Source organism: Salvelinus namaycush, chromosome 4 (assembly GCF_016432855.1).
Source record: "Salvelinus namaycush isolate Seneca chromosome 4, SaNama_1.0, whole genome shotgun sequence".
In the NCBI taxonomy this organism is placed as follows: Eukaryota; Metazoa; Chordata; class Actinopteri; order Salmoniformes; family Salmonidae; genus Salvelinus; species Salvelinus namaycush.
In genome coordinates, this window is record NC_052310.1 from 20,121,924 (window position 1) to 20,266,102 (window position 144,179).

General features: G+C 42.4%; 3 protein-coding genes across 3 annotated transcripts; 2 read left to right on the forward strand and 1 right to left on the reverse strand.

Annotated features, from left to right (window-relative positions):
- Nucleotides 1–2,006: 2,006 nt before the first annotated feature.
- On the forward strand, nt 2,007–52,522 carry LOC120045516 (rho-related GTP-binding protein RhoN-like). The gene is made up of 5 exons (XM_038990419.1): nt 2,007–2,296; nt 2,754–2,841; nt 41,420–41,529; nt 46,023–46,157; nt 51,615–52,522. Exons 1-5 carry the CDS (start codon nt 2,195–2,197, stop codon nt 51,867–51,869), a joined length of 690 nt encoding a protein of 229 aa, XP_038846347.1. The 5' UTR covers nt 2,007–2,194; the 3' UTR covers nt 51,870–52,522.
- Nucleotides 52,523–70,800: 18,278 nt separating this feature from the next.
- LOC120046291 (breast cancer type 1 susceptibility protein homolog) lies at nt 70,801–112,598 on the reverse strand. The gene is made up of 20 exons (XM_038991379.1): nt 112,503–112,598; nt 112,237–112,290; nt 111,967–112,047; nt 111,624–111,712; nt 111,473–111,506; nt 110,792–110,913; nt 107,574–110,540; nt 107,394–107,467; nt 104,494–104,653; nt 104,201–104,270; nt 101,990–102,117; nt 100,288–100,532; nt 100,010–100,097; nt 89,530–89,607; nt 89,310–89,350; nt 88,966–89,049; nt 87,549–87,606; nt 73,497–73,570; nt 72,172–72,232; nt 70,801–71,217 (listed from the first exon to the last, which is right to left on the reverse strand). The coding sequence occupies exons 1-20, from the start codon at nt 112,583–112,585 to the stop codon at nt 71,123–71,125; spliced, it is 4,686 nt and encodes a 1,561-aa protein (XP_038847307.1). The 5' UTR covers nt 112,586–112,598; the 3' UTR covers nt 70,801–71,122.
- Nucleotides 112,599–115,298: 2,700 nt separating this feature from the next.
- Nucleotides 115,299–125,137, forward strand: becn1 (beclin 1, autophagy related). The gene is made up of 11 exons (XM_038991380.1): nt 115,299–115,359; nt 116,319–116,452; nt 116,568–116,632; nt 116,759–116,817; nt 116,978–117,205; nt 118,191–118,385; nt 118,928–119,074; nt 119,350–119,499; nt 119,697–119,757; nt 120,009–120,151; nt 123,356–125,137. The coding sequence occupies exons 2-11, from the start codon at nt 116,326–116,328 to the stop codon at nt 123,522–123,524; spliced, it is 1,344 nt and encodes a 447-aa protein (XP_038847308.1). The 5' UTR covers nt 115,299–115,359; nt 116,319–116,325; the 3' UTR covers nt 123,525–125,137.
- The last annotated feature ends 19,042 nt before the right edge of the window (nt 125,138–144,179 follow it).

Genomic DNA, 144,179 nt, shown 5'->3' on the forward strand with positions numbered 1-144,179 from the left:
CCATCAGCGACATGTCAAGCTAGCTGTTGAGTGAGCTTTCGGTATATGCTTCACTCCTGCGTGCACGCATGCACATGCACACACCAACAACTTCATAGAAGAGTCCAATTTCTTAAGCTATAAAAACTATACAACACTAATGTAGGCTACTTATGAAATTAGACCCTCCCATAGGTGACCATGATATGTGTAATATTATGCGTCCATAATACCTTTGTTTTTACAGGTGTGTGGGGGGAGAACGACGACATATACTATATATGATATATGTGAACAACCCTTCTAAGTCGTGGCTTCTCAGCCACACCCGTTACTGACCGGTGTATAAAATCGAGCACACAGGCATGCAATCTCCATAGACAAACATTGGCAGTAGAATGGCCTTACTGAAGAGCTCATTGACTTTCAACAGGATGCCACCTTACTAACATGTCAGTTCGGCACATTTCTGCCCTGTTAGAGCTGCCCCGGTCAACTGTAACGCTGTTATTGTGAAGTGGAAATGTCTAAGAGCGACAAAGGCTCGGCCGTGAAGTGGCAGGCCACACAAGCTCACAGAACGCCACCGCTGAGTGCTGAAGGGCATAGCACTTAAAAAATCGTCTGTCCTCCGTTGCAACACTCACTACTGAGTTCCAACGTCAGCACAAGAACTGTTCCTCTGGAGCTTCATGAAAAGGGTTTCCATGGCCGAGCGGCCGCACACAAGGCTAAAATCACCACGCGCGATGCTAAGCGTTGGAGGGAGTGACGTAAAGCTCGCCGCCGTTGGACTCTGGAGCAGTGGAAAGAGTTCTCTGGAGTGATGAATACATGTCGCCTATATTGTGTACATTGCTTTGTGCATTGTCTTGTGCCGCCACCTGCAGCTGAAGGGATGTCATGGCATTCTCTTTGTGCAGGATGCGCACCAACAAGTCAATGGAAAGAATGGCCATGGGAAGAAAATAGCTCCATAGCCTCTCCTCGAGTGTGATATTACAATGTCTGTCTACACGAGATGGAAAGTATTCTTATCCCTTTTCTCAAAACACATTTAACTCGTGTATGGCCTGGCTTCCACGGTGTAAGCCCTAGCTACAATGTGGGACCCACGTCTGACAGTCCCGTTCTGTAATACAACACAACACTGCATTGTGAAACAGGCCCATGTGAAAATGTATGCACGCACTACTGTAAATCGCTTTTGATGAACCAGTCTGCTAAACGGCATATATAATATAATACAAAGTGGGATTTGAAGTTGGACGCTCAATATTCTTGTGTGCCCTTTCTCACCAGAAGATGGCGATAGAAACCTGGTCATTGTATCAATGCAAGACCAGTGCAGACGTGTTGCTTCTGACCGTGATCTCGGGAACCACAGAACTAAATCTCTGCAGATGTTTGGAGAGGTTGCCCTGTAGACCAGAGGTGTCACGAAGGGAGCACTGATGAAGATAATTGTGTTGATATTAATTTTAGAATCACAGAATACTAAACCTCTACTGGATTCAGTATGCCACTCCTTTTTCACGGCATGGCATTTGCGTTAACCAGCTAGCACCGACCACTACTGCCAAGCATGGTAAAATTCAGTCAACTCTTAAAAAGGGAAATTACCAGGAGATTACAGTATAGGAGAGATGGGTGAGAGAGATAAGTGTGTGTTAGTGTCTGAGAGAGAGAGAGAGAGAGAGAGAGAGAGAGAGAGAGAGAGAGAGAGAGAGAGAGAGAGAGAGAGAGAGAGAGCATAGGGGTATGTGTTCTTGTAAAGGGGGGATTTATTTCACAAAGAGGGGGGGGGGAACTATTCTTCAGATTTGATCAAAGGTGTTGTTGATGGATGATTATGACATTATCCCGAACAGTTGGCATGCAAATAAACGTTAGCTCCTCAGTCCTTCTCATTGGTTGTTAGTGGCTGATGGGCGGGTCTAAAGAGGAAAGTGAAAATACAAACTCACGTTTTGTCAGCATCCAGCGGTGGCACGCAGGAACATTGTGGACTAGGCTATGCAGGCGCGCTAAAGAGTTATTACAGTTCTGAGTCTGACAGTCAAAGCTTCGGGAAGGCACACACACCGAGGAATAAAACTGAAAACAGGGAGGAAAATCTCACCGGTATCTACTTTCTACACTTTGACTTTGGGACTATTCTGGAGTGTAGCTAAATGAAAAGAAGGCGACGCATCATAACCAAATAGACGGCACTATGGAGAGCAAGGGCAGCCGCTGTAAGATCGTGGTGGTCGGCGATACGCAATGTGGCAAAACGGCATTACTTCATGTATTCGCCAAAGACTCGTACCCAGAGGTACGTTATGGCGATTGTATTACGAAGTTTATACGATTGTAATAAATAAGTCAATATTTTTTACATTAAAAAAAAATCGTTTAGCGTTCGCACCATGCGCGCATCAGGCTTCTCCATAAACTATGTTTTAAAACATTTAATGATTCTAAAGTTTAGACTTTAGATCCTGTCTATAGCATAGTATCTATAGCCTAAATCTATGGCACATATTTTTCATTTAATGACATACATTTTGCATTATTCCTATACATTCTAGCTGGCCATGTGTGTCTAAGAATTGGCTCAGAATTAATATGGTGCCTGCCATATGCACATAGCCTACATGTGATATGTGATAGAGGAATAGGCCTACACCAGACTTTATCAGCCGAGATGAGTGGGAATGGAACATGGTATCATTTTGAATCATTGGGCAGATTTAGGTTTTCATTTTGCCATTTGAAATGTTCCTTTTCAGAATTATGTCCCGACTGTCTTCGAGAACTACACGGCGAGTTTCGAGATCGAGAAACAGAGGATTGAGCTGAACATGTGGGACACATCAGGTAAGGACTGTGGCTTCAAGCGGGACTAATTGAATAAATAAATGTTGACACTTGGACTCGAAGATGTCACAACTCGCACAAGTAATTTGGACAGTGAGCCAGGTCTCTTTTAGTCTGCTAGGCTCCGCTCAAGGTGCAGAAATTGGCAATGATGCGACAGTTTTGAGCATTCAGAAAAATCCAGAGTTTTTCAAATTAATTATATTTATTCGGATTATAATGCTGGATTTTCCCAACAAGTTACGCACAGCAATTTGTGTTTTTGTGCCCACAAAACTACGCACAGAAATTACATATTTTCAAGGGAGGCTACGTTTCTTGGACATTAATTCCTGCTTTTTGACAGTTGAGTACATATTGAATGTCAAGCCTTCAGGCCTCCTGCACAGTTGACCTGGTATTTTATTGCACCAATTTGTCTTTTTGAGGGATTGCCGCTTTCATGTCCAATCAGAGTTATCAGAAGCGCCTAGTTCCCAGTGGGAAGTTTCACTTGAATCCCAGCTAACAACAAACGTTCCCACAACTTTAGAGAAAGTTCGCTTAAGAGTCTCATTAGGTCATTAACTAACGTTTTCATAGGAATTTTTCCAAGGAACCATTCCCTTAATGTAAAATCGAATTTACCCAGAACGGTTTACCATGTTCTCAGAACTGAAATTATTAATGTTCCAGACACGTTTCATGCGGACGTTGCAAGAACATCAATGTGTCCAGTTTTCTGTAGGTTAGGAGAAAACATGACTAGAACATTAATATATTATTTTCTGAGAACATGGCAACCATGTTCTGTGTATGTTTGGTGGGACATTGATGGAATATTCTCCTAACCCTCCGAAAACTTGACAAATGAATTGTCTTGCAACACTCCCATAAAACGTGTCTAGAACATGAATATCTTATATTCTGAGAACATGGCAACCATGCTCTGTGTATGTTTGGCGGGACGTTGATGGAATATTCTACTAACCTACAGAAAACAGGACACATTGATGTTCTAGTCATGTTTCATGGGAATGTGGCCAAAACATTTGTGTCCCCCCCAAAAACACACATCACGTTAGTGATGCCAAGCCAATCAAGGCCCTCCATTCACAGCTCTTTGTCTGTTAGCAAGGTTTGGGATACTCATGCACACGGTGCTTTTAAGACACAGTGTTTTCAATTGACATATTTGACACACTTTGACATACATAATTACATTGTGCTTGTTCAATTAATCAGTCATTATTATTCAACATGACCTCACCTGGGATTTGGACTCACAACCTCTTGGTTCACGATATTCTGATCTGACACCTTATCTGTGTAAGGTATCAGTTATTAATCTGACTATTCTCTCATCATTGATTTTGTTGACTTATTTCAGCAATTTAATGGCTTTCTGTATAGTTGTCTAATGTTGGTGGGGCATCTTAAAACCTGTTCTAATGATAGTCCTGAATCACTATGATCAATAAAATATACTGAACAAAAATATAAACACAACATGCAGCAATTTCAAAGATTTTTTGAGTTACAGTTCATATAAGGAAATCAGTCAATTGAAAGAAATGCATTTGGCCCTAATCTATGGATTTCACATGAATGGGCAGGGGTGCAACCATGGGTAGGCATAGGCCCACCCACTTGGCAGCCAGGCCCACCCACTGGGGAGCCAGGCCCAGCGAATCAGAATTAGTTTTCCCAAACAAAAGGGCTTTATTACAGACAGAAATACTCATCAGCACAACCACCCCTCAGACGATCCTGCAGGTGAAGAAGTCGGATGTGGAGGTCCTGGGCTGGTGTGGTTACATGTGGTCTATGGTTGTGAGGCCGGTTGGAAGTAGTGCCAAATTCTCTAAAATGACGTTGGAGGCAGTTTATGGTAAAGAAATTAACATTAAATTATCAGGCAACAGCTCTGATGGACATTCTTGCAGTCAGCATGCCAATTGCACGCCCCCTCAAAACTTGAGACATCTGTGGCATTGTGTTGTGTGACAAAACAGCACATTTTAAAGTGGCCTTTTATTGTCCACAGCACAAGGTGCACCTGTGTAATGATCATGCTGTTTAATCAGCTTCTTGATGTGTCACACCTGTCAGGTGGATGGATTATCTTGGCAAAGGAGAAAAGCTCACTGACAGGGATGTAAACAAATTAGTGCACAACATTTGAGAGAAATACGCTTTTTGTGCATATGGAACATTTCAGGGATTTTTTTCCTTCTCCAGCTCATGAAACATGGGACCAACACTTTACGTGTTTCATTTATATTTTTGTTCAGTTAATTTTCTTGAGTGTACTTTTAACAGAGCTGAGATTTACTTCAAAGTGTATCCACCCTATTGCTTACACTTATCAAGTTGTTTCAGATCTACACAAGTGCCTAGGGAGGAGGGGTTAAGGTTTCTTCTGGACAGGGCCTAACTATACTGACCCAATAAGCACATACCCTAGAGATATCCCTTATTGGCACAGTGGTAAGGTTGTTTGTCATTGGTGCTTGTGGCCTGGGTTCGAGACCAGCTAGAGCAGTCACCCTACTCTCCCATTCTTAGCAATATGTGTTAATGCCATTATTTGGCAACAGTTACACACTTATCTGATTTAATTAAAATGAGTTTCTCATTAAAAGACAGGTAACAAAAACATTCTCTCTCCATGGATGGTCATCCAAGCTAACTAATCTAAGTCAGATCAATGTTAGCAAGCTTATCAAGCTAGCTAAAATCTTATTGGTTGAAGAATTGTTCTGACCAAAAAGCACATGAATGAAGCAAAGTCGTATTTCCAACATCACAACTAGGAAATAGAAAGTTCCCGACTAGCACGTGAACGTGGCACTAGGCCCTGTGACTGTCCCACCTTCTTCCTCTTATGTAACAACAATGCCTCTGAACATGTTTTCACACCCATTAGAGTGACGACAAGACGTTGACAATGAAGACAGACGGACAGACCAGCTGAAGCCTTAAGACCAAGAAACGTGTGCTTGTTTAGATACTGCTTGGTGGTAATGGGTGTTGTTAAGATGCGGTTCGAGAGCTCACTGAAATGGGTGTTGCTGAAATGTCTAACTGCATTTCAACAACCCCCATTTCAACCACCCAGGAGCTATTCGCCTGGCCTTTGGAACACTGTTGTGGATAGCAACTTGCGTTGATGGATGGTGTCAATAAGGAATTCTAGTCATCTCAGATGACTGTCTCAGTGTTTCCTCCTACCAGCGATCCTATACTGAAGCTATACTTGCCCCAAGCCTAAAAGAAAATTGCCTCAATTGGTTTGAATCACAACTTCAGAAGGTGGCTCTGGCAACTCCAGACATTTCTTATTTCCTAGGGAGCCGCCTATACGAAACAAATCAATGGGAAACAGATGAGAGGCAGACTTGGTGAAAGTAGATGTGGCTAAGTGGATTTCTCCCAGCTATACAGAAGGAAGGTACTATATGACCCACGTCTGACCCTACCTAGCCTCCTATTAGTTGTATAAATAGATTGTTCGGAAGAGGCAGGTTCTAATCTGGGTATATCTCTTTGGACAGGTGTATTTGCTCCCACTCACACATAAGTCCCCTGGCACCGGACCTTTTGTTGCTAACTGGCTAAATGAGGGTTAGTGACTTGGCGCATGTAGACGGGGCAGTGTTTGTGTGCATGCGTGTGCGTGGAGTGTGCGTGGAGCATTGTTTCTGCTATTTTCTGCCCGGAAGTGCTTTGCCTCTTTGTGTGTGTATTGTTAGGTATCATAACAATAGGATTTGAAAGATAAACAGGATTTGTGAAATAATGTTTGTGTGTGTGACCCTGTGAGGTATAGACATGCTACCTGCAATACCCAGGAGTGTTTATTTCTATCCCTTCACTCATGGCTGAATTTGTAATGCAATATATTATTTGTCTTGTATGTATGTGTGTGTGTGTGTGTGTGTGTGTGAGACAGCCAGCCATGTAAATGTGTATGTAAATGGATAGATGTGCTAGCCTGGCACAGTAATGTGTTAGCTTTGCATGGCAGCAGGTGAGTAGATGAACCAAACCAGTGACTGTTAACAATGACTGAGGTCGAGGAGAATGAATTAACTACAGGAGGATAGCTCACCCTGTCCTGCTCTCGCTCTCTCTCATTGTCTCTTTCACCCCCCCCCCCCGTCCTCCCTCTCACAGCTCAGAGGCAGCTTCTAGGTGTGGCTGATAGGGCGGGGACTAGTGGAGTAAGGGAATAGAGTAGAGGAGGAAGAGGAGGAGTGTAGACAAAGAAGAGGAGGGGGAGAAACTGATGGCAGATGAGGTGGTGTGGTGGCGTGAAGACCGAGGAGAGGAGGAGAAATCGAGGAGAGGACAAGTGGAGGAGAATTTAGAGTGGAGGAGGAGCAGAGAAGTAGAGAGGAGAAGAGTGGAGAGGAGGAGGGCGACTAAGTGAAGACAGATGAGAGGAGGGGAGGAGAAGTCAAGCAGAGAGACTAAGGGGTGGGACATGAAGGAGACAGACACAAGGAGGGGAGGCTAGAGTGGCCAGCCATTCCACTGGAGCCCGAGCTAGTCGCCTGCTTGCTGACAGAAACAGAGTGGCAGTAATTAACCATACACTTATCCCCACGCTCGCTCAGTGACCAAACACTTGCCCCCTGTCTCTCCCTCTCTCCCACCCACCCTCTTCTTTATCACCTTCTCCCTCTCTCCCCTTCGCGGTCACTCCTCTTTTGATTGCACTCATGCGCTCTCACCCTTCGTCCTACTCTTTTTCCCACCGCCTGATTGGTCCCTCGCTCTCTTTCTCTCAATTGAAAAAAAAAATCTCCCCCTCCCTCCTCTCGCTCAGTCAAAACAAGGTCAGGACTCCCACTCTGTCGCGCTAACGCCTCTTATGATCATTGCGCTTGATTAGCCTAGCATCTCCGCTAACCCCTCTCCCCTTTTGATCCTCTATGCTCACAGCGGTGTAGATAGCAGAGATAGCTGATCCACACTCTCTCTATCACGCCACATCAGCCATATAAGGCTCAACATAATCTGTTTATGCAGTGTGACAAAAGGAGCAACACATAAAAAAAAAACACAGGCGGATGAACTAACGAATGAGTGGGGGGATTTGGATGGGATTGAGATAGAGTGTGTGTGTGTGTTGTTGTTTTTGGAGGGAGGCTCAGGGATTTTATCCTAATTCTGTTACACTCCAGTGTTTGGTTATATTTCAAAAGTAGCAGATAGAATTCAAATCATCAGTTTGTTTCTCATCAGATGTCCCAAAATAACAGTATACAACACCAGAATAAGTAAATAAATTGACGTATCAGAAGAGGTACAGGATGTACTAGCACAATGCTAGGCTCACGTCTCTTTTTTCTAAGTGTTGGCTCTAGCTTTTCGCTGTTCTCAGTCTAGGCCAGGGTATTCAAATCCGACCGTCAAGGTCTTGTAGTTGATGTATTGGTTAATGCCATTCGTTATTCAGAGAGTACACTAACCGGGCTGTCCCAGGTCTGAATCCGTCCCTTGTAGAGGGAAATATTCAACAGAATAAAAGTAGTAGCAGCGCTGTGGAGCTTCAGGCCTTTATAAGTCTGCTCCGGGCCAAACCTAATGCATCAAACAACTTGCCTGCTTCAAAGTCAACCGTGTGAAAGGTAAGAGTCCATAGAAACCTGCTCAACCTGCAGTGTCATATACACACAAAACAGCGTAACACCAAGAAGGAACTCGACAGGGAGGTGCGCCTGAAGTCTGTCCCTCAGGCAACTTCCTGCTCAGGAAGACTTTGGCACAGGTTTGATCTCAGCTCTCAGCTCAGTGAAACTTATCTAGAGCCCTGATTTTATTCTCTCCATCCTTACACAACCACACAGTATATAGTATAGATCACCCCCTCTCCACGCTCCCTGTTGCATTTCTCTCAGACTGAAATGGAGTCCCACTCTGGTATTGGCACAGCAGGCTCTCATTAATTAATGAGGAGATTTTATGACCTCTGTCAGATGTTGGCTCCTTGAAAGCCAGCCCAGATGAGATGAGAGACAGAGAGAGAGAGTGAGAGAGGGCGAAAGAGAGGGACACCTATCTTGGGTTCATGCTCAAGTCTAAAAGGGAGCGAGAGTAGTTTGAGTTAAAAGCAACAAATGAAACTCAAAAGCGCTATGTAGTCGGTGTGATTCTGGTTGGCTTGATCTACTCCTGGTCATGGTGCCCATTAAAAGCACAGGGAACATTGAAAATCAATGGCCTAGATGCTTCTCCACCTCACCCCCATGGGAAACGCATCCATCCCCGCCAAACTCACTTGCTTTCACTGACAGACCTCAGACTGTTCAGTAACCCATTCCTAGAACACACGCACACGCACACGCACACACACACACACACACACACACACACACACACACACACACACACACCAAAGAGGGTCATGCAAGGATCCATTCATCTACCCCCGAAGCCAATTATATCCCTCATTTATAATTCAAGACATTTGCTATGACCGCACCAGTCTTTCCTCACAATAGCCAACCATTATTGAGTGGGGAGCGACCCCATGTCTTCCATGATGTTGTCCAACTGGAAGTGAAGTGTTCCTGTTTCAAAGTTCCTCTTTCCTGTGTTCAGTGTGAATTACCTCTATACTCTATGACTGTAGGACTAGGGATGTAGTGGAGGGTATTTATTTAAAGCTCTACATAGCGAGGTGAATCATTGAGAACACATTTTATTTTACAAGCAGTGCTTTCACAAGCGCTGTGTACTCTCTTTCAGTGTTGCAAATAGCGTTGATGCACCGACTACGCTAAAGCAGCACTTATGCAGAGTGCCACCGTATCTCGATCGCCTTTCAGTGTTCACCTTTATATCTACTGACACTTCCCAGAGTAGGGCCTTGTGACATGACGTCTTACCAGCTGTAAATTGTATCAGCTGGATATTACTTTTTCGCCCCCAATTCAATAAAACGACGGAAACAGCAATGACGGGTAAAAACTTTTGTATTGCTCAAGTGCAAAATCATAATTGTGATTACCCAGAAAATAGAGAGAAAAATACATAATGTCATGTTGCTCAACGATGTGTCCTCATTGAGATCGATCCACACCCCTGACTGACTGTCAGAGCGCAGTGGTGCCTGTACTTGCGGTGCCTGCTCTCTTTTTGCTGGCCTTTGGTGATCTTCACTTTGACCTGATTGGTGTTCACAGCAGCGACAGCATCAGGAGCTCCAGTGTTTCCCTTATGGGTGTTCTTCAGGCGGGGTCGACTGTCCATGTCCATCTCCTGAAGGATCTCTGGCCTGGTGAAGCATTGGAAGCATCTGTGATTTCTCCTGGCTCATCTGAATGTAAACCGGTATGGTTATTTGGATGATGATGCTCATATTTATGGAGTGGTGATTTTAGCATGTAAATCTTGGTGGGGCCAAAAAATAAATGTTTCAGGTGTATGCCAGCAAAACCACTACACAACACTAAACAATACATTAATTGCACTATAACGGTGACAAACGGTGCCCACAAACTGTTAGAACCTACATAAAGCTGTCCCAACGGCAAAGTCCCAACAACTTACTGTACCACTCCTACTCCTGGCTATCATCGGAGCCTTGTCTGGTAGAGAAACAGCTCATTCAGCCTAATTTACTGCCTTTTAAAAAAACATAGCTGATATGGCTGACTTGCTTAAACAAATGTGGTTTCTACTGACAATTGAGATGTACAAACTATGGCATAAGGGGACGACGAGCGGATAAGAGGCAATCCGTAATTCTGATTAAGACATCAATGAGCAAGCTAGGACAGACATAGTCGATATAACTATTTGTTCATCACTTTTGAAATGTACAGCGACAGAATTCAGAACATGGGCCGTTCTTACAGTATTCTCCCTGTACACCAAGTTAGACCCGCAGGATAAATAAAGGGGGCATATAAGCAGACAATAAAAGCTCTTACAATATTCGATGATGACATTTCTCTAAAACAGGCTATAGGCTACATGTGCAACACCAAGATCACAGTAGGCTATATTATGAGGGGAAAAGGGACCAAATTATTAGGGTGAGGCACATGAGCTACTAACAGCTTACTACACAACATAAACTTAGTATTACTTTCTTAGCTACAGTATACATATCTCCCTGGCATATTACAGAATTTATGCAGCACCATACAAGACATTTTTGGACTCACCTTGTTGTGCTGTGCTCACTTGAACAGGAAGGTGGTGCGGCGGTACTTCGTGGGCAAATTTTGTCATCAAATTTTTGTCATCAAAGCCTGGCATTCTCAGGATTTATGGTGCTATCAAGACAACTGGGAACTCTGAAAAAAACAAGGTTGAATCATGATGTCAGTGATCTTGAGTTCCGAGTTCCCGACTTGCAATTCCGAGTTGGATGACCCGTTCAAAACTTATTTTCCCAGTCAGAGCTCATTTTTGTCAGAGTTCCCAGTTGTTTTGAAATCACTGAAGTCTGAGATTTCCAGGTTCTGAGTTTCCAGTTGTTTTGAGTGCAGGAGCAGTCATGCTGGATTGACAGCATGGCCAATGTTGAATGTTGATCCTTTTAAGCTTGGAAAAGAGACCCTTAAACCCAGACTTGGACCACACATCCACTCCACTGGATAGCAGGCTAGTGATTGCTTTGCAATGCTTGCAGTTAGCCACCGATTCCTTCCAAACCACTCATTGTTGAATTTGCAATTTCCAACTTGTTGTGTAATGTTTATGTCCAATAATGTTTTATCTGTTTATAATTTATCTTCATATGACAAGGATTGAAAGGGATTTGCCAGTAGATTGTCAACTTGATTTATGATGATGACTGCTAGCTAAGAGTTTGAAAGTATGATGTTGACATGATCAGTCCAATCAAAGTTACGGTAGATATAACGTGATTTCGACGTCATTTTATCAGTGGCCAATGACTTTAAGCCTTCTTGGATGGTCACTTCTAATGTAACTCTATGGCAGCACCCAAGGGGCTCGGATTTTCAAGCTCTCCCCGTAGATTTTGCGGTGACATAGTGTTCCCATGAGTGACAGAACACTGAGCCAATCACGGGGCAACTAGAGAACATTACCAACCCCTACGCACCGTATTTTCCGCTGGCCACCCCACCACCACAGAAAGCACTGAGCTAGGCTGAAACACCTACATTTTGGAGCTGTGTCACTCAAGAAAGCAAAAAAAGAGACCAAGTTTGTATGCAGCTTTATTGACTCAATACATTTTTTTGCTAAACGGGTGTGGCTCTGCACCACCTGCCCTGAATGATGGGTCACCATTGCATCTACGATGCTCACATCTATGCTCACATTAGATATGTGGTATTAAAACCAGTTAAGGGACAGTTTGCAAAATGTATCCATAAAAATAAATGAATGAATAAATTATGACTGAATAAATACAATGAAGAGCAGGTTACAGAATTGCTGATTGTCCACTGTCAACATTCCAGAACTGGTGATGTTATAATCAGATTCTTCTGTAACATACTGGGTCCATATAATACTATGTTTCATGATAGGCCCACTATCAACATTCTGGTAGTTGTGATGTCATAATCAATTATTCTATTACATCATGTTGGGTCCATATCTTGTGTATGTTTGACAGTGAACAGTGAACCCAATTCACTTTTACAAAGCATAGTTAGCTAGCTAACTAGTAGTTTGACTTGTAATTTGTACTGCCTACCTTTGAAAGACGATTTCATTTATTTCATCAAAATGGAACAGCTCTCCCAGAAGATGTTATTTTTGGCTGTTATTTTCTGTCTCATATCCCCTGTTACTGCAAATGTGTTGGCGTCTTCGGAGTACAAGACTTTGATACAGGTGAAGGACCACCCTGTTCTGAACAACCCTGACGCTACAAAAGAGACCAATTTCAAGACATTGCTGGAACAACTTGAGAGTTTACGGGTGAAAGACGATTCTTCTCCAGGTAATGTGGGCCAGTTGACGAAAGGATATTCCTCAAAAAATGCCAAAGACCCAACAGACCTTGTAGAGCCTCTGCCCCTGATTTATGTTCCAGAGCACAAGCCTTTGATGCCAGTGAAGGACCACCCTGTTCAGGACATCCCCAATGTTGCAAAACTGACCAAAATGGTGCAAGTGGACCAGATGCTGGACCAACTTCAGAGGATGGAAGATGATACTTTCCCAGGTAAAGCTAAAGTCCCCCAGAAGATTGTGGAGAAACTTATTCCTTATCTACTGGCTTACAAGCAAACAGCATTACATGGTGACGATGACGTCTTCAAAGAAAATGTTCAGGCTCCAGCTCCAAAAGCTCAGAAGAGCACCCTGAAGATCAAACCCAGAGTCAACATATTGACCGACCCTTCTTACTCCGAACCACTTGTGAAGGTGAACCTGATTTTGGGGCTCTTTTTCTATGGCTTCATCGTAATAGTGGTTCTCTATGATGCTGTGAGAATCGCCAAGGAGGCTAGAAGGAGATCTGATGCTATGGCCGCTGCCAGGCTGAAGAAAAGACAACCAGCCACCGGTGAACCACAGACACTGGGGTCCAGACTTCGGGAGAGCATATCTTCACGCTTTGGTTTGAAACAGGCATCATCCACACCACAGTGTGCCCACATTTCTGACGATTCGGCAAAAGAGTTGCACAAGTCAAAGGAGTCAATCTCCACCAAGGACAAATCTGAATCGGAAAAGAGACCCGGAAAGAGTGCCGTCAGCCTGAGAGAGTGTGAGCCGCCTCTGCCTAGCATCCCAGAGAACTTTCTTGTGCCTGACTCTGAGCCTGCCATCCAGGTGACATTGAACCCATTCGACACCAAGCTAGCCGAAGTTGTATCTGACAATGCTGAGGCATCCAACTACGAGGCAACCGAGAAGCCCTGCTACACACATTCTGGGCTCACTGAGGTTTGTGTCGATTAAGACTGAGGACTACTTCTTAAACCAAGTGACATTGAATAAAAGCAGCAGATATTGAATCACCAAATGAGAACACATGGAGACTGCCACCTTTGAAGACTTATTTTTCTGTTTGTAATTGAATTTAATAACTTTAGAATAGTAATAAAAATATATTGCATTTAAAATGTATGTTTAATGTCATTTTTGGGTATTTTGATTTGTTGTTGTACTGTTGTGTTGTAAATGAATAAGAAACATTATTTAATTAATCAAATAGATTTTTCTGAGACAAAAATTGTTTAACAAATGATTCTTCTGTACTTTTGTATACTTTTTTTGCCAGTAGTTCTGAAAGTAGCACACACAAGCCAAAAGTGTCCCTGAAAATCTTGTGCTATGTCAGATATGTGCAGATACAGTGCCTTCAGAATGTATTCATACCACTTCACTCAATTCACATTTTGTTGTGTTACAGCCTGAATTCAAAATTGATTAAATATATATTTTTTCTCACCCATCTACACAAAATACCCGATAATGACAATGTGAAAACAGGTTTAGACATTTTAGCACATTTATTGAAAAATAAAATACAGAAATATCTAATTGACAAAGTATTCACACCCCTAAGTCAACACATGTTGGGCAGGCAGGCGGCTCAGATGGCGCTGGGCAGGCAGGCAGCTCAGACGGCGCTGGGCAGACGAGTAGTGCAGGCGGCGTTGGGCAGACGGCCGACTCTGACCTGCTGAGGCGCACAGTAGGCCTGGTGCGTGGTGCCGGAACTGGTGGTACCGGGCTGGGGACACGCCTCTCAGGGCTAGTGCGGGGAGAAGGAACAGGGCATACTGGACCCTGGAGACGCACATTAGGCCTAGTGCGTGGTGCCGGAACTGGTGGTACCGGGCTGGGGACACGCACCTCAAGGCTAGTGCGGGGAGAAGGAACAGGGCATACTGGACCCTGGAGACGCACATTAGGCCTAGTGCGTGGTGCCGGAACTGGTGGTACCGGGCTGGGGACACGCACCTCAAGGCTAGTGCGGGGAGCAGCAACAGGACGCACAGGACTCTGGAGACGCACAGGAGGCTTGGTACGTGGTGCCGGAACTGGTGGTACCGGGCTGGAGACACGCACCATAGGGCGAGTGTGTGGAGGAGGAACAGGGCTCTGGAGACACACTGGAAGCCTGGTGCGTGGTGTTGGCACTGGTGGTACTGGGCTGGGGCGGGGAGGTGGTGCCGGATATACCGGACCATGCAGGCGTACTGGCTCCCTTGAGCACTGAGCCTGCCCAACCTTACCTGGTTGTATGCTCCCCGTCGCCCGACCAATGCGGGGAGGTGGAATAACCCGCACTGGGCTGTGTAGGCGAACCGGGGACACCATGCGTAAGGCTGGTGCCATGTATGCCGGCCCGAGGAGACGCACTGGAGACCAGACGCGTTGAGCCGGCTTCATGGCACCTGGCTCAATACTCAATCTAGCCCTGCCAGTGCGGGGAGGTGGAATAACCCGCACCGGGCTATGCACACGTACAGGAGACACCATGCGCTGTACCGCATAACACGGTGTCTGCCCGTACTCTCGCACTCCACGGTAGGCATAGGGAGTTGGCGCAGGTCTCCTATCTGACTTCGCCACACTCCCTTTTAGCCCCCCCCAAGAAATTTTTGGGTGTTACTCACGGGCTTCCAGCCTTGCTTCCGTGCTGCCTCCTCATATCGCCTCCTCTCGGCTTTAGCTGCCTCCAGCTCTTCACGAGGGAGGCGATATTCTCCCGGTTGTGCCCAAGGTCCCTTACCATTCAGTATCTCCTCCCAAGTCCAAGAATCCTGTGTATATAGCTCCTGCTGCTGCTTGACACGCTGCTTGGTCCTTTTTTGGTGGGTAATTCTGTCACGATCGTTATGAGACGAATGAGTGGACCAAGGCGCAGCGTGGAAAAAATACATCTTATTTTAATGAAGAAAAAATAAACACTTATTAAATGAACAAAAACAAACGATCGTGAAGCTAAAACGAACTAAGTGCACACATGCAACATAGAACATAGACAATTACCCACAAACACCTAAAGCCTATGGCTGCCTTAAATATGGCTCCCAATCAGAGACAACAATAAACAGCTGTCTCTGATTGAGAACCAAACCAGGCAACCATAGACTTTCCTAAACACCTACACTGAACACAACCCCATACATCTTCAAAAAAAAACTAAACAATACACACACCCTAAACTAGACAAAACACACAAACATCCCCCATGTCACACCCTGACCTAACTAAACTAATAAAGAAAATCAATATAACAAAGGCCAGGGTGTGACACATGTTATAATCCCCTTTGGCAGCAATTACAGCTGTGAGTCTTTCTGGGTAAGCCTCTCAGAGTTTTGTACACCTCGATTGTACGATATTTGCCCATTATTATAAAAATAATTATTCAAGCTCTGTCAAATTGATTGTTGATCATTGCTAGACAACCATTGTGAAGTCTTGCCATATATATATTTTTATTTTTTGTTTTATTTTACCCATGTCATAGTGGTTTATAAGTCAGTATTTGTGAATTGGGTTGTGTTTTTCTGTGGATTCATGTTTATTGTATTGCTATTGAACTTTGACCATTGACATCTGAGAGACCCTCAGATTAAGATAGAGTTGGGTGCATCCTAGTAAACTATAGGCAGGATATATGGCCGATATCTAAGTCTATTGTACTATTGATGTATTTCATTGATATTGAGCTCATTGTATACATTTCACATATCAATATTTCCTCAAGGTGATTCATTTTTTTGGTAAGTATTTTTATTTACAAAATACAAGCCGGCATTCTTTTTCTAAATTATTCAGTTGTGTGGTTTTCATTTCTCCCTACTGCTCCAGAAGCGTACCTAACTGGTCCAATAGAGTTGAAGCTTAAACATACAGTAGCCCATAGTGTTTAGCAATTGTTACATAAGCAACTCCAGTATAGATTTGGCCTTGTGTTGTAGGTTATTGTCCTGCTGAAAGGTGAATTAATCTCACAGTGTCTAACGGAACCAGGTTTTCCTCTAGGATTTTGCCTGTGCTTAGCTCCATTCCCTTTCTTTTTTATCCTGAAAAACTCCCCAGTCCTTAACTATTACAAACATACCCATAACATGATGCAGCCACCACTATGCTTGAAAATATGGAGCGTGGTACTCAGTAATGTGCTGTATTGGATTTGCCCCAAATATAATGCTTGTATTTGTCACGTTCTGACCTTTATTTCCTTTGTTTTTGTCTTTAGTTAGTTGGTCAGGGCGTGAGTTGGGTTGGGCAGTCTATGTTCTGTGTTTCTTTGTTTAGGTTTGTCATTTGGCCTGATATGGTTCTCAATCAGAGGCAGGTGTTTTTCATTGTCTCTGATTGGGAACCATATTTAGGTAGCCTGTTTTCACTGTTGGTTTGTGGGTGTTTGTTTCCTGTGTCAGTGTTCGTGCCACACGGGACTGTTTTCGGTTAGGTTACTTTGTTATTTTGTATTTGTGTCTTGTTCAGTTGATTATATTAAAACATGGACACTTACTACGCTGCGTCTTGGTCCGATCCCTGCTACACCTCCTCTTCAGACGAAGAGGAGGAAATCTGCCGTTACAGTATTAAGGACAAAAAGTTAATTGCTTTGCCACATTTTTTGCAGTATTACTTTAGTGCCTTGTTGCAAACATGATGCATGTTTTGAAATATTTTTTCTTCTGTAATGTTTTCCTTCTTTTCACTCTGTCAATTAGGTTAGTATTGTGGAGTAACTACAATGTTGTTGATCCATCCTCCATCACAGCCATTCAACTCTGTAACTGTTTTAAAGTCACCATTGGCCTCATGGTGAAATCCCTGAGTGGTTTACTTCTTCTCCAGCAGTGGTGTAAAGTAGTTAAGTAAAAATACTTTAAAGTACTACTTAAGTAGTTTTTGTGGGTATCTGTACTTTACTTTACTACTCATATTGTTGACAACTTTTACTTTACTACATTCCTAAAGAAAAGAATGTACTTTTTATTCCATACATTTTCCCTGACACCCAAAAGTACTTCTTACATTTTGTCAGGAAAATGGTCCAATTCACGCACTTATCAAGAGAACATCCCTGATCATCCCTACTGCCTCTGATCTAGTGGACTCACTAAACACAAATGCTTTGATTGTAAATTAATGTCAGAGTGTTGTAGTGTGCTCCTGGCTCTCCGTAAATAAATAAAATATATATATATATTGTGCTGTCTGGTTTGCATAATATAAGGAATTTGAAATGATTCATACTTTTACTTTTACTTTTGATACTTAAGTACATTTGAGCAATTCCATTTACTTTTGATACTTAAGTATATTTAAAACCAAATACTTTTAGACTTTTGCTCAAGTAGTATTTTACTGGGTGACTCAGTTTGACTTGAGTCATTTTCTATTAAGGTATCTTTACTTTTACTCAAGTATGACTTTTCAGTACTTTTTCCACCACTGCTCTCCAGCAACTGAGTTAGGAAGGATGCCTGTATTTTGTAGTGACGATGTATTGATACACCATCTAAAGTGTCAATAATAACTTCACCGTGCTCAAAGAGAAATTCAATGTCTGCTTTTTCTATTTTTACCCATCTACCAATAGGTGCCCTTCTTTGCGAGGCATTGGAAAACCTCCCTGGTCTTTGTGGTTGAATCTGTGTTTGAAATTCAATGCTCGACTGAGGGACCTTACACTTATCTCTATGTGTGGGGTCCAGAGATGAGGTAGTAATTAAAAATCATGTTAAACATTATTATTTCAAACAGAGTCCAATGATCTTATTATATGGCTTGTTAAGCAAACTTTACTCCTGAACTTATTTAGGCTTGCCATAACAAAGGCATGGAATACTTATTGGCTGAAGACATTTCATTTTAAATTAATTTGTAAAAAAACTGAATTCCACTTTTGACATTATGAGGTATTGTGTATAGGCCAGTGACACAAAATCTCAATTTAATCTATTTTAAATTCAGGCTGTAACACAACAAAATGTGGCAAAAGTCAAGGGGTGTGAATACTTTCTGAAGGCACTGTATGTGCACCAAGTAATATCTCTCTCTCTCCTGTGTCCTCTGAGCTGTTAGCCCTGCAACCTCATTGGATAATGTTGGGCAGGCTATTGCTAGCTGTCACTCAAATGTGAGGGGCTGAAGCTCATTGGCTAGAATTCTAATTGCTAGGGAGCTGGCCCACATGGAGGTAAATGTGGAGGTAAATGTAGGGGAAATGGCGTGGCACAGTTTCAAGAAAACAGTCGCTTTCAAACTAGGGATTTCGTGGCTAATTGAGGTAAAACAGTAATTCTTCTCTCAGATTATGCATGTATGAACTAGACATTGATGCATCCAGCTAGAGCGAGGAGGTTTAAAAAATACTTTCTTCGTGACCAAACTATCAGAGCTTGTTTTTAAACATTTGGTTTCCAAGGGGGGCGGTGCGGGCCATGAGGAAGGCCCAAAAGTGTCTCACTCCCTTGGTCAGAAAGCTCAAAATTAGCTGCGTCATCGCAAGCACCAGCGTAGTTATCACGATCTGGTAGTATACGAGGAGCTGTAGGTCACAGGGGCATTTGCCAAAGTTGTCGGAGAAAGCCGTTAAGGGACAAGGACTGCACGTCAAACAAATTGCCAAATGTCTCCAAAGAGATGAATTAATTATCTGAATGAATGAATAAAATGAAGAGCAGGTTACAGAGTTGTTGATTGTCCACTGTCAACATTCTGGAACTCGTGATGTCATAATCGACTCTTCTATTACATCATGTTGGGTCCATATCTTATGTATCTTTGACAGTGAACAGTAAACCCAAATCCCTTTTACAAAGCACAGCTGACCAGTTAGTAGTTTGACTTGTAATTTGTACTGCCTACTTTTGAAAGACGATTTCTTTCATCAAAATGGCACAGCTCGCCCAGAAAGGTGGGCTGTGCAACATGAAGATGTTATTTTTGGCTGTTATTTTCTGTCTCCTATCGCCTGCTGCTACAAATGTGTTGGCTTCTTCGTCTTCGGACCAGAAGACTTTGATGCCAGTGAAGGACCACTCTGTTCGGAACAACCCTGACGCTACAAAAGAGACACATTTTAAGACATTGCTGGAACAACTTGAGAGTTTACGGGTGAAAGACGATTCTTCTCCAGGTAATGTGGGCCAGTTGACAAAAGGATATTCCTCAAAAAATGCCAAGGACCCCTCGGAACTTGTGGAGCCCCTGATTTCTGTTCCAGAGCACAAGCCTTTGATGCCAGTGAAGGACCACCCTGCTCAGGACATCCCCAATGTTGCAAAACTGACCAAAATGGTGCAAGTGGACCAGATGCTGGACCAACTTCAGAGGATGAAAGATGATACTTTCCCAGGTAAAGCTAAAGTCCCCCAGAAGATTGTGGAGAAACTTATTCCTTATCTACTGGCTTACAAGCAAACAGCATTACATGGTGACGATGACGTCTTCAAAGAAAATGTTCAGGCTCCAGCTCCAAAAGCTCAGAAGAGCACCCTGAAGATCAAACCCAGAGTCAACATATTGACCGACCCTTCTTACTCCGAGCCACTTGTGAAGGTGAACCTGATTTTGGGGCTCTTTTTCTATGGCTTCATCGTAATAGTGGTTCTCTATGATGCTGTGAGAATCTCCAAGGAGGCTAGAAGGAGATCTGATGCTATGGCCGCTGCCAGGCTGAAGAAAAGACAACCAGCCACCGATGAACCACAGACACTGGGGTCCAGACTTCGGGAGAGCATATCTTCACGCTTTGGTTTGAAACAGGCATCATCCACACCACAGTGTGCCCACATTTCTGACGATTCGGCAAAAGAGTTGCACAAGTCAAAGGAGTCAATCTCCACCAAGGACAAATCTGAATCGGAAAAGAGACCCGGAAAGAGTGCCGTCAGCCTGCGAGAGTGTGAGCCGCCTCTGCCTAGCATCCCAGAGAACTTTCTTGTGCCTGACTCTGAGCCTGCCATCCAGGTGGCATTGAACCCATTCGACACCAAGCTAGCCGAAGTTGTATCCGACAATGCTGAGGCATCCAACTACGAGGCAACCGAGAAGCCCTGCTACACACATTCTGGGCTCACTGAGGTTTGTGTCGATTAAGACTGAGGACTACTTCTTAAACCAAGTGACATTGAATAAAAGCAGCAGATATTTAATCACCAAATGAGAACACATGGAGACTGCCACCTTTGAAGACTTATTTTTCTGTTTGTAATTGAATTTAATAACTTTAGAATAGTAATAAAAATATATTGCATTTAAAACGTATGTTTAATGTCATTTTTGGGTATTTTGATTTGTTGTTGTACTGTTGTGTTGTAAATGAATAAGAAACATTATTTAATTGATCAAATAGATTTTTCTGAGAAAAAAATTGTTTAACAAATGATTCTTCTGTACTTTTGTATACTTTTTTTGCCAGTAGTTCTGAAAGTAGCACTCACAAGCCAAAAGTGTCCCTGAAAATCTTGTGCTACGTCAGATATGTGCAGATACAGTGCCTTCAGAATGTATTCATACCACTTCACTCAATTCACATTTTGTTGTGTTACAGCCTGAATTCAAAATTGATTAAATATATTTTTTTTCTCACCCATCTACACAAAATACCCTATAATGACAATGTGAAAACAGGTTTTTAGACATTTTAGCACATTTATTGAAAAATAAAATACAGAAATATCTAATTGACAAAGTATTCACACCCCTAAGTCAACACATGTTATAATCCCCTTTGGCAGCAATTACAGCTGTGAGTCTTTCTGGGTAAGCCTCTCAGAGTTTTGTACACCTCGATTGTACGATATTTGCCCATTATTATAAAAATAATTATTCAAGCTCTGTCAAATTGATTGTTGATCATTGCTAGACAACCATTGTGAAGTCTTGCCATATATTTATTTATTTTTTGTTTTATTTTACCCATGTCATAGTGGTTTATAAGTCAGTATTTGTGAATTGGGTTGTGTTTTTCTGTGGATTCATGTTTATTGTATTGCTATTGAACTTTGACCATTGAAATCTGAGAGACCCTCAGATTAAGATAGAGTTGGGTGCATCCTAGTAAACTATAGACAGGATATATGGCCGATATCTAAGTCTATTGTACTATTGATGTATTTCATTGATATTGAGCTCATTGTATAAATTTCACAATATTTCCTCAAGGTGATTCAATTTTTTTGTAAGTATTTTTATTTACAAAATACAAGCCGGCATTCTTTTTCTAATATATTCAGTTGTGTGGTTTTCATTTCTCCCTACTGCTCCAGTAGCGAACCTAACTGGTCCAATAGAGTTTAAGCTTAAACATACAGTAGCCCATAGTGTTTAGCAATTGTTACATAAGCAACTCCAGTATAGATTTGGCCTTGTGTTGTAGGTTATTGTCCTGCTGAAAGGTGAATTAATCTCCCAGTGTCTAACGTAACCAGGTTTTCCTCTAGGATTTTGCCTGTGCTTAGCTCCATTCCCTTTCTTTTTTATCCTGAAAAACTCCCCAGTCCTTAACAATTACAAGCATACCCATAACATGATGCAGCCACCACTATGCTTGAAAATATGGAGCGTGGTACTCAGTAATGTGCTGTATTGGATTTGCCCCAAATATAACGCTTGTATTGAGGACAAAAAGTTAATTGCTTTGCCACATTTTTTGCAGTATTACTTTAGTGCCTTGTTGCAAACATGATGCATGTTTTGGAATATTTTTTATTCTGTACAGTCTTCCTTCTTTTCACTCTGTCAATTAGGTTAGTATTGTGGAGTAACTACAATGTTGTTGATCCATCCTCCATCACAGCCATTCAACTCTGTAGTATTACTTTAGTGCCTTGTTGCAAACATGATGCATGTTTTGGAATATTTTTTATTCTGTACGGTCTTCCTTCTTTTCACTCTGTCAATTAGGTTAGTATTGTGGAGTAACAACAATGTTGTTGATCCATCCTCCATCACAGCCATTCAACTCTGTAGTATTACTTTAGTGCCTTGTTGCAAACATGATGCATGTTTTGGATTTTTAAAAATTCTGTACGGTCTTCCTTCTTTTCACTCTGTCAATTAGGTTAGTATTGTGGAGTAACTACAATGTTGTTGATCCATCCTCCATCACAGCCATTCAACTCTGTAACTGTTTTAAAGTCACCATTGGCCTCATGGTGAAATCCCTGAGTGGTTTACTTCTTCTCCAGCAGTGGTGTAAAGTAGTTAAGTAAAAATTCTTTAAAGTACTACTTAAGTAGTTTTTGTGGGTATCTGTACTTTACTTTACTACTCATATTGTTGACAACTTTTACTTTACTACATTCCTAAAGAAAAGAATGTACTTTGATATACCCATCTACCAATGCAAGGCATTGGAAAACCTCCCTGGTCTTTGTGGTTGAATCTGTGTTTGAAATTCAATGCTCGACTGAGGGACCTTACACTTATCTCTATGTGTGGGGTCCAGAGATGAGGTAGTAATTAAAAATCATGTTAAACATTATTATTTCAAACAGAGTCCAATGATCTTATTATATGGCTTGTTAAGCAAACTTTACTCCTGAACTTATTTAGGCTTGCCATAACAAAGGCATGGAATACTTATTGGCTGAAGACATTTAATTTTAAATTAATTTGTAAAAAAACTGAATTCCACTTTTGACATTATGAGGTATTGTGTATAGGCCAGTGGCACAAAATCTCAATTTAATCTATTTTAAATTCAGGCTGTAACACAACAAAATGTGGCAAAAGTCAAGGGGTGTGAATACTTTCTGAAGGCACTGTATGTGCACCAAGTAATATCTCTCTCTCCTGTGTCCTCTGAGCTGTTAGCCCTGCAACCTCATTGGATAATGTTGGACAGGCCTCTTGCTAGCTGTCACTCAAATGTGAGGGGCTGAAGCTCATTGGCTAGAATTCTAATTGCTAGGGAGCTGGCCCACATGGAGGTAAATGTGGAGGTAAATGTAGGGAAAATGGCGTGGCACAGTTTCAAGAAAACAGTCGCTTTCAAACTAGGGATTTCGTGGCTAATTGAGGTAAAACAGTAATTCTTCTCTCAGATTATGCATGTATGAACTAGACATTGATGCATCCAGCTAGAGCGAGGAGGTTTAAAAAATACTTTCTTCGTGACCAAACTATCAGAGCTTGTTTTTAAACATTTGGTTTCCAAGGGGGGCGGTGCGGGCCATGAGGAAGGCCCAAAGGTGTCTCACTCCCTTGGTCAGAAAGCTCAAAATTAGCTGCGTCATCGCAAGCACCAGCGTAGTTATCACGATCTGGTAGTATACGATGAGCTGTAGGTCACAGGGGCATTTGCCAAAGTTGTCGGAGAAAGCCGTTAAGGGACAGGGACTGCACGTCAAACAAATTGCCAAATGTCTCCAAAGAGATGAATTAATTATCTGAATGAATGAATAAAATGAAGAGCAGGTTACAGAGTTGTTGATTGTCCACTGTCAACATTCTGGAACTCGTGATGTCATAATCGACTCTTCTATTACATCATGTTGGGTCCATATCTTATGGATCTTTGACAGTGAACAGTAAACCCAAATCACTTTTACAAAGCACAGCTGACCAGTTAGTAGTTTGACTTGTAATTTGTACTGCCTACTTTTGAAAGACGATTTCTTTCATCAAAATGGCACAGCTCGCCCAGAAAGGTGGGCTGTGCAACATGAAGATGTTATTTTTGGCTGTTATTTTCTGTCTCCTATCGCCTGCTGCTACAAATGTGTTGGCTTCTTCGTCTTCGGACCAGAAGACTTTGATGCCAGTGAAGGACCACTCTGTTCGGAACAACCCTGACGCTACAAAAGAGACCAATTTTAAGACATTGCTGGAACAACTTGAGAGTTTACGGGTGAAAGACGATTCTTCTCCAGGTAATGTGGGCCAGTTGACAAAAGGATATTCCTCCAAAATTGCCAAGGACCCCTCGGAGCTTGTGAAGCCCCTGATTTCTGTTCCAGAGCACAAGCCTTTGATGCCAGTGAAGGACCACCCTGTTCAGGACATCCCCAATGTTGCAAAACTGACCAAAATGGTGCAAGTGGACCAGATGCTGGACCAACTTCAGAGGATGGAAGATGATACTTTCCCAGGTAAAGCTAAAGTCCCCCAGAAGATTGTGGAGAAACGTATTCCTTATCTACTGGCTTACAAGCAAACAGCATTACATGGTGACGATGACGTCTTCAAAGAAAATGTTCAGGCTCCAGCTCCAAAAGCTCAGAAGAGCACCCTGAAGATCAAACCCAGAGTCAACATATTGACCGACCCTTCTTACTCCGAACCACTTGTGAAGGTGAACCTGATTTTGGGGCTCTTTTTCTATGGCTTCATCATAATAGTGGTTCTCTATGATGCTGTGAGAATCGCCAAGGAGGCTAGAAGGAGATCTGATGCTATGGCCGCTGCCAGGCTGAAGAAAAGACAACCAGCCACCGATGAACCACAGACACTGGGGTCCAGACTTCGGGAGAGCATATCTTCACGCTTTGGTTTGAAACAGGCATCATCCACACCACAGTGTGCCCACATTTCTGACGATTCGGCAAAAGAGTTGCACAAGTCAAAGGAGTCAATCTCCACCAAGGACAAATCTGAATCGGAAAAGAGACCCGGAAAGAGTGCCGTCAGCCTGCGAGAGTGTGAGCCGCCTCTGCCTAGCATCCCAGAGAACTTTCTTGTGCCTGACTCTGAGCCTGCCATCCAGGTGGCATTGAACCCATTCGACACCAAGCTAGCCGAAGTTGTATCTGACAATGCTGAGGCATCCAACTACGAGGCAACCGAGAAGCCCTGCTACACACATTCCGGGCTCACTGAGGTTTGTGTCGATTAAGACTGAGGACTACTTCTTAAACCAAGTGACATTGAATAAAAGCAGCAGATATTGTATCACCAAATGAGATCACATGGAGACTGCCACCTTTGAAGACTCCCTTTTTCTATTTTGTCATTTAAGTCAAATACTTTCGAATAGTAATAAAAATATATTGTATTCAAAATGAACGTTTTTTGTTGGTATATGTGACCAGCCGGCTCGATCTTATGTAGCAAAATTTGAAATTGTGTTTTTTTTTATACATTGGATAAAAATAGAGACTCAGAGCTAGAAAATGGTAAATCATACACTGCAGTTGAGGAACAATGGTAAAGTAATTCTCCTTTGAAAGTAATTCTGCTTTGAAAATAAGCTTGTAACCCCACTTTTGAGAAAATAGACCTTTTTGTACACCTACTGGAGAGCTCTTCTTTGTTTCACACCCATTAAGCATCATTCACACCCTTTTAAGGATTCACACGTGAGGCCATGTGCTAAACAGAGTGAGTACGGCTGTGTACTAAACAGCCAAAGATTTCAAGACTGAAGGCTGGTTTATACTACGCCCATTGACATTGTCTGTAGACAGTTGTCGCGGTGACGTCATTCTATTGTCGTCCGACATCAAACTTGTCGTTGTCGTTATAAAAAAAAGTATAAACACAAAAATTAAAGGCTGCATGACATCCGCAGCCTGGTGGTCCAAAATAGCATAAGTGGTGTATTTTAATACCAATAAACCCATCCATTTAAACATAAATGTAGTATGTGTCAATCTAGGAAACCAGGCAACTAAAAGCAGCTTTCTAAACAATTATTTGGTTAGTTTCTAGCTCGTTAGCTAGTTAATGACCATATCAAAATCAAATCCAATTTCATTTGTCACATGCGCCGAGTACAACAGGTGTAGGTAGACCTTACAGGTGTAGACCTTACTTACAAGCCCTTAACCAACAATGCAGTTTTAAGAAAAATACAACAACAAAAAAGTAAGCGATAAGAAAAACAAATAATTAAGGAGCAGTCAATGTGCGGGGGCACCGGTGTCGAGGTAAATGAGGTAATTAGGTACATGCAGGTAGGGTTACTAAAGTGGCCATGCGTAGATAATAACAGAGTAGCAGCAATGTGCGGGGGGGGGGGGGGTGCAAATAGTCTGGGTAGCCATTTGATTAGCTGTTCAGGAGTCTTAAGGCTTGGGGGTAGAAGCTGTTTAGAAGCCTCTTGGACCTAGACTTTGCTCTCCGGTACCGCTTGCCGTGTGGTAGCAGAGAGAACAGTCTATGACTAGGGTGGCTGGAGTCTTTGACAATTATTAGGGCCTTCCTCTGACACCGCCTGGTATACAGGTTCTGGATGAAGCTTGGCCCCGGTGATGTACTGGGTCGTATGCACTTGCGGTCGGAGGCCGAGCAGTTGCCATACCAGGCAGTGATGGAACCCGTCAGGATGCTCTTGATGGTGCAGCTGTAAAACCTTTTGAGGATCCATGCCAAACCTTTTGAGGACCCATGCCAAATCTTTTCAGTCTCCTTAAGGGGGAATAGGTTTTGTTGTGCATGTATATTGTATAACATGTATATTGTTATTTCGATTAATTGTTGTACTGTTGTGTTGTAAATACAACAGGCAACATTATTTAATTGATAAAATAATCGATTTATGATTAAAACAACTTCACATTTAACATTTGGTTTCCAAATAAAAATGTCTTCTATAACATCATGTTGAGTTTGTGGTTCACAATTCCATTGGTGTACGTTGTGTGTGCTGAACTTAAGGTTACACATCACAAGTTGCTGTTTTTAAAATAAGTAAAAGGATCTGTTCATTCTACAACATTATATTAGCACAAAAACATCAACATTTACAAACCTTGGTGCTAATTTAGCTTACATAGGGCATATACTGTATCGTGCTTATTGTGCATGGCCACATTGAAGTAGCATACGCACAACAAGAGAGGGTGGACTGGTGCCATGGGAGATGCCCAGATGCCAGTCTTTGCCCTCTGTCGTTAATCAGAGGAGATTCTGCAGGGGCATTGCTTATGCCAAGAGAAAGTTGTGCTCGTTGGCAGTGCCCTCCCCCTGTGCCCAGGGGTCATTAAGAACGTTCCAATAACGTTCTAAGAACTAAACACTCAGCATTTCTCAAGTAAACAACCAGAGACGTGATTAGTAACTGGAGTGCTTAAAAACTCAAATTGGGAAATTGTCAGTGTCGGCACTTTGTTCTAGGTGTTTAACTCTTAACTTTAATTCGCTTTTGTTGTTTAAACCTTTATGGTTCATTCTCTCTATTTGGCTACCTGCTTTGTAATTACATGCAGTAACTTAACTAATCCTACTGTACTTCTAGAAAAATAACTACTCCTACCACAGCATATATCATAGCATATCTCACAATATATAAAACAAATATATAACTGGTATTTGCTCTAGTAAAATGTAAGTTATGCTGATATTTTTCCAAGCAAGTATTATAATCACCACTCAATTAAAATGCCAGGGTTCTGATGATGGTTGTATTATGTGTGTCCATAGTTAATGTTGTGTGAATACTAGATCCACTGACCATTTCATCCTCGCTCGCTCCATGTCATCGCCATGTAGTCCCGTGTGCCTGGAATATAAATCAATGGCAAAAAGGACCTTCAAAGAGTTATATTACCAACACCTCAATGGGATTTTCACATTTTAATCATGCAGGCTACAAATGGAAAATATGAAACAGGAGAGGGAACAAGATATCAGACATGACACTTTACATATTAAAGGGAGAAAAAAAAAGAAGAGGACTGAGAATTGGAATTAACTCTGGACCGGGGTCAGGGAGTGTACACGTGTGCATCCTGCTAGTACGTGCCCCACAGGGTGTCTGAGAGAGTATTGCCTGCTTTGTGTGAGTGTGGCATACTCTGTGTGTGTGAGTATGCGTGTGAATGTGTGCCTGTGTCCTGTGATAGAACGTGCCCTGCAGGGTGTGTGAGAGAGTGCGTCCTGCTGTGTGTACGTGTCCTGTGTGACTGTGTGTGTATTAACCATTGTATCCTGTGTGTGTGGATCCTTGAGGGTGTGTGTAGCCAGTGAGCGAAACCTATTACAGTATGTTAATCGCGTCTGTGCAATGTGTGAATTAACGCTCGTGTCTCTAGGCAGTATCTCTCTTTGTTGGCCAGGTTCTGCACCCACATCGCCTTTTTGCATTATCTTCTTTTATAGCCGGAGCAAAGGAAAGGGTGTCTAGATCGCTGAAGCCCGGAGGGTGATAGTAATCCGATTAGGAATAATCACTCTAGGTGAAGAAGAAATCCATGGATTAACGGAATAGTTATGTTATCCCCCCCCCCAAAAAAAGTATACAGGAAGACCTGAAGAAAAAAATACAGGCAGCAAGCAAGTAGGGATTAGGCAGAAAGTCATAACGTATAATCCTGACAACATATGCTTTTTTTCTTACATGGACGTGTATGAAATTAAATGTTTGCTTTAATATGTACATCTACCTAAAGGGCTTCGATTGAAATGAAACCACACAAAAATAGACCTGGTCTTCGTAAAGATGAGTGCGAATGTAACATACAAATCGAGGCGAGTTTTTAGGGGAATAATTTCTCCCATCACATTAATTCTTCAGAAAAAAGGAAACCACACCTTAATGTGCATATTTACCGCCATTTCATCATTACTGAAGTTATGTGATAAAATGCTATCAGTATTGATACCATACCTCATACCTTTTTTCTTTACTTTATTAAGACAGTTTGAAATTAAAGTGGGAGACAGATGGAGAGGATGAACAGTTAAGAAAGTGGTGGCCCGTGGATTTAATCCCATGTCATTGGGGATTACCATTGCGCGTGGCCCGGAGTCTGCTGTGTTGACCACTTGGCCAAACTCTGGCACTGTCAGAGTGAATATTACAGATTATAAAGTGGTATGATAATACATACACGCTACTGTTTTATGGATGTCAATCACATGGGATTATGAGGAGTTCAGTACAGTATGTACTGTTAATCCCTGCTCTCAACTGTCTGTATGGTAAACAGTTGTTATGCCTCGGGCCATAGGCCTAAACCTGACCTCATACCTCACCTGTTAGTTAGCGCCTATGTTCAAACAGCCTTGGGCAAGTTACTACCATGAAAATAATCAGCTGGTTAAAACACGTACAGGAAATACCAGTTGGACGCCGCCAAATATTCACACGGCAAGTTGAATACATACAGATGACTCATTTTTCATATGCCTCAAGTGTAACAATTGTCCCACCCACACAATGTGTAGGCTACATTCATGCAACATGTCCCCAAAAAATGTATTGTTGCGTCCTCATTTTGCTGATGGATACTTTATTCAGTACAAGCATGCAGCTTATAGGAGCTCTGCTGTAAAAAATAATCGAATCACTCTCAATTCTACCAAGCCTTATAAGGAAGACAAAGCACCCAATGCGAGACCAAACAAACAAACACTAAATACAGGGCTAGACTCCTCTTGAACACGGCATTAAACGGGATTAAACAAGAAGACACCGGAACACCACATGCTGCAAAAGTGGAGTACAATGCCTGCCAACATTTAGAGGATTAAAAAAAAGCAAGCAAAAAGAAGAAAGAAACCCCTTGTTCGAATCAGACATCAAATGCTTGGCAACCCCATGTGGAGTCACAGCGTGGCATGGCAGTTTCTGCTGCGTTGCACTTTCCCATGTGTTGTTGCGTCAAACTCTATATAATCTACCTGTATGTATGGAGCCCTGCAACAGGCTAGCTAGTTAGCACAAGCAGTTAGGAAGTGCTTACTGTTGTACAATTTAGAAAATAATAATGCATACAGTACCAGTTAAAAGTTTGGATACAGCTACTCATTCCAGGGTTTTTGTTCATGTTTTACTATTTTCTACATTGTAGAATAGTATTGAAGACATCAAAACTATGACATAACCAAAAAAAGTGTTAAACAAATTTTCAAAGTAGACACACTTTGCCTTGATGACAGCTTTGCACACTCTTGGCATTCTCTCAACCAGCATGCTTTTCAAACAGTCTTGAAGGAGTTCCCACATATGCTGAGCACTTGTTGACTGCTTTTCCTTCACTCTGCGGTACAACTCATCCCAAACCATCTCAATTGGGTTGAAGTTGGGTGAATGTGGAGGCCAGGGATGGCGTATCGCTGCAGAATGCTGTGGTAGCCATGCGGGTTAAGTGTGCCTTGAATTCTAAATAAATCACAGACAGTGTCACCAGCAAAGCACCATCACACCTCCTCCTCCATGCTTCACGGTGGGAACCACACATGCGGAGATCATACGTTCACCTACTCTGCGTCTCACAAAGACACGGCGGTTGGAACCATAAATCTCAAATTTGGACTCATCAGACGAAAGGACAGATTTCCATCGGTCTAATGTCCATTGCTCATGTTTCTTGGCCTAAACAAGTCTGTTATTCTTATTGTTGTCCTTTAGTAGTGGTTTCTTTGAAGCAATTCGACCATGAAGGCCTGATTTCATGCAGTCTCTTCTGAACAATTGATGTTAAGACGCGTCTGTTACTTGAACTCTGTGAAGCATTTATTTGGGCTGCAATCCACGGTGCAGTTAACTGTTATGAACTTATCCTCTGCAGCAGAGGTAACTCTTGATCTTCCTTTCCTGTGGCGGTCCTCTTGAGAGCCAGTTTCATCATAGCGCTTGATGGTTTTTGCAACTGCACTTGAAGCAACTTTCAAAGTACTTGACATTTTCCAGATTGACTGACCTTCATGTCTTAAAGTAATGATGGACGGTCGTTTCTCTGCTTATTTCAGCCGTTCTTTCCATAATATGGACTTTGTCTTTTACCAAATAGGGCTATCTTCTGTATACCACCCCTACCTTGTCACAACTGATTGGCTCAAACGCATTAAGAAGGAAAGAAATTCCACAAATTAACTTTTAACAAGGCACACCTGTTATTAATTGAAATGCATTCCAGTGTGCAAAGCTGTCATCAAGGCAAAGGGTGGCTACTTTGAAGAACTTCAAATATAAAATATTTTTTAATTTGTTTAACACTTTTGGGGGGGGGGGGGGTTACTACATGATTCCATATGTGTTTTTTCATAATTTTGATGTCTTCACTATTATTCTATAATGTAGAAAATAGTAAAAATAAAGAAAAACCCTGGAATGAGTAGGTGTGTTCAAACTTTTGACTGGTACTGTTGATCTGAGCAAGTCTGACAAATTATGAATTCATAATATGGATGCCGTAGATAAGTGCTATGTAATTGCATACTAGCTGATACAAGGTAATGGGATTGATTCTTCCCTGGAATTATGGTGTTGTAATGTAAGTGTGGCCGTACTGTAGCTAGCTAATAGTGAGAATGATGGACCATAGACAGATGGACTGCATTTTCTCCATGATGTGCCTCAACAGCAGGGTTTTTCCCAAGTGGTCCTGCTACTACAGGTCCCTGAGAGGGTCAGAAAGCACAGGGATCAATAAACATTAGCTTCTTCTCTGTTGAGGAACATGGATCAGGTCATGCCATGCCATCTAGCGACTGGAGATCGGGTTTCTGATCGGACTATGTGTGTGTGTGTGTGTGTGTGTGTGTGTGTGTGTGTGTGTGTGTGTGTGTGTGTGTGTGTGTGTGTGTGTGTGTGTGTGTGTGTGTGTGTGTGCTACGGCAATGTTACAAGACTGCGTTCCCATGACTACACTCCCTCCACTTTTCTCACTCTTAACACTCCTCTATGGAACTGGAAGCGACACTGTGCTAATGTGGAAGAGAGTAGAGCCATGTATACTATCGCTTATAAGAACCTACCTGGCCTTCAATGAAAACATGTAAACACTTGAACTACAGAACCATTTCCCGTTCCTGTCCGTTGAGTTTCCACATAAACTCACGGAACACCAGAAACGCCCTCCTCCACCCAGCCTGTCCAACTTTCGTGCCCATCTATTCACATTGACACAAAGACACCCATTTTCTAGTTTTCAGGTTGCTACGATACTGCCAACCGAACCTGAAAGTTCTACAGCTCTCAGCAATAAAACACATTGCTGTTAGTAGTAAAATGAATCAAAAGCAGATAAACAGAGACAGATAAATGTCCTTTTCCCAGGATGCCACAGCGGTGAATAAGAATCACACTCAGATTTAACGATTCTGGTAGTTGTTATTTTAGGCTGATTCTCTGCCGTCTTCCTATTGTCCAGAGGCTAATGCGGCCATTTTGTTTTGGCTATCTTGTAAATGTTCTGACTTTAATGGGGGAGGAGGCATCCCTCCATTATTTCTGGTTGGAAACAAACAACAAGATAGAAGGTATAAACTTTTTTCTAACTACAAATGGTATTATGGAATTTCATCAAGTTATGATTCAGCTCTGCTAGTCTTATTTTCTGGAAAAAATTGTGCATCCTGGGAAAAGTCAGGGTGAAACTCTTTTTAATTGGCTCTGTCTGAATCATGGCTCTTTCAGAGCACATGAGGCTGCTGAGGGGAGCACAGCTCATAATAATGTCTGGAACGGTACGAATGGAATGGCATCAAACACATGGAAAACATGTGTTTGATACGATTCCACTTATTCCACTCCAGCCATTACCATGAGCCCATGCTCCCCAATTAAGGTGCCACCAACCTCCTGTACTTAAGAGGACCCAGAAAAGTGCTACTCAAAGCAAACCTGGCAGATCATTGCCTACTCGACATCTTATAGAAATCTTTCCGTTTACGGCGTAAATTGTTTTTCAGTGGTTTTCTCACAAAATGTTTACCGCTCGTTTCGGTAATATTGGCAGTTGGAATGTCGATAATGATTAGAAATGACCTTTTCAGTCTCTGTCTCAATCTATTGAATGGTGGACAACACAGCTTTACACGGTTCTACTGTTTCTCACATCAATTATTTTCTACAGAATCAATTACACATATTGTTCAGTGGAGTATTTTCCTTCTATCTTCCCCCCAAAACCCTGCTCCACCTGCCCATTCAATAATTCACCTTAGCTGCTACCCCTTAGATACTGCTGTAGATCTGAGGGGATTGGGTAGGTGTAAGGGGAGCCATATACTGTCTAAACACACACTGAGTGTACAAAACATTAAGAACACCTTCCTAATATTGAGTTGCACCCCCTTTTCGTCAGTTGAATGGACTACAAGGTGTCAAGTGTTCCACAGGGATGCTGGCCCATGTTGACTCCAATGCTTCCCACAGTTGTGTCAAGTTACCTGGATGTCCTTTGGGTGATGGACCATTCTTGATACACACGGGAAACTGTTGAGTGTGATAAACCAAACAGCATTGCAGTTCTTGAGACACTCAAACCGGTGCACCTGGCACCTACTACCATACCCCGTTCAAAGGCACTTCAATCTTTTGTCTTGCCCATTCACCCTCTGAATGGCACACATACACTATCCATGTCTCAATTGTCTCAAGGCTTAAAAATCATTTAACCTTTCTCCTCCCCTTCATCTACACTGATTGAAGTGGATTGAACTGGTGACATCAATAAGGAATCATAGCTTTCACCTGGATTTACCTGGTCAGTCTATGTCATGGAAAGAGCAGGTGTTCCTAATGTTTTGAAACACTCAGTAAACATCTCTATATATGGCTCTGGGTGTAAGCAATGGTGAAAGTTACCAGCCAGCATCATCAGAAGGCAAGGAGACGTTAGGTTAACCCTATCATGTATTTTCAGATCTACAGTACATGTGCCTAAAAGGAGTAGGGGCTAGGGGTTGATTTGGAATTCACAAAGAGAGTTTTCCATACTCCCCAGGCCTCTGTCTATTTCTTTTGTCTCTCAACTGTCTGGGGGCCGTCACAGAGCCCTATTATTGGCTGTCACTACCATCATGTGTGACCAATTAGAAATATTCCTGTGGAAAACAATAGTCATGGCTTCTGGTGCCAGGGACATTTGAAGAGAACGGCATCTTGCGCAAATTAGGGCTGTGACTACCTGAGGTAGTACTTTGTGTATAGGCGTTTCTACACTTGGGTTGCTGGAGAAACTGCTTGCCAAGCAGCCCTGCAAATAAATTATTTCTACTTTTAGTGTGTGGCTCGACGTTGCATCTTAATGGGTTCAGCACAGTTTCCGAGATAGCTTTACATGGCAACAGGTAGGTAGAAAGGTTTCCACTTTCCAGACACAATTATCTTGTTTTCTTTTTCTCTCTCGCTCTCTCTTTTTCTCTTCCTTCTGTCTGAAACACAAACAGAAATGATGGGTTTGGGGGCTGGTTGACGATAACCTTTGTTGACTTCACACCGTGCATTTTTCAATGATGTTTAAACCGCGCGTCTCACACTGGCACAACGTTATTAACGAAAAACAATGTTTGGGACGATATTAAAGAAAGAACCCACTCAGTACATACTATTGTTTTTCCTTCCCCTTCCCAAAAGTTAGATTGAATTTAATGAAATTAGAACTCTACTGAAAAGCACAAAGTGTACCATTGTCTTTCTTGAGCAACAAATCTTGAAATCCATCATCTTGGCATCTTCAAATCCAGAGCCAAAAACGCACCTGTTTTCTCAGGTGCGAGTAACATAAAATGACCATTAAGCATTATGGAGGGCATCCCAAATGGCACCCTATTCCCTATGAAGGGCACTACCGTTGACCAGGGCCCATAGGACTCTGGTCAAAAGTAGTGCACTTTATAGGGAATGGGGTGCCATTTGGGATGAATCACTAGTATACTACAACAGTTTTGAGCTATTAAGAGCCGTAAAAATGTGTTTATTTACTCAAAAAAGTCTGCTTGAAGTTAGCTGAATTTGAATAAGCTTGAGTAAAATTACACATTCATGTTTGCTCAAAACCCAGTGCACAAGGCCCCAGTGCACAACTGAGCAAGAGGACAAGTACATTAGTGTCTAGTTTGAAAAACAGACGCCTCACAAGTCCTCAACAGGCAGCTTCATTAAATAGTATCCGCAAAACACCAGTCTCAACGTCAACAGTGAAGAGGCGACTCCGGGATGGTCCCCTTCTAGGCAGAGTTGCCAAGAAAAAGCCATATCTCAGACTGGCCAATAAAAAGAAAGTGACCCCAAACTTTTGAACGGTAGTGTACTTTTTTCTAAACTAACTAAACTTTTCGAGTTTATATGATTTAGGTAGTCTGAATAATCAATCTTAACTACCCCGGCAGTCATTCTCAATGCAGGTTGCGGTTGATTAAAAGTTCCAATTGTTGGATATCTTTACTCTGACTGGATTCCAATAGAAATGACACATCACTATGGCTGCGTTTACACAGGCAGCCCAATTCTGATATTTTCTTTCAGTAATTAGTCTTGACCAATCAGATCAGCTCTGAAAAATATTTGATATGAAAAGATCTGATGTGATTGGTTAAAGACCAATTAGTGGAAAAAAGATCAGAATTGGGATGCCTGTCTAAATGCAGCATAATGTGACTTGCAGGCTTGATGCAGGCTGTAAACCAGGGGTTTCAGACCACTGTGTTAGGGTGTAACTAGGCCCTCAAAGAAAGGACTTATGATATTTATTGTATTTTTATTTATACGTTATTTTACCAGGTAAGTTGACTGGGAACACATTCTCATTTACAACAACAACCTGGGAATAGTTACAGGGGAGAGGAGGGGGATGAATGAGCCAATTGTAAACTGGGGATTATTAGGTGACCGTGATGGTTTGAGGGCCAGATTGGGAATTTAGCCAGGACACTGGGGTTAACACCCCTACTCTTACAATAAGTGCCATGGGATCTTTAATGACCTCAGAGAGTCAGGACACCCATTTAACGTCCCATCCGAAACACAGCACCCTACACAGGGCAGTGTCGGGCAATATCCCAATCACTGCCCTGGGGCATTGGGATATTTTTTTTTAGACCAGAGGAAAGTGTGCCTCCTACTGGCCCTCCAATACCACTTCCAGCAGCATCTGGTCTCCCATCCAGGGACTGACCAGGACCAACCCTGCTTAGCTTCAGAAGCAAGCCAGCAGTGGTATGCAGGGTGGTATGCTGCTGGCTATGTAATGTGTTGTCAACATTTTTTAGTTTTAAAGATAAAATATTCACGTAGACACTCACTTGTCTTTCAGTCCTGTAGCTTTCACCTTTTAATACAATAACCATGTCTCTGTCACTATCAAATACAGTCATGATGGTAATTACAATTCACTGGAAATGCAAGGCACACTGAGAAATATGTAAATAAGGTAGAATAAATTCTCAAATGGAATTATATATTCACTCAACCTAAAATTTTGTAAACAATTCAATTCAACTATATGCCCAAATGTTGAGTAAACTCACAATCCAGCAGCAATCACATGAAATCATCTTTTTTTTTTTTTTTTTTTTTTACAGTGTAGTTTAGATAAAACCGTTGAAAACAACAACAAAACTACGCTATAGTGAAGTTGACTTTAGTTTTGCTGTAGCCTAGTGTTGTCATCTGTGCCAGGCAAGCTGGTACAGTGAGAAGCTGTGCTGCAGCTGGTGAGGGAGGATGGTGCATGGGGCTGTGGTTTGTGGGGACTGGGACAAGGGGGGTTTATGGGGATGGTAAGGGGCCAATAGGGGCCTGGGCCTCTGCTGTGTGTCTAATGAGTGCCTTATGGGAGAGCCCCAGTGTGTTAGGAGTTAGGAGCACTCTGGCTTATCCCCTACTGGCACTGATGGGTCCTGAAGAGATCTGATTTAGTGAGAGTGTTGAGAAAAGGAGGGAGGAAGGAGGGCAAAGAGGGAGGAGAGTCTCCCTCCTCCATCCGTTTCCCTCTCAATCCCACCTCTATTTCGCCTTCCTCTGTCCTTCTTTTCTCTGTTTCCACCCCACCCTCCTACATTCCTCATCTTTTCCTCTCCAGACTGCTTTCTCATTCTGAAACCCATGAGCAGGAGTTAGTCACAGAGAGAGACAAGAGGAGAGAAAGGGTACGGCCTTTAGTCTGACCTTTTCTGTCCATACACACACTGCCGCACATATCGAGCACACGCACACACACACCTGGGCATTGGAACACACACACGCACGGAAGCAGAAGCGTGCGCGCGCGCACACACAGGTTGTGCCATTTTTTTTACGTCCGTTTTGTTAAAACTATAAGAAAAATTCATAAAATTCAACTTAAATTCACAATGCAGAATATGGTCCTATTGCGTTGACCGCTATGGGGCAATGAATTTCTATATACCACAGTCATAGGTTGAATCTCAAACTGGACACTTGGCCCCTAGTTCTTTATCGAGTGGCCACTTGCTGTTGTGTTCGATAGTGATCACTCAAGTCTGCAAGTGTTTTGGCCAGAATGAGCATTGAGACGAGGCAAACTCAACGTCCAAACCGCCACTCATCAATATTCTAAATCCATTCGCAAGCATTGTCTCCCGCGATCTGTCTTGAGCATGACTCACTCGCTATGAAACGTCGGCACTGGGGCAGACACAGGCGCATACTCTGATAGACAGTGAGAAAGTTGTAATAACAAAATGGCAATGTTTGAATGTGACAAATATTTGCACAGAACATAGTGTACTCTACAATTACGTTTGAGTGTTTATATGTGTGTGTGTGTGTGTGTGTATGTTATCAGCATAGTATGTAAATATGCACAGGACAAAACATGGAAACACAATGTAAATGAGAGACAAGATTAAAAATATATATATATACAACTGTGTGTGTGTGTGTGTGTGTGTGTGTGTGTGTGTGTGTGTGTGTGTGTGTGTGTGTGTGTGTGTGTGTGTGTGCTATAGCAAAAATCAGCCATGTCTCTGCACATTCTCTCCTGGACAGTTTTTGTTGTAGTGCCCAAAGCCTTGTGCAGTGGTGACAAAGGACACAGTGGGGGTTACAATAGGGGCAGTGGAGGGGGGATTGTCCCCCACACATTCAGTTCAGCACAGGAATGTGGCCCCTAGTACCCCCACATATAGGTCACACAGGTCCCACACAGACAGAGATAGACACACACACATTCAGAATGCTGTTCACTGACTACAGCTCAGTGTTCAACACCATAGTGCCCTCCAAGCTTGTTACCAAGCTCAGGACCCTGGGACTGAACACCTCACTCTGCAACTGGATCCTGGACATCCTGACGGGCTGACTGACCCCAGGTGGTGAGAGTAGGCAACAGCACCTCCACCACACTGACCTGCAAAGCGGGGGCCCCACAGGGGTGTATGCTTTGCCCCCTACTGTACTCCCAGTTTACCCATGATTGTGTGGCCACACACAACTCCAACTTTATCATCAAGTTTGCTGACAATACAACGGTGGTATGCCTGATCACCAATGGCGATGAGACAGCCTACAAGGAGGTGGTCAGAGAACTGGCAGTGTGGTGCCAGGACAACAACCTCTCCCTCAACGTCAGCAAGACCAAGGAGCTGATCGTGGACCACAGGAAGCACAGGGGGTGCACAATCCCATCCATATCCACAGAGCCTCAGAGGAGAGGGTCAAGAGCTTCAAGTTCCTCGGTGTCCACGTCACTGAGGACCTAATACGGTCCCCTCACACCAGAACAGTCATGAAGGTGGCACAGCAACGCCTCTTCTCCCTCAAGAGGCTGAAACGATATGGCATGGCCCCTCAGATCCTCAGGAACTTTTACAGCTGCACCATTGAAAGCATCCTGACTGGTTGTATCACCGTCTGGTATAGCAACTGCACTGCCCCTGACCGGATGGCCCTACAGAGGTGGTGCAGACGGCCCAGCGCATTACTGGGGGCGAGCTCCCAGCCATCCAGGAAATACATGTTGTGTTACAGCCTGAATTCAAAATGCATTAAATGATTATTTTTCACGCTTCTACACACAATACCCCATAATGTCAGTGTAAACATGTTTTTTTTTTTTTTATGTTTATGAATTCATAAGAAATAAAAAGCTGAAATCTATTGAGTCAAATCTTCAACCCTTTTCTAATGGAAAGCAAGTTCAGGAGTAAAAAGTTGCTTAATAAGTCAATTAAAAAGTTGCATTGACTCACTCAGTGTGCAATAATAGTGTTTAACGTGATTTTTTTATGATTAACTCCTCTCTGTACCCCACATATACAATTATCTGCAAGGTCCCTCAGTCGAGCAGTGAATTTCAAACACAGATTCAACCACAAAGACCAGGGAGGTTTTCGAATGTCTTGCAAAGAAGAGCACCTATTGGTAGATGAAAAAAATAAATTATAATAATAGCTGACATTGACTATCCCATTGAGCATGGTGAACAGTGAAGAGGCGACTCTGGGATGCTGGCCTTCTAGGCAGAATTCCTCTAGTGTCTGTGTTCTTTTGCCCATCTTGATCTTTTTTTTTATTGGCCAGTCTGAGATATGGCTTTTTCTTTGCAACTCTGCCTAGAAGGCCAGCATCCCAGAGTCGCCTTTTCACTGTTGACGTTGAGACTGGTGTTTTGCAGGTACTATTTAATGAAGCTGACAGTTGGGGACTTGTGAGGCGTCTGTTTCTCAAACTAGACACTCTAATGTACTTGTCCTCTTGCTCAGTTGTGCGCCGGGGCCTCCCACTTCTCTTTCTATTCTGGTTAGAGACAGTTTGTGCTGTTCTGTGAAGGGAGTAGTACACAGCTTTGTACGAGATCTTAAGTTTCTTGGCAATTTCTCGCATAGAATAGCCTTCATTTCTCAGAACAAGAATAGACTGATGAGTTTCAGAAGAAAGTTCTTTGTTTCTGGCCATTTTGAGTCTGGAATCGAACCCACCAATGCTGATGCTCCAGATACTCAACTAGTCTAAAAAGGCCAGTTTTATTGCTTCTTTAATCAGCACAACAGTTTTCGGCTGTGTTAACATAATTGCAAAAGGGTTTTCTAATGATCAATTAGCCTTTTAAAATGATGAACTTGGATTAGCTAACACAACGTGCCATTGGAACACAGGAGTGATGGTTGCTGATAATAGGCCTCTGTACGGCTATGAATATATTCCATTAAAAATCAGTCAGTTTCCAGCAACAATAGTCATTTACAACATTAACAATGTCTACACTGTATTTCTGATCAATTTGATGTTATTTTAATGGAAGAAAATGTGCTTTTCTTTCAAAAACAAGGACATTTCTAAGTGACCCCAAACTTTTGAACGATAGCGTATGTGCGGAAAGAAAATCTATTTAATACATTTTTAATTCAGGCTGTAACACAACAACATGTGGAATAAGTCAAAGGGTATGAATACTTTCTGAAGGCACTGTATATTATTATTATTAGGATGACCATTACATTGTTGGGAAAGAGCTCTGAAGGTATGAATTTCACCGTACTGTTTTACACCTGTTGGACATGGTGAATAAACTTTGAAACTTGAAACACACACACACACACACACACACACACACACACACACACACACACACACACACACACACACACACACACACACACACACACACACACACACACACACACACCGGTCACAATGGTCAGTTCAGAGAGAGCCCCCTGACAAACGCCATACCGAAATACAGGGTGTCAATTCTGTTGAACGCTCCATCAAAAAGGAGTGTTTACACAGTTGTAACCATAAACTAAAGCCTTGACATTAGATCTGGGAGTTGTCAGGTCTTGAGCAAGGTTACACATAAGTGCGGCGAGCCACCCCCACCACATAACAAATGTCTGAAGCAATCATGATAGTGAAGTTGTTTTTTAGGTGGGTCAAAAACAACATTATTTCACACAGCAATGTGTAAGCTAAACATGCATAGCTTGCTTACCTAAAAATATTTATGTTCCATGATATATGTCTTTTCATATTTGGATATTCAAAGGGAATGACGTGTTGTGTGTTGTCGTTTGTCCACAGGCTCGTCCTACTACAACAATGTGCGGCCGCTAGCCTATCCCGACGCTGACGCTGTGCTCATCTGTTTCGACATCAGCCGCCCCGAGACACTGGATAGTGTGCTGAAGAAGGTCAGTGAGCTACGAAGCAAAGCCACGTGTCTGTGCTTCAGTTCAATAAAATATTATATCAAACAGGGTTCGCCAACTGGCGGCCCGAATTTGGCCAGTGGGTGGTTTTATTTGGCCCTCAAATGTTTCAGAGCATTGAATTTTTTTCCTCTTCATTGTTGGACATAAAAGACTGTAAAAACAACAGGAAATCAGCTCCAAGTGATTTTAATTTTGGAAATCTACTCCGACAGGTGATCGTATACAAATGTGAGCAAGATTTGAAATGATTGAGATTATTATTATTGTTTTATGTTTTCGGCTCCGGTATTCAAACCAGCAACCTTTCGGTTACTGTCCCAAAGCTCTAACCTCGAGGCTCCGTAGTTGATGATCCCTTATCTCAAATGATCCTAGAGCTCCTTTTAGAACAGTAAGGACTACATATAAAAGAGACACTGCTTGTGAGAACAACCTAGCCGAGACAGGAATGAACAAATATATATATATATTTTTTCAAGCATGCAGGCTTATCACAGACCCTTAGGTAATGTTCCACCGAAGGTTAGAAGCTAACGTTATGGCCTTTTTGAGGTCATTTTCTCACAAAATGAGGTGTAATCCATCCATTGTCCCAGCCTTCTTCAAAAAAAAAATATGCATTTACTTAATAAGAGGGAGAAGTTTGGCATTGTTTCCCAAAGTCCTAGCCTCGGTGGTTTCTAATTGGTGGAACTCTCTGGTGGAAGTCTTTCTTTGAGCCACAAAGCCACACCATTTGGGACCTACAGGTCTACACATTTTGTTTGAATGATAAAGACTTTGTTGTTTATAGTGTATAGCGAACATCAGTTGTGTGGGCAAGGAATGCCTTTGACTGGGTGGAGTGGACATTCCTAATGTCAAGCCCATCGCTCACCCATGACATCATCAGCATCGCCATTCAGAGATAAAATTCCCCACTCTTTGAGTCACGAGACAAAACCGAAGGAGTGGGCGGGGGTACCCCAAATTCTGATAGAGGTCCACTTGGGGCTCTTGAGGGCTCACTTGACCTGTGACCCTAAATAGATGCCTTGCTAATCTCTTACCAACAGGCCAAGGGTGGGCGTTGAATACACCCCTCTCACAATAGTCCTCCAGAAATGGGCTCTTGACCCCCTGTGATATTTCAAGTGCCAAGTGCTTCTATTTGACATAGGGGTCAAATCTTTCATACCACTGAAGCCAAACAAAAGCTGTCTCAACAATAAATTCCACTCAAGTGTTATAGGAAAACTATGATGCAAAATGCATCACACCGGCTGTATTTCTGTAAAGTTATACATCTTGAAAACTTGATTGCTGGCATGCAAATGCTTTTGTGACTATATCAACAATGGACTAATGAAGCAAATACAAAAATATCGTTTTTTGGATAGAATTTTCCTTTAAGTATTAAAATGTTAAAGACATTTTTTGGTACTTTTGTATACTTTTTAGTCAGTAGTTCTGAAAGTAGCACTCACGAGCCAAAAGTTGTCCCCGAACATTGCGTACTACGTTACATATGTGCACCATGTCCTTGCTCTCTCGCTCTCTGCTGTGTCCACTGAGCCTTTGAGCCCGCCCTGCAACCTCATTGGATAATGCTGGGCAGGCCTCTTGCTAGCTGTCACTGAAATGCAACAGTGGCTTTCAAACTAGGGATTTCGTGGCTAATTGAGGTGAAACCGTAATTCTGCTCATAGATTATGCCTGTATGAACTTCACATTGACACATCCAGCCCAAAGCAGGAGGTTTAGAAAATACTTTCTTATTCGCCAAAGTACCAGAGCATGTCTAAGTGACGAGTGTTAAGTGAGGACACATGGTATCAGTGATTTTGTATTACTAATCAGTGATTCTGTCTTGTCACTGTATAGCTTCCTGCTTTCTTCACACAGCATTTCTGTGTGACCTCAAACCTTCCTCTGTATCTGGCAACATCCTTCTATCTCTTCCACTCTTTCTTTCCTCTCCTTAACTCTACCCCCTTGTCCTCCATGTCCTCCCCTCCCTCCCTGTGGGATCCTATGATGGGATCGGTTTTCCCAGGGTGAAAATGGAGCCCAATTCCCATTTTGTTCCCTTCTCCCCGAAGTGTGCCCTCGTTAATTTCCCCTCACTAATCTAATGCTTTTGTATCTTTGAGAGGGGGGACGGGGGGGAATGAACACTTTGGGTGAGAATCGAAAAAGCAACTGGAGACTCTTGAGAGTATGATGTGGCAGCTGTCGCACCCAGACCTCAGGCTTCCTCCCAGACCTCAGTACAGTACAGATCATCTTGTATCTCCCATAGTCACACACACACACACACACACACACACACACACACACACACACACACACACATCACATCACTCGGGGGCTAGAAACAAAGACTATATCCAACTAGCATGTATAATACATGCTGCTTATGTAATAGACCTGTTGGCTGTGTGTGCTGTAATCTCCTGTTTGATCAACCAGTGGCTCAGCTGTACTACTACCGGGAATCAGATAATGTTATTGAAGCAGAGCATAGGCCTAGATTTGATTGAAATGTTATTGAAGCAAATAACACATGTTAAGAGTAATAATGTAATACATGGAATGAGACACACACTGGTCAGACATTTTCCAACTGGCCTTGGGAACATGTCCTAATAGTTACGTAATAAGGAAATACTGCCTACAAAACATTTACTGGAATGAGGAAGTGAAACTACCGTTAGAGGGGCTTTAAGTACAATTTGTAAAATGTTATCTTCAGTACATATCATTGTTTAACATCACCAATCATCACCAATCATTTCTGTCATTAACCATTCTCCTTCGAAATTCTCCTTCGAAATGAAAATGGACAATTCACTCTGCTCTTTGTCTGTTATTCACTCTCTGTTGTTTGGCTTTGCCTAACCTTATATACTGGACAAAAATATATACGCAACATGTAAAGTGTTGGTCCCATGTTTCATGAGCTGAAATAAAAGATCCCAAAAATGTTCCATATGCACAAAAAGCTTATTTCTCTCAAATTTTGTGCACAAATGTGTTTTACATCCCTGTTAATTCCCTGAGCAATTCTCCTTTCCCAAAATAATCCATCCACCTGACAGGTGTGGCATATCAAGAAGCTGATTAAAGAGCATGATCATTACACAGGTGCACCTTGTGCTGTGGACAATAAAAGGCCACTCTAAAATGTGCAGTTGTGTCACACAACACAATGCTTGCAATTGGCATGCTGACAGCAGGAATGTCCACCAGAGCTGTTGCCAGAGAATTGAATGTTAATTTCTCCACCATAAGCCTCCTCCAACATTGTTTTAGAGAATTTGGCAGTACGTCCAACTGGCCTCACAACCGCAGATCACGTGGATGCCGTTGTGTGGGTGAGCGGTTTGCTGATGTCAATGTTGTGAGCAGAGTGCCCCATGGTGGCGGTGGGGTTATGGTATGGGCAGGCATAAGCTACGGACTATGAAAAAAATAGCATTTTATCGATGGCAATTTGAATGCACAAAAATATCGTGACGAGATCATGAGGCCCATTTTTTTTAATGGTATCTGTGACCAACATATGCATATCTGTATTGCCAGTCATGTGAAATCCATAGATTAGGGCCTAATGAATTTATTTCAATCGACTAATTTCCTCATATGAACTGCAACTCAGTAAGATCAATTCAATTGTTGCACGTTGCGTTTATATTTCTATTCAGTATATAAACACAATGACCCTGCCTCTTGGCCCTTGTGACTTGTCTAGGTCGCGTTCATTGATTCACCAGTACGTCTTCAACAGAAAGCCCTTATCGAAGACAACAGCACATGATGACTAACACTAATGAACAGAGGCCATAATCACGTGGACGGTCGTCTACAAGAAAGGCACTGTTTGTATCGAGTAGAAAACGTAGACGTACGTCTACAAGAAAGGCACTGTTTGTATCGAGTAGAAAACGTAGACATACGTCTACAAGAAAGGCATTGTTTGTATTGAGTAGAAACAGAGAGGTATCATTCAACGGATAATGTGAAGCGATATTGTAAGCAGTCAGAGATATAGGGTGAGTGAGAGAGAGACAGACAGTAGGGAGAATAGCTACCCAGTACAGAGTGTGACATGTCGACATTGAGACTCGTCTATAGACTTGGAGACTTGTCTGCTTCATAATGTGTGTTGTTATTCTTTCTGATGGAACTCTGAGGGAGTGTTGTCTGGATGGGGTTGTGGTTACTGTAGCTGTGAGCTCATAGCGGACAGAACTCGTGCTCCGTTCAATTCTTCAGTTGTCATTTGACAACTTGTTTCAATGGACAGTGTGTCATTTCAATGGCCATTGAGTTATTGTGGTGATAATGTTATTTACATTGTATGGATATATTAACTGAAAGAGAAACATATATCTTCTCCAAGTTTCGTATATTTAAAATAGATATGCTTTGGATATTGGTGCTCACCTGTGGCGCTCGGTTCTGACTAGTTTCTTCCTCTTCTTCCTCAGTGGCAGGGGGAGACGCAGGAGTTCTGTCCTAACGCCAAGGTGGTATTGGTGGGCTGTAAGCTGGACATGCGGACGGACCTCAACGTGCTGAGAGAGCTGTCCAAACTCCGACTCATCCCCGTCACTCATGAACAGGTCAGGACTGACTGTTTCTCACTACTGAGGCAATCCATGCCAAGCTGTACTGTGCTGGTCTGGTAACGCATCCATTGTAGTCCCTGGAACTGTGCTGGAAGGACAATGTAAAAGGACAATATCATAGCAATCAGTACGCTTTAGCCGAGTGTGAGGTGAAAAATGTATGGCAATGCCAGTAGCTGTTAACTTGTAAAACTGCGATGGCATAACACCTTCAGAACATTGTCATGACATAATAATAACACATCAAATAAAACGTGAGGCTATTTCTTGGCAGAACTTTAGCTATGAACTATGAGTACATTGGGGACTATGGCGTCCCAAATGGGGTCCCTATGGGTCCTGATAATAAGGGAATAGGGTGCCATTTGGGATGTAGCCAATGTGATAATGTGACACACTGTTCTGGAAACATTGCTCTACTTTTGTATTTAAAAAAACATGTATTTTTTGTTCACTGCTCTTACCTACATTATGCCTGTTGTTTCTCTCCTTTTCGGGTTGGTCGTCAGTAAAGTTGTAGAGCTGTTCTCGGGTGTGTTCCCAGTGTAAGCAGATAGATACACCTGGCATGATCAGTCCAACAGGTTAAAGCACAAACAGACATACTTCTACGGTATAAACTTGTTGATATGTACCTGACCACACTGTGTAAACATGTGTGCACAACTGCTCTTTCACAGCCCACACACATGCAAGAGCTCGCGCACGCACGAAGCTACGGCACAGACATTTGCATGGCTCAGGCTATCTGTGATGCCCTAATGCAGACATTCCAGTAGCTATGGCAAAACACCTAAAAGCACCTAAACTCAGCAAAAAAAAAGAAACGTCCTCTCACTGTCAACTGCGTTTATTTTCAGCAAACTTAACATGTGTAAAATATTTGTATGAACATAACAAGATTCAACAAATGAGACATAAACGGAACAATTTCCACAGACATGTTACTAACAGAAATGGAATAATGTGTCCCTGAACAAAGGGGGGGTCAAAATCAAAAGTAACAGTCAGTATCTGGTGTGGCCACCAGCTGCATTAAGTGCTGCAGTGCATCTCCTCCTCATGGACTGCACCAGATTTGCCAGTTCTTGCTGTGAGATGTTACCTCACTCTTCTACCAAGGCACCTGCAAGTTCCCAGACATTTGTGGGGGGAATGGCCCTAGCCCTCACCCTCCGATCCAACAGGTCCCCAGACGTGCTCAATGGGATTGAGATCCGGGCTCTTTGCTGGCCATGGCAGAACACCGACTTGCAGAAAATCACGCACAGAACGAGCAGTATGGCTGGTGGCATTGTCATGCTGGAGGATCATGTCAGGATGAGCCTGCAGGAAGGGTACCACATGAGGGAGGAGAATGTCTTCTCTGTAACAGCGTTGAGATTGCCTGCAATGACAACAAGCTCAGTCCGATGATGCTGTGACACACCGCCCCAGACCATGACGGACCCTCCACCTCCAAATCGATCCCGCTCCAGAGTACAGGCCTCGGTGTAATGCTCATTCCTTCGACAATAAACACGAATCCGACCATCACCCCATGCGAGACAAAACCGCGACTCGTCAGTGAAGAGCACATTTTGCCAGTCCTGTCTGGTCCAGCAACGGTGGGTTTGTGCCCATAGGCGACATTGTTGCCGGTGATGTCTGGTGAGGACCTGCCTTACGACAGGCCTACAAGCCCTCAGTCCAGCCTCTCTCAGCCTATTGCGGACAGTCTGGGCACTGATGGAGGGATTGTGCCTTCCTGGTGTAACTCAGGCAGTTGTTGTAGCCATCCTGTACCTGTCCCGCAGGTGTGATGTTTGGATGTACCGATCCTGTGCAGGTGTTGTTACACGTGATCTGCCACTGCGAGGACGATCAGCTGTCTGTCCTGTCTCCCTGTAGCGCTGTCTTAGGGGTCTCACAGTATGGACATTGCAATTTATTGCCCTGGCCACATCTGTAGTCCTCATGCCTCCTTGCAGCATGTCTAAGGCACGTTCACGCAGATGAGCAGGGACCCTGGGCATCTTTCTTTTGGTGTTTTTCAGAGTCAGTAGAAAGGCCTCTTTAGTGTCCTAAGTTTTCATAACTGTGACCTTAATTGCCTACCGTCTGTAAGCTGTTAATGTCTTAGCAACCGTTCCACAGGTGCATGTTCATTAATTGTTTATGGGTCATTGAACAAGCATGGGAAACAGTGTTTAAACCTTTTACAATGAAGATCTGTGAAGTTATTTGGATTTTTACGAATTATCTTTGAAAGACAGGGTCCTGAAAAGGGGACGTTTCTTTTTTTGCTGAGTTTAGCTGGAACACACTGAATATTTCACGTGCCCAGACAGGGTACAGCATGTTAAGGTACTTCTTCACTCCCGTTAGCCCACTTCTACTAGCTACCGTTCTCAGACCGTTCATCTAACGTAGCATTAACATTCTGATATGTTCCAATACATAAAACTCTAACTCGGCATAGAGGTAACCTAAAACACACTTTTTTTTGTACTAAGGGCACCTACTGTGCATTAACATAACTGTATGTCCTAATATGTACACAGTATTCCAGTTCTGAAAATGCCATTTAGTTTCTCAAATACGAAAGCATTCAGTACAGAGCCTAAAAGAGTTGGAACCAGGGAGTGAGACAAACACTAAGTGGAACAATTTAATTGTTTTGTTTCAATGTCCTCAGGCAATAACAGCGAGAGACGGACTGACGGGAGGCTGACGGGAGGCTGACTCGGGAGGCTGTGAATTTTAATGGCCTATTTTCATGTTAATGTTATTTACGAGTTGACAATTCTTTAAACACTAATTCACATCCCTATTTTCTCCAGAGAGGAGCTTAGGAAGAAATGTCCTTGGCATGCCAGTCAATTACAGCAGAGCAGACACACGACGGGAAACAGTAACAACGCAGACAAAAAAAAAAACAATATTAAGATCATCAAACTGCTTATGAAACCGTTACTAAGATCATGAAAAAAAAAAAACTAAAAAACAAATGTAATCATGAAACCAATTTCATTGAGCCAACCCAATTGAGTTGCCAATCAGGAGGGACCGGTTATCAGGTTACGTTAATGTCACTTTGCTCGATTTCCTCCGTCTTAACTGAAGCTCCTCAAAACACTCTGAGCTCAGAACTCGCTCGCTGTCCTCAAAGAGCCTCGATCAAAGGGCACCGCTGCCTGTAATGCAAATCAACTGCCAGCAATTTAAGACTTACAACTCGCTGTCCAATTCAATCCCAAAGGAATCCGCTCGTCACAAGGGTGAATCGCGGATGAACCCGACGACTTCTGCCATAATCTGCTTAGGGTCAAAACAGAGACTTAAATGTTGCCCGTTTCCTTCTGTATGAATGAATTCTCACAACGGACTCATAGTAGGACATATTGCAGAGATATAATAATCATTATACTGATGTGTATCTGGCTGGGGAATGGAACATGGCATGTATTCTACCAGGTGACGTGATGACGTGGAGAGGATCTGTGTCTGCACCACGTACTCTCAGTACTGGTGTCCCCCAGGGCTAAGGTGTAGGCCCTCTCCTCTTCTCTCTATACACGAAGTGACTCAGCTCCGTCATATCCTCACATGCTCTCTCCTATCATTGTTATGCCGATGACACTCAACTACTTTTCTCCTTCCCCCTTCTGACACCCAGGTGGCGACATGCATCTTTGCGTGCCTAGCAAGTATCTCTGCTTGGATGTCGGTCCATCACCTCAAGCTCAACAAGATCGGAGCTGCTCTACCTCACGTGGAAAGCCCGCCCGCTCCAAGACCTCTCCATCACGGTTGTCAACTACACGGTGTCCCCTTCCCAGAGTGCAAAGAACCTTGGCATGACCCTGGACAACACTCTGTCGTCCTCTGCAAACATCAAAGCAGTTACTCGCTCCTGCATGTTCATCCTTACAACATCCGTAGAGTACGACCCTACCTCACACAGGAAGTGGCACAGGTCTTAATCCAGGCACTTGTCATTTCCCGTCTGGACTACAGCAACTCACTGTTGGCTGGTCTCCCCACCTGTTTCATCAAACCCCTACAACTTATCCAGAATGCTGCAGCCCACCAAGTTCTCCCATGTCACCTCGCTCATCCGGATATTCCACTGGCTTCCAGTCGAAGCTCGCATCCACTACAAGACCATGGTACTTGCCTATGGAGCAGCAAGAGGAACTGCCCCTCCCTACCTTCAGGCTATGCTCTACACCCCAGCTCCTGAGTGGCACAGCGTTCTAAGGCACTGCATCTCAGTGCAAGAGGCATCACTACAGTTCCTGGTTTGAATCCAGGCTGTATCACATTCGGCCGTGATTGGGAGTCCCATAGGGCGGCGCACAATTGGCCCAGCGTCGTCCGGGTTTGGCCGGGGTAGGCCATCATTGTAAATAAGAATTTGTTCTTAACTGACTTGCCTAGTTAAAAAATGTAAAAACATGAACGGTCTGCCACCTCTGATCTCTTGGCTCCCACTCAGCCCAGTCCAAGCTCTTCTCTGTCCTGGCACCCCAATGGTGAAACCAATTTCCCCTTGAAGCTAGAACAAGAGTCCCTGCCCATCTTCCGAAAACATCTGAAACCTTACCTCTTCAAGAAGCCTTTCGTGAACTAACACTCGCAATTTACGTTTTTTTTTTCTGACTTTGCTCATGGCTCCTTTATTGAGGTCAAATGTACTTACTATGACTGTGATATGTGGTTGTCCTACCTAGCTATCTTAAGATGAATGCAGTCACTCTGGATACTAAGTGACAAATGAAAATGTTATCATCACTTGATTAGCGTTGTAACCAAATGGGGGGGGGGGGGGGGAGAGAGACCCGGTGACCCAACTCATCTCTCAGAGATAATGGGCCCATTCAAGGTGGTCTTTTTTGTGGAGCACATCTCAGAAGATCGCTTTATCATACCAATGAGTTCCTGAGACGTGAAACACTGTGAGATCTGTAATAAAGATGACCTGGAACGCAACAAGGGTCTGCATAGACCAGAGCGACACGTTTATGTGACTAGATGGGATTTACTCAAATGAGCAGTATGGAACATACATAGATTTTTATCTGCATCGTTCTAGGCATTGAATCCCATAAAAAAATAAATGAGAAATGTTTTATTGTCACATATACCAGATAGGTGCAATGGATGTTTTGTTTTACAGGGTCAGCCATAGTAGTACGGCACCCCTGGGGCAAATTAGGGTTAAGTGCCTTGCTCAAGGGCGTACCAGCGACCTTTCGGTTATTGGCCCAGCGCTCTAACCACTAGCCGCTACCTGCCACCCGTAAAAAAAAGCCATGAAATAAGCCCTGTATGTTTGAATGCACATACTCTCTCTACCTCATATTAATTCACCCTCTCTTCCTATAAACCACTCTCTGTGTTCTCACCCTTGTCAAAAGTGTAAATTCAAATTTCTTAACGTGACTCTTCATCTCTCTCCATCTCCAGGGCACTACCCTGGCGAGGCAGATCGGCGCCGTGGCCTACACAGAGTGCACGTCCAAGTACTCGGAGAACAGCGTCCGCGACGTCTTCCACGTCACCACCCTGACCTCGGTAACGCGCCTCCACCGCCCCCAGCTAAAACGCAGCGGCTCGCGCCGCGGCCTCAAGCGGGTCTCCCAGCAACCGCCCCGGACTGAGGTTCTGGAGCACCCCCCCGCCATGAGAAAGAACCGGGCCAAGAGCTGTGTGCTCATGTAGGGGTCGGACTGGCCAGACTGTACCAACTGACCCAAACGATGTACAAAAGAGACAATGTATATTATAAATGTACTTTATTTATTGGTTGAATTTTTTTTTTCCGCTGCTAATGAATGCAGGTCATTACAGCGATGACGACGATTTTTCTTTTTAAACCATCAACCTGTGGAGAAAGAACAACGGAGAAACATGGACAAAAACATGGATTTGTTGGCTATAGGAATAGAGTGAGAGAGAAAATACGAGGGGATGGGGGTGAATGAGGTAATGAAAAAAGAATGAAGTGGTTGGGAAAATTCAGACGAGCCAATTGTAATGAGATTGTCCTGGAATTATTTTATATTCTGTAGTGTCCTGTCCTGAGATGGCATTCTATTTAAGTGTTTAACTAAATGAAGCACAAAAACATGCACACAAACTGTACCGACTTAAATGTCGGGGAATTATATTACTATTCCATCTGAGACAACGAGATGAAGCTTAACAAACCAAGGTTTCGTGCCCAGAGCGACAAAAAACAAACAATGGGCCAACGTGACACAAATGTTCTAAACCCACAAGTGCTTTGGAGGGAAAAAAACGTAACAAATCACTGACACCACATAACATTGATGTGTTACTGAAAATTAACATTTCTTATTTGAACAATTATATTTGAGGGAAATCTCAGAAGGAAAATGGTTATAACACAGTTTTTGCTATATGTCTTGCTGTATGTGTGATGCTGAAATAAAGTAACTTTCTCTGCTAAATGAAGAGAATTTAACCCTGGTTTTATTATTTGTTAACATGACTGTAATCCATCCAGCTCCCTCAGGATCCAAAGACAGAGACCAGAAACATACATTGTTTTGAATAAGTGAGATAAAGAATTAAATTTGGTACCATGAAAATACCCAACCCACAACATTAAGGCAATGTTAACTTCAAGTTGTTGGCCTTAACATGCTATTGCTACATAGCCAGCCATGTATAAACCACATAACACTGACAATGTTATCTTTTCTCACAGTAGCTGATACACAGGTAACTGACAAAATAAAGGAAACACCAACATAGTGCCTTAATAGGCCGTTGGGCCACCACGAGCTGCCAGAACAGCTTCAATGATTCTACAAGTGTATGGAACTCTATTGGAGGGATGTGACACCATTCTTCCATGAGAAATTCCATAATTTTGTGTTTTTGTTGATGGTGGTGGAAACACTGTCTCAGGCGCCTCTCCAGAATCTCCTATAAGTGTTCAATTGGGTTGAGATCTGGTGACTGACACACACACAATGCTCATTTGAGACCCCTCTTTCAAACCCACTGAGATCTCTTCTAGCCATGGTACCCAAAATAATGGACAACTGGCAATTTTTTAAGAGTACATGACCCTAAGCATGATGGGATGTTAATTGCTTAATTAACTCAGGAACCACACCTGTGTGGAAGCATTTGCTTTCAATATATGTTGTATCCTTCATTTACTCACGTGTTTCCTTTATTTTGGCAGTTACTTGTATTTGATTCAGTCAACCAGAACTGAAATACTAGAATTCCAGCTTTGAAACGTCGAGTTACTCTCGAAGTCAAAAAGCCTTGTTCTGATAAGTAGGCTAACAACAGTATAGCACATCCAGTTAAGTTCTAGTGCTTCAATCTAAACCGTTGTTCTATCGTAACACTACACATATAGACTGGTGCCTAGTCGGTAGACTTGAGTCCTCTAGTGTGACATTTTTGTGACATTTTCTAGTGCTCACAGCTCACCATAGTTTCTCCTCCTAAATCCTTCTCCCACCTCTCTCCCTCCCTCCATGCAGCGGAGCCCCCCCAGCAAGTTACCGCCTCTGTGAGCAGTGTCATTTCACAAAGTGACAGTTCACAGCGTCACCGCGATGTCTCCATGCGGCTTGGAGTGCGAGGTCGCGCGGTGCGCCCAAGGCAAGGCCAGTGTTGGCCTCCAGTCACAGAGACTTACTCTGGTATTGCAAGCCATGGTCTTGTATCACGGTCTAAGCTTCACCAGAGCTTTTAATAAACCCATTTTGGTCCACACTTGTACATATACAGTATTTTATTGATCCTTTTTAATGTATTTGTCATTGGAGTGAGCGCAGTGTTTGGCAAGTGGCTTTAGACGCGAAGATATTTCTGTTTTCGTGACTACATTCTACTCCATAACCTAAAGCTAGTCAATCAACTACAACACACAGTCCACTGCAACCCAGAACTAGTCAGCTCCAACACATTCTACTCCCTAACGCAGTACTAGTAGGTTCTAGTTCATCAGTACTAGTCAGCTCCAAAACCTCCAATAACACAATACTAGTCAACTCCACCATCTAATTCTACACCCTAGAGCTACTGTGTGGACTAACACAGTCATCATCCCTTTGCCTGAGCCTTCAGCAAACACTCAGATGACAAACTTCCATTCTGTCTGCCCTCACCTTGTTGTCTTGTCCATTTCCTTTACCCCAAGGCTAGTGGCCATGTTTAGGCAAACACTCACCCCATCTCCTCTTGTCCTTGCTGCTCCTCCTTGTCCTCTATGTGACTCTACTTGAACCGCCTGAAGCGGCTAGTGTTCCTACAGCGTGGACCAGTCTGTTCACAATTGTGTCATTGGGGTCAATGCCATCCGAATTCCAGTCACTTCAGCAACAGCATTGCACTCATCTGGGTCAGGCTTAGGAGAGAAAATGGAAGAAAATGGTCAGAAACTGAGTGAAACAAGGTTTCTGAACTTGTGCAATGCTAACTAAATGCTTTGCTTTCATTTTACGCTGCGAAATGTTTTGCTACAGTGCACCCAAATGAACACCACCCTGGATGAAATGTGTGTAACATAGGCCAACTGGTTTGCATGAGTTTGATGAATCACCTGCCAGCTCTGTCTAACGTGCGGGGGATCAACCTCCAGTCAGTGACCCTCATTAGGATGCGTTTGCTCACTGGCTTAGAAACGGCTCTTTGGCCGGCTTACCTTGGTTAGGGCCTTGTGGCTCGCACCTCTAGCGTGCCTCTCGTTGGTCTCAGCTTCGACACACTCACCCACAAACCACGAGGCCAGTTCAGTTCTACCTCCTCCGTCACCTCCACCCTGTGAATCACTGTCCAAAAAAAATCATTTTTTATATGAGGCACACACATTGGGCCAGTAAGCGTGTTACTGTTTTCTTTTCAGGACAACCAGGGCTACAGGTAAAATGTAAACCAATTTGACATAAAAAGTTAAATTCACGAGTTTTATTGACAAATGTCACTATAACAATGAGATCCGCCAAAAAAAAAAAATATTAAAAAGGCATTCATAAGAATACTGTAAGCATTAACATGAGACTCAGAACCAATGATGGTGGATAAATGAAGATGTCTTACTCAGGCTGTTTACCATTGGAAAAAAACAGTCACACACACATATACACACCAAGTCAAAGCAGTTCTCCCCTGGAGCAGATTCACACACACACAAACATTATGATATGTCACCTGTTGTCAACATGCCCCACAGGACTGAGCACCAGACGGTGTGTCTGTGTACGTACACACAGTCGGATGCTAGAGGGAGGGAGGGGTGTATTGTCTACCTACATACTATATGAAATGTTAACAACACATAGGCCCATAGAGCCTCCAGTTTATATCATTAGCTCCACACACACACACACAATTTAGAGAGGGTCCATCTTTCCTTTTAATCCCACCATAAACTTGCATGATTAGTGGTCCTCCCTGACCAGACCCTACTGCATCTTTAATGGTGTCTCCCGCTTGCATTGTGTCAGCTGCCATAAAACTTTGGAATAGAAGTTAGCCTTAGGTACAGATCTAGGATCAGCTCACCCCCCGATGCCTAACATTAACCATTAGGGAAGAAAACGTCAAACTGACTGTAAATCAGTGCTAAGAGCCCATAAAACCGCTTTGTAATACGCCGCTCCAAACAGAAGTTACCCTTCGGCACGGATCTAGGATCAGCTCACCCTCTCCGATGCCTTACCTTAACCATTATGGGGGAACAAAGCAAAACTGACTTCAGATCAGTGTAACGTCATCCTACTCCAGTAACGCAAGCCATTATGACAATGCGATGGTTACGGCTGCCATGTCTGTGGAGAGAGTGAGGCATTAACAATGCATGACCCATTTAGACAGCATGTAAAATTGAGCAGGTAAAACATATTTGCAGCCTGTGTCCACGAGGGCTCGAACTCTCCTCCTGCTCTCCACACAACAGTTCGAGACAACCAGCGCAGGGCTCCAGGACCGACGGGTAACTCTTTTTCACACCCATACGCAGCGTGATAAACAGATATACACACACACCAGGGTGACACACACAAGTGTGTTTCCGACAATGTAACTACGGAGTGTGTGTGGAGATGACAGGGGCCTCTGACTCCTGTGAGGTATTAGCGATGTTTGCACTGCAGCAGTGTGTGTGTGTGTGTGAGGGAGTTCACTTTGTGTGTGAGAGAGTCAGTTTGTGTGTCTCTGTGTGTGTGTGAGGTTGTGAGTAAGGGATGTTGCTGAAACGTTACCGGTTGCTGAAACGTTACCTCTGCCGCTAGAGAGCGGGGTAATCGTGAGAGAGCAATCGGCTCATCACAGACAGCTGCACTCTATTCACAGTGGTGAGACTACGGAATGTTGACGACACACACACACACACACAGACACACCCTCATATGAACATCCCAGACATCACTTATAGTGAACAAAAATATGAATGCAACATGCAACAATTTCACTGAGTTTCCTTATATGAACTGTAATCAGTCAATTGAAATACATTCATTAGGCCCTAATCGATGGATTTCACATGACTGGGCAGGGGCGCAGCCATGGGTGGGCCTGGGAGGGCATAGACCCATCCACTTGGGAGCCAGGTCCACCCACTGGGTGAGTTTTCCCCCACAAAAGGGCTTTATTGCATACAAAAAAATACTCCTCAGCACCCCACTCCCCTTCCTCAGACGATCACTCAGTGAAGAAGCCTGGGCTGTCGTGGTTACACGTCGTCTGTGGTTGTGAGGCCGGTTGGACGTACTGCCAAATTCTCTAAAACAACGTTGGAGGCGGTTTATGGTAGAGAAAATAACATTAAATTATCTGGCAACAGCTCTGGTGGACATTCCTGCAGTCAACCTGTAAATTGCATGCTCCCTCAAAACTTGTGGCATTGTGTTGTGACAAAACGGCACATTTTAGAGTGGCCTTTTATTGTCCCCAGCACAAGGTGCACCTGTGTAATGATCATGCTGTTTAATCAGCTTCTTGATATGCCACACCTGTCAGGTGGATAGATTATATTTGCAAAGGAGAAATTCTCACTAACAGGGATGTAAACAAATTTATGCACAGAATTTGAGAGAAATAAGCTTTTTGTGCATATGGACATTTTCTGGGATCTTTTATTTCAGGTCATGAAACATGGGACCAACACTTTACATGTTGTGTATATATTTTTGTTCAGTGTATAAGGTTAGGCAAAGCCAAACAACAGAGTGAATAACAGACAAAGATCAGAGTGAATTGTCCATTTGAATTTTGAATTATTATTTTATATTTTTGTTCAGTGTCGATACAGTATCTGTTTGCATTGCTGAAGAATTGCATTTTTGGGAAAACAACATCTGCTGCAGATATACCACTAAGTATGGCCTAGATGCATGGTAAATAACATTAGATTCAAATCACCTGAAAGACAGCCATCCTACTTGCTAGGCTAAGTGGCTAACTGTTCACCCAGGTGGCAAACAAGCTGTCTTCAGGTCTCAGCCTGGTCATGGTGATCAAGCCAACCAGTCTATGACGTCTCATCTACACACATACATGCATACATAAAAACATTCTACCAGCACACATACTACGTAATACACACAAATCTAACACACAAGCATCACGCCAGATGGCCTCACAGATTGCTTAGTGCTAATTTCCCCTGTGATATATTTCAACAGCAGCAGCATCATTCACAAAGGGATGCTGCCTAGCCTGCAGTCCAGGCTTTGCGCTCCATACCATACCATTCCCTCCACATCCATATTTTAACAATCGGTACACATTTCTTTCCACACTGATCCGTATGTCAGATGAATGATTTTTTTTCTAATGCCCACTTTTGCTTGGTACAAATGTGTGATTGCTAGGTTACAAAGCTCCTTTGTGTAGAGCCATTAGCAAGCGGATGGCTTCTTCCCAAATGACACCATATTCCCTATACAGTGCCCTACTTTTGACACGGGCCCGTAGGGCTCAGAAGCTTCATTTATAACCTTTGCGTAAATTTCACACTAAATATCTACCTGCGCCATTTCTGAAAGGGATAGGTAAGTCAAAAAAATATTGACCTTTATAAACCTGGCACACGCCATACATAAGCATGTTTCCCATTATAAATCAGACCTGTAATAAAACTGTCCACAGGTGAACAGCATTAAAACTCCGCCCGGAAAACGCTCTCCTTTCACCTTTCATGGTGAAAATAACGCCCTTTATTTGCGGTATAATTTGGCACTATTGGAATTAGGCCACGGCAATATGTAAAAGAAAGAGCAATAGCATATTTGATCACATTTCTGTAAAGTTGTGTGCAGAATGTTTTTATATTTTGCAGTGATTTTTTCCAAGCTAAACATGCATGCTGCCTACAGCGAGTGCTTGTCCATGAATTCTGCAAGATTGATTGTATACACACACATGCAGACACACATCCTCATATGAACATCCCAGACACAGAAAGCACTTAAATACCACAGGCCTACCTACAGTAACCACGTTTCCATTCACAGTTTTTATGTGAGTAAAGTCATACCATATAAAAACCAATCACGACAGCTGTGATGGAAACAGGGAGTTTCGGTACAATTTAATAAATGCCGACAGATAATTTGTTAGTTCGACATGGTGGGATGTTTGTGTCGATAAAGTTAATTACGCGACAAATGGCGGTAGAAACACCTTAATGAGCAAATATTGATATAATAACCATCTTATCTAAGTAAACTTGGGAGTCAGTCGATGATATGGTTGGTGTGCTGTCCTCCCACTACAACTCAGGAAACCGTGCAGTTTATCAGGCTACAGCTGAAATAACTTGTGAACTTCACAGGGTGGTGAGAGTGCAAGGTGATGAGCTTGCTGCTCCTTTCCAATAAATATCGTGAGTCTTATTCTGGTGACATGATGCTTGACTGCTGTTTGGCAAATAATATTAATCGCTCTTATCCATAATAATCTCATCATATAGACAAGCCTACCTGCATTGTATCTGCCAGCTGTTGGCTAGAGTGCACGTACCAAGAGCAGAGTAGGCACATTTGCTATGTAACGCAACAGTTTTTGTGACAAAGCTATCAGTGAAAATGTGATGGCAACACATTGAACTTGAGATTTTTCTTCGGTACATGGAAACTTAAGTGAAAAATGTATTGTGTGCACTACCTCATCACACACTGCTTTTTATCCGTACCACGTCTGTTTGGTGGAAAAACACCACTGGTGGGAAATAGCGCATATTTTCATTATGCATATTTTTGAATATTCGCATGAAAATCTGTCACCAATTAGATGGAAACCTACCTGGAGAGAGAAAATATTTATGTGAAGAACTCTCCATGAATATCTTAATTTGAGCTTCCCTGGCAGCGGGTGTAGTTATTTTTAAATAGGAACTGAACCATGAAACAGCACACTGTAGTGACTGAGGCTGTCATTCACCAACAAAAATACTGAACAAAATGAACCTGATATCTGTTCACACTGCTGCAAAATATAATTTTTGGGAAAACAACATTTGCTCCAGATATACCAGTAAGTAGGGCCTAGGTGCACAGTAAAGCACAGATTCAAATCACATCAAAGACAGTCATCCTTGATAGGCTAAGTGGCTAACTGTTCACCCAGGTGGCAAACAAGTTGTCTTCAGGTTTCAGCCTGGTCGTGCTTCTACACCTGCATTGCTTAATATTTGGGGTTTTAGGCTGGGTTTCTGTACAGCACTTTGAGATATCAGCTGATGTAAGAAGGGCTATATAAATAAATTTGATTTGGTCATGCTAATCAAGGCAACCAGTCTATGATGTCTCATCTCCCCTACACACATACAATCATGCGTTAAAACATGCTACAAGCACCTGCAGAGTATATAGCAGGGTCGCAACTTTCACTGGGGACATGTCCTCCCCACACTCTGAAATATAATTTTTGTCCCTCCCAGTTTTATCATTGGAATGTGATACAAAACGGGGCAACGGTGTGCTTTAGGACCATGCGGACGCCTCTGAGGGGGTCAGGTAGGCTGTTTGGAGTCTCCCCTACACACATCACTTCTAAAACCAAAGTTGTGGCCCTGGTATATAGTACATACAAATCTCACACACAAGCAGTCATGCCAGATGGCCTCACAGACTGTTTAGAGCTAATTTCCCTTGTAATACATTTCAACAGCAGCAGCATCATTCACAAAGGGATGTAACCTAGCCTGCAGTCCAGGCGCTTAGCGCTTCCTACCATTCCCTCCACATCAATATTTCAACAATCTGTCCACCTTTCTTTCCACATGTCAGCTGAATGATTTTGTTCAATGCACACTTAATTGTTTGGTACAAAATGTCTGATCACTAGGTTACAACGCTCTTTATGTAGAGCTATTAACAAGACAATGGTTTCGTCCCAAATGACACCCTATTCCCTATATATTGCCCTACTTTTGACCCGGGCCCATAGGGCTCATGACCTCCGCGTACATTTCACATTAAATATCTGCGTGCTCCATTTCTGAAAATAATAGGTCTAAAAATATTGAGAAATATAAACTTCCGCACGCCATGCATACCCATGTTTCCCCTCATAAATCAGACCTGTAGTAAAACTGTGCACGTGGTGAACAGCATTAAAACTCATGCCCGGAAATACACCCTCCGTTCACCTTTTATGGTGTCAATAACGCCCTTTATTTGCTATATAATTTGGCACGATTGGAATTAGGCCAAGCACAGCTTGTAAAAGAAGGAGCAATGTCATATTTGATCACATTTCTGTAGAGGTGTGGGCCGATTGAAAAAGACACTGGAAAATATCAAAACAAACTAAACATGAATGCTGCCTGTAGCGAGTGCATGTCCGCACATTCTGTAAGATTGATTTTATATTGGAAACAATTTAAAAAGAAGGCTACAGCCCACACTTCTATGGAAAGGATGAATTGTTTGTCAATATGTTGTTTATAGATTATAGTGTTTCTATATCCTGCCTTGGTATAGGCTCTGAGATTAAATAGGTTTACGATGTTATGCTACTTTTACTTAGAAATACTGTAGCCTACCCATACAGTCAATTATTTTACATAAGCTGGTCTATTTACTGTGTTGAAAGAATGTTTTCATTTTTTTGCAGTAATTTATGTAATTTGGCAAAAGACTGTTTTTATCTTACAGAAACTCAAACTATTGCAAATTGTTGTGGACCTTTCAGCTGAACTTTTGAATTCAACAATATTTTGCATCAACTTTTCCCCCAACCTAAATATGCTGGACTGCCCGTAAATTCTGTAACATTGTCTAGAGCCTCTTAGATGTTAAGCCCTATATGGGGGACTTTAAGCGGTTGTGGACTGGTTCCGATTGACATTTTGTTTTACAAAGCGCCCTGTGAACATCTTAGGCTTCCGTGCCTTATAGTGTCAGAAAGTCCCATTTGTCTGCTCTCCGCTACCACATTTTCAGCGGAAAGGTGACAGTCTAGCGAATCCAACAGTTGTCATTTCATCGCGCTGTGACATTCTCAGCCGTATTTAGATGTCACAACATAAAAAAACGAAATACTAAATAATTTCATAGAATTGAAACATGTCCACTTTCTCTTGGTCACAGACAGGAGGAAGTCACTTTGTGCTTAACGCTGAAGTTGTAATGAATCTGCACACAATTGAATCGTGGGTCTGCACCGCTCAGTGGACGTTTAGGAGTAAGGTATTTGTCAGTTACAGGAAATATTGTACTGTTACTAAGTTTGATCACATTTATTTTAGAGTTATAAGAAAGGCTAAATGTTATGTTGTTTATAATTTGATTGTTACTATATTTAGAAAGCATTTCAGTCATTTCAAGCACTATTGCCCCACTGTGATTTTTCAAATTTTCATAATACTTGTACTATGCGCTTGAGCTTGTGTCCTCAAAAGTGAGTACACCTCAGCAATTTGTTATATTTTTACAAGACAGGTGAGTTCCAGACCTTTCGAAACTCTGCAACATTACCAGTTATTGTTTATGATCATCTCATGAAAAATAATTACATTTGGGTATGTCTATTTAGGCAGAAATCAACATTTTGCCCCATCATTCAAGACTAGCTACAGTACACACACTAAAGAATAAAAAAATAAAAGTTGAGCAAAACAGTTTTTTTTTTACACAACTGCAAACTTCGAGTAGGGCATTCAAGAAATTCATCTGATGGGAATCCGTGATGTCATCAGCCTCACCCCTTACTTGAGGAGCAGTAGAGAAATAGAGAACAAAAGAGGAAAGCCCCCTCCCCCCACCTGTGCTATGTCATGACATACCTGAACCTATTGAGATGTGCCTTTTATTAAGTAAATCAGGTGTTAAACGAGGAGAAAAGCAGACTCAAAAATGACACCATATATACCGTGCATACGTACAAAATATACCTCAAAATGTGCATGCGCCATTTTTCCCCGCAAGAGTTGGCATTTATAAAAACTGAACTTGTGTCGACAATGTCCTTTCCTTCACGCAGACTTTAGACCAGGGGTCGGCAACAGGTGGCATGTGGGCCAAAACCGTCCTGCGAGTGATTTCTTTTGGCCCAACCGAATGTTTTGGATAAAAAAGACAAAAATCACCAGGAATTCAGCTAAAAATGAGTTTCATGTAGGAAATCTGTTCCAAGTATTCCCCTGAATAAAAAAAAGAAACGTGATCATTTCAGACCTTTATTACATTGAGACATGACTGTTTCTGAAAAGAACAAATCCATTTTTGGGCATAGTTGGTCAATTTGCAGTGTACAGATTATCATAACTAAGTTCCGGCCCCCGACAATCTGCTCGGACCCATGCTTTAGATCAGAGTTTTGGATATAATGACGAGACACCTATGTTTCCACCCTAAAAATGCGATTTCTTGTCCACAGAGTGGAAAGGCGGGCTGTCAAGCTTACGCCCTTTCCTCTCTTTGGATTGGTAGATACATCTCGTTATTTTAATACTTTTTTGAATAATCGTGTGGTGTTGACGTCAATTGACTGTATTCAATGGCGAGAGATGCTATTCTACTTTCCTCATGTCATGAATATGCTTCACCACCTCGCGACAACTGTGATAAGTGTTTTTTTCTCAAAGTTGTCGGGATGTCACGTGTCCTACTTATATCAGTACACTCGTAACAACCTTAGCATTACGAAACTTTATTAGATCAAATAAACATAATAAAGCAAATAAGCCATTCAAACTCTTGACCTCCATGCAAAAACGCCTTGCTTGGTGTGCAAAGGTAAGGAAAACGCCACCTGCTGGAGAAGACAGGTTTTTTGGCCCAGTTAACCATCTGGCTTAGACCAGAGATGGGCAACTCTTTACTGCACCGCTGTGCACCTCCCACATTTTATAACAATGCGGATGGCTCAATATACCTACGTATAGCTCCACACTGATTGGTTGATGTTAGGTGGGGGGCGGCAGGTCCTGTATAAGCACAAACTGCCTTCCCGACAGCTCTGCGCTGCTCCACGAGGCGCAAGAAGTATGGTGGTCCCCATACACTTACAACAAATGCCTTGTTGGCTAAGTTCGCTGTACTATACATTGCTCTCCATTAATCTTTTTTTGTATCAGCATTAGTACAGTATACATCATCCTAATTTTATCTCCAAGATGTTGCCAATTTGAAGAAAAAAAAAGTACATATTGCCGATATATTGGTGCATTGAACCATGTTGATCCCAATTTAAAAACTCAGTAGATAGTGCTAAAGCCATAGAAACAGAATGAATAGAATGGGATGCCCCATTCAAGTCAATGATTGCATAATGGGTGGACTGGCAGCCATTGGGTATACTTGCATAGGAGCAAAGCAGGACATGTACACATCAATATGTGCTGTGATTTGTTGATTCAACTCAAATAGGCATTACAAAAACACATTCCATTGAATGAACTACATCAGGTAACAATTTCAATGAACATTCTACATCACCATGGAAATGAGTGCGTCACAATATCAGGCAGCCATTGCGAGTGGACCCATGAGTATACCAGTCAAATTGACAGGGTTAGAGGTTCCACGCCTGTTCTGTTCATTTTATTTCTATGGCTAAAACAATGACATCATACTATGTTTGAATTCCGACATCTTTATGCACATTGGCCATTGTCTATTGAACCATTTGAATATGTCCATTGTTGTTTGGTCCTTAAAAATCACTCTCGTAAAACAGTGCAATAACTCAGCTGATGGCTATGTGCAGTGTTTGGGACAGAGAAACAATGTCACATTGAGACAAGTACTGAAAGAGCTGAGGCCTAAGTCAGTGTTTTTTCTTCTTGTCTCCAATAAAATGCATGCTATTGTCAAAGAGTTAAGCTGAATCCATACTCCAATGTTTCTCTGTGACTTTGGGGGAAATGCTGAAAACAGCATTCAGGGCTCCGTCACACCAAAGTGCACATCTGGCATTTGAAAGGCCCGCAAGTCAGAAGTGTGACAATTTTTTTTCTTCTATTTTTCGGCCATGATGGAGTCAACAACCGCCTTGTTCAAGTTGGAGACGGAGCGTTGTAATGAGGACACTGGCATTTTGGTTTGTTTTGAATGCAAGATTTCAGAGTGCTTTCAGCTGAATTCTCACAGCTATTCTTGGTCGTCAATGGTATGTCCGAAGCGTGCACTTCATTCTTTAAACTGAAGGTTTATGAATAATTATGAAATTGTAGATGTTCCAAAAGGGGGGTTAAGAATGTTTTGTATTTGGCAACTTGAGTCTAGAACTTGATTTTCATGACTTGGAACTTCCAGCACCAAGTCGTTCTTCGCCCCCTCAATAGCCCCAAATGCAATACACTAATAGACTGTACATGGGAAACATATTGGCATGTAGAGAACTGTTATACCTTTCTCAGCTAAAGTGGGGTGGGAAATACTCAGTAGAGTCTCTACTAACCAAATACAAGCATAATATCCCGCTGCTAGGAGAACGGTAATGTAATGTAAAGGACTCGGACGCTAAGGACTTGGACTCGAGGACTTCGGGTATCAGACCAGACAATATTAGACATTAGCCAAGAACATTTGACCGACTTCATGGTGACGCAACAAAACGCAATCAAATCAACATATTACATTTATATATGAAATGCTCAAAGACATATATACTACACGGCCAAAAGAATGTAGACACCTGCACGTCGAGCGTCTCATTCCAAAACCATAGGCATTAATATGGAGTCGGTCCTCCCTTTGCTGCTATAACAACCTCCACTCTTCTGGGAAGGCTTTCCACTCGATGTTGGAACATTGCTGCAGAGACTTGCTCTGTGCAGGCCAGTCAAGTTCTTCCACACCAATCTCGACAAACCATTTCTGTATGGACCTCACTTTGTGCACGGAGGCTTTGTCATGCTGAAACAGGAAAGAGCCTTCCCCAAACTGTTGCCACAAAGTTGGAAGCACACAATTGTCTAGAATATCATTTTATGCTGTAGCATTAAGATTTCCCTTCACTACAACTAAGGGGTCTAGCCCGAACAATGAAAAACAGCCCCAGACCATTATTCCCCTTCCACCAAACTTTACAGTTGGCCCTATGCACTCGGGCAGGTAGCGTTCTTCTGGCATCCGCCAAACCCAGATTCGTCCGTCAGACTGCCAGATGGTGAAGCGTGATTGATCACTCGAGAGAACGCATTTCCACTGCTCCAGAGTCCAATGGTGTCGAGCTTTACACCGGTCCAGCAGATGCTTGGCATTACGCATAGTGATCTTAGCTTGTGTGCGGCTGCTCGGCCATGGAAACCCATTTCATGAAGCTCCCGACTAACAGCTCCCGACTAGTGAGTGTTGCAACCGAGGAGACAATTATTACGCGTCGGTGCTTCAGCACGCCGCGGCCTGTTCTGTGAGCTTTTGTGGCCTACCCCTTTGCGGCTGAGCCGTTGTTGCTCCTAAAAGTTTCCACAATAACAGCACTTACAGTTAACCGGGGCAGCGCTAGCAAGGCAGAAATTTGACGAACTGACTTGTTGGAAAGGTGGCATCCTATGACGGTGCCACGTTTTTATTTTTTACTTTTACCTGTTTTTCTCCCCAATTGGTAGTTACAGTCTTGTCCCATCGCTGCAACTCCCTTACAGACACGGTAGAGGCGAAGGTCGAGAGCAATACTTCCTCTAGAACACGACAATGCCAAGCCGCACTGCTTCTTGACACACCAATGTGTCGGAGGAAACACCTTCCAGCTGGCGACCGAAGTCAGCTTGCAGGCGCCCGGCCCGCCACAAGGAGTCACTAGAGCGCGATGGGACAAGGAAATCCCAGCCGGCCAAACCCTACCCTAACGCGGACGACGCTGGGCCATTGTGCTCCGCCTCATGGGTCTCCCGGTCACGGCCGACTGTGACACAGCCTGGGATTGAACAAAGGTCTGTAGTGACGCCTCAAGGACTGCGATGCAGTGCCTTAGACCGCTCCGCCACCCGGGAGGCCCCAGTAAGGACATTCTACTGCCAACGTTTGTCTATGGAGATTGCATGGCTGCGTGCTCAATTGTATACACCTGTCAACAATGGGTGTGGCTGAAATAGCCGAATCTACTAATTTGAAGGGGTGTCCACATACTTTTGTATATATAGCGTATATGTGCATAAGACTCAATTTAAAACAATGCATGCGTGTGCATACATGCATAATATCATCCCGTCTAATTCACGACTTCTTGATGGAAACCTTTCCAGATTCCCTCAGCAGGCGATAATGTATAAAACAGCAGACCATAAAGTAGTATAGCAGGCCCTGTGGGCATCGCCAATCAATAAACCAGCGGCAGGCGAAACACTTCCAGGAGCTCAGGCAAAGTCTCTGTCGATATTTATACCCCAACTTCTACCTGGAGTAGGCTGCGGTCTACAGGGTAGGACTCCGTGAAGAGGGGAGAGACGTCCTTGAGGCGTCACTCTTCCTTCAGTGCGGTCTACCATAAAAGTACAACCCTATATAGTGATATTATTACAAGCTTATAACTGGGAATCAGGACTAACTTTCCATCTTGGTCCCCCTGTCACATGCTCTCGCTGAATCTTGTGATAGCAGACCAATAGACATATAAACATTGCCAAACATATGGTATAGCATTAAGCATATCAATGTTTTTTGTCTTGCATACATTTGGCTGGTTTCAATACATTATTTAGACGGTGCTTTTTCCATATATGATCGTTAAAGAGATATTGTCACCCTTTGGGGTCCAATTATAGTCAAGACAGACATGAGGCCTTCTGTCTCTCACAGCAGGAACGGTGCTCCATTACAACACGCCACACAACTGTCCTTTGTTCCCGAAGCATGGATTCCAACTATTAAGATTCTCATTGACCTGATGCATCCATAGCATATGGCGCCTTGAGAGCGAAAAAAATAAATGTTTAAGTTCAAATTCATTATTTCTATCCATTCTATTGGAGGGTGAACTTACAGTATGACAGCTAAAATCAGAGAAAAATTTGTCCCTTCCCGCTACCATTGAGGTTAGTACCCAAATGTGTTAGAGTTTTTTAAATTATTATAGAACTAAAAAAAAAAAATGTTTTATTCATTATCGGTTAAATTGTCCGATATTTGGGCCTCCCGGGTGGCGTAGTGGTCTAGGGCACTGCATCGCAGTGCTAGTTGCGCCACCAGAGTCTCTGGGTTCGCGCCCAGGCTCTGTCGCAGCCGGCCGCGACCGGGAGGTCCGTGGGGCGACGCACAATTGGGCTAGCGTCGTCCGGGTTAGGGAGGGTAGGGATATCCTTGTCTCATCGCGCTCCAGCGACTCCTGTGGCGGGCCGGGCGCAGTGCGCGCTAACCAAGGGGGCCAGGTGCACGGTGTTTCCTCCGACACATTGGTGCGGCTGGCTTCCGGGTTGGAGGCGCGCTGTGTTAAGAAGCAGTGCGGCTTGGTTGGGTTGTGCTTCGGAGGACGCGTGGCTTTCGACCTTCGTCTCTCCCGAGCCCGTACGGGAGTTGTAGCGATGAGACAAGATAGTAATTACTAGCGATTGGATACCACGAAAATTGGGGAGAAAAGGGGATAAAATTTAAAAAATGTCCGATATTTTGATATTTAATACCCTGGATACATACAAATGAGTTTGGATGGAACAGTCCCCTTAGGGTTTTACATTGCAACTTTACCACATGCCGCTAACCGTGCTAGTGTGCTACAAAGTCTTTCATAGCACAATATTTAGGACACCACCAACTTTGTCTATCAGGAACAACCTCCCAAGCTTATGTGACCAACCAGGTATGCAACCCGGATAACCTGCCCGCCACAAGACTGTGTTAGCCTGTTGAGCAAAACCTAGGCATCAGCTCAGGGAGCTAACTCAAGTCTTCAGGTCTCAAACAAATGTCAGGCTACCCTAGTCACGCTAAGTTACTTACAGTCACAGAATTGCAACAGGCTCTCAATTTATGGACGAGGGCCATCCGTGGCCCCCTTAATGTGCTTGTGGTCCTCTCCACCTCTACCCTCGCTATCTTCCTTTCTATTCCCACATGTCGCCTGTTCAATAATTCAGTAGAACGCTTGCTACTGGCAGAGCATATTCCTGCTCCCCCCCACGCCCCCTCTCTCCGCGCTGGTCTTGTTTAGGATATCTAGTGAACAGGGGTCTGAAAGCCTTGTAGGATACACATAGTGGGCTTTAATGAACCAGGGGTAAAAAGCTTCAACATTAAAATGCATGAGACCTTGAGAGAAGAGAACGGCGTACCGGGAAGTCAAGGTAAATAAATACTAATAGGTTTTTCTGAAAAGAAAAACACTCAAATGACGCTGGCGCAAAACAACAAGTGTGTCTGATAAAAGGTTTTAAGCCAGTTTGAGCTCCCGGGCCTCAAACAAAGGTATTTTTTCCTACCCCATAGAACAGTTTTGTGCTTGGCCCCCTCTTGCAATATGCTACTGATTCACTGAGAGAGATGCTCTGGCCGGAAGCACAGTTAGTGTATAATGTCAAATACTGGAGAACGTTTCGTAACAGGCCTGTGAGCCCCACAAGCGTCCCCTTTTTCGTTGTTGTTTTCAGGGTATGCCAGGGTTTTCGGAGGAAACAGAGGGGGAGGGAGAACGGAGGCAAAAGACGACAATGTTGCGCCACCCTATTAAGATTCCTGTTGGCTTTCCCTGTGTGTGTGTGTTTGTACGGACACGTGCGCATGCGTGCATATAGAACAAAACACCAGCCTCTGGCTCTCTTCAGGTCATTGGTTTCTCATTCTCACAGGGTACAAAAATATATCATTTGTTTCCATGCGAGTCGTTTTAAGTAAGAGAACATTACATTTATGTACATCACACAGAGTTTAGTTATAACACAAAGCGACTGCATAACAACTATTTTAAAGGATGTAGTCATGGTGACAAAAACAAGACAACTTCAGGGGGATGGGGTAAAGTGCAGTAATCTTTTGAACTGGTTGATCATGGATTGTCTCTTAGGCATACAGTGGTTTCAGAAAGTATTCACAACCTTTTCCCCCAAAAAAAATTGTGTTACAGCCTGAATTTAAAATGGATTAAATTGAGATGTCACTGGCTTACACACAATACCCCCATAAATTTGACAAATGAATTACAAATTTAAAGGAGAAATGTCTAGAGTCAAGGCTAAATAAGTTCCCATAATAAGTTGCATGGGTTCACTCAGTGTGCAATAGTGTTTAGCAGGATATTTTTCATGACTACCTCATCTCTGTGCCCCACACAATTATCTGTAAGGTCCCTCAGTCGGGCAGTGAATTTCAAACAGATTCAACCACAAAGACCAGGGAGGTTTTCCAATGCCTCGCAAAAGGGTACCTATTGCTGTGGTGCATCTGTACACCCAGTCACTACAAAGATACAGGCATCCTTCCTAACGCAGTTGCCGGAGAGGAAGGAAACCGCTCAGGTATTTCACCATGAGGCCAATTGTGACTTTAAAACCGTTAAGAGTTTAATGGCTGTGTTGGGAGAAAACTGAGGATGGATCAACAACAATGTAGTTACTCTACAATACTAAACTAATTGACAGAGTAAAGAGAAAGCATGCACAAAAAAATATTCCAAAACATGCATCCTGTTTGCACTAAGCCACTAAATACTGCAAAAAAATTGCCAAAGCAATTCACTTTTTGTCTTGAAAACAAAGTGTTGCGTTTGGGGCAAATCCAATACAACACAATACTGAGTACAATTCTCCATATTTTCAAGGATAGTGGTGACTGCGTCATGTTATAGATATGTTTGTAATAATTGAGGACTGGGGAGTTTTTCAGGATAAAAAAGAAAGGGAATGGAGTGAAGCACAGGCAAAATCCTAGAGGAAAACCTGGTTCTGTCTGCTTTTCACCAGACACTGGAAGATTAATTCACCTTCCATCAGGACAATAACCTAAATCACAAGGCCAAATCTACACTGGTGTTGCTTACCAAGAAGACATTGAATGTTCCCGAGTGGCTGAGTTAGTTTTGACTTAAATCTACTTGAAAAACTATGGCAAGACCTGAAAATGGTTGTTTAGCAACGATCAACAACCAACTTGATAGAACTTGAAGAATTTTGAAAAGAATAATGGGCCGTGGAAAGCTCTTACAGACTTACCCAGACACTTACAGCTGTAATCGCTGACAAATGTGCTTCTACAAAGCATTGACTCAGGGGTGTGAATACTTATGTAAATTAAATATTTATGCATTTAATTTTCAATAAATTTGCCAATTTTCTTTATAACATGTTTTCACTGTCATTAACAGGGTATCGTGTGAAGATAGGAGAGTAACACAAAATGTGGAATAAGTCAATGGGTATGAATACTTTCTGAAGGCACTGTATTAAGAAAGAGGGTTACAAGGGAGCCACTTGGACGTGACACCAGGGACTGCCTCTAGTGACAGGATCCAGACCAGGGAACGATTTGCGTATCACACCAATGAACTGAGTGGAGTGGGTCCAGGCCAGCGGAGCGATTTGGATGTGACACCAGGTCTGGAGGTTACGTTCTGTAGTTGCCGAGGCTTTGAAGGGTGTAGGTTGCCACGGTATCAAATAGCCAACCACGGGTAATGACCGTGGCTATCCTCTGGAGGGCTGTGGAGAACACACAGGAAGTGATGATGAGGTATATGTTGCTATGGCAACACCCTCAACAACAAAATGGCCACAGGTGCATTTAACTAAAACAGGTAGACGCAGCGATATGACATCACACGCAGCGGATCGACTTCTTACACCATTTGCTCTTCCCAATGCGAGCGTGACCTTGTGTTACCTTGTGTATGGGCTGATATGTGTAGTGTGTGAGATGGTGCGACGTGAATGTGTGCATGTCTGTGTGTTTGATTGAAATCGATGGTGCAGAGGGGCTAGCAGGTATAACTTGGTTACCTGGGAGAGCCTGCGGACGCTGGGTAAGAAAGGCCACGTTAAATATGTAACTACACGAACTAGACCACCGGGAGAGGGATGTATTGGGTGTGGTGCCGTTAGTAACTTTTTAATGAAAGAGATTGTATTTTGTGGCACAGAATTGATATTTTTCACAAAATATAGCATGTTTAAAATGGTGCCCCATAAGGATGCTGCTGCACCACCTCTCTCATCACCCCCTCCCTCCCTCCCCCTCTTTAGCTTTATTAGTCCATTTGTTACAACGGACATAAAAAAAAAAAAATGTATACATGTTTCTCAGACCCCCAGATAGTACGCACAAACACAGCTCCCCTTCCCTCTGTCTGACACACTAGAGGTCTATCCCTGTGCGGTGCTTCAGCCTCAGGGCGATAGGGTGTGGATGACTTATGTAACCGCCCTGTCGCTGGCCCGGGATGGCACCATAATCACAGCATTTTTCGGAACGGAGCCTAACGGTGTGTGTGTTTGTGTGAGAATGTGTGTGTGTGTGTGTGTGTGTGAGAGAACATTTTTGGAAATGTGTGTGAAAGAGAATGTGTGTGTGTGTGTGTGTGTGTGTGTGTGTGTGTGCACGCACGAGTGAGAATGTGTGTGTTTGTGGAAGAGTGTGTTTCCACTTGTGAGACTCACCTTTGTAGTTTATTGGTGATTGGTCCGAGCCTGGTTGTACCACTATTAGCTGACGAGTTTTCTGACAAAAAGTAAGAAAAAGAGAATTTATAATCCCCTCTTCCCCACTACTGTATCCGGAATTATCCACTCAAGTAAAGAACAAGATTAATTTAGTATTTCTCCACTTTCAGTTCTTTCAGTGCAGTTACAACACAGGTCTTACAAAGGCCCACACTGTGATATTTACAGCCGATAGACACAGTAACCCTTCTCCAGGGTTAACACACACACACACACACACACAAGATACTTGACGCATTACAAGTCACGCATTACAAGTCTATCTGCATTCATCTTGCACTGACTCTAAGGGATACTTAGAAATACTATATATAGTAAGCTCCAAAAGTATTGGGACAGTGACACATTTGTTGTTGTTTTGGCTCTATACTCCAGCACTTTGGATTTGAAATGATACAATGACTGAGGTTAAAGTGCAGACTGCTTTAATTTGAGGGTATTTTCATCCATATCGTTTAGAAATTACAGCACTTTTTGTACATAGTCCACCCCATTTTAGGAGACCAAAGGTATTGGGAGAAATTCACTTATATGTGTATTGACGTTGTCAAAAATGTAGGGTTTGGTCCCATATTCCTAGCACGCAATGTTTACATCAAGCTTGTGACTCTACAAACTTGTTGGATGCATTTGTTTTGGTTGCGTTTCAGATTATTTTGTGCCCAATAGAAATGAAATCGTAAATAATGTAGTGTGTCATTTTGGAGTCACTTTTATTGTAAATAAGAATAGAATATGATTCTAAGCACTTCTACATTAATGTGGATTCTACCATGATTACAGATAATCCTGAATGAATCGTTAATAGTAATAATAATGAGAGAATGTTAGACGCACAAATGGGGGGGGGGGTATGATATTTGTGCGTCTAACTCACTTAACTTTAGACTACTTTAATACGCATACAATTTCTCCCAATACTTCTGGTCCCCTAAAATGGGGGGGACTGTGTACAAAGTGCTGTAATTTCATAGTCGTATAATTTCAAATCCAAAGTGCTAGAGCACAGAGCCAAAACAACAACAAAAAAATGTGTCACTATCCCTATAATTTGGGAGCTCACTGTACACACTCTGTATCCCCCCCCACACACACACTTTCATTCTCATCATATGCTGCTGCTAGTCCGTTCTTTATTTTACTCTCATTATTATCTAGCCTGATGCATCGTTGGGAAAGGCTCGTAAGTAAGCATGTCACGGTAGTATTCGGCGCATGTGACAAATAACATAACATTTTCAAGGTCAGACAGACATTCTCACCAGTTCACCAGTGAAGAGAAGAGGCTCTTGGACCACCGTTGCGCCGCAAAGCTCCACCATCCACTCCATCTGACCTGGAGAAAAAGGGAGAGAGCGAGAAAGACATACATCCTGATTAAGAGACAGAGGTCAGTGAGTTTCCCAGAGCCTTCATTAATAACGTGACTCTTGAAAACCTTTGCACGTCTACGAGTGATCCAGACAACTCGTAGGGCAGCCAAAGGGCAACTCGTAGGGCAGCCAAAGGGCAACTCGTAGGGCAGCCAAAGGGCATCGTCAGATGCTTTTTATTGCCCCACTGCATCACTTTATTCACAGAACATCTCTGGTAAAACTTAGAATCAAGATGTTTAGGCTATCTGTCAGACAGTGCAACTTGGTCTCAGAGCATTGCGTATTATTCGGTGACCCTCCATTTTGTATGATACGTATGGTATATATTAATTTGTGGATGTCTATCACCCATTTTGTATAATAAGCTACGAATTACAATATGTTATGAATTTGCAAAACTTACTATATACACACACACACTACATGACCAAAAGTATGTGGACACCTGCTCGTCGAACATCTCATTACAAAATCATGGGCATTAATATAGAGTTGCCCCCCCCCCCCCTTGCTGCTATAACAGCCTCCATTCTTCTGGGAAGGCTTTCCACTAGATGTTGGAACATTGGAAGCAAGTCCCTGCAGCATTCAGCCACGAGAGAATTAGTGAGGTCGGGCACTGATGTTGGGCGATTAGGCCTGGCTCGTAGTCGGCGTTCCAATTCATCCCAAAGGTGTTTGATTGGGTGGAAGTCAGGGCTCTGTGCAGGCCAGTCAAGTTCTTCACACCGTTCTCAACAAACCATTTCTGTATGGACCTTGCTTTGTGCACAGGGGCATTGACATGCTGAAATGGGTAAGGACCTTCCCCAAATTGTTGCCACAAAGTTGGGAGCACAGAATCGTCTAGAATGTCATTGTATGCTGTAGCATCACTGGAACTAAGGGGATTAGCCCGAACCATGAAAAACAGCCGCAGACCATTATTCCTCCCCCACCAAACTTTACAGTTGGTACTATGCATTGGGGCAAGTAGCGTTCTTACGGCATCCGCCAAACCCAGATTTGTCAGTTGGACTGCCAGAAGCGTCATTGATCACTCCAGAGATCGCGTTTCCACTGCTTTAAAGTCCAATTGTGGCGAGCTTCACACCACTCCAGCCGACGCTTGGCATTGCGCATGGTGATCTTAGGCTTGTTTGCGACTGCTCAGCCATGGAAACGCATTTCATGAAGCTCCCGATGAACAGTTCTTGTGCTGATGTTGCCTTCCAGAACTCAGTAGTGAGTGTTGCAACTGAGGACAGAGGATCTTTAGACGCTCAGCACTCGGCGGTCCTGTTCTGTGAGCTTGTATGGCCTATCACTTCGTGGCTGAAAAGTTGTTGCTCCTAGATGTTTCCACTTCACAATAACAGCACTTACAGTTGACCGGGGAAGCTCTAGCAGGGCAGAAATTTAACGAACTGACACATTGGAAAGATGGCATCCTATGACAATGCCACGTTGAAAATCACTGAGCTCTTTCTTAAGGCCATTCTACTGCCAATGTTTGTCTATGGAGATTGCATGGCTGTTTGCTCAATTTTATACACCTGTCAGCAACGGGTGTGGCTGAAATAGCTGAATCTACTAATTTGAAGAGGTGTCCACATACTTCTGTATATATAGCGCATGTTACGAATTTGGAAAACATAAAAGTAGCAAAAAAGTAGATAGTAGTTCAAAAGTTGCTAATTAGCTAAAATTATCCATTATTAGATTCGAACTAGCAACCTTCGGGTTGCTAGGCGTTTGTGGTATACGCCCACCCACCCTACTTTTGTAGCTAGCTGGGCTGGCATTTTATCCAGGTAGCCTAGGACAACAAAAACTAAACAGTGTACTGTATCATGACAGAGTCATAGACCGTTTAGGCAACATGAGTGGAAGATGGTATTGGCGTTTCTCTACAAGTTAACATGTTTTTTCAACTTTATTTTATTTTATATATAGGTGATTAGATGGATGTTAAAGTTGAAATGGTGCTGGAATAGTGGAGGCGGCGCATGTTTTCTTTGTGGTAACTCTTGAGGTTCTAAATCAATAGCTGTTTAGTAGTTTGAAACATGAACTTGCTTGACCATGCTGTAGGTCATTTAACTGTTTGTTACATGCAATATGTTTCGTGAACTTCACTGTACAGATTTTGCTCTCCGGTTTTGTGATGAAACAAAAAGGTGTGGTTGAATTTATTCTGCCACTGTATCGTCCTACTGTCTCGGTCTATGTATCATAGTGTCGAGGCATATGAATTAACAGGTTAGAGAGCAAACACAATTATCACAACACGTGGGTTGTAATATAGCTTTTTTTCCTGGCTTGGATTCTCCAGTGATTTTACCCATGCACCGCTACTGTTTGCAGCCATAGGTGGTAATATCGCTCAGAGCTGATCCCTCGTCAGTATTGTGGAATAATTCTAATTTTAAGTATTGTGGAATAATTCTAATGTTAATTTGAATGAAAGCTGATCCAAGAGCGGCACTGCTTTTCTTTCAATCCTATCAGTATCGACACATGGTCTAACCATGCACTTAGCGAACATTCTCTCTACATTAAAAAGTTGGCTTGAGGCCCTGATCATCTTAATTAAGTAACAGTCGAACGAGAAGGCCGCTATACCTCGTCATGGATAGGTATCAACTCCTTTTTTCACCAAGTCACCGGACTTAATTTCCTCCTTACCTCCTCTCCCCCATCTTCCACATCCCCAAAAACAATTTAGAGCATGGATTCATTACAGGACTATTAAGGAGACCCTTACCATATGTGTCAATAGGTTGGTAACATAGAACCTGTCCATGAAGACCACGTCATTTCTCTCCGACGTAGGTGTTGGCGGTATGATGTTGATATGGATTTTGCCATATCGTGCTTTTACATCTGCATTGCTTGCTGTTTGGTGTTTTAGGCTGGGTTTCTGTATAGCACTTTGTGACATCGGCTGATATAAAAAGGGCTTTATAAATACATTTGATTGATAAATTAATACATGTATGAAATAAAGCGTTTTTGTTTTGTTAATTTCAGTCGAGTTTCTTCTCCTAAAAACATAGCCTTTTTTTTTTTAGCAAAGAAAAAAAACTAGAAGCATGGACATTACACGCAATCTGCCTGCCAATCAAAGTCAACAAACAAGCATGCGCAACTGCAGAGTAAGCGGAAATCTTGTGAAGTAAACTCCTTTCGTTAGCAAAAGTGCCCGAAAATCAAGCATCGAGAATGACTGACAAGGAAAATAACGCTATTGAGGTTGATTTGCAGGACGACGAATAATTGGTTCAAAAAAAGGGGGCCTACTCTGCCGTTTGGAACTGGTTTAGCTTTATATCTGACCTCGACCAACAAACAGTACTGTGTAAATTGTGTCGACGCACTAGCCAAAAGGTGGAAACACCAGCAATCTTTTTCACCACCTGAAAACCCTGCATGTGCACGAATGTGAAGAATCTACCAGAATGCGTGCAACAAACCCCCAGCACAATTCCCAAGACATCTTCAAGCAAGACCCGCACTCAGCTATCACTCAAGGCATCATTCGTTAGTGGCATTCCCTATGACAAAAAGAGCAAGAAGTGGAATGAGATAACGAGTGCAATTACGTATCACATAGCGACATGGAACCAATTCAAACTGTGGAGAAAGACAGTTTCAGAAAGTTGATTCGAACTCTAGACCCAAGATATGAGATGCCGAGCCGTAAATACTTCAACAACACGTCTGCCAGAACTCTACACAGAATGTCGGGGCAGAGTTGCCAACAAAACCCGTAACGCTGCACTCTTCTCTACCACTGCCGACTTATGGTCAAGCCGGACCACAGAGCCATACATTAGCCTCACGATTCAACATTGACGACAACTGTAAGCTGCAAAGCGAATGCCTTCAGACCTCTTATTTCCCCAGACGACCACACCGGAGGCATAATTGCAGCTGGGCTGAGGGAGGCACTTTCATCCCGGGGCTTGAAAGAGTCACGTCAAGTATGTATGACCACTGACAGAGGATCGAACATGGTCAAAGCATTGGAGCTGAACAAAATGGACAAGACTAGGGTGTTTCGGACACAGGCTACACATTGCCATTGGTAAGTTTCAACGTCCAAAAACAGCTAGGTACCAGACTGTATTCCTTCCTCTAAAATTATTCCACGGTTCCCTTGGCCAATGAATGACTACACCGTCGCAAAACCAACCTAAACCCGAGGTGACCTCTGGGTATGATCATACGGTGAGAAGATTGGAACACTTTTTACACGCTCTCATCGTCAGAGTAGGGGTGTACGAAATGAGCAAAAAGTAATATCACAATATTTTCCACGGTCCGTACTACAACTACATAATATCACGATATACTGTACATTTTTATTTGAAGTATCACTTTATTAATGTCTTCAGTCTGTCTTGTTTATCGTTTGTGTCTGTCTTCATCCACAGGTGGTGTGACGTTCAGAGAGTTTCCATCACATTGCTTGGCTATACCAGGGGTGTCCAGCCCTTCTCCTGGACAACCACTGGGTGGCTTGTTTTGCGGAGTTATATTCGGTACCCTTTTCACATTAACGAGTCCGCACAGAGTCAAGCCTTCACTGTGCTAGCCTGGTTACGCATTCACCGTAGTGGCTGGAAAAAACGCTGTGAAAAATTTGTCGCTATAGTTTGAAAAGGGTATAATGTTGGTGCTCAAGAATCAGGACAGACTGTTGGACAAGAAACATGGGGGAAGGAACATTTACTGAAAACAATATATTTTGTGGATCTAGCCAAGAATTTGTTCACTTCAGGAAGAAAAACTTAATTCCAAACATTACAAGGTTAGAAACGGAAATGACATTGTGTGTAAATCAACAAGCTACACATAGGAAACGAACCGCAACGTTGATGATTCTTTGCTTTCAGGGCTCGTGTTCACAGCACTTTGTAATTGCACTCTATATCCCAGTGAAATCGGGAAAAAAATCTGCACCAACAAAGTGGCACTCGTAGACAAACGCCAAGTCTCCAGCGCAGACAGTGCAACCAAAACCACATTCATTTAATTTCTTACGTTTTATTCATACTTAACTTTTATTCAGTCTGGTAAGTCATAGATAAATTATCTTTTGCAATAACAACCTCGTTATTCAATACGCAAAAAGTTTAACATTTTCGACCTAAAAATATTTTAGACTTCAAGAAAATCCTCATTTGGGGAAAGCCAAGTAAATGCACATGATGTAGAGATGATATAGATTGCACTTATTGTATATGATAAACACAGTGGAAGCAGGCAGGTAAATAATAGATGAAGATCCTGTTGAGACATGTTGCCGAGAACAGACTCCAGTTGTGTACCCTCTCCACGTGAAAGAAAGCCACAAACACATGCATGCACGCACACCCGCTGACACTAGAGACATTTAGCACGTAATCTAAAGCAGGGGTTCTCAAAGTGGGGTCCACGGACCCCCAGAGGTACTGCGGGGGGGGTCCACCCCCTCCGTTTAAACAACAGATTAAAGCATTTTGGAATAAGTAATACAATGTAATATTATGAATCTACAATTTGTGTTCTCAACATGGGCCTGGGAGGCTCACAGGGACATTGGTATTCACAGTACTCCACCAATTACAATTTTATTTGTATTTTTTTACTTTAAATTAGTGTAACTGTCCAGTGAAAATCTCACTTTTAAAAGTTAATATTCTGTTAACTCATACCCAAAATGTTGATTTATCCTAGTCGTATTGGTGGCCGATGTTCCCTCTAAGCTTCACGGGTGAGTGGCCATGCACCTCCAAGACTGCCTCGCAGAAGAAATGCCAGGCCGCGCAGAGACGAAAGAGATTGAACGTCACCGAGGTCGCCCCATTACTTTGCACTATACAGAGCAACGTTTTTTTCTGTGATCCAATCAACATTATATCAGCCCCTTTTCAATGCAACAAACCTAACTTTTCAAGATTGAGTTTGTGATTCTGTAGTAGGCAGAGTCAGAGCGCACCCGAGTAGAATTATATTGGTGAGGATAGCCCAGGAGTGGTCTTTCAAATCACCCGAGAGTGAATGTGCTTTTTTAGATCAGAGCCACGCGTGTGCACATTTTTGATATTCTTTGACGTTATTAGACCAGTTATAGATAAGTATAGGTCAGCAATTTGGAGTTACTGCTTCCTACAAGAGCACAAGTGTAGGCTACATTTCTTTGAAAAGCCAGTCAGGTAAAAACCTTATGTCTTAATTAAAAGGGTCAGTGTTGAATTGAATATGCAAATAAGCCCATAGGCAGAGGTGTAGAATACATTGTCTAATTCTCTGTATGGTAATAATGATGACTTTTATTTTGTGGTTTCTTGCATCATACAACACAATACAATTTACAGTCACCTATTTGGCCCATGGTGTTACATTAATCAATGTCAAGCCCTTCATAATGTTTAAAAAAAATATATATATTTGTCTCATGTAATGTATGCCAGCATTGAACACCACATATAGGCTACTGTAGGATGTCATAGAAATCATGAGCTATTTCCATGTGAAAATGTTATGGGATTTGCTTAATTAGTTTTGTTGGTAGGCCTACATTACGCTCAAATAGTAGCCAATATACTATTGTGGCTGTCTAAAACTGTCAGGGTACAGCCTCAGTGTCTACTGTAAACGCACGCCAAAAGATGCAAAAATAATTATAAGAATGTTCAAGTTTCCGCTCACAATACCTAATATTTGCTCAGTGTCCCAAAAAATGTACAGGGAACATTGTTCGTGGCCAAAGCATAAACTTGAAGGAAAAAAAACACACAAAAAAAACACCTTAAACTCAAAACAGACAACCGTTTAAAAAGTGCTTGTCATTTCCTCATTGAGCCGACCAATCAGCGGTCTACTTGTATTAATATTTTTAATGACCGGTATATGCCCACACCAGTCTGTTGTTGGGGTACTCCCACACCATTTCAACACAGAAAAGCTGATTTTGAACATGCGTAATTACCTTCTTTTTTTTTAATGGAAATCTGTTTCCCACATAATGTAATTAATTATTGGTCATGATTCATAGAAATCTGGAAACAGTGGGCAGTTACTTTAAGCTTTAAAACTGCAAGTATCGCTCTCTGCCTCATTGCAAAATGTGTAGAACTGCAGGAAATTAGCTTGAATGGCAACATTTTCCTTCTAATGCTAAGAGCCGGGCCTTTAAAATGTTCCTTCCCAGGGCCCGAGAATTGGTTTGTCTGGCCATGCACTGCCGAAGTCATGGTAAAACTCCTTGTATGCAATATATATATATATATTTTTTTTTATCTCACTCGAGTTGTGTTCTGATTATGATGGGGTGCCTGATGAATTTGCTATCAGAAAAGGGGTCACAGGCCCCAAAAGCTTGAGAACCCCTGATCTATAGTGCACGAGCAAACCCATTAGCCAAGCCTGCATTGATCCAGCCTGCAGAAATACACATTAGGAGCACTTTGATGCCCCAGGACCTTCATCCATCCATCCATCCATCCATCCATCCATCCATCCATCATACGGAGAAGAAATGTTTTTGCATGACGGAATATGAATTCTCCTCTACCTCTTCCGAACAGTGTCTCTTCTAATGCGGAGTGGACAGAGAGGACAAGATATAGATAACCTTCACAGTCTCTTTCCATCAGTGTTGGCCGCTTATCAAATTTGTGATGAAGGGAGAAGATTGAACCTCAACCTCCAACTACCTACAGTGCCTTCAGAAAGTAGTCATACCCCTTAACTTATTCCACTTGTGACTCGTTTCAGGAAACTAAAGTTATGTCGCGCGTCACTACTTCACAGGAGCACCATTTGAAAGTAAACAGTTTTTTTTTAAAGTTATCAAAAATGCATTTTTGGGCAGTAATACCTTCTGGAACATGTGAACTTTAATGTGCCTTATTAATAACAAACTTGTATGCCATCTGTAAATACAAATACAATTGTTAAATTACGAGCCTAGTTGGTTAAGCCACGGAAAAAGACAGCAACCTTCCAGCTAGCCATGATTGGCTGAGATATTGAGTGGGCTGGACATGCCGCGAAAGGAGTTCGGATTGGTCTGCCATGTAGCAGGCTTCTGTCCATAACATGAGCTGGTCAGTAGGTTTTAGGTAATCCTTTCTAAAGCGGCTTTATTTAAAGATATCACGTAGTAGAACTGCTTAAGTGTTGCTCTCCACTTTCTGGAGGACCGAGTTGAGTATGATAGCTAAGGAGATGGAGAAAATTCTGGCGTTTGATTGCAAATATGCAGACGAAGTCGAAAAGAGAACACACAAAGACTGACGTATAAAACAAGTCTCCGGATTACATCTTCAAACTAAGGGCAACCATGGAATCCGTGACAGAGAGAGAGAAGCGTCCATCCATGTATACGGGTAAGATAGTCTAGCTAGCTAGCTACATTTTCAGATGTATGACCAGATTCAGAAAACTAGACGTATGTCGTGGGTCACTACTTCACAGGAGAGCCGTTTGAATGTAACATTTTTTTGTTGCAGAAATGCCTTCTTGAACATGTGAACTTTCATGTGCCTTAATAACAAACTTGTATGCCATCTGTGAATACGAATAAAATTGTTAAATTACAAGCCTAGTTGGTTAAGCCCGAGAAAGACAGCAACCGTCCCGCTAGCCACGATTAGCCGAGATAATGAGTGTGGTGGACATGCCAGATGAGTTCGGATTGGTCATATAGCACGCTTCTGTCTTTTTGAGCTGGCCAGTATGTGTAGGTAATCCTGTCTAACGCGGCTTTTGTTTTGTTTTATGCATCGCGTATTAAAAACGTAAGACTCCACTATGCAAGTATCCATTTCAATAGAAAGTCACTGCAACAACTTTTTCATAGCACTCTCATCTGAGTGTGCCAGAGCGCAGAATAACTGACAAATTTACAAACGCTCAACCCCCGTTGAATATGGCCGGTGTCAGTAAACGTTGGCAAAAAAGACCAACCAGCTCTGCTAGGGCGAGTAAAATGGTTAGAGTGAGCTGTTCTCTCTTTTGTGTCTGGAATTAGGCAGCAAGCTAGCCAACATTAGCCAGTTGACATGGGTGCTTGACTGCTGTTGTCAGGTCAGAACGCTCGGATCAACCCTACTTTTTGGCCAGAGCTTCCAGTGTGCGCCCCGAAAGCGAAACGCTCCGAATTTACAAAACGGCCAATCTGACAACACCCAGAACACACTCTGGCACTCCAGATTAAATGTACGAATACACCTGTAGTATAAACCAGCCTTTAGTCTTGAAATCTTTGGTTGATTAGTACATAGCCTCACATGTGAATCCTTAAATAGATGGGTGGTGCTAAAGCTTAAAGAGGGTGTGAACGATGCTGAATGGGTGTAGACAAACAAGAGTTCTCCAGTTTATCAACTTTCAAAGCAGAATTACTTTCCCTATTGTTCCTCAACTGTAGTGTATGATTGACAATTTGCTAGCTCTGAGTCTCTACTTTTAACCAATGTAAAAAAACAACTTCAACACCATTTGGCCATGTACTCTTATAATCACCACCCTGCGCAGCCAGAAGAGGACTTGCCACCCCTCAGAGCCTGGTTCCTCTCTAGGTTTCTTCCTAGATTCCGGCCTTTCTAGGGAGTTTTTCCTAGCCACCGTGCTTCTTCATCTGCATTGCTTGCCGTTTGTGAATTTGGCTGGGTTTCTGTATTACACTTTGTGACATGTGCTGATGTAAAAAGGGCTTTATAAATAAAATGTGCTGCTTCCTTGCGTCAAATGTTGCTGCCTAAGACCGAATTGAGCCAGTCGGTCACATTTTGTGTTACAGCCCGAATTCAAAATGGAATTAAATATATGTTTTTCTCACCCATTTACACACAGTACTCCATCATGAGAAAGTTAAAACATGTTTTTAGAAATGTTTGCAAAAATATCTAAATTTACATTAGTATTCATTCCCCTGCGTCAATTCTTTGTAGAAGCACCTTTGGCAGCCATTACGGCTATGAGTTTTTCTGGGTAAGTCTATGAGGTTTCCACACCTGGATTACACATCATTTTCCTATTCTTTTCAAAATTCTTCAAGCTCGGTTGAATTGGTTGTTGATCATTGCTAGACAATCATTTTTCAGGTCTTGCCATAGATTTTCAAGTAGAAAATTCACTGTCTTCTTGGTAAGCAACTCCAATATAGATTTGACCTTGTGTTTTAGGTTATTGTCCTGCTAAAAGGTGAATACATCTCCCAGTGTCTGGTGGAAAGCAAACTGAACCAGGTTTCCTCTTGGATCTAGTGGTTTCCTTCCTCTCCGGCAACTGAGTTAGGAAGGACGCCTGTATCTTTGTAGTGACTGGGTGTATTGATACACCACCCAAAGTGTATTTAATAACATCACCATGCTCAATGGGATATTCAGTGTAAGATTTTTTTTTTGACCCATGTACCAATAGGTGCCATTCTTTGCGAGGGATTGGAAAACCTCCCTGGTCTTTGTGGTTGAATTTGTGCTTGAAATGCACTGCTCGACTGAGGGACCTTACAGATTATTGTATGTGTGGGGTACAGAGATGAGGTAGTCATTCAAAAATCATGTCCATGCAACTTAGTATGTGACTTGTTCAGCAAATGTTCACTCCTGAACTTATTTAGGCTTACCATAACTAAGGGGTTGAATAGTTATTGACTCAAGACATTTCAGCTTTTCATTTTTAATTAAAATTGTAAACATTTTTTAAAAACTATTCTATTTTGAGGTATTGTGTGTAGGCCAGTGAAAACACATTTTAAATATTCTATCCATTTTAAATTCAGGATGTAACAACAAAATGTGGAAAAAGTCAAGGGGTGTGAATACTTTCTGAAGGCACTGTACTAAAAAGAGTCTCCAAGAAGAGTGAAAGATTACGTCTTAAGACAATTTAGAAGTGTTTACATGTTTTCAGACCTTTGGCACCAACTTTACTCCACAGTTACCCCTAAGGGCAAAGAATTGCTGTATAATGTTCAGGTAATTGGCAAAATAAAGGAAACACTTGAGTAAATGAGGGATACAAATTATATTGAAAACAGGTGTGGTTCCTGAGTTAATTAAGCAATTAAAACATCCCATCATGCTTAGGGTCATGTATAAAGTGCCCATTATTGGGTCTACCATGGCTAGAATAAGTTATCTTAGTGACTTTGAAAGAGGGGTCTCAAAGGAGCATAGCTGGTTTAAAGGGTGTGTGTGTGTGTGTCAGTCACCAAATCTCAACCTAATTAAACACTTATGGGAGATGAGCGTCAGCAAGACAAAATAGATGATCGTGGACTACAGGAAAAGGAGGGCCGAACAGGCCCCCATTAACATTGACAGGGCTGTAGTGGAGCGGGTCGAGAGTTAAGGTCCTTGGTGTCCACATCACCAACAAACTATCATGGTCCAAACACACCAAGACAGTCGTGAAGAGGGCACGACAACGCCTTTCCCCCCCCCCTCAGGACACTGAAAAGATTTGGCATGGGTCCCCAGATCCACAAAAAATTATACAACTGCACCATCGAGAGCATCCTGACCGGTTGCATCACCGCCTGGTATGGCAACTGCTCGGCATCCGACCGTAAGGCGCTACAGAGGGTAATGCATACGGCCCAATACATCACTGGGGCCAAGCTTCCTGCCATCCAGGACCTATATACTAGGCGGTGTCAGAGGAAGGCCCAAAACATTGTCAGAGACTCTAGCCACCCTAGTCAGAATGTTCTCTCTGCTACCGCACAGCAAGCGGTACCAGAGCACCACATCTAGGTCCAAGAAGCTTCTAAACAGCTTCTATCCCCAAGCCGAAAGACTGCTGAACAATTAATCAAATGGCCACGGGACTATTACATTGATCCCTCCCCCCCCCATTTGTTTTTACACTGCTGCTACTCGCTGCTTATTATCTATGCATAATCACTTTACCTCTTGTTATTGTTATGTCATTTTGTGTTAATTTTTTTTTTTCTTTGTTATTTTATTTTTAATTTTTTGTATTTTAATTTTTTTTTTTTTTTTTTACATTCGTTTATTTAGTAAATATTTTCGTAAGTCTATTTATTGAACTGCATTGTTGGTTAGAGGCTTGTAAGTAAGCATTTTACGTTAAGGTCTACACCTGTTGTATTCGGCACGTGACAAATAACCTTTGATTTGATTCTGGAGCGTGTCTGAAACAGCGTTTCCCACCGCCATCAACTAAACACTGAATTATGGAATGGTGTCAAATCCCTCCAATAGAGTTCCAGACACTCTATGCCAAGGCAGCTCGTGGTGGCCAATGCAGCTCGTGGTGGCCAATGCAGCTCCGGCAGCTCGTGGTGGCCCAACACCCTATTAAGACACATTGGTATTTTCTTTCTTTTGGCAGTTACCTGTAGCTCCTCTTGTGACTGCCACAAGTGAGGTGATATGTACATGTGCATATGTCTGGTTTAAAGTTTTAAAAACCTTGCAAGGTTAAACCCTTTGTGTATTTTCATTTTCATGCTATTATATATCTGCCAGTTCCCGACTGCATTATTTGCACTGGCAAAGCTAAGATGGTCGCCATTGTCATTTCAGTGGACTATCCCTTTTAAGAGGGAATGTCCCTTTAAGAGGAAGGGGAGCAGTTTGGTGGAAATATTGTGTGTGTACCTGGCTGAGTTTTTTTTTGTGTGGAAAACCTTTTAAGTAGCCTAGATTAAGAAATTCAAAGTTACACTTGTTGCTAATTTTTGTGGATTGTTAAATCAACGACAAAAGGATTCCTTTGTTTTGGAGGAAGCCTTAACATTGAGCTGTTGTAAGATCTCCACCAGGCCGGATTTCCCTCTCCCACAACCATCCGAGATACATCTTGTTTTTTTTTGTGTGTGTGTGTGACTAACTTTATTTAGGTCACATTTTGAAGGGGGATTGCACATTTTTGCCTTTTGATTAACTTTGGGACAATTTTTTTGTTGCGATTCTATTTGGACTTTCTGGGACTTGGACTTGCTGAACTTTGTTTTTGGTCTAGTTGAAGAAAATCAATTAGTTTGGTGGATTGAAACACTACCAATATATGCATATTTTGTCCACTTTATTAATTTTGTTGGTCTTAAAAATAAAACAAGTTTTACAATTTTACCTTAATTTAACTAGGCAAGTCTTGCTTTGGTCACTCATGTGAAGACATAGGAACACGGTATTTCTTTGAACTTTTATATTGTAGCATGGTTTGAGATCCAAGCTGGTTGTTAAACGCTAGCTATGACTCATCCATAACTTTCAGTCAGTTCTCAACCCTCCCATTGCACATTGCAATTTTTAACCATTCAATAAATTGACAGGCACAAAACAATGGGCTTCAAACTGTTCCCAACGTCACACTCACACTCCTCCTCACACACACTCCTCTATGCCAGAGTGTGTGTGTGTGTGTGTGTGTGTGTGTGTGTGTGAGTCCTACAGTTCACAGTGGTAAATGAGGGGGACTGGGTAGACAGAGGTGGATTCATTTTCTTGTCTCTAAAGAGACAGTGGTACTACCAGGAGTCCTGGGGAGGCTTTCCATAAATGAAGGCCACCTTGTGTTTTTCCTGACGTCCAGGCTTCTTCCTTTTTGCCTTTTCACTTTTTTCCTTTCTTTAAAAAAAATATATCTATACACAAATTAAAACAGCATAATATCTCTCTTGTTCCATTAGCCAACGTTCCCAAAATTCAGCCGACTAGCTGTCACCTGCAAAAGGCTCTAGGGGAAACTGATGATACTTCTAATTTAAATGGACTTCTATTTCGAATGAGGGGGCGAATAGAGAGAGTACTGTATTTTTTCACAAAAACATTAAACATCCACCATTGCCAAATAAATCAATGGTATTTTCTAAAATATATATATATATTTTTTTTAAGTGTTCCAGCCTCAACCCATTTCTTGGCGAGGTGAGATTGTGTAGTATGGTCTGTAGCGGGTTGTTTTCTGGTCGGCGTTGCAGTTACTTACCAGTGGTCATATCGGTGAAAGGGCCTTGGAAACAGATCTCGTAATCCTTCATCAGCAGCTAGGGAGAGAGAGAGACAGGAGCTCCGTTTAGATTTAGTCAATTCAGGAGATAAGACCTTCTTCCAGGTGGGTCACAAAGGCCCAAAGCAACATCCAGGTCCTGTGGGACCATAACGTTCCATTGAAACCAGTGGAGCCAAGGTTGGGGGGGGGGGGGTTCCACCCTGCCTATACAATGGTAGGGAAAACACTGTATTAAACCAAAAGCACTAACTACTTTTGAATCCAGTATGGTGTCAAACAGAACACGGGGACAAAAATTCTCCATGGTAACATCCATGCTTTTGGTAAAGTGCACCGCCAGTCAGGCACATCTCTACTGTTTACTGTTAATTTAGGCCTATACATGGAAAATATATGTTCTAAATGGGTATCTCATGAAGTACTTCATTATCAATAGTTAACATTTGTCCAAACAATAAAGTTATTTATAGCCAGTCAAGCCATATAAAGCGACAACACTGATTTCACATCAAAGCCTAGGCTAATATCCACGATTCGGTTGGATGGTACTGTTTTAGAAGATAAAGTGCCAACATATTTGACTGAGAAACGCTCAATCTCAACACTCGGTCTCCATCCATAATGACCGCTAGCCCGCGGTGGCGGTCTGATGAACAAACGTCTCGCTTACATATTTCTCATTTAGACACCTAATGCCTTTCAGGTGGAATTAAAGGACATAACACACACACACACACACACACACCCTCCTACCACCCACCCACCATGCCACTCACATCTTGCAATCAGCATTCTGGTGACAAACGCCTAGAATACCAATTTATCGGTTTGACTGTCTGTCCTGTTCGTCTGGCGACGGCGAGCGAATATGAACACGGCAGTGTGTCTGAAGCCATCAAGGTGGGGAGACTGTAATCGGGTCCTTCAAATAGGCCTGAAATTACTGGTTAATTCAATTAGGGGCCTCCTCAAAGCAGCCAATAACACCAACATGACATCAAGCCATTTCAAGTTCCCCTCTTCAGTTGCAAAGGTTCCTCTGCTGCTGCTTTCAGGTCTGGCCCCACTCCAAAAGGAGATGAAAGCGCCATCAGAAAATGGGTTTGACTTTTTAAAGCAGGACTAGGCGTGCACTCCAAAATGACGCATCTAGTGGTTTGAAGCAGGTGCTGGAGATCAAAGAATCTGTTCAGCAAAAAGTTTTGAAAAAGTAAAAGACTGCACACATCTTGTAATATGAGGGTGTATTAGTTTAAATGCAATATGGGGTAATATGTTGTAATAGAATACCTAGGTGTACATTTGGGATGGAATAGTGCAGGTGTGATATGGGGTGTGGTGTGTATTACGGGGTGTAATAGTGAAGGTGTAACAGCACAGGTGTAAAACGTACACTTGTGTCCCCTGTGGTCCGTGCTCTCATGGGCCCTTGGTGATCATGTCCGTTCACAACGTCTCCTCGCACCTCAAATGACGTCTGTGGGGGTGGATGAGGGGAGACGAAGGGTTAAAAAATTCTTAATAGGAAAGTCGGTAGTATCATTTGTCATTGAAATAAAAATGTTTTACTAACATGTATTTTTTTACGACCAAGACTTTGGAAAAAAATTTACCAGGACATTACCAAGAAAAATACAAATTAAAATCCATGCTTCACAAACAGAGATTAACTCAATGGGAAACATATGGAATATACTGTAATCTACTCTTGGGATATAACATGCAACCAGAGAGTACCTCATTTAAGACTGTCCCTTGTTTGAAGCACTCGGAAATCCCTGTGGAGTATAGGAACAAAAATAATGCTTATATATTCGGCAACACAAACAATCCCCATTTTCCTTGAGCTGTGTTACGTAAGAAACCTTCCCTTCCCTGTGGTTTCACATTAACACTGGTTTCCCTAAATCTGTCTGTGGTGAGGGGACAAATTACAGTGACGGAACTCTGAACTCACACTGGAAGCTCACCACCCACTTCCTGCCTGCGATGCCCAGGAAGTACTTGAGCGTGCGCTCACACACCAGATCACCATCTGTGACAGACAGACAAACAAAAAGGTAGGGTAGACGTGAGAAAACATACATATAGAACACATAGTACACACAAATCACAACGTCAATGAATGTCATCCACGGCGTTTCATAAAAATGGCCTCAAAACACTTTGTTAACCTCACCCAATGAAATCACTGTTCACAAATACTTTGTTGCCATGTTGGGCTTTTGTGATTTGATGACAAGATTTTCAAAATGACAGTAAGATCATGAACTGAACTTGGAAAACCAGCAGTAAATGGCAGCGCAGAGCATCAAATCGGAAATCCATAGTCGTATTTTACAGTCACAGTCGACTACGAGTCGGCATTCTGTGGGAAATGAATGCTTCACCGCATGTGATCCACAACCAGGTTAGAGAGACATATCAGGAAGTCCGGTGATACTTTGTCAATCTGCGTAATAAAGTTACACCTTTATGAATAGGAAGTTACACTAGATATCAAGCATGCGCTGGTTGACAGTGCAGAGTAGAGAGCTGACCCACGGCAATGAGTGCGTAGGCGAGAGCCCTGCTGTGATCTTAGAGATGGTGCCTGGAGCTTCCTGTCTGGTGGTTGGCAGCACACACACACACACACTTTCCTATCAGTAACAGTCTTGTCATCGCTTAAGTCTTGTCTCAATCCACAACCATCTGCAGTGCATTCGGGAAGTATTCAGAGACCTTCACCTTTTCCCACATTTTGTTACGTTACAGCCTTATTCTAAAATGGATGAAAGCGTTTTTCTCCTCATCAATCGACACATAATGCCCCATAATGACAAATCAAAATATCACATTTACATAAGTATTCAGACCCTTTACTCAGTACTTTGTTGAAGCACCTTTGGCAGCGATTACAGCCTCGAGTCTTCTTGGGTATGATGCTCGAAGCTTGGCACACTTGTATTTGGGGAGTTTCTCTCATTCTTCATTGCAGATCCTCACAAGTCCTGTTTGATCGGGTTCAAGTCCGGCCTCTGGCTGGGCCACGCAAGGTCATTCAGAGACCTCCTGAGTTGTTTTGGCTGTGGGCTTAGGGTTGTTGTCCTGTTGGAAAGGTGAACCTTCTCCCCAGTTGGAGGTTCTGAGCGCCCTGGAGAAGGTTTTCATCAAGGATCGCGCTGTACTTTTCTCCGTTCATCTTTCCCTCGATCTTCACTAGTCTCCAAGTCCCTGCCGCTGAAAAACATCCCCACAGCATGATGCTGCAACCACTATGCTTCCCCGTGGGATGGTGCCAGGTTTCCTCCAGACTTGACGCTTGGCATTCAGGCCAAAGATCTCAATCTTGGTTTCATCAGACCAGAGAATCTTGTTTCTCATGGTCAGAGTCCTTTAGGTGCCTTTTGGCAAACTTCAAGCGGGCTGTCATGTACCTTTTACTGAGGGGTGTCTTCCATCTGGCCACTCTACCATAAAGACCTGATTGGTGGAGGGCTGCAGAGATGATTGTCCTTCTGGAAGGTTCTCCTATTTCCACAGAGGAACTCTGGAGCTCTGTCAGAGTGACCATCGGGTTCTTGGTCACCTCCCTGACCAAGGCCCTTCTCCCCCGATTGCTCAGTTTGGCAGGGCGGCCAGCTCTAGAAAGAGTCTTAGAGTGGTTCTAAACTTATTCAATTTAAGAATAATGGAGGCCACTGTTCTTGGGGACCTTCAATGCTGCAGAAATGTTTTGGTACGCTTCCCCAGATCTGTGCCTTGACACAATCCTGTCTCAGAGCTCTACGGACAATTCCTTCGGCCTCATGGCTTGGTTTTAGCTCCGACATGCACTATCAACTGTGTGACCTTATATAGACAGGTGTGTGCCTTTCCAAATCATGAACAATCAACTGAATTTACTACAGGTGGACTTTTTTTATTTATTTATTTAAAAAAAAATCTTTATTTTAACAGGGAAAACAGACTGAGACCTGGATCTCTTTTACGGCTGTGCCCTGTGTAAACATGTTGACATGTACAGTTTTAGACATACAGACAAGAACATTTCAAAACATACACAATTCAACAGAAACAATCACAGACAACATCATATTGATCCTCCATAAACATTTTAAAATGGGCAAGGGACACCAGAGTGTCTAACTTAAGTTGGATCTGCAGTTTGTTCCATAAATAAGGTGCAAAGGAACTGAAGGCAGTCCTACCCAACTCTGTGGAGACCGCAGGAGTCTCTAATGTAATCCACATCTGTGATCTGGTTTTAAAATTAGTACATCTTGTGGAAATTAATGATGATATATATGGAGGTAGTTTTAAAAGAAGTGCTTTATAAATAAACAAGAGAGCATGTTGCTCTCGCCTCACAGATAGAGAGACCCAACCCACATGTTGATATAGGATACAGTGATGAGTTCTGTAACTATCACCCGTGATAAACCTGAGTGCACAATGGTAAATAGCATCCAGTGGTTTTAATGTGTTTGCCGATGCATGCATATAGATAATATCACCATAATCTAAAACGGACATAAAAGTAGCCTGCACAATTTTTTTCCTATTTACAGAGGACAGACAAGCCCTGTTTCTGTAAAGGAATCCTATCTTGAATTTGAGCTTTTTTCCCAATTCAGTAACATGTTTTTTAAAAGAAAGCCTATCACCTAACCATACCCCTAAGTATTTATATGCAGAGACCTTATTGATTTGAGTACCATCCAAGCTAGTGATTACAAACGTGTTTCTAACTGAGAGTTTAGACCTAGAAAAAAACATGACATTTGTTTTCTTAGCGTTTAAAACAAGTTTAAGCTGTAAAAGAGACCCCTGTAGTATCCTAAAATCAGACTCCAACTGCATTAAAGCTTGGTCCGCTGTTGGAGCAATAGAGTACATCACTGTGTCATCTGCATATAAATGGAATTTACAATATCTGACATCATCACCAATGTTGTTTATATAAAGTGAGAACAATAGTGGGCCAATTATTGAACCCTGAGGGACCCCTTTAAGTAACTGTAAGGGGTCAGACTTGACCCCATCGACCATGACGGCTTGAGTTCTATCTTTAAGATAGTCATAAAACCATCGGCAGGCATCAGTGCCCAGTCCTATTGATGACAGCTTACTCAAAAGGATAGCATGGTCTACAGTGTCAAAAGCTTTTGACAAATCTACAAACAACGCAGCACAGTGCTTTCTATCGTCTAAGGCATTTGCAATATCATTTACAACAAGCATAGTGGCCGATGTGGTACTGTGTTTAGATCTAAAACCAGATTGATTGGTACTAAGAATACTGTTAGCAGAAAGAAAAGATTGTAACTGTTTGTTGACTATAGATTCTAGAATCTTTACCAGACAAGGGAGCCTAGAGATGGGTCGATAGTTATCCAAATCACTACCGTCACCTCCCTTATGTAATGGCAGAACAAAAGCTGCTTTTCACACCTTAGGGATATTTCCTGTGCTTAATGTTAGATTAAAAATGTGTGTTACTGAACCAGCAAAAATAGGTGCAGCACACTTAAGTAAGTACGGGTCTAAATTGTCAGCGCCTAAGGATTTCTTAGTATCAATGGCACACAGGGCAATTAGAACCTCTGCTTCAGTTATTTTCTGGAAACTAAAAACAGGGTTACCATTTTTCAGAGTAACGGTTGAAAAGCAAGACGAAAAATCAACTAACTGGCCAGTACCACAAAGTCCACTTTTCCTTTCAAATAAAAAACCAGCAGAGATGAAATGCTTATTAAAAGCATCACAAATATCATTTTTTTCAGTTAGAATACAGAAGTCTGAGGTAATTTGCTTAGGAAGAGAAACAGCAGAATTCCCCCGTTTCAGTGAATTAACGGTTTTCCAGAATTTTGCAGGATCTCCTGCAGAATCTGTCATAGCATTAAGGAAGTAATTTGATTTTGCCTTTTTGACAGCTGCAGTACATTTATTTCTCAATTGCCTAAAAAACAGCCAATCAGCTGGAGTACCTGTTTTCCTCGCCAAGGCCCAGGCCCGATTCTTTTGCAGGAAAAGACCTGACAATTCAGGAGAGAACCAAGAACTGGTTCGGTTTCTTACTCTGTGATTCTTAAGCGGGGCATGTTTATCAGACATAGAGGTAACAATAGAAGAGAAAAAAGCAAGGGCTAAAACCGGGTCCAGAAAGCAGCAAGTGGATAAAAGCTCAGAGTGATATAAGTCAAGGATAAAAGCTTGCTGTGAGAAATGTTTATAATTTCTCTTAGAGATTATACAGGGATCAGAGTGTTTCAGCCTGGTATCTCTAATACAAGCAATAGGGCAGTGGTCACTGATATCATTTGCAAAAACCCCACTGGCTGTGTATTTATGGGGGGTATTTGTTAGAATAATGTCTAGTAGAGTGGATTTTACTGGGTTCTTAAAGTTGGGACGGGTTGGTTTAGTTATCAGCTGAGTTAGATTTAGCTCAGTACAAATGCCTTTTAATTTATCGGATACTGGTGAGAGCCAATCCAGGTTAAAATCTCCCAAAATCAGTAATTCAGAGTTTGCATAATTAGACAGTATATCAGATAATTTGCATAGAGTACAAGGAGGAGCTGAGGGGGGGCGATATACCCCTGCTAGAGTTAAATGAGCATTATTACCAAGTACCACGTTTAAAACTAGACATTCATATTGCTTTGAGACAGAGGTTGATATGGACACAGAAACATTTAAGCAGCATTTAACATAAATCGCAATACCACCACCTCTACCAACTCTATCAGTTCTATAAATATTGTATCCAATCAACTGAACATCTGAATCTGGCACAGAATCACACAGCCACGATTCAGATACAATCAGAATGTCAACATTTGATTGTGAGACCAAAATTTCAATAAAGTTCAACTTTTGGATCAGGCTTCTAGCATTCAAATGAATTATTCCAATACCATTGCTACGGGAATTCATATCAGATGGAGTATCCAAGGTAGCACCTGAAGCTGCACTGGATGAGCAATAAACCATTTTCGAGCTATTGACAGAGCTCAATTTTATGGGGACAAGATTACTACTAACAATACCTCTCTGCATGTGAGTAGTATTCGCAATACGGTGATTGGACAATAATCTAGGAATTGCAGAAAGGTTGTTAACTGTAGTTTGTTCCATATTTGCAATTGAGGAACTAATTAATGAAACTGGGAGAGGAGCATTGAACATAGTCTGATAGGGGAGCGTACAATCCCAAAAGTCAACCCCCGAGAATACACAACGTCAGGTATCAAAGGCTCTACATGAGGCAAGAGTAAGAGTAAGACTCCAACCAAGTTGTAGAAACATCAAGGTTGATCAATGGAAACAGGATGAACCTAAGCTCAATTTTGAGTCTCATGGCAAAGGGTCAGAATACTTATGTAAATAAGGTTTCGTTTAAAAAAAATATATACATTTGCAACATTTTCAAAAAAAAACGTTTTCACTTTGTCATTATGGGGTATTGTGTGTAGATTGATGATCGATTATTTTATTTTATTTTTCCATTTTAGAATAAGGCTGTAATGTAACAAAATGTGGAAAATGTGAAGGGGTCTGAATACTTTCCGAATACACTGTTAAGAAGCATTAGTGCACATTGTAGCAAAACATTTTGCAACGGAAATCAAAAACAATTGTTTCTTAAGTAGAGGCAGTCCCTCGATGTTTCAGTCAGTTTTCTTCCAGTTGGTGCCTAATGAATACTACCTAGGTGTGGAATTCTAAACGTCTGTTTTAGTCTAATGACCATGGTGAGATAACTCTTTCTCGCACACAGACCCAAACTTTCCTCCTCCTACTCCTCCTCAACCTTTCACTGCCCCCGAAAGATCAAGAACCTGCACAATTTCATTTGGCAGTTGCCGGGGTAACGGATGCCATTAACGTGGCTTCCTTAAACCACTCTTCAGCTAATGTTGTGCTTTGGAGGAGGCGGCTTTGAAATCCAAAGAATCCATCAGAGAGCGCAATTAAGGCATGAAGACGGTGTGTGTGTGTGTGTGTAGAGGGCTGTGTGTTTGTGTTAGGGATGGGAATTGCCAGAGAACTGATACAATATTATCACGATACTTAAAAGTATTCACACCCCTTGACATTTTCCACATTTTGTTGTGTTACCGCCTGAATTTTAAATTAAATTAAATTGCGATTTCTTTGGGGTCACTGGCCTAAACACAATAAACCACAATATCAAAGTGGAATTATGTTTTTCGAAATGTTTACAAATTAATAAACAAATAAAAAGCTGAAATGTAGGGAGTTAATAAGTATTCAACCCCTTTGTTATGGCAAGCCGAAATAAGTTCAGGAGTAAATATGTGCTCATAATGAGTTGCATGGACTGCAATGATAGTGTTTAACATGATTTTTGAATGACTGCCTCGTCTCTGTACCCCACACATACAGATAATTGTAAGGTCCCTCAGTCGAGCAGTGAATTTCATCCAAAGACCAGGGAGGTTTTCCAATGCCTTGCAAAGAAGGGCACCTATTGGTAGATGGGTACAAATGTAAAAAGCAGACATTGACTATCCCTTTGAGCATGATGAAGTGATAAAGTGCCTTCAGAAAGTACTCATACCCCTGGACTTATTCCAGTGTTACAGCCAAAATTCAAAATGGATAAAATATATGTTTTTTTATCACCCATCTACACACAATACCCCATAATGACGAAGTGAAAATGTATTGAAAACAAAATAGAGAAATATCGAATTTACATAAGCATTCACACCCATGAGTCATTAAAGTTTGAATCACCTTTTGGCAGCGATTACAGCTGAGAGTCTTTCTGGGTAAGTCTCTAAGAACTTTGCATACCTGGAATTGCCCATTTATTATTTTCAAAATTCTTCAAGCTCTGTCAAGTTGGTTGTTGATTATTGCTAGACAACCATTTTCAGGTCAGAACAGAACCAGGTTTTCCTCTAGGATTTTTCCTATGCTTAGCTCCATTCCGTTTCTTTTTTATCCTGAAAAACTCCCCAGTCCTTCACAAATTACAAGCATAACTATAAAGATGATGCAGCCACCACTACACTTGGAAATATGGAGAGTGGTACTCAGTGATGCGTTGTATTTTCCGCAAATATAACACTTTGTATTCATGTCAAAAACGGAATTGCTTTGCCACATTTTTTGCAATATTTTCTTTGGTGGCTTACTGCAAACAGGATGCATGTTTTGGAATATTTGTTTTTCTATACAAGCTTCCTTCTTTGCACTCTGTCAATTAGGTTAGTATTGTGAAGTAATTACTACGTTGTTGATCCACCCTCAGTTTCTCCTATAAAATCCATTAAAACTAATGGTTTAATATAACGCTTTGTATTCAGGACATAAAGTTAATTTCATTGCCACATTTTTTGCAGTATTACTTGTGCCTTATTGCACACCGGATGCATGTTTTGGAATATTTTTATTCTGTACAAACTTCCTTTTCAATATGTCATTTAGGTTAGTATTGTGGAGTAACTACAATGTAGTTGATCCATTATCAGTTTTCTATCACAGCCGTTTCCTTCCTCTCCGGCAACTGAGTTAGGAAGGACACCTGTATCTTTGTAGTGACTGGGTGTATTGATAAATCATCCAAAGTTGAATGAATAACTTCACCATGCTCAAAGGAATATTCAATGCCTTTTGTTTGTTTTTACCCATCTACCAATAGGTGCCCTTTGCGAGGCATGGGAAAACCACCCTGGTCTTTGTGGTTGAATCTGTGTTTTAAATTCACTGCTCAACTGAGGGACCTTACAGATAATTGTATGTGTGGGGTACAGAGATGAGGTAATCATTCAAAAATCCTGTTAAACACTATTATTGCACACAGAGTGAGTCCATGCAACTTGTCATGTGACTTATGCACATTTTTACTCCTGATCTTATTTAGGCTTGCCATAGCAAAGGGGTTGAATACTTATTTACGCAAGATAATTAATTTATGTGGAACATACCGTTCCAGTCAAAAGTTTGGACACTCATTCAAGGGTTTTTCTTCATTTTTACTATTTTCTACATTGTAGCACAATAGTGAATCAAAACTATGAAATAGTAAGTGTGAGTAAGTGTGTCCTCCACAATCACCCAACCTCAACCCAATTGAGATGGTTTGGGATGAGTTGGACTGCAGAGTGAAAGAAAAGCAGCCAACAAGTGCTTAGCATATGTGGGAAATCCTTCAAGACTGTTGGAAAAACATTCCAGGTGAAGCTGGTTGAGAGAATGCCAAGCATGTGCAAAGCTGTCAAGGCAAAGGGTGGTGGCTACTTTGTAGAATCTAAAATATATATTGATTTGTTTAACACTTTTTTGTTTTATTACATGATCCCATGTGTTATTTCATAGTTTTGATGTCTTCACTATTATTCTACAATGTAGAAAATAGTCCAAAATAAAGAAAAGCTCTTGAATGAGTAAGTGTGTCCAAACTTTTGACTGGTACTGTAATTCCACTTCGACATTATGAGGTATTGTGTGTAGGCCAGTCACACAAATTCTACATTTAAATCGATTTTAAATTCAGGGTGTAACGCAACAAAATGTTGAAAAAGTCAAGGGGTGTGAATTCTTTCTGAAGGCACTGTAGCCAGTACCTACTGGCTAAAACTTGACATTTACAGATACTGATGATACTAGATACTGATGATACTAGGTAGCCTAGTGGTTAGAGCGTTGGACTAGTGACTGAAAGGTTGCAAGATCAAATCCCCGAGCTGACAATGTAAAAATCTGTTGTTCTGAACAAGGCAGTCAACGGGTGTGAATTCTTTCTGAAGGCACTGTAGCCAGGACCTACTGGCTAAGGCACTGTTCCTAAGCCGTCATTGAAAATACGATTTTTTCTTAACTGACTTGCCTAGTTAAATAAAGGCAAAATAAAAAGCTTGTAGGCCTAATGTGTATTGTGAAGGCTATACAAAAAAATCCTTTGTCCTCCCTGTGTTGTACACTTACCAAACAATATAATCAAGAAGTATTGTTAAGGAAACCATCCACTGGCATGCAGACAAGGCTGCATAAATACAGTGGAACATAATGTAGGCCTACCTGTTACAACTGACCCGTGTTACATTCAGCCGTGGCCTCCACCAAGGCACTGAGCGCTAAATGCCACGAAACCATGCTATTATATACACTCCGGTTTAATGAGTTGCGAAATAAATGTAGTCGAAGTGGAAAGCTCGGATCCCCCTCTTTCAAAAGTGCTTTTAGAATAATATTCTAAATGTATTGTGCATAAAATGTACATCAATAATTAGCATACATGTCAAAGTGTAGGTGATATGCGAATTTAGCTTACAGCTTCTCATGTCTACACCAATGCTGAAATGGAGATGCCTGAAAATGTAGCCAACTTTAATTAGACTTTTGATTACATAAATATAGGCTAAACGCCAGTCATGTTTGATAAATATAATGAAGGACAAACGTTAACGTCTAAAAGGCTTGAGTCTGTCGGCATACTTAAGGCACGGTTCATTCACATAGGAGAGAAATGACAGTGCCTGTTGCGCACCGCCCATTGGAATCGGAGTTGAGGCAATCAGCATTTTGAAACACTTTAACCATAAACTTAATTGTTTGTCATTTTATAAAGCATGTCTATCTAATCTTGTTTCAAAGTAGTCTAGCCAAAAACCGACCATTGAAATGTTGAGGTCATTATTACTGCCGTGAGCGTATTTCTGCGGTTATAATGTGAAGAAATAAGATTATCAACATTTTAAGCTAAACGTTCTGATCTGTTGCATCAGCCTCATTGCTTTTTTACGTTTATTTTTGATTTACAGTGGTTGCATGAATTTGGGATCTACCGTCCCACAACTGTCCCAGAATCGGTTTTGAACTGTGCAAGACATATTTTTTCTATTGTCTCCGGGACGACTAGATGCCCTTAATTTCAAGCCGCCTCGAGATAAATATTTATTTCTCGCACAAGCTGAGCAATGGGGGAACAGTAGATTGACATAGGCCAGTGATTTTGCGGTTCGTTTCTCATCTTGTTGGCTGAGGAGAGATAAATGTGGACAGTTCTTCTATCATCTTCAAAGTGTGCCTCGGAATTCCATAAGAAGGATGTACGCCGTTGCATTCCCGATGTGTCGGTCTTCACTTGTACTTCGGAGCTGTGAGGGCTGTGAGAAGGAGCTGATCACGTGACCGGCATTGGCTAATAAGAATTGAGATCTGAGAAAGCCATGTGAGTGAGAGGTGCTTCAGAGCACCGCGATTGGTAGCCGGGGGAAGGGAATTATTATAATTATATTCAGCCGAAGGGCACAACGGCCACAAGGCATGGCTTTTTGGTGGGGGGAATAATGGACACACAAGGGGCATCAAAGGCCATGCTGCCGTGAAATTCGCAGTCTGGACCTACCGGAATTAGTCCAAAAATAAATACTTGTTTAATTTTCTGTAGCGAAAGGTTACTCCACACTAACCTGTGTTCATGATGACATGGGTGGTCTCGGATGTCACTTGTGAACACACACTGCCTCCCATCCTCTTGGCAAACTTGTTCACCATTGACTGGAGAGAAAGTGGAAAAATCTGTCATCAGTAAGCAAACTCGAGACTCAAGTGCCACAGAAGTACAACCAGTATCTTATATGGTAGATTAAGGTTATATTAAAACCTAATGACATCAAGTATTATCACACATTTAAAACACCTGGAACGTGTGAATTGACGTACTAGGATGTGTCACAGAAACATTTACCTGTTCAGGTGCACTGAGTCCTGATGCTACCAGCACCAACTTGACCCCAGCGGGTTCCCGCAGTGGAGTGTGTGTTGATGGGTGTGTGTTGGCAGGCTGGATGGCCCCCGGGGTATCCTGGACCTCCAGCCCAGCTGAGGGAGCATTGGTCCCGCTGTGCACTCTGACCACTGACGACCCCTGGTTGGGCCTCGCTCTCATGCTGCTCCTTAGGACCCGTCCTGACTGTCTGCCAAGCCGCCCTGCTGACGTAGACACGCAAATACATTCATATACTACAAAATAACACTAATCAATCGAAACCGTGAACTATCAAACATGTAATACTACTATGGATGTGTACAAAACAGACTAGCTATGACCTCCGTAAGGCAACGACGGTACAGGGACAAAGTAGAGTTGCAATTCAACGGCTCAGACACAAGACGCATGTGGCAGGGACTCCAGACAATCACGGATTATAAAGGGAAAGCCAGCCATGTCACGGACACCGTCGCCTCGCTCCCGGACAAGCTAAACACCTACTTCGCCCGCTTCCAGGAAAAACAACACCTAGCCGCCAACGTGGGCTCCCGCTACTCACAAGGACTATGTGCTCCCGATCTCCATGGTCGACGTGAGTAAGGAGTTCAAGTGCGTTAACCCTCGCAAGGCTGCCAGCCCAGAAGGCATCCCAAATCGCGTCATCAGAGCATGTGCAGACCAGCTGGCTGGTGTGTTTATGGGACATAGTCAATCTCTCCCTATCCCAGTCTGTTGTCCCCACTTCAAAATGTCCACTAGTGATGCACCGACATGACATTTTTGTCCGATACCAATATCTGATATTTTCCTTGCAAAAAAAACAAAACTATACTGATACCCCATATTTCTAATTTTAGCAGCCTTTTAAGCATTCTAGTACAGTTAAATAGTTAACACCTATACGAACACAGCAGTCTAAGGCACTGCATCTCAGTGCAAGAGGCATCACTACAGTCCCTGGTTCAAATCCAGGCTGTAGCACATCTGGCCGTGATTGGGAGTCCCATAGGGCGGCGCACAATTGGCCCAGCGTCGTACGGGTTTGGCCGGGGTAGGCCGTCATTGTAAATAAGAATTTATTCTTAACTGACTTGCCTAGTTAAATAAAGGTTACACTGACCAAAAAGTTATTTTTTTGGCATTTACGTATGTCCCCATTACCAGTAAAACATAATCAAAACCAATTTCTTTCACTTACTTGCTGTTTCGTTGTTCATTTGTTCATTCTCAACCAGGATTTCTATGGAACGCCGTTTGGGTCTTGCGTGTCAAATAACACACTATTTGGCGTGTCAAATAACACTTAACACGTTATATAGGTATGCACGTCAGCTTTGACATTGGTTTTGCACATCGGCGTTAAACTTGATACGGTCACCAATATATCGTGCATCCCTAAACATAAGCATTTCGCTGCACCTGCGATAAAACCTGCAAAACTGTACGCGACAAATAAACTTTGATTTGATGCAAGTTCATGGCAACACACAAACACTCTCAGATTAAGACAGAGATGGGTATTCTCTATACTACTATGGCTTTTGACTCTGTATTTTCTCGCCTCCTTCTCAAAACGCATTGGAGAAAAATTTGGGAAGGACCTCAGACCTTCCACAAAATTATTTTTGGTCTTATTAGTCTAATGCCATTGTAGTAGCCACTGGATCCGTGGACTTACCCCCAGTCCCTCCAGGCCCCTCATGTTTGGTGCGGCAGGGCGTGGTGGGGGTGGGCCCAAGGCCCTCACAGTCTCCAAGACCAGGGGACGGTGAGGCTGCATTTCCCCCAATGTTTTGGGGACCTTCCCTAGGGGAGAAGAAGAGAGAACATCAGACTATGTGGAAAGTTTTTGGGAAAGAGCAGCCACGGCAAAGAACCACAAGAAAGAGACATTGACAGATATACATTTAATTAATAAAATTGTGGTTGACAGTTATGACTAAAAGCTTAACCCTTGTGCTTAAAAATGGAATATAACCTAGTGAAGCAAGATTCAATTGCGATTTGGTGAATCAAAAAATATGCAATAGAAACTTACTCAGGGACATTTTGATTAGGATAAGGTAATGCAGCAACTTGACAGAACTCCTGTATTTAAATGACCAGTGGCTAGATGATAGTCCCAGGTAAAAGACGTCATTGCAACCCATTCCTTACAATTTCACCAATGTCTCCAGACATGCACAGTAAAATAGAGGCCAGCAAAACTTGTCTCATATGATCCCAGTCTCTCCTCTTTTTCCCCCTCATCCCTCTTTCAGGGCCGACCCTAGCCTTTTGGTGAGGTGAAATGAGATTTGGTTGGTTGGGGAGGCCCCCAATCTTCGGGCAAAACATTTTAGTGGCCCCCCTCTTGTACGATCTAAAATAAATTTGCTGCAATTCTACACATTTTGCCATGGGGAGTAGAGGAAATGTTGCCGTTTTAAAGCAAGATTTATGCAATTCTACAAATTTTGCCAGGGGCGGAAAGAAGGTTAGCAATTTTATAACAAATGTCCTGCAATTCTACCCATTTTGCCATTGGGTGGAGAGAAATGTTTGCAGTTTTAAAGCTCATTTCCTGCAATTCTACACATTTTGCCAAGACTTATGCCAAGTTAATGATATCGGAGTTAGAGTGACAAAATCAATGGGAGCCCCCTGGAGGTCAGGGCCCCTGGGCACATGCCCGGTCAGGATGTGGCCATGATTACTGCAAGTTAAAATAGCTGGCTAGACTAACTTAGAAATCTAAAAATTGCTAGCTGACATGGCTAATTGAGTGACTGTCATAAGAGAAAAACTGCTGATACAAAACCAAAGTTTGAAGTTGCACCTTGTGTATTCTTCTATTCTAACTCTCAACAGTAAGTTGAGACCCTGACTGAGTTCCCGAAAAAAAATGCTTTAATTGAGTCTGGGGCCCCCTAGCGGCCGGGGGCCCTAAGCGACTGCTTATGTTGCTTATGCCTGGAGCTGGCCCTGCTCTCTCCCTCCCCCAGAGGACAGCACTTAGAACCCTGGAGATGAGTAAGGAGGGAGAGATAGGGAGATGCAGTCAAGCGGGAGAGATAAATTACCGTGGCAACCCAAGTTTCCCTCTAAGTGCTCCAAATGACAAATAAGATGCAGCCGCTAATTACTTTTTGATTCTCCGCAGCATAAGCAGATTCCGGCTTCATTAGGGAGATTATCCGCCTGTCCTCCGAGATGCATCACCCTCTATCCAAAAAACTGCACCAGGCAGACGCTGAGCTAGCTAAAACAAAGATACTAGCTAACACGAGCTAACTTTCTTGGACTTTCCCCTCAGTCACGGGTTGAGGGAAAAAGCAATTACATGGCAGACACTTAAAAATATTGGTATGTTGAGGATGAAATTCATGCCCTGAAAATGGCTCTGAAGCTGATATAGGGCCCCACTCTGGTTGAAATGAGCGTATACTGCCCGAAGGTTGCAGCCAACGACACCCACCCCCCTCCATCAGTCGCGCCTCAATAAGTCGCAGATTCAGATGACTTGCTGTTGTGGTGATGGCTCATAAGTAAGCAGCTGGCAATAATAGTGCTCCCATCTCATGCTGTGAATAAAAAGTATACTTATCATCTAAGTGCGATTTCCTACATTCTAAACTCGGTGGGGGACGACCCTGTTTTCTGTTGCACTGAGTTCAATTAAAAACGCCCAAATTATGATTCTTCTAATTGCACAGACTTAATTTGTGCTACTTTGCGATAACATTTATATTTTTCAATAACTCCCACATATTTGATGAAGTAGTAAGCAAAACCTAACCAACAGCACCGGCTTATCAAAGTGATTGTGTAGTGAAGCGTTGAATAAGTCATAATTTCATAAAGTCTGTTGTTAATGTGTGGTGCCTCGTTAACCTCTGGCTTTGCTCACCTGCTGGCAGACCTCTTCCTGGTGCCCTGGCCACACGGCAGGGTCGCCTGGAGATCAAGGCCTGAGGAGACTAAACAAACAAAACCAACAAATTCAGGTCAGCTGCCATTTGAAAGTAGACAGCTTTCAAACAATACTGTCAACCAGTCCCCTGCTCGTATTTCTTAAAAAGGTATACTGAACTGAAACCATCTCCTATTCTACACGACAGACAATTTCCTCTTCTGTACAATACATTTCTATCTGATCGGTCGGTTATGTTGCACCCTCCTGAACAAAGCCCAGTTCTGTACCTGTGGACCTGTCTGGTTGAAGCAACGCTGGGGGATATGAGGCCCCGGGGTTGACTTTGGCCCCAGTGGGCTCCTCCTCCTCCTTCTCCTGGAGCGCTTCAGACACCAACGCCATCATTCTCTCCAGCCTCCGCAGCTCCTCCTGCATCGCAACCTTTTGCTGAAAGAGAGAAAGGGAGAGCGAGATACATAACTATAGATGAGCGAGGCAGAATGAGGAAAAATATATACCGCAATTGAAAGGGAGACAATGTCTGGTAAAATTGGTGGAGCGCCTGCTTAGTGTGTATTTGTGTACGTACACTACATGACAAAAAGTATGTGGACACCTGCTCGTTAAACATCTCATTCCAAAATCATGGGCATTAATATGGAGTTGGTCCCCCTGTGCTGCTATAACAGTCTCCACTCTTCTGGAAGGCTTTCCACTAGATTTTGGAATATTGCTGTAGGGACTTGCTTCCATTCAGCCACAAGAGTATTAGTGAGGTCGGGCACTGATGTTGGGCGATTAGGCCTGGCTCGCGGTCGGCATTCCAATTCATCCCAAAGGTGTTCGATGGGGTTGAGGTCCAGGCTCTGTGCAGCTCAGTCAAGTTCTTCCACACCGAGCTCGACAAACCATTTCTGTATGGTCCTTGTTTTGTGCATGAGGGCATTGTCATGCTGAAACAAGAAAGGGGCGTGCCACATAGTTGGAAGCACAGAATCATCTAGAATGTCATTGTATGCTGTAGCATTAAGACGTCCCTTCACTGGAACTAAGGGGCCTAGCCCGAACCATAAAAAACAGCCCCAAAGCATTATTCCTCCTCCACCAAACTTTACAGTTGGCACTATGCATTCGGGCAGGTAGCGTTCTCCTGGCATCTGCCAAACCCAGATTAGTCCGTCAGACTGCCAGATGGTAAAGCGTGATTGATCACTCCAGAGAACGCGTTTCCACTGCTCCAGAGTCCAATGGCGATGAACTTTACACCACTCCAGCCGACGCTTGGCAGTGTGCGTGGTGATGTTAGGCTTGTGTGCAGCTGCTCGGCCATGGAAACCCATTTCATGAAGCTCCCGACGAAGGGTTATTGTGCTGACGTTGCTTCCAGAGGCAGTTTGGAACTCTGTAGTGAGTGTTGCAACCGAGGAAAGACGACTTTTACGTGCTAGCACTCGTCTGTGAGCTTGTATGGCCTACCACTTTGTGGCTGAGCCGTTGTTGCTCCTAGACATTGCCACTTCACAATAACAGCACTTACAGTTGACCGGGGCAGCTCTAGCAAGGCAGAAATTTGACGAAATGACTTGTTGGAAAGGTGGCATCGTATGACGGTGCCACATTGAAAGTCACTGAGCTCGTCAGTATGGGCCATTCTACTGCCAATGTTTGTCTATGAAGATTGCATGGCTGTGTGCTTGATTTTATACACTGGTCAGCAACGGGTGTGGCTGAAATAACCAAATCTACTCATTTGAAGGGGTGTCCACATACACAAAATATACAGAAGTGTGTGTGTGTGTGTGTGAAAGTTCTAACGCATGGGTCGCCTTTACGCTGATACGGGTAAACCGCTGATAATAGAAAACGTCCATCAACTAGGAGAGGATGGCGCTAGGCATGTCATTCGACTGGTGGTGGCAGAACCAAACATTAAAGATGGATTTTCTGCCATGCAGCATTACTGGAGTTGGCAGCGGAAACTTGCTTGAAGCACTGAACACTTCATCAAAAAGAGGTAAAGAGACAGAAGGATGGAGAGGGGGAAGACAGAAAGAGACAGACCAAGAGGTGAATTTTTTTTTGGGAGAGTACACACACACACACACACACACACACACACACACACACACACACACACACAAAGAGAGATGGAGATAAAGAAACAGAGAGAGAGTAAGTTGGGGTGTAGTCATTTGTCTGAGGGGAAGACCTAGGGTTCAACGGTTCAGGGCAGATATGGAAGACACTCAGCCCCAAAAGGCTTGCAGCCATGCCCCCTAGATGTGTCAGGGCTTTGGCTAAGCTCATTACTCACTGGCCATGACTGAGCATTGAGCCAGAACCATACAGACCCAGAATGACGACTGGTGAGTAAATCCTCTATGGAGGCCAAGAGATGGGATGTATGAGATTATTTTCTAATCGGAGTAACATATACTGTAGGTAGTCAGCGGTTAAAAATCGCCAAACACATGCGCACAGGCAAGCGTGCATTGGACGCTCGTAGACACAGACACACGCTTGTCAGAGAGACCCAATCCTCAACTGGCTGTACAGCTGTGAATAAACTCCTCTCCGCTGCCTAAAACCACATAAACCAAACTCCCAATCAAATACAGCAGACAAAGTAGGAGTGCATGAAGACGGATGGGGCAGAAAACGAGAATCATCTCCTCGGCCGCATTTCCTCAAACTGAAATGAAATGCAATTTAGAAAGATGCTGAGGGGGACATTCTTTACGCGTCCATGTAGTCGGTCTTCCAATCACTGACAAGCTTGGTGAAGAAAAATAAATAAATGCAATGTCTGCCATCTATTGGTCATGGCGTGCCAATGCAGCACAAAGCATCCAATACTGCAAACTACTACTGCTTGTGATATAGAGGGCCATATTTACATTTGAAAATTATAGCTACATGTGTACCAAAGATGGGTGTGACACGTATTGAGTATTAAATTAGCTGGAAAATATTGGCAAAAATGCAGAGAAAACATTTATGCTTAGCTGAGATTTAGATATATTTTAAAAAATCAACAACAAAAAATCAACATCACTACCCCGTGTGAGATTTACACACTAGGGTTTCCTTTTATTAAAAAATACATCAAAGTAAGTTATAACTTGGTTCGTAATGTCTACCGTCTAGTAATATATGAAATAACAGGGCAGAGTATAAATATCCTTACCTGAGTGGCAATGCACTCGCTTGAAAATTGTGATGATTCCTGTGTCAGGCCAGTGTCACCTGCCATTCCTTCCCCTGAAAGATCAGAAACATTTGAAAATGCATTTACGCATTTCATGTTTCAGTCTCAGTTCAATCACAGGTAATAAGATTAATATAATAAGGCCTAAAATTTACTCACCTTCTTCTGGTGTTCCAAACAGGTCCACAGATGCCTGGCTGGTGGTGACCCATTCAGGACTGGGGCACATGGGAGGACTGCTCGCTCGCTGCCCATCTTCAGCTGCAGCACAGGTACCATCACCAGCCTCCCTGTAGCTTCCTTGTTCCCTCGCATGGTCTTTGAGCAATGTGACTGATTCCTCCTCCTCCTCAGCGGTTGGTGGACAAGCCGAAGGTCTGAAAATTTGCGCAAGGGAAGGCAGTTCCTCTTCCTCCCCACTGCAGTCGGACTCCGAGGAAGACTCCAGTCTCTGAGCCTTCCTCCGCTTTAGGGTGCTCTTGATGGGAGAGTGCAAGCTGACCACACCACTTCCTTTAGTCCTCTCTGCCACTTGGATAACTACTGATTGGATAATTGGAAGGAGGTCATCTGGAGTCAAGGAGGACTCTGTATTGGCCATGTTTCCAGTCATGTTCTCTGGCCACGTTTTGTTTGGCTCCACTGCAGTGTCTGATCCAACACTGTGGCTACTCTCCAGAACTGTTGGACTTTTCCTCATGCTGCCCTCCACTTTGTATGGCTGCTGACTTTTAGGGACTCTAAGTTGCTTTGAAGCTACAGGTGTCGGATCTGGTAGATTTTCCTTAGAGGCGCCAAAAGCTGGAAAGAGCAGACCAGAACCCACAGCTTGGAGGGGAGATTCCATTTGGCTTTTTGTGACTTTGTTGGGACTGAGGGCACTTTTTGAGCTGTTGCCAGAAAGCCTGGCCAGAATCTGTTTCTGGGTCTTCCCACTGGTATCAGGGTTCGAAGACTCCACTAAATCCTGAGGTGGTCTGGTAAGAATGGACTTTCTGAGCCTTTTACGATTCCTCTGCGCTTTTTCTTGTGAAATATTGTTGAGGGAACTTGAAGGTGGGCTCAAATGACTAGAGCAAGAATTTTCAAATACTGTCCTTTTCTCAGATTCCTGTTGGACTGTGGGACACTCCGTTGTCCTTGAAAATCCCTGCCCATTTCCTGCTTCCATATCTGTGCCGACATGTTTGTTCTCTTGAGTCTTTGTAAGAGTTGTATTTTCCTTGTTGGACCAGAAGGAACTCCTCTTGATATTTGGACTACCAAGGTGGAAAGACTTCCTTTTGGTGGCTTTGAAGCTCTTCAGCAGTTGCTCAGTGTCCAGCTCACTGTCATTCCGGTCATCCTCCTCCAGATCAATACATTTGGCCTGGCTGGCTGACGTCTCTTGTGGTACATCTAATGGTTTGATAACCGGATTACTTTGGTTTACACTCTCAGGCACGGCACATGAGACACTTGCCTCAGGAGTACTAATTGAACTTGGTACCATAGTCACTGAACAAGCAACATCAGCGTGACAAGGACTTCCTGTACTTGGGACTTCAACAATAGACTCCTCAACTGGGTTCACTTTCTGTGACTCAATCATTTTACACAATCTTTTCTCGCTAGAGTCCAAGTTCTCAATACCTCCCATTTCTTCATCTAAAACACATCCGTTTTTCCTTACAGCCTTTTCTGTATTTTGGTTCTGCAAACAAGCCACATTATCCCTGTCAGTGTCAGCTTTCGCCTCCTCTGATTGCTGCATCTTGTTGCAGTCTGAATCAAGAACGTCAACCTTTGTGGATGTTGCAGTGCTGATCTTCTTGTTACTCCCTTGTACTTCCTCTGTGAAGAGCTGAAGCCTCCGACTCCTCCTGGTTCTCCTCATGATCGGGCTTCCTGGATCCTCACTGCTAGGGTAACTCTCAATCTGAACCTCAGTCTGGCCTGACGGTCTGCTCTTAGGTATCTTAGGGTCAATTCCACCCTCTCCGACACCCACAAGGACTAAGGACTTGGCTGCCTTGCTCTTCTCCACCTTGATGTTTTCCCCTTTTTTCTTGGCAGGCTTTTTTTGCTCGTTATTCTCCGACTTTACTTTCCCTTGTAAATCCCCGTCAACGTCCTGCCACCTACCGTGCATCTTTTTATTTGGCTTCCTCCCAGATTCCCTTAGTGGCACATCAAACACAGGACTGTCCTCTACATCTTCATTCTCTTTGTTGTCACCTTCTGGCAACTCATCAAGCTCTTCACCTTGCTTGTCAGAGCTATTAGAGTTCAGCTCCCCAGTCAGGTCAATCAACTTATCTTCTTCAGTATCTCTTGGGTGTTCATTGGGAGAATCCTCTTGTGGTTCTGTCATCTCTGGTCGGTCATCCATAACACTGTCTTCATTCTCCTCAGATCTTGGTCTCTTGACAAAGTCAGCAGGTGTCAGTTTATTACTCATCCTCCTTTTGGCAATCTTCTTCAGGATTGGGAGTTCCTCAGCTGGACAGGGTGGTGGAGGGTCTGTGATTGCTCTGTTCTGTGGTGAAAAACTGCGGTTCCCTCTTCGATCCCGTTTGTAAACAGCCCCAAATACCAGCTCCTCAAGACATTTGCCACGCTCTTCTCTCTTTGGACTCTCGTCCTTATTTCTGAGGTTATCCTCTAAGGGTGAGGCGGGGGAACAACTTCCTGCCAAAGAAACTGAGTCATAAGAGCCCTCTGTGATTTTCTCCTTCTCAGAGTTTTCTTCTGTTGAGGAATTATTCATGAGCCACTCAGAGACTTTCTCTAGACTTTTCTTCTGATTCTGGTCAATCATTTCAGTCAAGGACTTTCTTTTGTTATTCCTCGAAGATCGTCTGACAGGTTGGTCTATGACTTTTTCAGGGAGGCATGGTGGATCTTGAGGATGAGTGGTTATCTTTTTTCCTAGCTTTTGGGGTCGTGAAGGAGCTCTTTCAACAACCACAGGTATTTCTGCCTCTAATGCTGGCTTCTGTTTTTCTGTGGTGGAGGTAGCTTTAGAGTCATCGGTATCCTTTTCAATGGCTGGAGGTATGTCACCTAGGCCGCTATCAAACCCCTCGTCCGAAATGACAGGGCAAGAATCTTCAAGACCCATGAGCTTTGCAAAGCCATCCTTGGCTGAAGAGAGAGGCATGGGGGTGACTAACACAAGACAAATAATAATCATATGCTCAAATAATCATGTGAAAAGCATGCTTTTAAAAAGACACATTCTAAGACTTTCAGTAATTTCAATGAATGAAATATACACTATTATTTAGAATGACTTATTCTTATTAATCTACTAATACAGCTGTCCATCAATAATGCTATTACGGAATAGTTACAGGAAAATTGACAACACACCATACCCAAATTAAATCTCTCACCTGCTATAGTTGACGAGCAGGACATTGGAAACTCATGATCCTCGTCATCAGCACGGTCAGTGGCCCACACGTCATCAGATGAGACATCATGGCCGTTTTTCTTCTGCACAGTCTCTGTGACACTGTTTAGAAGAGAAAGGAAAAGAAAGATGGAAGGAAATGTTGAATGAAATACTAATTCATTTGAAAAATATTCAGGAGTGACAACAGATATAAAAATACTTTTTTTATTTTTTATATACTTTGTTTTTATTGTAGGAACACAAAGAAAGTACAAATAAAGTAAAATAAAATAACAAAAAAGATCTGGCAGTTACAGTGCACGTCATACCTTCATCATCATATTAGTTACATTGGCATCTTTGAATTACCGGTAGACCTTTTCCAAGTACAAAACCCATTTTTCCCAGTATTCCTGACCTCTCTCCTGTTGAGTTCTTAAAGCAAAGGTCATACGCTCCATGTGGTGTATTTCTTCTACAAAGTCTATCCATTGTGTCACTGTGGGAGGGTCTTTTTGTAGCCATTTCCTAGTGATAGCCTTTTTACTGGCTGCCAGTAGGACCTTCAAGAGGTACTTTTCTCTATTGTGTAAGTTAATAAAAATACTTCTTGTAAGTAAATGTACCACGTCTTTATTGAAACTAGCGCTATAATTGTTTTCGGTGCTACTGTTCTTACCTATGTCTCCTCATCTGGGACATTCCAGTGAAGTCTGAAAAAAATGTTACAGTCAAACTAAGTCATCATTATCAAAATTCTACCACATCTCAAACATTACTTATAGTATAGTACCATGTTTTGGAGATAGAAGCTAAACGATGTGGCTCACAGTTTGTGCAGGTGTCATGTTCATAGGCCTGGACCATATTCTGCAATCCCTCGGCCAATTTCTGGAACCCAGGGCTCTCCTGCAAACTCCTGCACACAGACAACAGGGTCAAATAACACAATTGACCCAACTGTAAATCACACGTAGTCACTAGTTACAAGAAAACAGGCTTACACCCAGAGTCTGATTCATTATGGCAGAATAATTCAAAACATTGTGTTCTTTTGAGAAGTACAGCATAGTACAATTTTCATTTGAAAGCATATCTCTGACACATTTACTCTCATAATGAATGCAATTCAGGAGGGGAGGTTGTTATTCCTCTACAATCAATACGGCATACCTTTTTGTGATCTTTATCTTACAAACAGGACAGTTGGCCTCCTTTCTCCTACTGCTGTCCAAAAGCTTTATTATGCAAAACCTAATTCATGGAGAGAGCAACAACTGTGAGTGATTGTACAACGTAAAAACAATGCCAGGTTAGTGGGAGATGTCAATGCGTAACACTGTCATTGAAAATAAACGTTAAAATCCCGTACAAACATCCAGCTACACTACATAATGAACCAGCAGTAAAGGACCACAGCAAAGAAAGTGAAAGCTTACTTACTTGCAAAACTGGTGGTCACACTTAGTAGACACAGGTGTGCTCATCAATTCCAAACTACATGGAACAGAGAGCATAGAGCAGAAGAACAGGATCATAATTGCCTACTTCCTGTTGCTCATCAGACAACAATTGATTTCAACATAAAGTAGAAACAGCCTGCATACTAAACAGTAAACTACCACCAAAAGTATATGAAACATCAAAACACCTTACACAATACAGAAATCTTCTACAGATGGCTAACGTTATTCTGCTGTCACACTCACCATATTGGACACTGCAAGATCTCCCAGATGACAGAAATCCCCCGTCTGACATCTTCAGCCTTCGGGGTCTTCATGGTGTTCATTTTCTCATGTGCAGCACAACTGTAGCCAAGTAATGGGTGATTTCATTAGTTTCTGACAACAGAAATAATTGGAGCTTTTCCTAGCAAGTTGATTTCCTAGCCATCTATGTTCCCACTAGCTGCTATTAGCATCACTGGTGTATTTAGTACACTAAATACACCAGTGTATGAAGCCAGAAGTTAAATTACATTTCAAGTTAGTGTGCCGCTGGGCAAAATAAAAGTCCTGCACGCCCGCCATATGTGGACCAAAAAGGAATAATTTGTGGGGGAATTTTATTTTGACATGAGGTAAGCAGAGAAGAAGTGGGTCTACAACAGACCCACGTTTAGAGAGTCTGTTGAATAATACATTCTTTAGAAATTTTGTCTTAAATTCCCCCATCATATCATCTAAGTTGAAATTGATATATATATATTTTTTTTTTACTTCTGGATTCCCGCTGACTGTTTTTGTGCAACCCAATAGGGAGCAACGCTAGCGTATGTAAATACACTCACGTTGCTAAAAGCAGCTAAGGCCTGACGTATTTCATTTTGCCATCTTCATCGGAATCTTGCCCCACTACTGTAGTAATCACTACAATTGCACTAGAATTGTGTATTTTTGTTATTACTTGATATTTTTTGTATGTTTTAGTATTTTCTCGTTAATAATACCTGTGTTCTCTTTTGTATGATGTAACAATGTAAATTATTGATTTGTATTTTGAATAATAAATGAAAAATATATAAAATCTTGCCCTACTACTGAACTGACACAAGTAGCAAAGATTTTTATAACTAAACCAAGATAGACCACAGCCCGTCGATGCAAACTAGAACAAATGAGTCATAGTGGGCAGAAAAAGCAAGGAATTCTGCAGAGCCAAGCACGAGCTAGCGAGATCCTATTGGCGCGTTCTAGCAAAATGTGTTTTTTTTCTGTTAGGCAACGCCTAGTCTGATGTGCGCGTGTGCAATAACTCAATTCAACTTTGCACTCCTAAACAAATACTTTTTTTATATACTTTGGTAAAGTCTAAAAAAACGTTGTCCACTCTGTTCAGAACTGATTCTACACTCTGTTCAGAACTGATTCTAGTTTGGGGAACAGAAAACTGTATTGAGACCAAACGTTTCATTAAATAGAAAATTAGCAGAATGTTGGCCAAATCCATCTCCTCCCACTACCGGCCACTGGGCTTCCTCTCACTATCATATTGGTAGTGAGTGGAAACGCAAAGCGGATGCTTCACATTTATACATCCGGTGAAATATCTGTCTCATCTGTGCATGTAATATTTGTAACTCAAGAAGGAGATCAAGCTAGCTTGCAGAGCAGCTAACTAGCTAAAATATAGGCTAAAGATACCACTGTAGCTAGCGACCTCCACTTAATAATTATCACAACAACAAAAAACATAATTGCCATCAAACTTAAAAAGGGAGGCAACAGTCATAATAGACTTGTCTTAACAGCCAATGTGTATTATTTAACATTATTACTAAAATAGTACTCACTTACAGGAATGAGTCATTGTTTACACGTTGCTAGCTATTCCATAAAGTCACTGAAAACCACATATTTCCTATTTTTCTGTGGTTTAGTCACTCTGGCTGGACTGAAGAAAACGCAAATTCAAAGTATGCGGCGTCCGTCTCGCAACGGACCATTCAACCGCAAGGGGGAATTGTGATTCCACTCAGTTGTGGACGTCCCAATTTAAATGAATGGCATCTGGCGCAACGTAATGCAGTGCCTATAATGAATGAACTAGGCATTAGAAGTTCAGAACCAGAACGTGTTAGCTATATATAAATAATTATGCTCGAATTGAAAAATCATTAAACTAAATAATGACGTTTCTATCATCCTAATCCAGGTAAAGATTACATCTCACATTCCAGTGTTCGAATTTGTGTAAACAAGACTGCATGGGATTTCTGTTTTTGCAACTCTCTGCAGCCAATGGCTATGTCCGCTGTAGCAATAATTTCGGGAGCCACTTGTGGATTTGACAGGTCTAATGCCGCGTTCAAAACTGGGAACTCGGAAAAATACGAGGTCAAATTATGACATCAGTGATCTTCAGGTCGGAAAGTCGGAGCACTAAAAATAGGCCAGAGTTCCCGAGTTGGACGACCATTCAAAACGATTATTCCCAGTCGGAGCTCATTTTCTTACAAGTTCCCAGTTGTTTTGAAAGTGCCATAAACGGTTCCACCTCCAACACGTCAAAACAACCGCTATACTGATGTTGGCTAAAGAAGCGGATCTGATTTAATCGAGCCCTACATTCCTACTAGTTAGTGTTGTAACGTTAACTAATAGCAATCTATTGTTATTCGTAAAGAGTTTATCAAATTTGCCAAATATATAAAAATATTAAGACTAGTGTGTCAGTGTCCTTGCATGCTAACAACAACTGCAGGCTGGGCACTAACGTTACACAATGTTGTTGCTGTGGCTAGCTAGCGCCAATTACACAACTTGAGTTTGAGTGGACAGGCATAATAATGTAATGAATGACGAGACTGTTTGATTTCAATAAGATCACCAACAGAGCAAATACATATTATAACACTACACCTGACACAAATACTGAGTGAATGAAGAAAATAGTAAAACTTTACAATACTTTTGTATCTTGCTTCTCTCCTGGATTCAGTTTGGTTTTCCCGCAACTATTTTGGCGCGTGACCACAACCCTTCCCGTTGAAGAATGACAACTTCCTTTCGCGAGCAATCTTAAAGGCGTCATATCCGTTAAAAACAACAATAAAGTCCTATGGTAAGAAAACTCTTAAAGTCATGTCAAATAAAGATATATTTTGATATACTTAAGTCTTTCTGTTGTTGAAATATCGATAAATATGAGACTTTGCTACTGACACTGTTGTTTTGAACCGCCGAGTTAGTACCGTATTTTAGCCAGCTAGCTACTGTTAGCTAACATTAGCCCAATCATGTTCTAAAGGAGCCTCATTATTTCTTATAGTCCAAGGTCGGACCGTACATGTTCTGTTTAAAGGCGAATTGGCTCTGGAAGCCAGAATGTAAACATTAATCGATTCTCAATTGCGGTACGGTTCTATAAAGATAAATACCTCTACTTTCATATCACATCAAAAAATAATATCACAGTTGTACATTGTTTTAACCGGGTTTAACGCAGTTGCTGCGGACAATACTTTTCAATGACAACATTACATGGATGTATTCATTTCGCTGATTCTATTGCAAAAAAGTTTCTTAAACGGAACGAAACTGGAATGGGACCTACCTGAATTTGTCCAATAGAACTGAAGTTTTGCATCTATTTGGACTAATGATTACACCCTACATTTGTGGCATCCTCTTCCCTTTACACACAGGTGTTCGGAGACGCAGATAGTTTATTAACACAGATAGTCCACTGTCTGTTTTCCGTCAACAAACGCTGTAACATGGAAATATGGCCGTGTGGTGTGGTAACGCTATACAGGGGTAGTCTTTTACCTTTTGTTTTTTGACAATTATTTCTCGCTGATATAAAAGCTTATGTTTCCAAAACAGTACCGCAAACGATGCATGTTAATGTTTAGAGCAACCATCCGGGTTCTTAACAAAATTCACCCAGTCAGTAGATACTGTCGTCAATAGGCGCACAAGTAGTTGGCGTCTATGAATGGGGTAAGCTAAACTGTGCTAGCAAAACCACCAGTCACGAGTAGTTTGCCCGCCAGCTAACCCTGTTAATTCTGTTTCCAGTATTGCTATGGAGGGCTCCAAGTCCTCTAGTACCACCATGCAGGTGAGCTTTGTGTGTCAGCGCTGCAGTCAGCCTCTAAAGCTGGATACATCCTTCAATGTGCTTGACCGTGTCACCATCCAGGAACTTATTGGTATGTTTACCTGAGTGTATGTTTGAGAGAGCGTGTGTGCGCATGCTTTGGTGAGCGCTACAGAGGAAGAGATGGAGATCAGCGTTGTGAGTCTGTGTGTCTTCTATCCCATCAGCTCCTCTGGTCACAGTGACACCAAGCAAGCAGACAGAAAGCAATGAGGCGGAAAGTGCTCCAGAGGTGAGACACTGGGTTTGTTCAATCCAATGGAAAGATGGTTTTAAAACCAGGTTTCACAGCAATATCCTTTATAGAAATTAAGTTTTAAACACTGACAGGGGTTCTGATTTTCCTCTCTTCCTCCAGGAAACCTTTGTGGAAACAAAGCAAGATGGAGTCGCAAGAAAATACATCCCTCCTGCAAGGTAGCATCATGTCTAACTTTCTACCTTCCAATCTGCTTGGCCTACACAGTGTAATGCCCTGCTCTCAACTTGAACTATCATACCCTCTAGGCCTAGGATGATGCCTACATAGTTGTGTGTGTGTGTGTGTGTGTGCGTGCGTGCGTGCGTGCGTGCGCAGGATGATGTCCACAGAGAGCGCCAACAGCTTCACTCTGATTGGAGAAGCGTCGGACGGAGGCACCATGGAGAACCTCAGTCGGAGGCTGAAGGTGACAAGCGATCTGTTTGACATAATGTCGGGCCAGACCGACGTAGACCACCCGCTGTGCGAGGAGTGTACCGACACCCTGCTAGACCACCTGGACACGCAGCTCAACATCACAGAGAACGAGTGCCAGAACTACAAGTGAGTAGTCACACACTGCAACTACACTAACATTACAGAACTAGTGGGTAGTCAAAGTGTACTACACTATGTAACACACAGCAGGATTTGCTATAAAAATATTTTCTTAGGCAGGGAGACCCACTAGGACTTAGTTTACACCAATATTTTGTTGCCTGGAGCAATATTGTGCATCAAAAGAGGATCACTTATTTGCAGAACTGGTGGCTTGATGGGCGGCAGGTAGCCTCGTGGTTAGATCATTGGGCCAGTAACCGAAAGTGTGCTGGATTGAATCCCCGAGCTGTCGTTCTGCCCCTGAGCAAGGCAATTAACCCACTGTTCCCTTGGTGCCGAAGACGTGGATGTCGATTATGGCAGCCCCCCCACACCTCTCTGATTCACATTTCAGTTGAACGCATTCAGTTGTACAACTGACTAGGTATCCCCCGTTCCCTTCTACGGCTGTGGCTAGCTAGATTGAGAATTTACTTAGCAGGTTATTATAATTTACATAGCAGGTTAGGATAATTATGTTAATAAAAGTGTTAGGCTAGCATGCTGTACTCCCATCTAGCCACAACTGTAGAAGCCATCAATCCAGAGAAACCATCAGATAGCTAACGTTGAAGTAGGGACCTTAACAAACTTAACAGTGAGCGAGTGAAAACACAGAAGACCGAGGGCTATAGCTATGTAAAACGAGTTATCTTATTCTTCTGGCTTTATCCAGCTCTATTTGTGATCGATCCTCTGACATCTGCGACGTTGTGGACGATAACATCTGAATTCGTGTTCGTTAACTTGCACGAGCTGCATTTGAAGTTGCATGTGCTTGTATCCACTGCTAGGTAAACAGGTTTCTGATGACGAACTGTGCATGCAACTTTTCATGACGCGGCCGGGAAAGGTGTCTGTGTGTTTTGTGTTTTTCATGTGTCTTTTTCCTTGTCTGTGCGTGTGTGTGTGTTTTCCTTGTCTGACTACGGTGTGTGTTCTCTACTAGGAACTGCCTGGAGCTGCTGTCCCAGCTGAAGGAGGAGGAGGAGGACAGCCTGTTGCTGGAGCTCCAGAAACTGGGTGAGGAGGAGTCGTCACTGGTGGGGGAGCTGGAGGCGGTGGAAGAGCAGAGGGCTGCCGTGGCCGAGGACCTGGTCCAGGGACGCAGCCACTCCCAGCAGCTAGACACTGAGGAACTGCAGTGAGTAATAGCTGTCTGTCCTCCACCTCTGAGGAATTTTGGCTGTTGTATTTCTAAGTTCAAAGCACTTTGGCTGTCATCCTGTCTCACATGGGTTAGAGCGTAAAATGAGCTTTGGAAGTCCGCTGTCTCAACCTTATGCACTTAGTAAAGAAATGAATGGGACACCGTTCACCCTACTGGGAACTGACATTTTGAGACTGTATAACGCAGTGTTTCCAAAACTCGTTCCTCGGGACTCCAAGGGGGTGCTCGTTTTGGTTTTTGGCCTAGCGCTACACAGCCTAATCAACTAATCATCAAGCTTTGATCATTTGAATCAACCGTGTAGTGTTATGGCAAACTCCAAAACGTGCACCTCTTGGGAACCTGAGGACCGAGTTTGGAAAATGCTGGTATATTGCAAGACAGGAGAATGGGACGAGGAAAAAGAGGTAGACACCAAATCGACCCCTACTCTATGCACAATATAATTCAATTTCACAAATGAATCCCTTATCCTCCCCTGGCCTGTGTGAGTGATGTGTGTCTGTGTGCTCCAGGTACCAGAAGGAGTACAGTGAGTTCAAGCGGCAGCAGCTGGAGCTGGATGACGAGCTGAAGAGTGTGGACAACCAGATGCGATACTGCCAGATTCAACTGGACCGCCTGAAGAAGACCAATGTCTTCAACGCCACCTTCCACATCTGGTAAGGACACATACTCCGACGCATTACAGACGCTTATACATGCACTAAAATACACAGACGTGCACAAACAAACACACGCATGAATTATTGACCCAATGTATGTCAGTTTAGCGACTTAATCTCTGTTTGAAGTGGTGGCGATTGCATGCTTGCGTTTAGAATGAACGGCTGCCTCTGTCTCTCACCCCTCATCTTGTCTTCACATAGAATTTCAAACGGCATCTTTTACATTGATAGTTTTTAGTGCTTACAATAACTTTGTCTCTGGTCCCCAGGCACAGTGGCCAGTTTGGCACCATCAATAACTTCCGTCTGGGCCGACTACCCAGTGTCCCCGTCGAGTGGAACGAGATCAACGCCGCCTGGGGTCAGACCGTGCTACTGCTCCACGCCCTAGCCAACAAGATGGGGCTACGCTTCCAGAGGTCAGACATGATGCCACACACAAGGACATACACACGTGCACACCCTTCTGCGCCATGTAATGTGTTTCGTTACCAAAGAAGTAACTGTATTTTAATCAGTTATTTTATCATATCCAAATAAACATGATACATTGTACAATATGTCATTTAAAATCATGTAAAACATCTTGCTGGATTTCTTGAACCTCTCTCTATAGATACCGCCTGGTCCCATATGGAAACCACTCTTACCTGGAGTCACTTACAGACAAGTCCAAGGTAATGCTTGTTACCGGCAAGTGAGGTCTCACACTTAAAGGCATATGAACACACTTTCTGCTGGCTACTATATGGAGACAAAAAACATATATATATATATGTGTGTATATATGAGCTGTGGGAAAAAAATAGTGAACTATCCTTTTTAATATTATTTTGCAATGCTCATTAGACTGGCCCAAGCCAACCCCAGTGAATAGGCCATGTTGTATATGGTACATTCCACTCTCTCTTTCTTCTTGTGTGTGTAGGAGCTACCACTGTACTGTTCAGGGGGCCTGCGCTTCTTCTGGGACAACAAGTTTGACCATGCCATGGTGGCCTTCCTGGACTGTGTGCAGCAGTTCAAGGAGGAGGTGGAGAAGGGAGACACGGGATTCTGCCTTCCCTACAGGTCAGTCAACTAGTCTAGCAGACATCATCGAATTATAATTGTAATCATCTATGGAATATGCCGAGAGTCCAAGGATTAAGCTGTCAAAAGCTTACCAACTTCAGTTATTTGTGTAAATTTGGTAAGTTATACCACTAAATTAATTCGTTTATCTTTCTTCATTTTTCCAATTCATAAAAAAATCACTCCTTTTTGTATTTGACAAATACGTTCCCTTGTTTCTTAATATTTCATTTATTCTACTTTCCTGCACTAGTAACACATCTGACAGAATGATTTAGATGAGTATTTGGATTTGATTTTATTGAGGTGTTTTATACAGGTGTTTCTGTAGATTTGAGGAACTGCTGAACACTGTTGGTTTAGATGTTTCTGGATACAATACTGCCTCCTAGTAGTACTGCCTCTTATTGGAACCCTCACAGATTCCAAGGTAGTAGTCCTCATTTGGGCAGCAGGTGGTTTAGCAGTTACTGTATGTCTGTCTGATCAATCCAAAATACAAAAGAGCTACAGACTCAGGTCCCTTGGTACATCACACCACGGATCGCGTCACGTAGCCAGCCAGTACAGTGCCTTTGAGCCGGTGCTTGGTGGAGTCATAGACCCCTCGTCTAGAGCTCTTGGAGGAGAGCTTGGCACAGATCTCGCTGTGTTTCTCCAGGCGACTAGGATCAAAGCACCGGCCGCAGTGCTCACACTGCTTCAGCTTGGAGTTGGCTGCACTCATCCCAAATCGAGGTTTCAACACCACCTGAATGAATGGATGTTATCAGATGGGCCAAATAATGGGCAGCTGGGCAACAAAGACAAGATGTACAATATATACAAACCAGATGAGGCTGGTGGGAGGAGCTCATTGTAATGGGTTCATTGTAATGGCTGGAATAGAATAAAAGGAACGGTATCACACACATCAATCACATGGAAACATGTTTGATTCCGATCATTTCATTCCAGCCATTACAACGATCCTATCCTCCTATAACCCCTCCCATCAGCCTCCTCTGATACAAATGCACGTGATCACCAACACTACACTAGATCAACAGTTAGCATGGCTTTGGAATGTCAAGCTACTTTACCTGTCTGTCCTCCTTTGTCTCTTCCATGTTCAATCCCTTCTTGACTTCCTTTGGCTTGTTCACAGTATATCTCGTGGCTGTCTGCTTTGGCTTACTTGCCACACTGCTTTCTTCTCCATTTCTCCTCACCTCTTTAATCCTTTCTTCATCTTCTTCCTCTTCTTCCTCTTCTTCGTTATCTCTTATCATCTCCCATAGGTCAGAATCCACCTTCATCAGGCAGATCTCCTGGATGAACTTCTCCACCTTTTTTCTGAAACGTTCTTTTGCATTTATCTCCTCCAAAGCTTGAGCATCCATCTTGGCCCCACTCTTAATCAGTTTCAATTCTTGGGTGACACTGATCAGCTTGGCCTTCATACATGCCATCACCTGCTCAGCCTCTGAGTTAAAGACGTCCCATACCATCTCATCTGGGCATGGCGGTAGATCCTGTACAGTTAGGGTCTGAGTCTTGAAATGAACGTGTTTCTTCACAACCTGCCTTCTGTACTTTGAAGCAGCAGGACGAGGGCTGCCCTCTGGTCTGACTGGCTGGAATGGCTTCTTCTTGGCAGCATTGTTTGGCACAGTGACTCTGGCTCTAATGGGAGGCAGTGGCATCTTGGCGACCATATTGGCTCCATGGACTGCCTTCAATGGCTTGGCACTATGGAGGTAGATGTCTTTCACCACGCATGTTTGATCCCTCTTGGTACGGATGGGTTGCAGTGGCTTCCGGATGGGAGAAACAGTAGCCTTCCCTGACTGCTGAGATGTTGGAGCTGCATGCAGTCCTTGACTCTTCCCATTGCAGATGGACCTCTTCTTCTGCAGGACTGGGATTCTTGAGGGAGGATGTGGTTTCTTTTCCACAGCCTTCAAACTGGCAAGTCGCTGCAGAGCACCCTTTCTTTCTTCAGTCAACTCCAGTACTGGGATTCTGGAGGTGTTAAAACTGTTTTGTTTGAGCCCTGGAAGCTTCTCAGTGGCCTTGGGTTGAGGTGGCAGTGCAGGCTGAACGGAATTGCTACTGGCAGCTCCAAGGTTCCCTGTTAAAGCATTATCTTCCTGTAGCGACTGTAAGAATCTCCTCATCAGGGAGATTGACAGTGACATTCTTCTAACCTCGTTCTGCAACTAAATTTTTGTCTAGAAGAACTTTCTATATTTTATTGTGATCTACTGTGTTAACTATATCTCAGGAGGAATCTGCTACATTGTCTTGGATACTAGTGTTCTATTTTCAGCAATCAGACGCCAGAATGTTCAAACAGAACATTTGGAATTTATTGATCAGTTGTGACATCATAATTAGTTCACATATAATGAGACTTCTAGAATCTCACACACTTATGTGGATGTGATGTCATAATAGACCATAATATACTGCCCAAAATGGTGAATGTGACCTACCTGTGTTGAACTGCTTGCCCTCATCTCATATTTAAACATGCCACTTTTCTTTGAGGTGAAACATATTACTGAACTCTCTGAATTGTCAATTTAAAGATATTTTGCCAATTAATTCATTACTAAATTTAGCTAACATAGTTAATTCAGAGAATCTTACCTTTGCCTTGGCAGTCTTGTCCAGATCATCATGGCGTTTGTAGTTCTTTATGATAGCCACATTAGCAGCTAATTAGCAGTTCATTTTGGGGGGCTAAATACAGGCAAATATACTGATAAATCACCTTGTCCTACAGATATTTCCATGATTATAAAAACATCACACAAGGGTAGGCCTACATGAAACACATCCCTTATTTTAAATATTTCTAAAATTCCCTATGGGGAGAAATGAATGTTGGAAAAACAGTTGGAACCATTTCCTTGTTTGACTGCTATGTTTTATCGGTATTATGACTCATACTGTGGTACTCTATTGTACTTACACAAATAACTGGAGTTGGTCAGCTTTTGACAGCTTAATCCTTTGTCTCTGCATGATCATTTGCCTCCAACTAGTCACTAGCATGAGAAATGTGCAGATTATTTTGTTTTAGCGTACTGGCCTTAGATTTAAAAAATTTGGGTATTAGCAGCTGTAGATGTTGCACCAGTTTCTTTCATACCCCTCAAGAAATAAACACTTGTGGGTTTGAGTTTTAACAAACCTTTTTCTGTTATGGTTCAGGATGGATGTCGAGAAGGGCAAGATTGAGGACACGGGAGGCAGCGGCGGCTCCTACTCCATCAAGACCCAGTTCAACTCGGAGGAGCAGTGGACCAAGGCGCTCAAGTTCATGTTGACCAACCTCAAGTGGGGTCTGGCGTGGGTGTCGTCTCAGTTTTACAACCGATAGAGGAGGAAGATGAGGACTCACCCTGGGTGTGCCCCTTGACCCTTCTAAAACCACAATTTCGTCACAATGTGTGACTCTGTAAAGTAGTTATTCTGCAATGCTCTCCTTGCTTCCCTATGATGTTTTGAGAGGGTGGGGAGAAGACTGGAGGAAGGACTTTTGAGATTCACCACTAGTGTGAGTTCCAATCCAATTAGTCTTGTTTCCTTGTTTGATTTCCATATTGACCATATGAAAGGACAAAATAAAAACTGTTAAATTGTACACATTCAAGTCCACCTAGACTCATAAGTGTTATGAAGAGAGCTATCTGAGACTTTTGGAGCACATTCCAGGATTGAGTCCTAATAGTAGCTAAGTGACTTCTGGTTGTGTCTTTTCCTTCATATGCACATATCTTATGAGACTGGATAGGTGAAAGCTGTTGTTTCCAATTGACCTATTCAATACTTAAAGATCAGTACACATGAAGGGAAGGAGAGAAGGACACGTTGAACTACTGAGATGCAGCACTGGAATGGGTTCTTATGTATCACATGCTTCTTACTTTGCTCCAGAAGCAAATCTAGAGTCACGAATCTGGTTTTCTGCCTATTTTTCTTCAATTGGTTTGTATCTTAGTGGTTCAACTCCACTCTAGCCACAGAATACTGTACATTTATTATGTTTTAATAGTTTTTCTTTTACTGTGCTGACAAGGTAAAGATGGTTTAATTTCACCATGCGTTGGAACAGGATTGGAACGTTTGCCTTGTCTGTTCTCTTGTCTCCCCACTCGCAGGGCGCTCGAAGTGTCTACCGAAAGCTTTGGCATCGGGATTATGCTGTGCTTTTGTTCATTGGCAAATTCAACAAGGCAATCCTTTTACTACAAGTGACTTCTTGGTGTAGATTTAAATGTAGACAAGGAGGCTTGTGGCAGTATTTAATGCCCATATCACTGTATGATTTGGTTTTTCAGGTTCATTACACATATGAACATGCCAATAACGGACCCACACAGAACGCCTTACGTAAAAGGATATTTCCAATTCTAACATTTGTATAAAAAAAGGTCATCAATGTAGAGACAGATAGATTGATTGATTACGTAAGTATTCAAACTCCTGAGTCAATACATGTTCAAATCACCATTGGCAGCAATTACAGCTGAGAGTCTTTCTGGGTAAGTCTCTAAATGCTTTGCACACCAGGATTGCATGTTAACCTTCAAGCTCTGTCAAGTTGTTTGTTGATCATTGCTACAAAGCCATTTAAGTCTTGCCATAGAATTTCAAGCCAATTTAAGTCAAAACTAACTGGGGTGCTCTTGAACATTCAATGTCGTCTTGGTAAGCAACTCCAGTATATTTGGCCTCGTGTTTTAGGTTATAGTCCTGGTAAAAGTTGGAAATCTCAGTGTCTAAAGCAGACTGAACCAGGTTATCCTCTAGGATTTTGCCAGTACTTAGCGCTATTCTGTTTATTTTCATCATAAACATACTTGCCGATGACAGGCATGTAGCCACCACCATGCTTGAAAATTTGAAGAGTGGTACTCAGTTATTTGTTGTTGGATTTGCTCCAAATATAATAATTTGTATTCAGGACATAAAGTTCATTTCACAACCACATTTTTTTGCAGTATTACTTGTGCCTTAATTGCAAACAGGATGCATTTTTTGGAATATTTTTATTCTGTACAAACTTCCTTTTCACTATGTCATTTAGGTTAGTATTGTGGAGTAACTACAATGTAGTTGATCCATCCTCAGTTTTCTATCACAGCCGTTAAACTGTTTTTAAGTCACCATTGGCCTCATGGTGAAATCCTTGAGCGTTTTCCTTCCTCTCCGACAACTGAGTTAGGAAAGACATTGATCTACCTATCTATCAATAGGTGCATTTTTTGCGAGGCATGAGAAAACCTCCCTGGTCTTTGTGGTTGAATCTGTGTTTGAAATTCACTGCTCATCTTAGGGTCCTTACAATTATCTGTATGTGTCGGGTACAGAGATGAGGTAGTAATTCAAAAATCCTGTTATACACTTATCAGATGGCTCCATGCAATAAGTGAATTGTTAAGCACATTTTTACTCCTGAACTTCATGCTTGCCATAAAGGGATTGAATACTTATTGACACAATACTTTTAATTCATTCATTTGTAAAAAATCTCTAGAAACATAATTCCACTTTCACATTATGGGGGATTGTGTGTAGGCCAGTGAAACTCAACTTAATCCATACAACAAAATGTGGAAAAAGTCAAGTGGCGTGAATACTTTCTGAAGGCACTTTATGCACTCTACAGGCAGTCATTGTGTTGCTAGCCTTGAACATAACACGTAGCTTGCTCTGTATGACTGTATATTTGAGTATTACCAGTTAGGCTATTCTGCTTTTCTCTGGTAAACAACACACCTATGCTCAAGTGTGAAATCATGTTTCACAATATACTAAAATAACTTTGCTATTATTTAAGTTATGTTGGAATTTAGATTGTTATACTGGACAATTTGCAATGAATGAGAATTATCTTTGACGTAACTCCTTGCTAACGAACCAGAAAGTCATACCAGAAGTCGGTGAATGGTTTATATGCATTTCTATTAAGTCTCTCTCCCTCCATTTTGGGGGAAAGCCTCATGAAAAAAATATGGACAACCATCCAAATAACAAAGTAAACTCCCAGTCCAATATCCAAGAAAATATTTAAATCTGATCAAATCAGTCCAAAGTGATGATCCAAGTGAAAATGACTTCTTTCTTTCACCTGACAATTAGACTTGTGTAAAACGTAACAGTGTTGTATCAGCCAGGCATGCCTTCAACTTTGGTCATCAAAAATAGAAACTCCCCCTTCATTTGAACCCTGCCGAGAAAAGCCTTTCTCTCAAAACATCAAATGGAATGGATATGTAGGGAAATGGTGCCGACAGACAGGGCTGCCATGCTTCTAGCTTACAAGCATTTCACTACACCCACAATAACATCTGCTAAACACATATATGTGACAAATACAATTTGATTTGAGCTGTTTGGTTTTCCCGAAAACAGGAATGCACACACAACACACTGACTTCAGTCCGTTTTCCTATGACCCTGTGATGCAGCCCACTGAACAGGCCCAGCAAGGTCTTTCTCTTCTTTGTGGCAGGGTTGTGTGTGTGTACATGTACGTGGGAAGCCATTGGGTCCTACAGACAAGCCATAGACTGGCACTGCCCCTTCATGTCTTAGGAGGGGTGAGGATAGGGAGGGCACTTCAGATATTACTCCTCCATCCTTTAGTCTGTTTTTACCCCCTCCATCCTCCTTCCCCCATCCCCATATCCAGAAGGGAGGGCGTTTGAGTAATGTGGCCCCCACACGAGCCCTCAGGGGTGGCGTTGGGCGGTGGAGGGCGTGGAGCCCGACGCCAACGGCCCAGGTCCGGTGGCCAGGGCCTTGCGGAAGGGGGGCATGAGAAAGGGGTCTTGGGCCAGCTGCAGCACGTCGATGCTCTCCTCCTTGCGGTTGGCCAGGTAGCGGCGGATGAAGGCCTGACGGAGAGAGAGATAAAGGCACCGAAGTGAGATGTTTATTTGTTTTTTAGGGGGTAGATCAGCTTTAATATTGCATATAGATTGTGGCTTCCATCAATGTAATTGTCTGCATCATTTCCAATCCCCCAATAGATAGATAGATAGATAGATAGATAGATAGATAGATAGATAGATACACACACAGAACCAGATAAAAATCTGGACACACTACTCATTCAAGGGCTTTTCTTTTTTTAAACTATTTTCTACATTGTAGAACAATAGTCTACACATCAAAACTATGAAATAACACATTTGGAATCATGTAGTAACCCAAAAAGTGTTAAACAAATCAACATATACACTGCAAAAAGTCAGCTCTCAAAAACAAGGGGGAAAAAGCTGTAAAATGAGGGAAATATTACTTAAAATAAGCAAAATTATCTGCCAACAGAACAGGAACATTTTACTTGCCAAGATTTTTTAAACAAGTAAAAATATCTAGTCTCGAATGCATAGCTATCTTAAACCTAGTGCGTTCAGACTAAAAACAAGTAATTTGTCTGGATACAAAGAAAATATTTAAGAATCATTTTCTGAATATGTAGGAAAATGTTTGTAAATTTATGCTAGTGCCATCATCTTGAAATAAGGCTGTATGTTTAGTAAATATATCTTAAAACCAGTACAGCTACACTAAAAACAAGTACATTTGTCTGGACACAAAGAAAATATTTAAGAATTATATTAATCCGTTCATGGAATTCTCCATTGTCTACAGAGCCAGTAATTACCTTTGTCCAGCAGCGGTGGCTTCATGACCTTTTTGAACACTCCATAAAACTGTGCCTTGTAAAAGGTCCCCCAGCGGGTCTTCAGTTCAGGTATAAAGCAGTTCCCTCAATCGAGGATCCGCCGGAGTTCGTTCATCCATGACAGACAGACCGACCGACCGACCGACCGACCGACCGACCGACCGACCGACCGACCAACCGAGCTCACTGTTTTACATTTGCCCAAAGTAGTTTACCCCCGTCCCTGCTATGGCTTCTCACGCTGCTCAGTTCCCACGCCGTATCTCATTTGAGATTCGGTCTGGTGTTAACCAGGCTAAAGAAGCATAGGCCTACTTAAAATGAATGCATTTGCTTACATGATCCAGTTCTCTGAAGCAGGGATCCGCTTGAAGTATCTTGGTAGGCCTGTCCTGCTCCTTAGTAGCATCAGAGTCGACGAAGGCCCGTCTTGCTTGGAGTTCAAGGTCCAGGAGCTGGGAAACATCCTTCTGGTTGGGTCTGGCCTTGGTTTTGTACATCTCCTGTAGAGTTTTATAATGTCTCGCCAGGTTCTGTAGGCTCTCAGTAGTTTCTGATGCCAGAAAACATAACAAACCCGACCAATTAACATTTAAAATGTAGACTGAAATTAAGAACAGTGATTCCGCTGGTACTACCCCCCCAAACCTCTCATTCCACAGGAAACACTGAAGACTAAATAGTCACTTTGTTTCTAGTCCCTCAATTAGAGTAGTAGTAGAAGTTGCATTTATACGGAAACACTATCCACTATTTCAATTTGTGTACTTACCACCCAACTGTTCAACCTCTGGGGTGCTGCATCTAGATAGTGGGGATCTCTCCAAGATCAATGTTGAGGAGGTGGATTCGTCAGTCTCATCAGTGGACATCTCCTGGCTGCTCTGAAATCGAAGGCTTCGTGGCCTCTTTCTTGAAGGGGTCGCTCCCTGCTTCTTTATGGGGGTTGTCACATTCTGAATCCTTTTCAAAAGCTGCTAGTTCACAGATTCCTAACAAACAAATTGTTTGTGTTATAAATTACATTAAACAAAATCTAATCCAGAAATGAAACGATACAAGCAGACACATGTTGCCCTGATTGATCTGGATGAAGCACATCCCTCCTATTTTGAGTGTCAGATGTTTACACTTTGACTGCCAGGTTCCAACAGTGCTGCGTTTGGAAACGTGTTGAATACCTGAGTAGTGACTTACCTACTCAGCTCCACTGGTTGTAGATCTGTCCCGCAGCATTGGGTAGTACTCTATGAGACGCTTGGCCATTACAGTGAGTTCACGGCTGCATGAATACTTGAAGTCATCCCCTGCCGCTCTCTTAATGGAAATCATGCTTGTTACTGTATTCCTGATTAATCGACAGCGAAGATCTTTGGAAAGGATATAGTCTACTTGTCCAGCACGCTGTTTTTCAAAAAAGGTGTTTCTTGATTGCTCCAACTCTGTGTCTGTGTATAAGACATACTGTGGGCTGACAAGCTGCACGGTTCTGGTGGCACCATGTTGGTCTCTTGGGTTTGGAGAGGGGTGGGGAGATGGAGGGGACAGGAGGGTGGAGGAAGGGGGGGTGGGGGGTGGAGAGTGGAAGGGGGGCTGAAATCACAGGTCCCAGAGGAGGTGCCTGATCTACACAGGTCTGATTCTTGACCCTGTATAAGACATATATTTATTCAATAGTAATTATAAAGGCAAAGAACACCACACTGTAACAACAACCTAACAGCAAACACCAAAACAAGTACATCTGTAGATACATGTATTGTAATGATGGCCAGGAAATGCAAAGTTACTTTGATAACAGGAAACACTGTCTGCATGGTTAGATTAAATGTCTCTCAAATGTCAAAATCTAACATTACCTCATTTTCACTATGAGTAAATCTCCAAAGGCTTCTCCTTCCGAAGAAGTGCTCTGGCCCGGGAAAGAGATCACATAAATCCTCCTTAGAGAGGCTGGGCAGCATGTCTGTGCTTATATTAGCAGCTGAAAAACACATTAACCTTATGGTATATAGTTAACTAATAAATTGCGCTTGTAGAACTGTTGTATAAAAGCAATATCACACTCGAGGTCGTGCTGTTATACTGAATATTATTATCTTTGGCCTGCGGCCTCGTACCTACGACCGAATCACAGCCGTGCTGATATTCAGCACTCCCTCTCATGTGATATTGCTTAACTGACGTACGTTCATCACATTATCTAGCTAAATAAGGGAGGCCTAAAAACTACAAAGTCAAATACGGCCCAAATCTTTGAGTCATCTAACAACACCATGAATGAAGATGGAATGGATGACACATATCCAGGCATATACCATATATCAACCTCAGTATTAAAAGGTAATGTTCATTTGTTGATACCCGTCTACCTTTCTTCTTAGCAAGCTAACGTTCATTTGAATTGGAAAGTTGGCAAACCAAGTTAGCATGCTAATTTTAACTAGGTAACGTTGACTTTTAGCAGTTAATAACTGCACGAACGGCCATTCGTTGAAAAAACTTGAACTTTGGTTAGATTGAGAGTGCTTTATTGCCAGAAATAGTGTTAATGAGGTGTAAATGTGCCCTAATGACTGACACCGTTGATTATTTAGCTTCGCCATCTCCCACGATGAGATAGAGAGAGTTCGGTGAGATAGAAGAGAGTTCAACACATGGAAAAAGGTACCACCCCATTTTTACAGTAGGATTCAGTCTGGATATTGAATGGTCAAAGTGCAATGGCAGGTAACAGACTGCGTGTATGTACATGGAACATTAGAGGGAGCCATAACCCCATTAAAAGGAAGAAGGTACTGTCTTTTTTGAAAAAAGAAAATATTGATATTGCCCTGTTGCAAGAAACTCATTTGGATGATAAGGAGCATCTGAAATTACAACAAGGGGGGTTTGGTCAAGTGATTACATCCAGAAGTAGAGGTGTAGCAATTCTTGTGAAAAAGAACCTACCACTTAAGGTCTTGAATTGTGTGAAAGATAAATGTGGTCGCTTTGTTATAATTAATGGTACTTTACAAGGGCAGAACATTTCCATAATGAATATTTACTTCCCCCCTGCCCACCCCTCTGATTTCCTCACTAAGGTATTTCTAGACTTTTCAGAATTAAACTCAGACACTGCAGTGGTTGGAGGAGATTTTAATTGTTTGTTGAACCCCCTTATTGATAAGGTTCCCAGTGGTATAGCTTCACTCTCTACTCAAGCTAATTCACTTAAAGCTATTTGTGATGATCTGGGGTATGCTGATGTTTGGAGAACTTTTCATCCCTCCAACAGAGAGTTCACTTTTTTCTCTGCACCTCATGGATGTCAGACTAGAATAGATTACTTTTTTATGCCCAGGACGTCTTTGCAGTCTGTTTTATCCGCTAGGATAGGAAGCATAGTCATATCTGATCATGCGGAGGTGATCCTGGACATAAAACTCAATGGGGAATTCAATCTGTCAAGACATTGGAGGTTGAATACAACCATTCTTAAAGACCATACATTCACATCATATTTTATTACAGAGTTTAAAGCATTTTTCTCTATTAACTCTCAATCAACAGATAACCCCTCGCTCCTTTGGGAAACCTGTAAAGCGTACACCAGGGGTCTGATTATGTCATACACAGCCACTAAGGGGCGGAAAAAGCGTGAAAAGCAAAAAACGTTAGAGGGTGAATTAGGAACTAAAGAGAAGGACTACATTAAAACTCCCAATCCTGCCCTATTAAAGGAAATATCAGTCCTTAGATCAACGTTGGACTCTCTCCTAACACAGGACGCTGAAAAGAAAATGAGATTTGTCAGGCAAAGGCTAAATGAACATGGCGATAAGCCAGGAAAGTACTTGGCGTACCTAGCTAAAAAGAGAGCTGACTCACAGTCAATTGCTACTATTACTGATTCTGATGGCAATCATGTATATGAAAATAAATTGATAAATGACTAATTTAAGACATTTTATGCAAATCTTTATGCCTCAGAACTGCCAAAAGATGCACCCAAATTAATGGTGAACTTCTTTTCTAAGATTGAGCTCCCTACTACCTCCGAAGAACAGAGGTCTCTCCTTAATGCCCCTATTACCGAGGAAGAGGTAATGTTCGCAATTAAGAATTTGCAAAATGGTAAGGCCCCAGGACCAGACGGGTTTTGTAGTGAATTCTATAAAGAGTTCCTTGGCCTGATCCTTGAGTCATTGCGTGATATGTTTAACCACTCATTTTCAAATGACCAGCTCCCTCAAATGCTGTGAGAAGCCAACATATCACTTATTCTCAAAAAGGAAAAATGTTTTATTTTTAATTTTATTTCACCTTTATTTAACCAGGTAGGCTAGTTGAGAACAAGTTCTCATTTACAACTGCGACCTGGCCAAGATAAAGCATAGCAGTGTGAACAGCCAACAACACAGAGTTACACATGGAGTCCAGAGTCTTGTTCCACGTACAGACCAATTTCCCTTCTGAATGTGGATAGAAAATTGCTTTCTAAAATTCTAGCCACAAGATTAGAGGACTCACTGTCACTAATTGTAAAAGGAGACCAAACTGGCTTCATTAAGGGCGGTAAGTCATGCAACAATGTCAGGCGGCTTCTTAACCTCTTTCAGCTAGGGGGCACAATTTTTATGTTTGGAAAAATAACGTTCCCAAGGTAAACAGATGATTTCTCAGGCCCAGATGCTAGAATATGCATATAATTGACAGATTAGGATAGAAAACACTCTAAAGTTTCCAAAACTGTCAAAATATTGTCTGTGAGTATAACAGAACTGATTTTGCAGGTGAAAACCTGAGGAAATCCAACCCGGAAGTGCCTTTTATTTGGAAAAATCCCTGTTTCATTGCCTGCCCATCCTCCATTTAAAGGGGTGTCAACCAGATTCATTTTCCAATGGCTTCCTCAGGCTGTGACCAGGCTTTAGACATAGTTTCAAGCTTTTATTTTGAAAAATGAGCGAGATTTATCAAAACGCGTCAGGTGTCCTTTGATTAGTTCATGCGCGCTAGAGTTGTAGCTCGACATTTTCTTTCTCTGTAGTATTGAATAGTATACCGTCCGGTTGAAATATTATCGATTATGTATGTTAAAAACAACCTGAGGATTGATTATAAAAAACGTTTGACATGTTTCTACAAACATTACGGATACTTTTTGGAATTTCCGTCTGCCCTCGTCTGCCCTTGCATAATTGGCCATGTGTATGTAATTGTGGTGGAGGCTATAGGAGAGAGGAATAACGTCGTGGGAGAGGCGAAGCTAAATAAATGGAGGTTTTTGGTTATAAAAATAATCTTTATCGAACAAAAATAACATTTATTGTGTAACTGGGAGTCTCGTGAGTGCAAACATCCGAAGATCATCAAAGGTAAGCGATTAATTTTATTGCTTTTCTGACTTTTGTGACCAAGCTAATTTGCGGCTAGCTGTTCTTACTGTTTTGTCTAGTGATTGATGAACTCACAAACGCATGGATTGCTTTCGCTGTAAAGCACATTTTCAAAATCTGACAGGATAGGTGGATTAACAACAAGCTAAGCTGTGTTTTGGTATATTTCACTTGTGATTTCATGATTATAAATATTTTTAGTATTTGTTTTGAATTTGGCGCTCTGCAATTCAGCGGTTGTTTACGAAAATGATCCAGCTAAAGGGATCTGTTCCAGCTAAAGGGATCTGTGCGTCAAGAAGTTAATGTAATTCAAGCCTACCAACGAAGTGCTATGGATGGTCTTGTGCTCTCCCTAGATGCTGAGAAAGCATTGATCGTGTGGAGTGGTCTTACCTATTCTTTGCTCTAAATAAATTTGGTCTAGGGGACCTATGTTATATTTCTGACTGGATCACAAACGATGACTCCTCTATTTGGTTAGACATTGAGACTTCTCTTTCAAAATACCCCTTACAGGATCTTTTATTTTTCAGAAGTTTCAAGTCTGTAGAAGGTCACTGCAATAATCCTATTACACTTAACACACTCAAAGTATGGAGGTCAGTTTAACATTTCCTGGGAAGGTCCAAACTAACCTCTGCTCTTACCCCAATTCTTAACAACCCAGATTTTGGTCCAGGATTGCTGGACGCTGGCTTTAACATTTGGCTTAATAAGGGCATACGCAGACTAAATGACTTATTTGCTGATAAGATTTTGTCATTTGAGCAGATGGTCGATAAATATCGACTCCCAAAGCAGGACTTTTTCCGCTTCCTACAAGTAAGACATTATATTCTGAAGAGCACCACCTTAATTGGCAACCCTGATATGTCTGTCATTGAAAGAATGCTTTTTTCCCCACAAAGGAAAATGTCTGTAAGTCTGTTTTATGATGCTTTAAGGTCCTTTTCTGCTGTCGACACACAGAAGGTGAAACAAGTGTGGGAGAAAGAATTGTCTGTTACTATTGACGAAGAGATGTGGGAGGACATTTGGAGATATGCAAAAACAATATGTAATCGTACTAGAGCAATCCAATTAAGAATAATACACAGATTGCATATATCCCCAAATCTCAGACATGCTTTTAGCCCCTCTTCCTCTTCTCCTCAGTGTCTTAAATGTAAAACTGTGTGGAAGGACCACCAGAGGGCAGGCTGGGCTCACGGATGGTAGCCCAACAAGGCATGGGAGACAAGGTAACCAGAGGCAATTGAGCACAGCTGACACTACTAATGAGATATTCTCCTTCCCCTATAAGAGAGAGTATGGAACCAGCAGAAGATGGGGGAAGAACTATCTCTGGAAGATGGCCACCGAGACGGAGGAGAGATCTATGAAGAACCATTAGGACGGTGACAATCCTGAGACTTTTGTTGTAGTTTAAAGACAATCGTATTGTGTTCCTGTTTGATCTGGAGAAGAAGATGTATGTTTTTTCCTTTGGAGATTTTCATTGATTATGTTGGAGTGTTTGTGTTGACCAAATGCCCTCAATATAGAACTTTGTTCAATCAAGAAAACCTACTCCTGACTCGTTTGTTCCACCTTCCCGCTTTAGAGTGACGCCCAATTACTTGGTCCGCTCACAACTGATACAGGCACCCTAACACATTGTTTATGGTCATGTACCAATATACAAAGATACTGGTCTGGTGTTCAGCAAGAAATTGAAAAGATCCTAGGGGTTGATCTAGAATTGGACCCAGTTTCTTTACTGTTAGGTCTCCCTAGTAGGCATGTTACTTCTGTGGGTAAGAGGAGGCTTTACAACATCCTTACCTTCGCAGCGAGGAAAAACATCCTTTTACAGTGGATTAGTGATAAGGTTCCTTCTATTAAAGATTGGCATAAGATACTATTTGAATGGGTGCCACTGGAATATCTGACATGTACATTGCATTCTAAAACAGATGAGTTCTACAAAGTATGGGAACCTTATCTAAATTACCTAGAACCTGAGGTATCAGCTATTATGCTGCAAGGATTCTCTTAGAATGGTGGTGATCTATGTATTTCAGAATTACACTGTACGTTCCATGTGTGTGTAACGGATGTGAAATGGCTAGTTAGTTAGCGGGTACGCGCTACTAGCGTTTCAATCAGTTACGTCACTTGCTCTGAAACCTAGAAGTAGTGTTGCACCTTGCTCTGCAAGGGCCGTGGCCTTTGTGGAGCGATGGGTAACGATGCTTCGTGGGCGACCGTTGTTGATGTGTGCAGAGGGTCCCTGGTTCGCGCCCGTGTCGGGGCGAGGGGACGGTTTAAAGTTATACTGTTACATTGATGCTGTTGACCCGGATCACTGGTTGCTGCGGAAAAGGAGGAGGTTGAAAGGGGGGTGAGTGTAACGGATGTGAAATGGCTAGCTAGTTAGCGGGTACGCGCTACTAGCGTTTCAATCAGTTACATCACTTGCTCTGAAACCTAGAAGTAGTGTTGCACCTTGCTCTGCAAGGGCTGCGGCCTTTGTGGCGCGATGGGTAACGATGCTTCGTGGGCGACCGTTGTTGATGTGTGCAGAAAGTCCCTGGTTCGCGCCCGTGTCGGGGCGAGGGGACGGTTTAAAGTTATACTGTTACATGTGGAACCTAACTTCTTGGTTTAAACTGAGCTTTTTTGTTTGGGATGGGGTGAGAGAAGCGCCGAGCGGGGAGAGGAAAATGGTGTGTATATATATGTGTATGTGTGTGTGTGTGTATGTAGGTATGTATGTGAAAAAATATATATATGCAGGTATGTGTAAGTGAGTGCTGTTTTTTTGCTTTGTCTTTGTTGTTGTATCTCTTAATATGGGTGAAAATTGTGAAATTCCAATAAAAATACTGTTACAAAAAATCTTTGCATGCGTTACTAAGCTGGGATTGGCGTACACCTGATGTTTAAGATAAAATAACAGTGTTTGTAGGAGAAGCCGCACCACCCTCCCGCCATTTCTTTTCTCCAGCAGTTGGCTGGCAGTCCTCAGTTTTGAGAGAAAGGCTTTTTTATAAATTCTTGCTTGAGTTGTATCATAAGTTGAACTCTATATATTTCCCAATAATAGAATCAATTGCCCCCCTCCCTTTTTAAAAGGAAAAAAGCAGCCAGTTGTTCATTTCATCATATACCATGGATATCCATACCACCTACGAGGACTCCGATACGTCATGGGGGCCCGACACTAAGGACTCTATGCCTCGCAGCCCGACACTCTACTCCCCCTTGGCAAGACCCTCGACACCACATACATTTACACAGCCTGAGGATGTGTTTGATGGGGTGGTCAGTACTATTTTTGTTGACACCATCAAGGCCTCTGTAGCTACACTTTTAGACGTGGTGATTGGAGAATATATACAAGAAGAATGCATCGGCTGTGAGATCAATCATCCCAGCCAGCGTCGTCATCCGTGCCTATACGACCCGCCTAGATACTACTTTTTCAATCATTTTGAGGAGCTGGTGAAAAGACTGTGGTCCTGCAGGTTTATACCAGCGCTGGTCAGAGCCCTGGAGTCTATGGGTCTTGTGCCGTCTATCCCTAGAGTTTACGGGGTAACCGAGGCCTTCCTACATGAACTGAAGGAGGCAATCTACATCCACGAGAAACTCAAAGAAATCCGACACACCCTGGTGGACGACAATAAATACCGGGAAGCTGTGGTGGCTGATGTGATGACTTTCTGGCTCAATAAATCCCAAGAGACCGAGTGACATTTTGTTATTTAGACGTAAAGCTATGGGTAACTATGTGTCTACGATGTTAGAGAGAATAAATACATTTTTTATTTTGAGAGAACTTACAAATGTTATGCATCAAATTATTGAAAATAATGTGAACAATGTAACGTTCTACACGACACACAATACAGGGGCTATTGTAGAGCGTGTGCTAAAAATGGAGCAAATCATGAATCATGTACGACATACGGGCGAGAGTATGCAATGGACACAAATGGTATCAAGTCTTGTTGATACCATTTGATACCCTTGCTCTATGTGCCACCCGAGGTCCTGCTTCCGAGGTCCTGCTTCCGTTGCTACAGTCATCACTGCTTTGCCACTGATCACAAAATCCATGGTGATTTTTAAAATCATGTACAGTCTTACGCATTTATTGTTCTGGGGCTTTATAAGGCGTCTGCAAAGCCCAATACCCCAGGACATTTGTGTTTCATAGACAACAACCCTGAGGGCAATATGGGGGCCTTACTCTTTGAAATGCTTACTCTTTGAAATGTTCATCCCCCCACCCCGTTCAACCAGGTACCTAGACATCAAGCATCATGACAACTTCAAAGACATCATAAAACTCTTTTCGCACTCTAAGCCGTGAGAACAGGAACAGGATGCACAAACACATGGTCACTTCTCCACCAGGATGTCCGGACCGGAAGCCCAAATATGGGCATGCACACGTCAGCAGGACATAGGGTCATAAATCAAAATGTTGACGTGTGACATCTACTTTATTCTCTCTTATGTGCATAGGATGGAAAAGACACAACCAGAAGCCACTTAGCTACTATTAGGACTCAATCCTGGAATGTGCTCCAAAAGTCTCAGATAGCTCTCTTCATAACACTTATGAGTCTAGGTGGACTTGAATGTGTACAATTTAACAGTATTTATCTTATCCTTTCAAATTGTCAATATGGAAATCAAACAAGGAAACAAGACTTATTGGATTGGAACTCACACCAGTGGTGAATCTCAAAAGTCCTTCCTCCAGTCTTCTCCCCACCCTCTCAAAACATCATAGGGAAGCAAGGAGAGCATTGCAGAAGAACTACTTTACAGAGTCACACATTGTGACGAAATTGTGGTTTTAGAAGGATCAAGGGGCACACCCAGGGTGAGTCCTCATCTTCCTCCTCTATCGGTTGTAAAACTGAGACGACACCCACGCCAGACCCCACTTGAGGTTGGTCAACATGAACTTGAGCGCCTTGGTCCACTGCTCCTCCGAGTTGAACTGGGTCTTGATGGAGTAGGAGCCGCCGCTGCCTCCCGTGTCCTCAATCTTGCCCTTCTCGACATCCATCCTGAACCATAACAGAAAAAGGTTTGTTAAAACTCAAACCCACAAGTGTTTATTTCTTGAGGGGTATGAAAGAAACTGGTGCAACATCTACAGCTGCTAATACCCAAATTTTTTAAATCTAAGGCCAGTACGCTAAAACAAAATAATCTGCACATTTCTCATGCTAGTGACTAGTTGGAGGCAAATGATCATGCAGAGACAAAGGATTAAGCTGTCAAAAGCTGACCAACTCCAGTTATTTGTGTAAGTACAATAGAGTACCACAGTATGAGTCATAATACCGATAAAACATAGCAGTCAAACAAGGAAATGGTTCCAACTGTTTTTCCAACATTCATTTCTCCCCATAGGGAATTTTAGAAATATTTAAAATAAGGGATGTGTTTCATGTAGGCTTACCCTTGTGTGACGTTTTTATAATCATGGAAATATCTGTAGGACAAGGTGATTTATCAGTATATTTGCCTGTATTTAGCCCCCCAAAATGAACTGCTAATTAGCTGCTAATGTGGCTATCATAAAGAACTACAAACGCCATGATGATCTGGACAAGACTGCCAAGGCAAAGGTAAGATTCTCTGAATTAACTATGTTAGCTAAATTTAGTAATGAATTAATTGGCAAAATATCTTTAAATTGACAATTCAGAGAGTTCAGTAATATGTTTCACCTCAAAGAAAAGTGGCATGTTTAAATATGAGATGAGGGCAAGCAGTTCAACACAGGTAGGTCACATTCACCATTTTGGGCAGTATATTATGGTCTATTATGACATCACATCCACATAAGTGTGTGAGATTCTAGAAGTCTCATTATATGTGAACTAATTATGATGTCACAACTGATCAATAAATTCCAAATGTTCTGTTTGAACATTCTGGCGTCTGATTGCTGAAAATAGAACACTAGTATCCAAGACAATGTAGCAGATTCCTCCTGAGATATAGTTAACACAGTAGATCACAATAAAATATAGAAAGTTCTTCTAGACGAAAATTTAGTTGCAGAACGAGGTTAGAAGAATGTCACTGTCAATCTCCTTGATGAGGAGGAGATTCTTGCAGTCGCTACAGGAAGATAATACTTTAACAGGGAACCTTAGAGCTGCCAGTAGCAACTCCATTCAGCCTGCGCTGCCACCTCAACCCAAGGCCACTGAGAAGCTTCCTGCGCTCAAACAAAACAGTTTAAACATCTCCAGAATCCCAGTACTGGAGTTGACTGAAGAAAGAAAGGGTGCTCTGCAGCGACTTGCCAGTTTGAAGGCTGTGGAAAAGAAACCACATCCTCCCTCAAGAATCCCAGTCCTGCAGAAGAAGAGGTCCATCTGCAATGGGAAGAGTCAAGGACTGCATGCAGCTCCAACATCTCAGCAGTCAGGGAAGGCTACTGTTCCTCCCATCCGGAAGCCACTGCAACCCATCCGTACCAAGAGGGATCAAACATGCGTGGTGAAAGACATCTACCTCCATAGTGCCAAGCCATTGAAGGAAGTCCATGGAGCCAATATGGTCACCAAGATGCCACTGCCTCCCATTAGAGCCAGAGTCACTGTGCCAAACAATGATGCCAAGAAGAAGCCATTCCAGCCAGTCAGACCAGAGGGCAGCCCTCGTCCTGCTGCTTCAAAGTACAGAAGGCAGGTTGTGAAGAAACACGTTCATTTCAAGACTCAGACCCTAACTGTACAGGATCTACCGCCGTGCCCCGATGAGATGGTATGGGACGTCTTTAACTCAGAGGCTGAGCAGGTGATGGCATGTATGAAGGCCAAGCTGATCAGTGTCACCCAAGAATTGAAACTGATTAAGAGTGGGGCCAAGATGGATGCTCAGGCTTTGGAGGAGAAATACGCAAAAGAGCGGTTGAGAAAAAAGGTGGAGAAGTTCATCAAGGAGATCTGCCTGATGAAGGTGGATTCTGACCTATGGGAGATGATAAGAGATAACGAAGAAGAGGAAGAAGAGGAAGAAAGGATTAAAGAGGTGAGGAGAAATGGAGAAGAAAGCAGTGTGTCAAGTAAGCCAAAGCAGACAGCCACGAGATACACTGTGAACAAGCCAAAGGAAGTCAAGAAGGGTTTGAACATGGAAGAGAAAAAGGAGGACAGACAGGTAAAGTAGCTTGACATTCCAAAGCCATGCTAACTGCTGATCTAGTGTAGTGTTGGTGATCACGTGCATTTGTATCAGAGGAGGCTGATGGGAGGAGTTATAGGAGGATAGGATCGTTGTAATGGCTGGAATGAAATGAATTGATCGGAATCAAACATGTTTCCATGTAATTGATGTGTGTGATACCGTTCCTTTTATTCTATTCCAGCCATTACAATGAACCCATTACAATGAGCTCCTCCCACCAGCCTCCTCTGGTTTGTACATGTTGTATATCTTGTGTCTGTTGCCCAGCTGCCCATTATTTGGCCCATCTGATAACATCCATTCATTCAGGTGGTGTTGAAACATCGATTTGGGATGAGTGCAGCCAACTCCAAGCTGAAGCAGTGTGAGCACTGCGGCCGGTGCTTTGATCCTAGTCGCCTGGAGAAACACAGCGAGATCTGTGCCAAGCTCTCCTCCAAGAGCTCTAGACGGGGGGTCTATGACTCCACCAAGCACCGGCTCAAAGGCACTGTACTGGCTGGCTACGTGACGCGATCTGTGGTGTGATGCACCAAGGGACCTGAGTCTGTCGCTCTTTTGTATTTTTGGATTGAACAGACAGACATACAGTGGCTGCTAAACCACCTGCTGCCCAAATGAGGACTACTACCTTGGAATCTGTGAGGGTTCCAATAAGAGGCAGTACTACTAGGAGGCAGTATTGTATCCAGAAACATCTAAACCAACAGTGTTCAGCAGTTCCTCAAATCTACAGAAACACCTGTATAAAACACCTCAATAAAATCTAATCCAAATACTCATCTAAATCATTCTGTCAGATGTGTTACTAGTGCAGGAAAGTAGAATAAATGAAATATTAAGAAACAAGGGAACGAATTTATCAAATCTGAATACGAAAAGGAGTGATTTGGTTTTTTTATGAATTAGAAAAATGAAGAAAGATAAACTAATAAATTTAGTTGTATAACTTACCAAAATTACACAAATAACTGAAGTTGGTAAGCTTTTGACAGCTTAATTCTTGGTCTCTCAGGATAATCCATAGATGATTACAATTATAGTTCGATGATGTCTGCTAGACTAGTTGACTGACCTGTAGGGCAGGCAGAATCCCGTGTCTCCCTTCTCCACCTCCTCCTTGAACTGCTGCACACAGTCCAGGAAGGCCACCATGGCATGGTCAAACTTGTTGTCCCAGAAGAAGCGCAGACCCCCTATACAGTACAGTGGTAGCTCCTACACACACAAGAAGAAAGAGAGAGTAGAATGTACCATATACAACATGGCCTATTCACTGGGGTTGGCTTGGGCCAGTCTAATGAGCATTGGAAAATAGTTCACTCTTTTTTTCACAGCTCATTAAAAAAAAATTGTTTGTCTCCATATAGTAGCCAGCGGTAAGTGTGTTCATGTACTGTAGCTTTTAGTTCGAGACCTCACTTGTTGGTAACAACCATCACACCTCCTCATCCATGCTTCACGGTGGGAACCACACATGCAGAGATCATCCGTTCACCTACTCCGCGTCTCACAAAGACACGACGGTTGGAACCAAAACCTGAAATTTGGACTAATCAGACCAAAGGACAGATTTCCACTGGTATAATGTCCATTGCTCGTGTTTCTTGGCCCAAGCAAGTCTCTTCTTATTATTGGTGTCCTTTAGTAGTGGTTTCTTTGCAGCAATTCGACCACGAAGGCCTGATTCACAGTCTCCTCTGAACAGTTGATGTTAATCCAGGTCTGCACTGCAAAAATTGAAATCTAAGTAAGATTAAATATCTTAAATCAAGGCAATATATGCTTGTTTTTTGTCTGACAAGATATTTCTTCTTATCAGCCAGTTTTTATGTTGGAGCATTTCACTTGTTTCAAGCTTTTTTGTGCTTAATTATCTTAATAAGATTATATAACTTGTTACTGAGATTGTGTAACTGGTTCTGAGTAACTTAATGCTCGAAACTATAATTAACAGAATTATAAAGCCATTTGATCAACACTGACAAGTCCAAAACTGCTTTGTCAAAGTCTGAATTTCTTATTTCAAGGATCTTATCTTTTTCATCTCTTCTCATATTAAGAACAGATAATGACCAAATGGAATTCACTGTTTTATTGTCAATCTTACACACAGCACAGCAGTCATGTAGACAAAATACAGTAGAGAACAAAGACAGTACACTATTAATATCTGGGGAACACACTGAGTCATTTCAACTGTTGTACAATTCTATTACTTCCCCAAGACGGTATTTGACTTGTACATAAGTTTGGCTCTTGTTGCTAATTGTGTAATATTGAGGTAAAATCAACCAGCTTTTCAGCATCCACTAACTCAGTGGCCTGTGCAAAGTGTGGGACCTCAACTTGATAAGCCATGATGCTTCTATCAAAGCGTATATTTTGAAATGGTTGATATTGCAAACAATAAAGCCTAGAATCAACAAGAAATATGTTTTTAACCAGTCATATTGGCATATTACCATTCAGTACTTTGGCATAGATCATGGACTTCTGAGTTGTATTAATTACAAGCCATTTGACTGATACAGCATGGTTTACTTCATTGAAACCTAGGAAGTCCCTCAATTTTCCACATACATATTGTAGATCTTTAACCTCTGATACAGGTCCCATCTCCCTTTCATTTGAAACAATTGGGTGCATTGAACTGTCTACATTTTGGCAGCTTTCATATATTTGGTTCTGATTGGTCAAAGATGTACAAATATTTTTTTTAAATTGAGCTTGGAAGCCCATTGTTTAAAGAAACAATGTTTAGACTCAAACCACATACACATATGTCTAACCATTGGACTCAATGACTTTATCTGTGATGGCAAATGTATCATATAATGCTGTTTAGGTGTAACACTGCGGTCTGGAAAAAGCTCCTTCCAATGCTTCAAATGATTTTCAATGAGTAACTTCAACCTAGACAGTCACAATGGAAAGAACAAATACTATCTGTACAATCTCTATTAGCTCAATTATCAGTCGTATATACTGTATGCATTGACTTCCAAACTCTCCAAAACAAATGGCAATATCCTTAGCAGGACAAGCATTTGCCCAGATGACTGTTTTAGTTTACCATCACTTGACGTTAATGTACTAACAGAAATTGGGGATGGCCCGATCTCTAACATCTAGAGGGGAATAAGGGAAACCAAGAACAGCAGAATTCACTGAGTCCAGATCAATCTGTCCTGACACAACAAGATGATTCAAAACACATTTGATTTCCAATGGGGCTATGCCCTCCAGAATTACATGCATAATGTCTTGCGGAGTTTGTTGCATGATATCAAAGGCTGAGAATTCAACTAACTTGCTCCGTCTATTAATCCCATATCTTGTTCTCAAGGTTGTTGCGAAGCAAGTCAGTCTGTGCCTTTTCTATTTCCTCACACTGTCTGACATGCTTCTCCAATGTCCTTTGAGTATGTGCATCTTCATTGAAGTGTGACTGCATGTCCTCAAAAGAACACTCAGTGTCTGCACTTACTGTAGGCAAAGCCCACACCCTCTTTACACCCTGCTAGTTCATGTTGTGCCAGGGTGTCTCCAGAGAGAGACCAGATATCGTTTTCTCCACATTAATAGTTAGCATTTTAACCCCACTGTACAATGCATCCATGTCTTCCTTGATTCTATTCAATATTACATCTACACCAGATTGACAGAGGTCTGCTGATCTAGCCATGGCAAGTAGCCTGATAGCAGCCAGTTTAGACCTGTATTTTGGATGTATATT

Excerpts from the sequence above, each read along its gene's own strand:
- LOC120045516 (XM_038990419.1), top strand. The coding sequence starts at position 2,195 with ATGGAGAGCAAGGGCAGCCGCTGTAAGATCGTGGTGGTCGGCGATACG. Across the intron at positions 41,530-46,022 it reads TGGATAGTGTGCTGAAGAAG|TGGCAGGGGGAGACGCAGGA; the intron begins GTCAGTGAGCTA and ends CTTCTTCCTCAG. Across the intron at positions 46,158-51,614 it reads TCCCCGTCACTCATGAACAG|GGCACTACCCTGGCGAGGCA; the intron begins GTCAGGACTGAC and ends CTCCATCTCCAG.
- LOC120046291 (XM_038991379.1), bottom strand. The coding sequence starts at position 112,585 with ATGAACACCATGAAGACCCCGAAGGCTGAAGATGTCAGACGGGGGATT. Across the intron at positions 100,098-100,287 it reads GACTCAGTGCACCTGAACAG|TCAATGGTGAACAAGTTTGC; the intron begins GTAAATGTTTCT and ends CTTTCTCTCCAG. Across the intron at positions 89,608-100,009 it reads CCATGTCATCATGAACACAG|ATGGTGATCTGGTGTGTGAG; the intron begins GTTAGTGTGGAG and ends TGTCTGTCACAG.
- becn1 (XM_038991380.1), top strand. The coding sequence starts at position 116,326 with ATGGAGGGCTCCAAGTCCTCTAGTACCACCATGCAGGTGAGCTTTGTG. Across the intron at positions 119,075-119,349 it reads AACGCCACCTTCCACATCTG|GCACAGTGGCCAGTTTGGCA; the intron begins GTAAGGACACAT and ends TCTGGTCCCCAG. Across the intron at positions 120,152-123,355 it reads GGATTCTGCCTTCCCTACAG|GATGGATGTCGAGAAGGGCA; the intron begins GTCAGTCAACTA and ends GTTATGGTTCAG.